General features: G+C 43.4%; 7 protein-coding genes across 24 annotated transcripts in view; 3 read left to right on the top strand and 4 right to left on the bottom strand.

Annotated features, from left to right (window-relative positions):
* The window catches only part of pax8 (paired box 8), a 17,932-nt gene extending 12,365 nt beyond the window's left edge, over positions 1 to 5,567 (bottom strand). For 2 of the 10 annotated variants that reach the window (XM_031898084.1, XM_031898085.1), the window contains exons 1-2: positions 5,204 to 5,567; positions 4,628 to 4,706 (exon numbers count right to left, since the gene is read on the bottom strand). In XM_031898084.1, the coding sequence (XP_031753944.1) occupies positions 4,628 to 4,652 (25 nt within the window). In that variant the 5' untranslated portion in view covers positions 4,653 to 4,706; positions 5,204 to 5,567. 10 annotated transcript variants of the gene reach the window in all.
* Positions 5,568 to 23,914: 18,347 nt separating this feature from the next.
* sftpb (surfactant, pulmonary-associated protein B) lies at positions 23,915 to 41,590 on the top strand. Of its 4 annotated transcripts, none has more exons than XM_004912558.4 (11): positions 23,915 to 24,002; positions 32,463 to 32,590; positions 33,739 to 33,810; positions 34,416 to 34,541; positions 35,374 to 35,517; positions 36,619 to 36,705; positions 37,483 to 37,666; positions 40,164 to 40,324; positions 40,668 to 40,748; positions 41,235 to 41,342; positions 41,462 to 41,590. In XM_004912558.4, exons 2-11 carry the CDS (start codon positions 32,531 to 32,533, stop codon positions 41,495 to 41,497), a joined length of 1,059 nt encoding a protein of 352 aa, XP_004912615.1. In that variant the 5' UTR covers positions 23,915 to 24,002; positions 32,463 to 32,530; the 3' UTR covers positions 41,498 to 41,590. The 4 variants fall into 4 exon arrangements, with proteins under 4 accessions (XP_004912615.1, XP_004912617.1, XP_004912616.1 ...); XM_004912560.2 differs by lacking the exon at positions 23,915 to 24,002 and adding an exon at positions 24,009 to 24,210; XM_004912559.2 differs by lacking the exon at positions 23,915 to 24,002 and adding an exon at positions 24,009 to 24,212 and having other exon boundaries at positions 32,458 to 32,590.
* Positions 41,591 to 42,197: 607 nt separating this feature from the next.
* usp39 (ubiquitin specific peptidase 39) lies at positions 42,198 to 48,929 on the bottom strand. Its single transcript, XM_002932542.4, has 13 exons — positions 48,835 to 48,929; positions 47,929 to 48,004; positions 47,758 to 47,852; positions 47,534 to 47,670; positions 46,571 to 46,723; positions 46,146 to 46,371; positions 45,858 to 45,932; positions 45,630 to 45,697; positions 44,475 to 44,663; positions 43,938 to 44,080; positions 43,587 to 43,722; positions 43,340 to 43,426; positions 42,198 to 42,793 (listed from the first exon to the last, which is right to left on the bottom strand). Exons 1-13 carry the CDS (start codon positions 48,902 to 48,904, stop codon positions 42,743 to 42,745), a joined length of 1,506 nt encoding a protein of 501 aa, XP_002932588.1. The 5' UTR covers positions 48,905 to 48,929; the 3' UTR covers positions 42,198 to 42,742.
* Positions 48,930 to 49,138: 209 nt separating this feature from the next.
* c2orf68 (chromosome 2 open reading frame 68) lies at positions 49,139 to 56,436 on the top strand. Of its 2 annotated transcripts, XM_004912556.4 has the most exons (5): positions 49,162 to 49,285; positions 50,777 to 50,892; positions 51,799 to 51,920; positions 54,459 to 54,551; positions 55,639 to 56,436. In XM_004912556.4, the coding sequence occupies exons 1-5, from the start codon at positions 49,185 to 49,187 to the stop codon at positions 55,759 to 55,761; spliced, it is 555 nt and encodes a 184-aa protein (XP_004912613.1). In that variant the 5' UTR covers positions 49,162 to 49,184; the 3' UTR covers positions 55,762 to 56,436. The 2 variants fall into 2 exon arrangements, with proteins under 2 accessions (XP_002932586.1, XP_004912613.1); XM_002932540.5 differs by lacking the exon at positions 54,459 to 54,551 and having other exon boundaries at positions 49,139 to 49,285.
* Positions 56,437 to 61,317: 4,881 nt separating this feature from the next.
* tmem150a (transmembrane protein 150A) lies at positions 61,318 to 108,953 on the top strand. Its single transcript, NM_001016894.2, is given in 8 exon segments — positions 61,318 to 61,333; positions 64,561 to 64,739; positions 66,736 to 66,783; positions 68,618 to 68,704; positions 69,034 to 69,101; positions 69,332 to 69,459; positions 106,494 to 106,671; positions 107,445 to 108,953. Coding segments are annotated over 7 exon segments (816 nt in total). The 5' UTR covers positions 61,318 to 61,333; positions 64,561 to 64,674; the 3' UTR covers positions 107,687 to 108,953.
* A 2,661-nt stretch (positions 108,954 to 111,614) lies between these two features.
* rnf181 (ring finger protein 181) lies at positions 111,615 to 116,291 on the bottom strand. Of its 4 annotated transcripts, none has more exons than XM_012958923.3 (6): positions 116,223 to 116,291; positions 115,105 to 115,211; positions 114,611 to 114,744; positions 114,292 to 114,407; positions 113,871 to 113,945; positions 111,615 to 112,898 (listed from the first exon to the last, which is right to left on the bottom strand). In XM_012958923.3, the coding sequence occupies exons 2-6, from the start codon at positions 115,188 to 115,190 to the stop codon at positions 112,839 to 112,841; spliced, it is 471 nt and encodes a 156-aa protein (XP_012814377.1). In that variant the 5' UTR covers positions 115,191 to 115,211; positions 116,223 to 116,291; the 3' UTR covers positions 111,615 to 112,838.
* A 13,033-nt stretch (positions 116,292 to 129,324) lies between these two features.
* Positions 129,325 to 135,201, bottom strand: LOC116406434 (vesicle-associated membrane protein 5-like). Of its 2 annotated transcripts, none has more exons than XM_002932539.5 (3): positions 134,790 to 135,201; positions 131,235 to 131,372; positions 129,325 to 130,015 (listed from the first exon to the last, which is right to left on the bottom strand). In XM_002932539.5, exons 1-3 carry the CDS (start codon positions 134,790 to 134,792, stop codon positions 129,836 to 129,838), a joined length of 321 nt encoding a protein of 106 aa, XP_002932585.1. In that variant the 5' UTR covers positions 134,793 to 135,201; the 3' UTR covers positions 129,325 to 129,835. The 2 variants fall into 2 exon arrangements, with proteins under 2 accessions (XP_002932585.1, XP_031755139.1); XM_031899279.1 differs by lacking the exon at positions 134,790 to 135,201 and adding an exon at positions 131,734 to 132,016.
* Positions 135,202 to 144,179: the final 8,978 nt, after the last annotated feature.

Genomic DNA, 144,179 nt, shown 5'->3' with positions numbered 1-144,179 from the left:
TACTAACAGGGGTTGGGAAGAGTCATGTACTAAAAGAGGTCTGAGTACCAAGCCAGGGATTCTGGGGGACAGGGCTGATCCATGATCTCACAGTCAGTATAGGCATGTGTGCAAACACAAACAGCTACATTTGCTACTTAGTTAGAAAACAGCCCTTGTGTTGCAGTTTTTAGAACAAAATTAAGGGAGGGGGGTATAACTGTAGGCAAAAAGCCTCTGCAACTAAAGGGGGCCCAGGGTGGTAAGGGTGAAGACACACAGAGCTACTTAGTAGCAGCTACTTGTCAGGGCTACTAAATGCCAGAAAATCCCCTGCCATAGACAATAACTGCCTCTGCTAAAACACACATAGAGACAATTATCAGTAAATGATCAGCATTGTCTATTTTAGTAGCCATGACAAGTAGCTGCTACTAGTAGCTCCGTGTGTCTTCACCCTAAATGTATATTGGTAAAACAAGTCATATTCTGTACATATTGAGGATCTCTAAAATGAATTTGCTCTGGGACCTAGTTATGCTCTATGGGACTCTATATGGCTCTATGGCTCATATGGCTCTATGGGACTCTAGTTATGCAACTCAAAATGAAAAACAAAAACGCAGAAGAAAATTGCAGCTAGATATCCCTGGGGTCAGGTTTTGCTGCTTCTAGAGGTTACAAGCGACTCTAGCAATCATTTCTGACTTTGGCCAGTCTGGCCCATTGCCATCAATCTCAGATCAGGGAAAGCGATCCTCATAAACACAGGCTCAGCGCCATCACTTATCCAGATCTCAAGATCTTTCAGGTAATTGCGATAGCGACATATTTATTACCGGTAGTTAAATAAAACTTGCCCTTTCACATAAGATAACAATTGCTGGGATAGGTGGGCTGCTGCAGGTGGGAATCCTTTCAGGGCCACAGAATGGTCCCTCTCTATGGGGCTGTGAGTGTGTAATAAAGAGCAACACGGTGCGACTCTCCCTAGAAGTTTTGGGTCGGAACATAATCATTTCCTTCCCAACAGCAGCAACAGGGTAATTTATTGCAGTGACTGGGCTGCAGGGATCGATTGCAAGTGCCAAGCCTTATCTCCTGGCTAACAACTTACTCTCTGCCCCTCACTGCTACACAATCGCTGGAAGAAGCATCAAGTCTGTGCAACCTGCGATCCTCCAGCTACCAAGGGGGGTGTCCCGCTGTCCAAGAAGGCATGCTGGGATATGCAGTTCTGTAGCATTTACATTACAAAAATAACAAGGATTCTACAACAAAATGTAACCAGCGCCTTGTTGTTCCTAGGAGCTTGCAATCAAAAAGTGCGCATAGCGCTAACCTGTGTAACTCTATTGCGCAGCAATTTCTCTTGTTGTATTAACGAAAAGGATTCCACTGGTTTCATTTACGTGTTTTTTGCATATCACTTCGTTCCTATTTGTTGGAGTTAAATTAGTTTTTACCTAGTGCTATTTTTGATAATTAAAGGAACACAATTAGCAAACAGATTTACGAACGAGTCTGAATATGTTCATCTGGTAAAATAAACAGCACAGACTGCTCATTTGCCACTTGATCCAATAACTGCTAATCACCTAATAATTCATTAAACCTCTGTCAAGCCTCTCGTTTTACATATTATTCAAAGGTGAAAGGGGTAAATTGTTTTTTGTATAACATTATTTTATCGTCCAAATCCAATTAATATTTCCTAACAAAATGCCGGAATTTAAACCCATATTTGCAAGTTTCATATTTATTTCATTACCCGTTTTTTTCTGCGATCTGGGCAGATTTCCTTGAATTAGTCAAATATTTCTGTATCTTTTATTTATATACATTTATAAATAACCTCCATGTTTTACACAGAAATGATTATAGCTGGAGTTTATACATTTAGATTAAAATGAAAGAATATTCGGAGGATCTACATAGAAATCTCCTGTTTAGTCCTGACTTGCCATTAAACGAATTTACCAATCACCCCATAAATATATAGAATATAAAGAATTTAGTGGGACCCAGATCTGTTTTACAAAGTTGGGACAAATGAACATGAGATTTAATTAAATGTGAAGCTAACAAAGATTTAACTATTTAATATGTATAAATAGTTCATATTTTGAAGAACACGACTTTTCCCCTTGCTTTTATAGTCGTAAATTTAATTAGCTGTTGTAAATTATTTCGTGTTTAGCGGATAAAGTTGTATTAAAATGTGACTTTTCGAGTTCCATTGTTACACAAAAGCAAATATATAAATATATATATATAAATATGGATATACACACACAGATTTGCGTATGCTTTATATAAATCTGACTTTATAATGCCACAAATATCTATTACAAGCTTAATATGTTCCTTATTTTTGTTAAATGATTAAATGGAGTAAAATCCAATCAGAAAGCTAGTGTTTTTATAGCCAATCCTGTGGGCATTCCAAGCTGCGAAGAAACACAACACTGACCTTAGGTAACAGTAAATTCTAGCAGCAGCGATCTTCCTTCCCATGTAACACTAGACGCAGCGACAGATAGAAAAATATCCACTTTAAAGGGACAGAAAGTAGAGAGACGAAGTTGGAATAACATCCAAACAATGGTCCCCCAGATCTTCCCTCAAGCTGCATCCATCAGAGAGGCAGTTAAAGTGTCACAGAGGGGAGGGCAGCAATCATTTTGCAGCCAGAGAAATGATCTGCTAATTAACTGGCATTCACATCGACTCAGAGGCTGAAATAGGAATTCAATTGGCTCCTTTCTAATGCAAAAGCAAGGGAGATGGCCACAGATCGGCATGCAATAAATTAAGATGCAATAACAGATAGATAAACAGATAATGATACATGAATATATCACTGTATTGTAACTGATAGGTGTTTGTTTCCCTTCCAGTTCCCTCATTCTCTTCTTTTTATCTACCAAAAGTTTACTTTACTTACGGAATAATTTATTGTTATGTTATTTGTATTTATGTCATTCATTCATTTATATATACATATCTTTTACAGCAACAATATCCTGACCATTAGAACGCTGGGAAAGCGCAAAAGCGCCTTGTATAAAGTGCCAAGGTGTATCCATGGAAAACAGGTTCTATTGGTCAAGATCAAACTGGAATAGTTATATAAATAATTATTTTAGTTAATAACGTGTAAGTTTCGTTTGAGCCGGTGGGTATATGTGCCTGTATATTGCAGATTAATTGCGCCAGACATGGCCCGGGGTTGGGAGACTAAGGGGCCCTGTTCATATTTCTGTATTGCTGGGGCTGGCACCCCGATCCTAATTAACAAACTTTAATATGTAACAAGAAACCTAATCCAAACTAATAAATCATGCTATGGGGCTGGCATATTGACCTGAACCAATAAATACCAACATGCCATTGGCACATTGGCCAGAAGCAACACATATTATGTAACTGGCAAATTAAACAGAAAAAACAAATAATATTTTGTAACTGGCAGACTGATAAGAGCCAGTAATTATCATTAAGTGACTGACAAACTGGTGAGAATTAATATAAGATATCAGACGATAATGATACCAAAGGGCTGATGGCTGGGGCAAGCTTGGGGATAAATATACAGAAGGTGAATAACCTGCAGCCATTAGGATAGAGCCACCTGCTAATAACCAAGCTGAATCTGGGCCCCTAAGCGCTTCCATTAAACTAATAAGCCCAAAACTTTGCTTTCAATTAAAAAAACAGTTTTCTATTACAAATCAAATAAATTAACCCCGTTAACACCACTTTGTATAGAAATTCGTGCCCAACTGAACTCTCCACTGTGACTGGGGGACCTTTCCATGTCCCCCTTGTTTTTCCTCGGTTCTGAGAGACTTAAGTAGCTGAGCTTTTGCCCTGTATTCTTATTCGTATGAAGAAGAAGAAGACGAATAACAGGTGCTGACAAGCGCCAACATATACCATAGCGCTGTACAACTGATGAAGACCCCCCAAAACTGTGCCACAAACACCATTGCAATAAGGAACAGCGAGTACAGACAGAGGGTAGAAGAGAGGGACCCCCTGGGGCAGCTGAATACCCGGGGACCCCAAATTACACAGGGAACAGTTCTGCATTATACAGTGGGTTCCCGGGGGCTGTTATTGGGGGGTGGGGGGAGTAGCCCTAAATTCTATTCTATCCTAAATTCCATCTATGGAAATGGAATCGGGACTTTCTGACACAGGGCATATTTCTAATAATTGATACCAATGGCCCAGGGGCCCCTGTCTGGCTGTGACCAGAGATATGGAACCTGCGGCCCTCAGGCGTCGCTAATATTTTTATATAGCTTGTACTTCTTATCGATATATTGGGGTTCCTTCCCGCTGCAGGGGGCGCAGGAGCATACGCATGAACGACAGCTGAAAGGTTGCAATTGTGGATTAGATTGCAAGCTCTTGGATCAACCTTTACTTTACAAGCCACTCATCCTCTCTGTCCCACACCGGGTTAACGCTGGACCAGAACCAGTTTAGAAATAACGTCTGTCCCGACTGTTCCCATATAAATATATTTCTGTATATACTGTAAGCAGATCCATAGCAACACTCATTTACAGAAAATCCCCTGTGCCAAAAAGCCCAACGACCCCTCAGAAAAGACTGTGACACCCAACTCACTACTCACCTGATCTGATGCTGCTGTTGGGCATCTTCCTCCGAGTCCCTGGTAAATCCACAGTGCGACTCCTTCCAGCCAATGTCACCTGCGGGCAGGACAAACAGCTCACTCATTGGGCAGAGGGGCAAAGGCCGGTGGGGGTAAGAGAGACAGGACAAGGGGCAGAGCTGGGATGGGGCACAGGAGGGCCGCTCTTAAAGTGATGCCACTGGCACTCATGTGGCCCCCTGCCCAGTTGGTATTGTAGCTGTGCCCAAAGGCTGGTGCTGGAGAGTTCTGCTTCCAAATTCCCACAGTATGCGATTAGTCCAGTTTGACAATACAATGTGATTGTATATTAATAATTTTATCCCTTCCGACCCCCCCATGAGTCTATAATGCTGATACATTTACTTTCATTCCTATACACATATGTAGTGTTGGGAGAGAAACACTGGCATTGCTGGATACATGCAGGGGGCTACATGCCAGCCTTTCGGTAGAAAGTAGATAGGGTGGACAGATATTAAATAGATCAGTAAATAGGTATAAAGCAAGCGGCAGGTTACTGCATAGGACACACAGACACACAGACATACTCACTCTGGAACACAGAGGCTGGGCACAGACGGACAGACAGAGATGCTCACAGCAGTACCTTGTCTCTGGAGGACCCTGTCACCTTCTCTCTCTGCTCTCACTTTCCCTGGAAGTTTGTTCTCATAGGACAAGGTGCTGGGAGTGGGCTTTATCCCATGGTGGGGGTCTCAGGGCTGCCTGGTACAGCTCCCAGAGCAGGGATTGGCTGATGTTGCTCCAGGGGGTGCAGGGGGAGGGGAGAGCTGCACATGGCTGGGTGATTCCAGGAGACCCTGTGTGTTTGTGTATGGGAGCAGCCCTGGGTAGGGCAATAAACACAAGGTGCTGCTGGGGGATCACATAGAGATGTACAGGGGAGATTAGGGCTCTTGATCTTGACAGCAGAGGCGCAGGGACATAAAGATCCACTCATGAGATGCAATCACTGCTTGATTGGAATGGGAGCCTCTTTTTAAATAAAGCTAATTATCCACCTCTTTCTCATTAAAGGGAAACTAAAGGTAAAATAGAAACTGCCAGTATTTGGTATCATCAGAGAATGTAAGTGTCAGCATGTTTATATATTAACTGAACTCAAGGTAATTTGCTGTTTCTTAGAAGGCAATGGCTTTACAGAGTCTGTCTCTTCCTGACCATCAGTCTGGCTGCTCTTCTTCTATGGGGCAGACCCAGTAGATATACAGGGGATTCATTATGCTTTCACTAGGCATACCCCTAAACAACCACAATATATATACAGAGACAAACAGAGCACACCCTAATAGTAATCAACTGCCCCGGGTGCTAGCAAAAAACATGTATAAAGCAAAACAGTGAGCCGCACACACAGGGACTTAGTTAGAAAACAAAAAAAATTTTATTAATGAAAAAAATCCAACGTTTCGAGCACCAACTGTGCTCTTCCTCAGGGACAAACCCGCTTGGTATATATACCAAGCAAATTCAGCACTCCTTAGCAGCTAAATACAAGTCCATAGGTATAATGATGCTTTTAAATAATAGCTTTAATTAAGTAAATAGAATGAATACATAGTAGAACAGAAAACTTTATGTTTATAGAGGTCTGCATATCCAGCCCCTGATATTTAGTTGGGCTTGATAGTAAAAGTCATGTGGTTTATAGAGACACACACTTCCTTTGTGCTATTCAATTTGTGTGTATACATAAAACAAATTTGTGTATATATCTAAAGAAACCCCTGTACCACTGAGGCACAAAAACATCTAACTATCCTACTTATTTCAATACTCAGTATCAGTGCTAACACTGCTGCTTGCTTTATTTTGAGAAATGCCAGCCCTTTATTTTTGTATTTATACATCAGAGCTACCATGTTGCTTGCTTCAAAAAAGGCACTGGTTACCACAGAGATATCATATAGTGTGTAGCTGCCACTAATAGGGTTAGTAGGTACAAGAGGTATCTAAACCTATACTTTTCCATGGAGCAGTTTGCTATAATAACTTAAGCACAACCGGTGCCAGGCAGCATAGCAATACATTGACTTTTAATATGGAGACCTATAACTGAATTATGTATATGCCAGTGCCATGTTAGTGCATGGAAATCTGACAATCACCTGGCAGAGAGGTAATGCATGGGCACAGAGCAATCTGTGGATTATGTGTATCTATCTATCTATCTATCTATCTATCTATCTATCTATCATCTATCATCTATTTATCTATCTATCTATCTATCTATCTATCTATCATCTATCTATCATCTATTTATCTATATATCTATCTATCTATCTATCTATCTATCTATCTATCATCTATCTATCATCTATTTATCTATCTATCTATCTATCTATCTATCTATCTATCTATCTATCATCTATTTATCTATCTATCTATCTATCTATCTATCTGTCTGTCTGTCTGTCTGTCTATCTATCTATCTATCTATCTATCATCTATTTATTTATCTATCTATCATCTATGGATCTCTCTATGTATCTATCTATCTATCTATCTATCTATCTATCTATCTATCCAATTCTGGACTGGATTCCCAGGGTCCACTCTCACAGCAATTAGATATATAAATGTGTTAAATACTATAATATAGGTGTTATGTGGGAAATGTACTTGTCTTGGTCCCACTAGAGCTTTGCTTTTAATATGGAGACCTGTAACTAATTTATGTATATGCCAGTGCCATTTCAGTGTATGGAAATCTGACAATCACCTGGCAGAGAGGTAATGCATGAGCACAGAGAAATCTGTGGATTCTGGGTATCTATCTATCTATCTATCTATTATCTATCTATCTATCTATCTATCATCTATCTATCTATCTATCATCTATCAATCATCTATCTATCTATCTATCTATCATCTATCTATCTATCTATCTATCTATCTATCTATCTATCTATCTTTCTATCATCTATCATATATCTATCTATCTACCTATCTATCATGTATCTATCTATCTACCTATCTATCATGTATCTATCTATCTATCTATCTATCTATCTATCTATCTATCATCATCTATCTATCATCTATCTATCATCTATGTATCTATCTATCTATCTATCTATCTATCTATCTATCTTTCTATCATCTATCATATACCTATCTATCTACCTATCTTTCATCTATCTATCTATCTATCTATCTATCTATCTATCTATCTATCTATCATCTATCTATCTATCTATCTATCTATCTATCTATCTATCTATCTATATATCATCTATCATCTATCTATCTATCTATCTATCTATCTATCTATCTATCAATCTTTCTATCATCTATTATCTATCTATCTATCTATCTATCTATCATCTATCCATCCATCTATCTATCTATCTATCTATCTAATCTATCTATCTATCTATCTATCTATCTATCTATCTATCTATCTATCTATATATCATCTATCTATCTATCTATCTATCTATCTATCTATCAATCTTTCTATCATCTATTATCTATCTATCTATCTATCTATCTATCTATCTATCTATCTATCTATCTCTCCATCAATCTATCTGTCTATCTATCTATCTATCTATCTCTCCATCTATCTATCTATCTATCTATCTATCTATCTATCTATCTGCGGCATTGTTGTACAACAATGTTACTCCCAGCATCCACCAAATGCGGCAGGGTCTGAAAGAATGCAGGGAGTTGTAGTTTTGGAACAGCTTGGCATCCATATTGCCAATAAATAATGCCTTGGTTCTTGCAATTAGTGCGGCCCACTGGTCTGAATGAGTAGAAATGAGCAGAGACAATGTCCAAACCCCACAATAAGCTCTGCCCTGATATTGCACTGTGTAAATAAGCATTTAATAGCCCTCACTCCCTGCACAATATAAATACAGTAAGTACATAGAGACTGATGCAGTGGAAGGCAAGTGTGTCTCTTTGCCCTGTTATATTTGCAAGGCATTGCTAATACATTTATTTGGGGTTCACTCTCACTGTAGTGTGATTTTATGGGTACAGGGGGTGAGAATAGGCCAAGGCTGTCACTCCGCAGACAGGTTTATGACCCTCACAGACCCTATCAGTTAATGAAAAGAAAACGCACAATATAACCCTAGAGAGAGAAGTTCAATGAGCCGGGGGCAGAGGTGACCAAGTGGTCATTTATTTCGTTAACTTGTATCCCTACGCTGAAGGGATGCTCAGGGGAATTCTAACCTGCAGAGCTTGCAATCAGACCAAAGTGAATCAATCACATACATGTAAAATACAGTAAAAAAGCACGTACTCCTCATTACAAAGACAGCTGGGTTTGTATGTTTGTACCCCCCTTGGATCTGGCACTAGAGAATGTTTTTGTACTGAGTTGTAGGCGACACTAGCCTTGTTACACAACATTGTATTTCTGTCACGAGCGGAGACGCACCAGTTACCCCATAACATTTCATTCTCTTTCCTACCTCTTATGTTTACACACGCCGCATTAAATCTACTACTATTCAAGTAAAATAGCCTCTTGTTACGAGCAATAATAATATAATTTCTTGAACACAAGGAGAGCAGTTTATCTGCATATCTGAGGGAGCTGCCATGCTGCCGAGAAGTGGAATATATTCAGAGGCTCCAATGAGACAGGAATAGTGTAGGATGTTTGAATAAAGCTTGTCCCAGGCATGGGAGTGCCCTTGTTTTCACTCAGCAAGAAATACCCTTAGAACACATTTATTGCCTTCCCATATCTATAATTGGTCAGTATAATGTCCCTCTAATTTGGCACATTTCTGTTTGCATTGTCCCTGTGAAGAAGGGGCATATCTCTAAATCAGTAATTAGAAGGTTTGGTACAGTGCAGATTTATAGAGCCCCAGGCCGCAGGTAACCCGGGGCGCCCTGCCCACAGTGAATGGGTTAATAAAGTCCCACTCTGACCTCTGCTTTGAGTATCTCTCCTTATTAGAATTCACTTCTCATTTGGTGCGAAATGGCCAATAAAATGGTCAAGGGGCAGATTGATGCAGGAAAGTTTAGGGCAGAATGACTGTGTTCAAAGCTTTGCCCTTATCAGAGGAAGTGAGAAACATGAGCTGAATCCCTTTGTCCTGCGCTTATATCCCAACCTTCCCTTATCTGTGGATCAGAGGCACTGATAAGCCTTTCCAATTAATCCCCCCAGAACAGCATTCCCAAACAAAAGGCAAGGTGTCTGTAAATAAACACCAGTCATACTGTACAGTGCGCCAGTGGCTAGTGGGGCCATCAAACACTCAAGGTGTATTATTGGCTCAACAGAAATGGGCCCAATAGTAACTGAAAAAAAGAGTTAGATTATAAGCTCTTTGGGACAGATACTCCTGTTCTTAATTTGTTTAGATGTTTGACAATTACCATAAGTTTTTGGAAAGGACAGAGAAAATGTCTGCCCCCAGCATCAGGGGGTCCTTGGGGGGAAAATTTATGAAAGTTTAGTGCACAAATTACATTGTGTAACAGATATTTTCAAAATTATATGTCATAGACATGAAAAGCTGGTAAAATATACCCATATAATATAGATTGTAAACTCTACAGGGCAGGGACCTCCATCCTCTTGTGTCTTTGACTCTTAACTTATTGCAACTGTATTTATCTTGTATCTATCTGTATTTATTGTTGTACTTTGTATTTATCTATTATTATCTTAATAATTCCCTGTTTGTATTAATGTATTCTACTGTACAGCACTGCGTACATAAGTAGCACTTTATAAATAAAGATATACAAACATACATACATACATAATGCACATTAATATCCTGTATTAATTATATGTGCGTTATAAGGGTATATTTTACTAGCTTTTATATAGGTCATGAATCTCCGAGGTGATTTTTAATATCCTCATATTTTTCACCAGGAGGTACATTATTAAATATTATACATACGTTCCAGTGAGTCATTTGGCAGAAATGACATCACTGAGCAGCAATTATAACTGATGACATCACTAAACACAGTTTATAAGGATATCATTTACAAGCTATTCATGGTTCTGGTGTATTAAATCCATGTAAATGGGGCTTAGTAATGTCATCAGTTCTAATCCGTGCTTTGTCACTTGTGCTACTTGACTCACTGAAACTTGTGTATATCATAATAATAATACCCCCAACTAAAAAAATATGAGGATATTAGAAGTCACCATGACCAATATACATATAATGTGGCCATGGAACTCCTTTGTCAATTCTAATATCCTTATATGTGTCAATGGGGGTGTGTTAATTCTTATATAAATGGGGCTTTGTCATATTATTTTGGGCTCAGTGGGCTCACTATTGTCACGTGACTTATTAAACCTTTTATAATATTACAATGTAAAAAATAAAAGTAACACTGTGCCATGGCCTCTCTAAAAGTATAATTCCTTGATGATACCAAATATTGTTATATGTTCTATATATCCAACAGAGACATCCACACTGATATTCTGTAGCTGTTGTTCAAGTGGTACAAGGAAATTCTGGGAGTTGCAGTTGAGCAATAGATGGAGGGTTGCAAGTTGGACATTACATGGAGATTCCATGTGCACAAGTTGTTAAGCCTGGGGGCTGATCAGGTGAATAACCCCTGTCCATGTTAAACAGTAAATTCAGCAGAGCCAGTAGTAGCTGTGGGAGCCACATAAATACAGGGGGTATTGGGGTGCCTTCTCAGCAGAAAAGGCTTTTGGCACAGCGGGTGCATTCTCTGCCTGTGTATTTGAGCTAATGTGAATGGGAGGCAGCAGAGGCAATTCACAGCGCCCCAAGTGCCATTGCTGTAACTCTCACCAGGGTCTGGGGAGTGAGGGCCCCACAAGAGATGCACTTATTCAACTAATGGGGCAAACAATCACATCCTGGGGCAGCAGAACATTCTGTGGGCTCTTCTCATACTAACAGGTGAGGCAAATACAGAATCTTTATACCAGGGACTCATCATGGTTTGATGCCACGTGCTGTGCCCACCATGGAGGAACAGGAATGAATGTGAGATCCTCTTCCATTCCTCTTGTGTTCCAGCATGGCTTTCTGCTAATAAGTGCAAGCAACGGTTTGTGCCATAGCAAGCATCCCATCTCCATATTATACAGTGCCAGTAGCAGCATTCAGGTTGGGATACCATCAGGCTGGAGGGCTCAGAGAAAATTACATTCTTTCATCCCCCTGGGAGCAGCCAGATAGACAGATAGATAAAGAGGCAGTTATGATGGATGAGTGGACAGATGACTGGACAGGAGGATATGCTGGATTTCTGTATGAATGACTCTTACCTTGAGAAAACCTTCTGGAAAATATGATGATTGTAACCAAGTAGAAGGGTTTTTATTAATGTTAGGCCCGGTGTCACTTGGTATGGTTCACCCTACATCTGTGCTTCTCAGACTTCTAAAGCTCAGGTCATGCCTAGTGTTTGTTCAGACCCTCTAGGCTCAGGGGAAGGTTAGAGATATATAGAACCACTGGTGGAACAGTCACGTTGCTTTATATCCAGCAAATAAGTACTCACCCCAAATCTTACCCTAACTGACCACACTGGGTCCTCTTAGCTTATAACAAAGCTATGGAATCTATCTGTCTGTCTATCTATCTATCTATCTATTTATTATTTATCTATGTATCTATCTATCTATCTATCTATCCTCTATCTATCTATCTATCTATCTATCTATCTCTCTATCTATCTCTCTATCTATCATCTATCTATCTATCTATCTATCTATCTATCTATCTATCTATCATCTATCTATCTATCTATCTATCTATCTATCTATCATCTATCTATCATCTATCTATCTATCTATCTATCTATCTATCTATCTATCTATCTATTTATTACTATCTATCTATCTATCTATCTATTTATTACTATCTATCTATCTATTTATCATCTATCTATCCACTGGTGGAACAGTCACGTTGCTTTAGTTCCAGCAAATAAGTACTCACCCCAAATCTTACCCTAACTGACCAGACTGGGTCCTCTTAGCTTATAACAAAGCTATGGAATCTATCTACAGTATCTATCTATCTATCTATCTATCTATCTATCTATCTATCTATCTATCTATCTATGTGTTATCTACAGTATCTATCTATTATCTATCTTTGTATCTATCTATCTATCTTTCATCTATCTATCTATCTATCTATCTATCTATCTATCTATCTATCTATCTATCATCTATCATCTATTTATTATCTATCTATCTATCTATCTATTTATTATCTATCTATCTATCTATCTATCATCTGTCTGTCTGTCTATCTATCTATCTAGCTATCTATCAGCTACATATATATATACATTCATTTATCAGTGGTTTTAAAGTTATTTGTTAATGTAACTGAAAGCAGTGTCTGCCTGTCCTATTCTGCACTCCTGGTCCTGGCAATGTAGAAGAAATCTCCGCTGGCCAAGATGGAGGTTAATCAGCTAGCTTTTGCTACATTGTTTTAAAAGTCTGACCTGGCCTATTTTATATGGTCATGGAACTCCTTGGTGACTTATAATCCTAATAGCTTAAAATACATTATTTACTATATATAATACACAACAGCCATAAATATTCTGTAAATTAAATCCTTATAAATGATGTTTAGTGATGTCATTAGTTATAATCCCTGCTTAGTGATGTAATTTCTGTCACATGACTCACTGAAACTTATGTATTATAATAAATAATGTACCCCCTGTTGTAACATACCAGCCTATTAGTGAAACTGTACAAAACCACTTGGTCTTCAGCATTGCGCTTTTATAAAGGTCATAGAACAGCTGTCAACTTCTAATATCTTTATTTTTTACAATAGGGGGGACATACCCCTTATATATTTACCATAAAGCCCCAGTTTGGGCACCTAGGGATAAAGTACTGGCCCTATTAGCACAGTGCCTCATGGGAAACTTAATAGAATTACAACCGGTGCAAACAGAAGGAGGGCCCCCTTAAAGGGTTGCATTAAAGTACACTAAATAACACATACACACTAATACAAAACTCACACACAGTGACACTGTGACACAAGTGACACTGACATGCACACATGGGAAAGGAAGAAAATTTGTAAAACGCTTTCCTAATCTCCCTCATTTATCTTAAGTGCGCTAGGTTACTGCTGGGGACCCCTCTCATGCGTGGCACTGTGTGTGCACTGGGGGGGCCCCGTAGCGGTTTCCCCCACCTCCCAAAGGAAGCATCCAACAGCAGAAAAATCTCATTTTCCAACAAATAGTTTGTCAGAAACTGCAGGACCGGCCATAAATCATAGAGCGGGGAGGAGGGGGGGGAGGGGGGGAGAGAGAGAGAGAGAGACAGCTAGAGCGGGTGTTCAGAGACACAGGCAACCTCCATACAAGCGCAGGGGGGCAGAGCTGGGTGACATGGCACTAATCACTAATCAAGGAGGGGGAGCTGGGGACTCCATACCCCTGTTGTAAAATGGGGCTACAACCTATGGTAGCTACAATGGACACATATATATGCATGCTTGTAGATTGTAAGCTCTTTTGGGCAGGGCTCTCTTCACCTCTTGTATCGGTTATTGATTGCTTTATATGTTACTCTGTATGCCCAATGTATGTAACCCACTTATTGTACAGCGCTGCGGAATATGTTGGCGCTTTATAAATAAATGTTAACAATAATAATAATAATGCATGTCTAGATTTGGGCCTCCAGAAAGTGGAACCATCACCAATCATATTATTATTATTATTATTATTATTATTAACATTTCAGATTGTAAGCTCTGCGGGGCAGGGACCTCCTTCCTACTGTGTCTCATACCACATGGCATTTATATATATATATACATATATGTATTTATTGTATTTATTTATTATATCACTTGTCCTCCCTGTGTGTAATTTTGTATTCTGTAAGATTGTACAGCGCTGTGTACCCTTGTGGCGCTTTATAAATAAAGTTATACATACATACATACATAAAGCGCCAACATATTCCTCAGCGCTGTACAATATAAATTAGTAATATCCAGCTTACTGCCCTCCAGCTGGGAAACTGGCCATATATAAGGCGTGACAGCCAGTTGAACTGTCCAAGCCAAAAATTCCATCTGCCAAAGCACCTTGGTGGGCATGGGCACAGGGCGGGGGCACAGGGCGGGGGCACAGGGCGGGGGCACAGGGCATGGGCAGGTAAAGAGAGGTGAGGGGAGCCCCAGCTTCTTTCTGTTTCCTTTCAGATCCCCTAGTTCTGATTGCCTGAATGAAAAGAATACAGCATCCATGAGCCTTAAGGTGGCCATACATGGTATGGTATGTCGGCGAGTCGACCGATATCGCAGGAAGCTGCTGATATCGGCCGACTCGCCGATCGGACCAGTTGGAAAATTTTGATCGGGCCTAACAGAAGGAGGTAGAAATCCTATTGTTTCTACCTCCTTACCTGCCGATTCAGCCCTGAATGGTGTGTGGCACATCTGACGATGTTTCGTGCGAAACATCGTCAGATCGCCACGTGTATGGCCAGCTTTATAGTACATCAAGTTGGACATCCCTGGTATATATATATATATTGCAAATATCTACATTTAGCATATATTCAATGAGATTTAAAAAGACACAAGTGCATCAAATTCAACCTGTTATGCCTAAATAACCTGCCTAACTGCTAGTTGATCCAGAGGAAGGAGAAAAGACCCCAACTGAAGCTTCTACAACGTGCCTCAGAGGGGAAGAAAATCCCTTCCAATCAGAGCAGTCCCTGGATCCACTTTGTGCTTAGAACTATTTTAAGTAACTTGGCATTTTCTTACTCATTAAAAAAAACCCTTCTTGAAACTGTGAGTGAGGACCTAGTGGTAAATTAGAAACTTTATTTTATGATCCCTTTATAAATTTATATATAGTTATTGTATCCCCCCCTTAGGAATCTCTTCTCCATGGTAAACAGACCGATCTACCTATCCTTCCCCTCACTCTAACTTGGGGGTACCCCTCAGCCCTGTTACTGGATTTAGTCCCAACTTTTTTTTGTGTGTAGGCACCCAAGGGCCACCTCTGAAGGCTCTTGGGTACCTATATATATTTATAGGGCTGTGACAGAGATGCCTGAGCATTTAACTTATGAACCAGTGCCGCTGATTTATACATGGCAAACAAAGTCAAGGGGGCTCTAGTCAATTAACTCTGCACCAACAAAATAAGCACCAATGTGTTTATGTAGCACTTTCCAGAGATTGTTCCCATATAATACATTATACTATGATTGGGTGAATACCCAATTGGGTCAGTTTGATCAGGAGCCAGTGTAGCCAGTAGCCAGTGTGGGAGGAAACCCCAAGCAGCTTGATAAAAAGCCAATTAGGCTCAAAACGTTGCTGCTGGCCGCATCATGATAATAAAGGTGTTTATATGAAATCATGTTTACAGGGTAACCCTTTTGAAATAGAAAATAACAAAAGTGGTATTAAGGTGATACCTTTATTGGCTAACTAAGATAACCATAGCAAACTTTCAGAACATTTTAGTTCCTTTTTCAAGCTGATTAGCCTTGAAAAAGGAACTAAAATGTTCTGAACGCTTGCTATGGTTATCTTAGTTAGCCAATAAAGGTATCACCTTAATACCACTTTTGTTATTTTTTATTTCAAAAGGGTTACCCTGTAAACATTTTTTGACTGGCTAACACGGTACATCACCTTTTCCTGCATATGAAATCATGGAGTGCTGCCTGTCACCATTCGGATTCAAGTGTCCAGGAGTAGAGGGACCCTGGTGGATGTGCACCCATTGTTCAATCTTGCAGTTAAGTGAGTGTTACCTAGTTGAGAACATATTAACTTCATATATATATATATATAGTGTCCAGGTAGGCATAGGACTCAGGACCCCACCAGTATTGCCCTATATGTTTAGCACAAACTATTGCTGTCCTTTATGGGATACTTTCCTCTGGTCTATCCCATCTGATATGGTTTTCTTCTTTTCTTCTTTCTATGCATTCCATTATATTTTCTCCTGAACCTGTCTCTTCTTTTGTTCCCCACTAACCTTAGCTCCATAGCTACTTTTTATTGTGCAATTTTCCTGATTTCTCTCTATTCTTTCTCTATTTCTTTCTTTCTTTCTTTCTTTCTTTCTTTCTTTCTTTCTTTCTTTCTTTCTTTCTTTCTTTCTTTCTTTCTTTCTTTCTTTCTCTCTTTCTTTCTTTCTTTCTTTCTTTCCTTCCTTCCTTTCTTTCCATCCATGATCAACCTGTGTATATTCTGTGTTCTCTTTTTATCCTATATCCCCCATCCTTTCTCTCTCTCCTGCCCTCCTCATCAATATGTCAGTGACGGATCCCGCCGGACACAGCCGGGGATACAGGGATCCTAGTGGTGAAAAGGAGAGGGAAAGAAGCAGTTTGTGGGAGAGGAGGGAGATTGGAGCCTGGGAACTAGAGGGAGGTGCAAAGCTCAGCTGAGGAGTCAGGATTTAATTCAATGCATCATTAACTAGTCCTCTGTATGCACTGTCCCCGATATATCATCCATGCTCAGTAAACAGCCGCCTGACACTGCATTAGCCTGGAAATGAATTCTCACTTTTATAGGGAAATTGCAAATCTGCCAAGAAGAAAAAGGAAGGAAAAGAGAGAGAGAGAGAGGCAAAGAGATTGTTAAGAAAAAAGAGAGAATGTAACATAGAGATGAAGAGAGAGGCTGAGGGGTTAGAGGTGGCCCCAGTAAATAAAACCATGTGCTTAGTGAGTATTAGATGCCACTGGATTTCTATAAGAGCTGTTTTCTGGAGGATCTTGCACATTACTAAGTCTCATCAGCTCTAATTGTGGCTGCTGGGCACATTCTCTCCTACAGGGGGCGCAGCAGTACAACCACTGTCACGGTCTGGCCACTCTCAGTACTTTTGCCTTACCGACAGGGGGGATTAGTTTTTAATGAAGGATTATACTTTAGTGTCATATGGTGAGTGAGTTACACTGCCCAAGTGAGTTAGCAAGTGAGTTACACTGCCCGAGTTAGTTAGTATGTGGGTTACACTGCCCCTGAGTGAGTGAGTTACACTGCCCCTGAGTGAGTTACACTGCCCCTGAGTGAGTGTGAGTGAGTTACACTGCCCCTGAGTGAGTTACACTGCCACTGAGTAAGTGTGTGAGTTACACTCCCTGCTCCTGAGTGAGTTACACTGTCCCTGAGTGAGTGTGTGAGTTACACTCCCTGCTCCTTAGTGAGTGAGTTACACTGCCCCTGAGTGAGTTACACTGCCCCTGAGTGAGTGTGTGAGTTACACTCCCTGCTCCTGAGTGAGTTACACTGCCCCTGAGTGAGTTACACTGCCCCTGAGTGAGTGAGTGAGTTACACTGCCCCTGAGTGAGTGAGTTACACTGCCCCTGAGTGAGTTACACTGCCACTGAGTAAGTGTGTGAGTTACACTCCCTGCTCCTGAGTGAGTTACACTGTCCCTGAGTGAGTGTGTGAGTTACACTCCCTGCTCCTTAGTGAGTGAGTTACACTGCCCCTGAGTGAGTTACACTGCCCCTGAGTGAGTTACACTGCCACTGAGTGAGTGTGTGAGTTACACTCCCTGCTCCTGAGTGAGTTACACTGTCCCTGAGTGAGTGCATGAGTTACACTCCCTGCTCCTTAGTGAGTGAGTTACACTGCCCCTGAGTGAGTTACACTGCCCCTGAGTGAGTTACACTGCCCCTGAGTGAGTTACACTGCCACTGAGTGAGTTACACTGCCCCTGAGTGAGTTACACTGCCCCTGAGTGAGTTACACTGCCCCTGAGTGAGTTACACTGCCCCTGAGTGCGTTACACTGCCCCTGAGTGCGTTACACTGCCCCTGAGTGAGTTACACTGCCCCTGAGTGAGTTACACTGCCCCTGAGTGAGTTACACTGCCCCTGAGTGAGTTACACTGCCACTGAGTAAGTGTGTGAGTTACACTCCCTGCTCCTGAGTGAGTGAGTTACACTCCCTGCTCCTGAGTGAGTTACACTGCCTGCTCCTGAGTGAGTTACACTGTCCCTGAGTGAGTGTGTGAGTTACACTCCCTGCTCCTGAGTGAGTGCGTTACACTGCCCCTGAGTGCGTTACACTGCCCCTGAGTGAGTTACACTGCCACTGAGTGAGTGTGTGAGTTACACTGCCCCTGAGTGAGTGTGTGAGTTACACTGCCCCTGAGTGAGTGAGTGAGTTACACTGCCCCTGAGTGAGTGAGTGAGTTACACTGCCCCTGAGTGAGTGAGTAAGTGAGTTACACTGCCCCTGAGTGAGTGAGTTACACTGCCCCTGAGTGAGTGAGTTACACTGCCCCTGAGTGAGTGAGTGAGTTACACTGCCCCTGAGTGAGTGAGTAAGTGAGTTACACTGCCCCTGAGTGAGTGAGTTACACTGCCCCTGAGTGAGTGAGTTACACTGCCCCTGAGTGAGTAAGTGAGTTACACTGCCCCTGAGTGAGTGAGTGAGTGAGTTACACTGCCCCTGAGTGAGTGAGTTACACTGCCCCTGAGTGAGTAAGTGAGTTACACTGCCCCTGAGTGAGTGAGTAAGTGAGTTACACTGCCCCTGAGTGAGTGAGTTACACTGCCCCTGAGTGAGTGAGTTACACTGCCCCTGAGTGAGTGAGTGAGTGAGTTACACTGCCCCTGAGTGAGTAAGTGAGTTACACTGCCCCTGAGTGAGTGAGTGAGTGAGTTACACTGCCCCTGAGTGAGTGAGTTACACTGCCCCTGAGTGAGTGAGTGAGTGAGTTACACTGCCCCTGAGTGAGTGAGTGAGTTACACTGCCCGTGAGTGAGTGAGTGAGTTACACTGCCCCTGAGTGAGTGTGTGAGTAAGTGAGTTACACTGCCCCTGAGTGAGTGAGTGAGTAAATGAGTTACACTGCCCCTGAGTGAGTGAGTGAGTTAAACTGCCCCTGAGTGAGTGAGTGAGTTACACTGCCCCTGAGTGAGTGAGTGAGTTACACTGCCCCTGAGTGAGTGAGTGAGTGAGTGAGTTACACTGCCCGTGAGTGAGTAAGTGAGTTACACTGCCCCTGAGTGAGTGAGTGAGTGAGTTACACTGCCCCTGAGTGAGTAAGTGAGTTACACTGCCCCTGAGTGAGTGAGTGAGTTACACTGCCCCTGAGTGAGTAAGTGAGTTACACTGCCCCTGAGTGAGTGAGTGAGTGAGTGAGTTACACTGCCCCTGAGTGAGTAAGTGAGTTACACTGCCCCTGAGTGAGCGTGTGAGTTACACTGCCCCTGAGTGAGTGAGTGAGTGAGTTACACTGCCCCTGAGTGAGTGAGTTACACTGCCCCTGAGTGAGTGAGTGAGTTACACTGCCCGTGAGTGAGTGAGTGAGTTACACTGCCTCTGAGTGAGCGTGTGAGTTACACTGCCCCTGAGTGAGTGAGTGAGTAAGTGAGTTACACTGCCCCTGAGTGAGTGAGTGAGTTAAACTGCCCCTGAGTGAGTGAGTGAGTTACACTGCCCCTGAGTGAGTGAGTGAGTTACACTGCCCGTGAGTGAGTGAGTGAGTTACACTGCCCCTGAGTGAGTGTGTGAGTTACACTGCCCCTGAGTGAGTGTGTGAGTTACACTCCCTGCTCCTTAGTGAGTGCGTTACACTGCCCCTGAGTGAGTTACACTGCCCCTGAGTGAGTTACACTGCCACTGAGTGAGTGTGTGAGTTACACTGCCCCTGAGTAAGTGAGTAAGTGAGTTACACTGCCACTGAGTGAGTGTGTGAGTGAGTTACACTGCCTGCTCCTGAGTGAGAGCGTTACATTGCCCCTGAGTGAGTTACACTGCCCCTGAGTGAGTGAGTTACACTGCCCCTGAGTGAGTGAGTGAGTTACACTGCCCCTGAGTGAGTGAGTGAGTTACATTGCCCCTGAGTGAGTGAGTAAGTGAGTTACACTGCCCCTGAGTGAGTTACACTGCCCCTGAGTGAGTTACACTGCCCCTGAGTGAGTGAGTTAGTTACACTGCCCCTGAGTGAGTGAGTTACACTGCCCCTGAGTGAGTGAGTTACACTGCCCCTGAGTGAGTTACACTGCCCCTGAGTGAGTGAGTTACACTGTCCCTGAGTGAGTGAGTGAGTTACACTGCCCCTGAGTGAGTGAGTGAGTGAGTGAGTTACACTGCCCCTGAGTGAGTGAGTAAGTGAGTTACACTGCCCCTGAGTGAGTTACACTGCCCCTGAGTGAGTGAGTGAGTTACACTGCCCCTGAGTGAGTTACACTGCCCCTGAGTGAGTGAGTGAGTTACACTGCCCCTGAGTGAGTAAGTGAGTTACACTGCCCCTGAGTAAGTGAGTTACACTGCCCCTGAGTGAGTAAGTGAGTTACACTGCCCCTGAGTAAGTGAGTTACACTGCCCCTGAGTGAGTAAGTGAGTTACACTGCCCCTGAGTAAGTGAGTTACACTGCCCCTGAGTGAGTGAGTGAGTTACACTGCCCCTGAGTGAGTGACTGAGTGAGTTACACTGCCCCTGAGTGAGTGAGTGAGTTACACTGCCCCTGAGTGAGTGAGTGAGTTACACTGCCCCTGAGTGAGTGACTGAGTGAGTTACACTGCCCCTGAGTGAGTGAGTGAGTTACACTGCCCCTGAGTGAGTGAGTGAGTTACACTGCCCCTGGTGTTAGCTAGAGGGAAGGGCCAGTCAGGGGAGGATGCTGGGGAGCCAGAGAACAGGCAGAAACACTGTGGGGGAAATGGATAGAAAGAGATGGAGAGGGGAGAGGAAAAATGGAAAGGCAATTATCGAAATCATTAGGCGTGGCGTTTCTCCTCCGTGCGCCACCACACTTAATGTTTAACTCTTTCCTGCCCCTTGGATGCTTGTACAAATGTTATTTACTTGCCTGGATTCTCCTGCGCACATGTCCAATTCCGCAATTAACTCCTTTTGCTGCTAATACAGTGGCAGAGTTTAAAGGGGACAATGAGCCCACTATGTGCGGTTTTATATATAACTATTTTGTTCTGGTTCAGTGAGATGCATGGCTTGTACTGAGCTATACTCGTTATTATTATCCTTTATACAGCGCTGACATATTGCACAATGCTATACATATCAATCCTGCCCCAGCGGAGCTTACAGTCTAAAGTCTCTTAGTATCACACTCACACTCACACCCACACACACTCACACACTCACACCCACACACATACACACTAGGGCCAGCTGTACCAGGAGGCTATTAACCTGCTTATGGAGACAGTACTAATACACTGACATACATCATACTGTGTATCACCCCATACTCCCAGCTTCACCAGCTCACTTTTACTTCTACCCACTGCTGAGTGCTCACTACTTACTCCACACAATGCTGAGTGCTCACTACTTACTCCACACAATGCTGAGTGCTCACTACTTACTCCACACAATGCTGAGTGCTCACTACTTACTCCACACAATCCTGAGTGCTCACTACTTACTCCACACAATGCTGAGTGCTCACTACTTACTCCACACAATGCTGAGTGCCCACTACTTACTCCACACAATGCTGAGTGCTCACTACTTACTCCACACAATGCTGAGTGCTCACTTCTAGCTTCACCCACTGCTGAGTGCTCAGCATATTTAATAATACTAGAAACTTTGCTAAAAATCAAATATTTGACGGGTGCTTAAATGCACTTGGAGCAAATAATATGTGTAATGTATTAACCCAGGGGTCCCCAACCACCGGGCCGTGGGCTGTGCTGAATCGGGCCACCTCTAGTCCCAATCCCCTGTGATCCCAACTCTCCGACGAGTTACACAGCCATGACAACAGCTATGCAAAGCCCAGGGAGCTTTCTACTGATTGCAACAAGGACCAAAGTACTTAAAGCTCCATACTAACCGGCAGGGGATGTCACCACTTAGGTAGGAGTAATAAGAGCAAAGGGGCTGTGCACATCTAGTTTCAGGGAAACAAGCTCAGGTCTCCCACAGATTTTGTATTATGATTAGCTGTATTATATTTTATAATGTAGTAATAATAAAAATAAAGTGTATAATATAAAATTATATACTATACTATACTATGCACTATTTGCGCCATCCCCCCCCCCCACTCCTGGTCCTTGGAAAAATTGTCTTGCTTGAAACCGGTCCTTGATGCGAAAAAGGTTGAGGTCCACTGTATTAACCGACTCACAAAAAACAGAACAATATTTTATTTTTCATTTTGAAAATTTTTATTCACTTTTATTACTTTCCCAGTATATGAAGCCAAAGTATGCTGCAGTGCAACCCTGCTATGATGAAAGAAGAAACCTTAGATTGCAAGCTTTATGGGGCAGTGAAGAATTGCCATATTGTGCTATTGTTTATGAGTATATATATATATATATATATCCCATATAATTATAGGATAGGGCTCTAGAAGAGTGAAAAAGAATGCAGCCAGCTGACAGGTGGCATTTAGGATTCTGGCATTCGGTGTTATTGTGTTTCACAATGAAAATGATCAGTGAGATTTGTAGCTAAAGGGTTTTTACCCACAAGCCAGTGCTGATGCATTTCTCATTGTTTCCACTGTGAGGCAGCACCATAGAACTTAGTCTCCTTCCATATCTTCTGTGTTAGGTGTTTGTTGGGATCACTGTGAGTAAAGACCCAATGGGATCAGTTTCTACATATGGCGCTGCACAATCAGAAGTCCAGGGAAGCACATTATGGCTACCGCAGTGATAAATGCTTGTGGGTGCACATACATAGGGCCACAAAAAGCAATGTATGAGGGTTGTGCTCTGTTACTATGCAGAATTCCAGTTGACTTTTATAGCAGCTTGTGATGGTTTCAGCATGGACTGTTTCACTGAGCATTACTTCCCTCTCCATGATGAATGTGTCATTAAAAGCATTAGTAATTGCATGCTGCAGGCTGCACTGACTTCTATGCAGCATTGTAGTATGTATTTAAGTAATTGTCCATTAGCTACTCTGCATGTTAATTTCATGTGTACAGCGGTGACACTGATACTCTTGTTTTCATTCCAAGCCCCATATGCACTAAGGGTAAGTATCTGGTTACTGTACTAGGTGTTTGTGTACAACTACACCTGTGTGCAAAGCTTTGTGTCCCTGTAGCTCTGAGAGTCTATACACCCCTACGACTGCACCTTCCTTTCCAACAAGGCAGGTTCTTGCTGACCTGTATAATTATACATTTGTAACATTCCCAGGTCTTTGCAGCTGGCTGGGTTAAGTGTTCACATTAATTAACTCCCAATTTCCTCCCCTCCTCTTTATCTTTTTAATTAGCCCTAAGCCTTTCATGTCTTGGTCAGCTGAGGAGCAGAGGTCAGATGGTCATCAGTCATTGCTGGGACACAAGGACCCTTTGAGTCTTCTTTCCCAGAGTTTGGGATGTAGGTAATTAACCAACCGACCTAAAACATGGACTCCTGAGCATCCAGTCCAATACGTATGTGGCTACAAGCCCTATTTGCTTTGTAATTTGCCTTCGATATCTGTTCCCTCTGCACCTATTGCTCAGTACTACTGATATAAATGTAAGAAGCCACATAGCAGACTCCAGCAGTGGGTTGGGTTACCTGCATAGAAAGCGGGTACCCTGCAGGTAAGATTTTTTAGATGCGGGTATAATTGCGGGTTTGTGGGTCGCAGGTTACAAGTAAGGTTGCAGGTATTGTCTTTGTGCCTTATCTTTTATTATCTGTATTATTTATTTTTTACTACTTTAAACATTTTTTTAAACTTAAAAAAAAAAAAATGTCTGCTGATGTCGCTTTTGGTTTGCAACAACAGCAATGGATTGCAGATTGTATGTATGTATGTATGTATGTATGTATAACTTTATTTATAAGGCGCCACAAGGGTACGCAGCGCTGTACAATCTTACAGAATACAAAATTACACACAGGGAGGACAAGTGATATAATAAATACAATAAATAAGTATAAATACACAGGGAGTAAGTGCCATGTGGTATGAGACACAGTAGGAAGGAGGTCCCTGCCCTAAGTGGTTGGGTTGCAGATAAGGCACTTGGGGTAGTGGGTCTAAGCCCTTTATTATAATATTATTTGTAGATTGTAAGCTCTTTTGGGCAGGGCTCCCTTCACCTCTTGTATTGGTTATTGATTGCTTTATATGTTACTCTGTATGTCCAATGTATGAAACCCACTTATTGTACAGCGCTGCGAAATATGTTGGCGCTTTATAAATAAATGTTAATAATAATAATATTATCTATATTTTACTAGGGTATTGGGTCTAAGCCCACTATTATAATATTGTATTATCTATATTATCTTTATCTATATTTTACTCCTTTAAACATTTTACTCTTTTCTGGGTATGGGGTTTCTATGAGGGGGGAATTAACAACAGTGTAGTTAAAGTGGAGTACAATGTTACTTTGCCCTGGAAACTAAGGCAAATTCATTAAAGTGACACCCAGAATTACAATTTCACCCCAAAGTTTACAAAACTGCCTATATTCACAGAATATATTGGGTTTATATATTTAAACCCAATATCCTTTCTTACTCCAATTTCAGCTGACACCATGTTTGTGACTTCCCCAGTGCAAAGCAAAGGAGCACAAACTAAAGAACTGTTTATTCAATAAGAGACTATGGCAAATGGATTTGCTGTATTCTGGAGCTTTCTGGATACTGGGGTTCAGGAATCAGAGCTGGCAGGTACTAGTGGGTCCAGGGCAAAATTTAATTGGTGGGCCCCCACTGCCCCAATAAATTTGTGATAAAATAACCCTCAAGCAGGTGAAATTCAATACAGTAATGCAGGCAGTGAAGAAATGGTCTGCGCTTACTGAAGCAGGCATGATGCCCGAGTGTGCCACCCTGAACCAACAGCCCTGGGAGCAGGGAAATAACAAAGTGGTGATGTTACAATAAAAAAGGCAAAGACATTAAAAATAACTATACTGTAGAGCTCCTCCGGTTCATCTAAATGAGGGGTCCGCCATCTCTGCAGAATGCTTCTGCCAAAAGTAATTCCAGATGAAAGGTGTGTTACCGGGCCCCCTATCTTGGTAGGCTCTGGGCAGTTGGCCCTTTTGCCCATTTATTAAAATGGCCCTGTTGGGAATTGTAGGTCCTATAGCTGTACCCCAGATTTTTCAGAGACAGATATCTAATCTGAACACACTTTAATAACTAGCCTCCTTCCCTAGTTAAACTAATCAGTGATGGGTTTACATAAGGTGCTTCCCTAGGTACTGTCCCATGCCCACTCCTTCTCATACCCATTCCCTGGGTGCCCAGTACAGCCGGTATACATGCACCTATTGGGTAGGAGGGAAGAACCCCCTCAGCTACACAGCTATAATTAGCCACAGGTGGACTGTGATAATGTGATATTTTTCTGTTTAGGCTGCCCCCCCCACACCCCCCCAAGCTGCTGCTCTGGGAATGTGCCCTTGGGTGCCTATATACAATATATGTCACTGAACATGAGAGTTGCCACTTCTTTCATTTTTAATCTGACACCAACAGCTAAATTAATGCGCATTTGCAGAGCTGGAAAAAACCAGCACAGTCTGCAGCATGCATCTAAATGAAATGCTAATTAAGCACAATGTTTCCTGTAAACTCTAATATTGATTGTATTCAAGGGGTCACCCAATAATAATATTATTTGTGCAGATATCTTACAATAACCTGTAAACACCAAATTGTGGCCAAAGCCTCCCATGTGCGCCATTAACGCTTTCTATTCTGTGTGGTAGCAACCCCCCGGCAGCAAAGTCAGAGTGCAGATTTTTGTCTACATTTCCTACTTCTTTTATGGACTGCACGTGGGGCCACAGGGGGCTACCAGAGCTGGACTGTTATTCAAAATAGGCCCTGGTATTTCAAGTAAAGGCCAAAACAGCCCCCCCCCCCCAGTCCAATTAATAGTGACTGTCTATGGCATCTTACAGCAGCCCCTCTGGCATTAGCCAGAACCCACAGATTGCCAGTCCGGGCGTGGGGGCTTCAGGTCTGTCAATTCTGCGGATTCTTGGCAGCTGCTCATGGAAAGAGTAAGCTATTTATTATCCTTGCTGCATTTCACATCAGGATTATTTATTTCTCCACGTAATAAGAAAGAAAGTTCTTGTTTCCTTGCATCTAGAAACATAGGAAGGCAACGTTTATTAATCTATCATCTATTTATATTTTTATTTTATATCTATTTATCGCCACCTAGTGACAAATGAAAGTACTGCACACAGACAGATAACATGAAGTCCAGTTTGCAGACAGTTTTCATGCAAGCATCTTGAAGAACATCCCTCGTGCAATGGCATGTTTCATTATTGTGAGTCAGACCGGACTGGCAATCTGTGGGTTCCGGCAAATGCCAGAGGGGCTGCTGTAAGATGCCATAGACAGTTACTATTTATTGGGCTGGTGGGGGGCTGTTTGTGTCTCTGTGTACTTAAAATGCCAGGGCCTGTGAGTTGTCTGTGACCTGTGTCCTGTGATACCATGTAGAGCACCATAGGTACATGGGGTTGCCAGACTGATTACTAACCTGTATTGCACAAATTACCTTAAGTAAGGTAATTACTTAGGCAGTGATATACTAAGGTAATTTAAACTTTAACAATTAGTTACAATTACTTACAAAAGCAGCCTTATCAGTGAAAAAAGATCAACATGACCTATAGGTAACTTTTAATGTACATTTTATAGTGTCAGTATCACGTTAAGGGAGTCGAGAGGCTGACTAGGCCGCTGGGGCACCGGGGAAAAAACCCTCCCCAGGCGCTCCCCCGAACCACCGGTCTCCCTCCCCCGAAGTGCTGAAGGTGAGTTTAATTTGCACTCTCGGGGAAGGGGGTTGGACGGGTGGTGGGGCCCCTGCAGGGGGGTGTGAAGTTCACGGCAGGGGCCCCTGAGGCAGCAGCCTCGGTGGGCCTTGCACCCCCAGTCCAACACTGGACACACATTTGCAGCAATTGCACCTTCTGCCAGCAGTTGGCGCTGTATAGATAATACCTTTGGCTCGGTTTTTTGAAAATGGACAATTATGATGTGTGGGCTATGCAGACATTGACTATAATTATGGCTGCACATTGTAAAGGTCAATGGGGCCCTCACTGGACTCGCTCTGATGCTAAAGTTGTAAGTGCGGGAGAGTAAGTGTAAGAGCAGGAGAAGGTGGGCAGAATCTGCGCTGTTAGCGTAAAAAAAGGCACGCTGCAGCCACGTTTCTCAAATTTTTCACCATTTTGTGAATTTTTTTGCAGTTTCTGAATTCTTCGCACATGCAAAGCAGGATAGATTCGCTCATCACATGAGTTTCTGGAAGTCTGAGTGTTGTAATGGCACCTTCCCTTCTGTTTGCAGAGGAGCCGACACTTCACACAGCACCTTTAAGTTGTGCCAACATTTTTGTTTCACTGAAATGCACAAACCCCCACCTAAAATGCATGGTTGGTAGATGACTGTCCTTTGCGCTCATTTTTCCAGCCTTTTGCAGCATTTCTTGCCCATTCAAGCTAAAGGTGGCAGCTTTTGGCAGCTTATCTGCCCGTGTATGAGGACCCCCAATGGCCCTAGCTGAGGAATATCTGGCCAAAAATCAGTCAGGTTTGATTTTTTTAGTCAGATCGGGGACTACATTGGCTCACTGATTTGGTCCTTTACCCGTCATTATAATTTAACCTTTAGCCCATTTCTGTATATTGGAAAGATCTGCTCATTTGGAGATCTTGCCAAACGAGCAAATTTTATAATGTATGGCAATGTAAGGCAAGAGCCAAACTGTTTTCCTGAGACACAGAGCTTTTTTCTGTGTTACATTGTGAGTTAGATATATATATAATGTACATCATCATTTGTTTATACAGCACCAGTAATCTAAGGGTAATGTCCCACTTAGTAATTAAGCTGCTACCGTGAGTTCCCACTCCAAAATGTCTTTCCACCAGCAACAAAGGCAATCAACGGTGGAAAGCCCTATGCTTCAGTTTTCAGTCAAGCAAAGTTTTCTTATGCATGCAACTTCATGTGACTTTGGAAAACCGTGAAAAAAGTGATGTGTAGGCCTTTCCACCAGCGATTCCATTTGTTGCCGGTGGAAAGGCATTTAAAAGAGACTAGTCGCCTGGGGTAGCAGAGATCTATCATGGGCAACTAACCTCTGCATGGAACATCAGTCTAAAGCAGTGATCCCCAACCAGTGGCTTCGGGGCAACAAGTCGCTCTCCAACCACTTGGATGTTACTCCCAGCGGCATTAATGCTTATTTTTGAATTCCTGACTTAGAGGCAAGTTTTGGTTACATAATGTACTGACAAACAGCCTCCTGTATGTTGCCAGTCTACACTGCACTTCCAAATAGCCAATCACAGCCTTTATTTGGCACCCCAGGAACATTTTTTCCTTCAAGGTTTGGAAAACAACACATAAGACTGTTGGAGGGAAATGGTTGTTCTCCTAGCTTCTCATGAGCTAGGGTGCATCAAATAGCTTTCTATGAACAGGTGGATGTTCAGGGAGTGTTTGAAAGGACTAGAGAGTCAGATAGGTCGTGGCAGGGAATTCCAGAGACAGGCAGAAGCTCAAGAGAAATCTCATAGTTATGAGTGGGATGAGGCAATGAAAGGAGAAGGTCACAACTGGAGCATGGGGAGAGTATGAAGGAGGGAACATGGAGATTTGGGATTCCTCTACATCCCCAGTACAGCGCTGTTATATTATGTCTCTCTCAGTACAGCACTGTTATATTATGTCTCTCTCAGTACAGCGCTGTTATATTATGTCTCTCTCAGTACAGCACTGTTATATTATGTCTCTCTCAGTACAGCGCTGCTATATTATGTCTCTCTCAGTACAGCGCTGTTATATTATGTCTCTCTCAGTACAGCACTGTTATATTATGTCTCTCTCAGTACAGCACTGTTATATTATGTCTCTCTCAGTACAGCACTGTTATATTATGTCTCTCTCAGTACAGCGCTGTTACATTATGTCTCTCAGTACAGCGCTGTTATATTATGTCTCTCTCAGTACAGCGCTGCTATATTATGTCTCTCTCAGTACAGCGCTGTTATATTATGTCTCTCTCAGTACAGCGCTGTTACATTATGTCTCTCAGTACAGCGCTGTTATATTATGTCTCTCTCAGTACAGCGCTGTTACATTATGTCTCTCAGTACAGCGCTGTTATATTATGTCTCTCTCAGTACAGCGCTGTTACATTATGTCTCTCTCAGTACAGCGCTGTTATATTATGTCTCTCTCAGTACAGCACTGTTATATTATGTCTCTCTCAGTACAGCACTGTTACATTATGTCTCTCTCAGTACAGCGCTGTTATATTATGTCTCTCTCAGTACAGCGCTGTTATATTATGTCTCTCTCAGTACAGCGCTGTTACATTATGTCTCTCTCAGTACAGCGCTGTTATATTATGTCTCTCTCAGTACAGCGCTGTTATATTATGTCTCTCTCACTACAGCGCTGTTACATTATGTCTCTCTCAGTACAGCGCTGTTACATTATGTCTCTCAGTACAGCGCTGTTACATTATGTCTCTCTCAGTACAGCGCTGTTACATTATGTCTCTCAGTACAGCGATGTTACATTATGTCTCTCAGTACAGCGATGTTACATTATGTCTCTCAGTACAGCGATGTTACATTATGTCTCTCTCAGTACAGCGCTGTTACATTATGTCTCTCAGTACAGCGCTGTTACATTATGTCTCTCTCAGTACACCAAGATTCATTTATTATGTACGTATGTATGTGTAACTTTATTTATAAAGCGCCACAAGGGTACGCAGCGCTGTACAGTCTTACAGAATACAAAATTACACACAGGGAGTACAAGTGTTATAACAAATAAATATAATAAATAAATATATATATATATATAATATATATATAAAATACACAGGGAGTAAGTGCCATGTGGTATGAGACACAGTAGGAAAGAGGTCCCTGCCCCATAGAGCTTACAATCCTGAGTTGTAAGATGTCAAATTTCATTACATTAGGGGCGAAGAACCATATTGATTTTACCAGACATCTCTGAGCCACCAACTCAGGGTCATTGTTACCAGGCAATAGAAATAACAGGTGTTTGACTGAACCCAGCTAAAGCCCGTGAGAGAGCACAGGTTACTGGGAACCATAATACTGAATATATACCTTGCGTTGAAGAAACTGGAAACCATTGCCCTGCTCACAGAATGCTGGGAACCATTACCTCAAATATGGGATGCTGGGAATCATGGCCTGGAGGATAGGATGCGGGAAATCATCAGGACATGTGGAATTGTTGTCTTGAGTATATGATTCTGGAAATCATGGCCTTGTGTACAGGAATCTTGAGGAATGTTGGATAGGATGTTGGGAATCATGACCTTAAGAAGAGGATACTGGAAACCATGGCCATGAGAATAGGACACTGGGAATTATTATGGCCTTGGGGGCAGGATGTGGGGAGAACATAGGAGCAACCAGGCAACAGAGGCCCTGACACCTTTTAATAGGAACTGAAGGCCGACTTTCTAAAACATAATCATAAACATGAAAAAATAGAAGTCTGTTATCCCAATGGCTTGGTACAAAGGAATGCATTGTGTGGCCGCAGAATCAGATTGTTAGCTCAGCAGCCCAGACACAGACTACACCAAGCACTGATATGTTGCTGTTATTTCCGGCACTGAGGGGTTAGCCCGGCTGTTTGTGCAATATACATTATGTGCAGAACAGAAGTATTTACAGAACACTCCATATAACTGAGTGGCCTTCTTGCCTAATACTAAAGTGGGCTCTTTAGATAATAATTTCAGAAGCACTGGGAAATGGGAGCGGTGGGGGAACAGCAGAAATATACAGTAAGTGCCCCTGGCATGGCAGGGGATAAAGGAGCTCTAAGGGTAAATGACGGAGCTGATAGAACTGTGCGGCAGGCAGAGACCGTGCAGCAGAAGCAGACAGATTGTAGTGTGTGCACTTCAGGTGTGTAAGCATTGCCCTCTCAGCCGGCTCAGCCCAGTGCAAGTATTGGGACACTTCTGGGAAAGCCTTTCTACACCAACAGCCCCCACCCCAAATCATTTGTATATATTGCCAACACCTCAGAGACCCTTCTCACTACACAACAGAGATGGAAGGAACACGCCTGGTCTGGCTCCTCACCCTGAGTGCCGCTGCAGGTAAGGATCTGTCAGTATAGATTTGTATATTGTCCAACCAGAGGCAAACCTGGATCTGCCTCTCTTCTATAGAGTTTGGAAACCTTTGGCCCTCAACCTGTCATTCGACTACTATTCCCAATATTCCACACACAACTTATGGTTAAGAATTATAGTTCAGTTGTGCTCCTTGCACAGAATCTGATTGCTTCCAGATGGCATTAGCCTCCGTTCATCATGGATCTTAATTTCTCTTTAAATGACTTTTCTTTCCAATTTTTGATGCGAGGTACCATTTCAGATTTTTTAAAATTGGGTATATACAGTATATATAAGGTACTTAATCTCAAAGGGGTGCGCAGTAAGAATCCGTACTCCTGACTAATCTGGATTGTAAATGAAAGCAGTGCCAGACTGGGTCTGCTAGGGCCCACTAAAGAACCTGATATGAAGGGCCCAATCACAACAATCAGATATAGTAAGTGGTAGGTGTAATAGATGCCATATAGACCTGTGCTGGAAATAAAAAAAAAAAAGGCTGATGGGTACTTGGCTGAGGCCCACCGGAAAATCAGATGGTGCCCTGGCAGGTCCCTGAAGCCACATGTCTTATGGGTACATTTTATCAGTCTGGAAGGATCTGTTATTAGATATATATTGCTATTCTGGTTAGTTATGTGTTCTAAGTTTTTGTTCTCTCTGCAGTTCTGTCTGGGAAGGTCCCAGTAAAGGACGACTGCGCCCAGGGCCCAGAGTTCTGGTGTCAGAACCTGATGACGGCAGCTCAATGTGGAGCAGTGGATCACTGCAAGCAAAATGCCTGGTTAGGAACAGTAAGTAGACTAGAAATCATTATGTTTAATGCAATGCAGGACTGATATAGAGGAAGCAGACAGTGTAACTACTTGGGGGGCCCAGTGGGGCACTTAGTGATAAGAGGTTTCCATACATGTTGGGGCCCAAAATGATTTTGCTGTGAGACTCAGTAACTTATCATTATGCTGCTGCTTGTACATACATACATACCTACAGTGTATTGTCCTCAAGGGCTAACAGCCAACCAGAGGTAAATAGGTAAATATATATCCATACTATATACATACATAAACATAGTGATACATACTGAAATGTATGTGTGCCCGACTGTAGCTAAGAATGACACACACAGGGCTTATTCGGTAGGGACTGTGGGGAAGCAATTAGGATCAAGACTTGAAGTGATTCTGGGATTATTTGCTCTTTCTGGAATCTCAGATCCCACAGGCCGTGAATCCCGCACCTTCTCTAGATTTCGTTCTACAGTATCTGATGAGTAACTGGGTTTAAATGTTTGAGTTTAAAGAGTATTAGAAAAATACTGATGTTATAAGGAAGCATGTAAGGTACATACAGTGTAAACTACAGAGTCCATGTCTGTAAATGCCTCAGTCAGCCAACTGCCATGCAAGTCTATTGGGTGCTGCTTTTGGGTGCTTTGCTAAGGTGTTTTGACCTGCTTCAAAGCATAGATATAGCTTTACTTGCCCTTTGAGATACTCCTGGAAGCCCTGGAGAGCAGTTAGGGTGAGATTTAGGGTGAATGTTGATTTGCTCCCCTAGATAGTTTTTAAACTATGGCTGAACAGCCAATGCGCTAATGTTTTCCTATCAGTGGCGCAGGTAGGGGCTAAGGGGAACCATGGGCAAATGAATGACCTCAAAGAGAACTTTAACCCAAAAAAAGTAAATTAATAGAAAAATATTAACCCTGAGGTGAACAGAACGGATCCATTACTGCCCATACAAGTTATGCGTACACATATATACAAATGGGTATACGCCTGGCATGCCGGAAATATATTGCTATGGCTAAGAAGTAGTATGTAAAAAGTACATTTCCTTGTAAACTTGTAACATTATAACTTTGTAAATGAGCCCCAGTTTGTGTGCCCTGGTTCTGCTGGCTCTGCTTATCCCAACCTGTCTCTCTGGCCTCCCATAGGATGTGCTGTGTGTGCAGTGTAAGCAGATTGTGAACATCCTGCTGGACATGGTGAAGGCATCCCCCATCCAGGTAACAGGGAGTCTAACGGCTGGGAAAGTTTCTTTGTTTGTGTCTGTCTGTCTGTATGTGTGTGTCTCTGTGTCTGTCTGTATGTATGTGTGTGTCTCTGTGTCTGTCTGTATGTATGTATGTGTCTCTGTGTCTGTATGTATGTGTGTCTCTGTGTCTGTCTGTATGTATGTGTGTGTCAGTCTGTCTGTATGTTTGTGTGTGTCAGTCTGTCTGTATGTATGTCTGTGTCTGTCTGTATGTATGTATGTGTGTCTGTGTCTGTCTGTATGTATGTGTGTGTCTTTGTCTGTCTGTATGTATGTGTGTGTCTTTGTCTGTCTGTCTGTATGTATGTGTGTGTCTCTGTGTCTGTATGTATGTGTGTGTCTGTGTCTGTATGTATGTGTGTGTCTCTGTGTCTGTATGTATGTGTGTATGTGTGTGTCTGTCTGTATGTATGTGTGTGTCTCTGTGTCTGTATGTATGTATGTGTGTCTGTGTCTGTCTGTATGTATGTGTGTGTCTGTGTCTGTCTGAATGTATGTGTGTGTGTGTGTGTGTGTGTGTGTATATGTGTGTGTGAGTGTGTAGCATCCAGCTTGTGACCCACACTATCTCTGCAGGACACCATTAAGAATTTCTTACACAAGCAGTGTTCCCACCTTCCCGTGGTTCCTCTCATTGCTCAGTGCAACCTGCTGGTGGATCAATATGAAACTATGATGGTCACTGTCTTGGAAAAACAAGTGGTAAGTGGAAGCCTCTCCCTCAGTTGTGTCACACACTTTATGGGCACCTAATGCAGGCAGAGCTGGGGCAGGGTCATTCCTTCACTACCTGGTAGGGTGCGGGGAGGGGACTGCAACAATATGAAACCATGGGCGGCAAAAAAGTTGAGCCAAAAGTGTGTTGGGGTGGGGTTAAGCCAGACAATGTCACATCATAGTGTGTCACGCAATCCCAGCAGCCTCCTACATGCTAGGAAAGCAGCCACCAACTGCCTTAAAGGGATTCTATCATGACTTCTATGGTATCATTTTTATTTCTATATTACACAGTTAACATAGCAAACAATTCACTCTACCATTTACAATTTTATTCTTAAACCAACAAATGTATTTGTTTAGCTGTAATATTGGTGTGTAGGCGCCACCTCAGTGCATTGCGCCTGAGTCTGAGCTTTCAGAAGGCGCCAGCGATACACATTAGAACTTTCAGGTAACCTATTGTTTCTCCTACTCCCATGTAACTGGAGGAGTCCCAAGCCGGACTTGGATTTCTTACTATTGAGTGCTATTCTGATCTATTCAGATCTACCACTAGGTGGGGCATTTTTAGCAATGCAGGTGTCTGGGAGCTGCCTTCCCATTGTGCTGCTGATCAGCTGCCGGAGGGAAACTTGCAGTAAAGAGTGACTAAAACCACATGACCATGGGAACCTGGGAAAGTTAGAACATGTCTAGCCCCATGTCGGATTTTAAAATTAAATATAAAAAAAATCTGTTTGCTCTTATAAAAAAAATGGATTTCAGTGCAGAATTCTGCTGGAGGAGTGTTACATTGTTTTACTTTGCCTTACAGAACCCTGAAGCTCTCTGTTCCTCCCTGAGACTTTGCAGCTCTGACCAAGCTGAATTCTGGAATAGTGAGCTGCTACAGGAAAAATTATTCCCTTTAATTCAGGAGCATCTGTACAACGCACATGTAAAAGCAACACAGGGGGAGGTAACGCAAGCATTATATCTTCTGCTACCATTCCACTCTGTGTCTGGGGCACAATAGGGCCCTGAGTTCTGTACCAATACAGTCACCCCCCCCCCATGTATTTTGATTTGCTAAGCAGCGGTCACAAGCACCGTGTATAAATATATATAAATAGCACTACTAGCATGGATGTTGTACATTTATACAGTGTAGAAAAGTACGCTCAGGATGGACAAGCATTATAATTAATACTGTAAGATATAGATATATACAAGGATTAAATGCCATGGGGTAAGAGACACTAGAAATGAAGTTCCTGCCCTGTAGAGCTTACATTCTAATTCCCTAAACCTTTTGACATTACTCTCTCTTGGGGAGCTAATTATAAGAAGTAGCACAAGTACCGGATATCATTACTTTTTTACATTTTAACTTTTTGGTACCCACAATGCATTGTTTTGCCCCAGAGCATTATAGGTACAGGTATAGGACCCATTATCCAGAATGATCAAGGGTATTCCAGAGTCTACTAAAAAATCAATAAAACATTAATTAAACCCAAAAGGATTGTTTTGCACCCAATAAGGATTATTTATTGGTTAGTTGGGATCAAGTACAAGGTATTGTTTTATTATTACAGAGAAAAAGGAAATCAGTTTTAAAATTCTGAATTATTTGATTTAAATGGAGTCTATGGGAGATAGGCTTTCCGCAATTCTGAACTTTCTGGATAACAGGTTTCCAGATAAGGGATCCCATACCTGTTATTTAGTAGCAAAGTCTATCATAAGGACAGCTATAGTGGATGTGGCATGTACTGCTCACCAAACTGCAGCTGATTCCTAGAGAAACATTGGGTATATGATCATTTATAGAACCTTTAGTCTTCTGATCCCTCTTTGTCAGATTAAATACAAATATAGTGCTCGTCCAACCAAAAATAATATGGAAATAATAATGTATTATGTTAGAAAGTCTATGTAAGCCCAGAGTATCTATATTGACCACCCTGTGCTCCTCTTCTCTCTGCCCCGCATATGAAACCATGTTGGTTTCTCCAATGTTTAATGTGTATATAACTGTTAGTGCCATGTATGTGTTCAATATCATCTATCATTACAGAGTGAAGGCGCAGATTTGCCAATCCCAAAGCCCATGTGCTGGATGTGCAAGTCCTTTATGAGCCAATTAGAGGCAGTCATCCCAAAGGTAACCAACTGCTGTACTAGCTGATCCTCCCCAAACTCATTCAGGATTTTCTATCTGCCCCTGATATCTTGCCCTGCCATTCACCTGCTGTGGGATGGGGGCTCAGTACAAGGATTACCTCCTTAAAGTCTATGGCAGATGGGTCCTCGGTCGCTTGCTATGGATGTTCAAGGGCAGCAACCTGTGGCAAGTAGCCACCACAAATGGAAGTCATCAGCTTTATATGCCATAGCCCTTAAATGTCCCTTGTAGCTGTGTGTTTCTGTTTGTTTGTTTCTTTTACTAATTCAATATATACAGATAAATACATACATTTCCTATTGCCCCCCACCCTCAGCAGGAATTGTTGGTTCAGCTTGCAGCTTGCATTTAGCCTTGTCTGGGCTGCCATTGTCCCAAGGCTGGCTGACTGGCCACTAGTTCTATAGTTCCTCCTCCAGCCCTCCTGTTGAAGTATATATTCATTTTACACACAATGGTTGTGTTATAGCAATCAAGGAAAGGCATCGGAACTCTATAAGGGGATTAATAAGGGGGGCAATTGCCATAAAACTGTATCAGCAAAGGAACTTAGCACAATTGTACAGGGAAAGGTATGGGTATAATGGTGCACTAGTCTATTTGTGTGACAATACAGGTAAACATCCTATGCAGCAATGTTAGTATATTATAGACTACCATATGTGCCGTTGCTCTTCATCTTTTTAACAGTATTTCCAGTATAAATGTGTTTCCTTTAGGCAAGCATTTTTCTGATGCTTCTTTTGATGCCTACAGACGGTCATTGCCAAAGCAGCCACCAAACTGTGCCTGATCCTTCCAGCCTCAATAGCAGGTGTCTGCCAGTGTTTGGTGGAGAAATACACAATTATTTTACTAGATATAGTACTGGAGAAGCTGGGACCACAGCTGCTGTGCAAACTGCTGTTCATGTGTGCCACAGATGAGAACTGTGAGGCAGGTAAGTGGCACCTAAAGGTTACATTAATCATAGGAATCAGTAACATCAACATCAAAACCATGTCTTGTCCACAGACATGTCCCCAGTATGGCTACGTGGCAGAACAGGCCTGGCTAAGATGCACTTGGTTTATAATACAGACAAGCTGGCATCTCTGTGTCCAAATTTGCCCTTGCAGTGTGTTTACAATCAGGTGAAATGAGACTGGCTTATAGGGGACCTATAGGATTAACTTGTATCTCTACTGCTCAAGCAGTCCCCAGTAAGTAATCTTTGCCCTCTGTCTAGTATAAATAAATTTGAAGCAACTGGACTTGTTTAGTAATCATTGAAGACGTTTCACTACTCATCCGAGCAGCTTCTTCAGTTCAACTGACTGGTATGGGAAGTCCTCAGCATATATACTCTTCACACATCCATTCATGCAACTCTAACAAGTAACACCTGTTTGAAGAGTTGCATGATACTTGGGTAATCCTTTCAAAGTAACTCCACAGCATTCACACCTCTGAGTTTCAGATGTCACCTTTCTGAAGAGTTACAAAGTGCCATTGTGATTGGATTAGTGGAAGAGTATATTTGCTGAGGACTTCCCATACCAGTCAGTTGAACTGAAGAAGCTGCTCGGATGAGTAGTGAAACGTCTTCAATGATTACTAAACAAGTCCAGTTGCTTCAAATTTATTTATACTAGATATACCATGACCTGGATGAATGAAAATCTTCATAGACACTTTGCCCTCTGGTTCCCTAATGTATAAAATATAAGGGAAATATGTCTCAGTCTCTTCATGGAACCCAAGGACAAGAAAAAAGGACACATATGTAAACCTGGCACACCTATAAGACCATCAAATGAAATTCTTTATTAAGTTTTGATTTAAAAACAAATTTAAAATAAAAGAAAAAGAACATTAAAACCGATACCCTATGCTAGGGATCAGCGATTTCCCTTGTTATGATGAGTGATACCCTGTTGCAATAAATGTATCAATTTCAAAGGTAAGTATATTAACCTATTTGTTTCTTTCACAGATTTTGTATTGCTCTGCGCTACTTCTGTTATTTATACAATAAGCTCAGACTTTAATTTGTTTCATTATTTTCGCTGTGTAATAAAGATATTAGTGTCAGTACAACTTTACCTTTAGACATAGGGTATCGGTTTTAATGTTCTTTTTCTTGCTTTTTCTTTTATTTTAAATTTGTTTTTAAATCAAAACTTAATAAAGAATTTGATTTTATGGTCTTATAGGTGTGCCAGGTTTACATATGTGTCCTTTTTTCTTGTCCTTAAATTTCATTACACATTGAGCACCCTATATTTGAGTCGTAGTGCGGGGTTCTTCCCAATATATACTCTTTATGGAACCCAGCACAGTAGGAGGTGTATCTGCCAGAGGGCCAGAGGTGGAGGTGGTCCTCAGTAATAGAGGAGAGGAGGTCAGACCCTAAAGGTGGCCACACATGTGGCGATCTGACGATGTTTCGTGCGACCATCGGTTGCACGAAACATCGTCCGATCCACCACACACCATCAGGGCTGAAACAGCAGATAAGGAGGTAGAAACAATAGGATTTCTACCTCCTTCTGCCGATTTTGCTCAGGCGCCCGATCAAAATCTTTAAACTGGTCCGATCGGCGAGTCGACCAATATCAGCAGCTTCCTGCCATATCGGTTGACTCGCCGACATGCCATACACGCACCGAATATTGTACGAAAGTTTCGTACTATAGTATCAGTGCGTGTATGGCCAGCTTAAGGTAATCAAAGTAGGGAGCAACAGAGACCCTGTGAATAAGGTTAACAAGTGGCAAGCTAGCTTTCTATCACAGTACACCCTGGGGTGTAAGGTAAAGCTTGTAAGTAACAGCTGCTCTGAGCACCACCAAGGAGAAATAGTGAGGTTAGTATTCTCTAGGCGACACCCACCAGAGTAGGAAGTTCAGTTTGGTAGGGCTCAATGTAGAGAATAGTCATAGCACTGGGTCACAATGTCACAATGCTCTGCTGTGGTAAAGAAGATATTATGTGCGACCCCCCCATTCCTTACTCATTGATGTCATACCCAGCAGTTTGTGAAGATCTGGAGCATGCTGGGAGAAACAGAACTTGGAGGGCCTCATCCAATCCATAGGCCTCCAATTGGACACCTCTTATATAAAATAAGACTTTTGGGCAACAGTTTATTTCAAAGCACTAATTGAACACAATCTCTTTAAAGTGTCACTGGTCCTTTTAAAGAAAAAGTAAATATCCTGTTTTATACAATAATGGCCCTGCCAACCTCCCCAATCAATCCTACCACAGAAAAGTATTTTGCAGTGCTTAAAAAGTAGTTTGTTGTACAATAAAACCATTCAAAACAAATTAATCTTGCCTTGCTGTAATCCTTCCTATAGTGTTAGTTTATATCAATGGAAATAGAGTGAGAGTAAATGTCTGGGTGATTATAGGCAGCCAGGTAATTCCCAGCTGGTGCTTTTCCATTGCAGGTTTAACAGTGATACCAGTTCTGGATGCTGATTTTACCTGTGACACGTGCCTGGCCGTTACCTCTGCAATCAAACCCACCATAAGGCAGAACATGACCCAGGCAGAGGTAGAGGCCGCAGTTCTGAAAGCCCACGGAGAGCCTGGCATGGCATGGAAAGAGGTGAGACGGGCAGAGGATGCATGGGAATGAGAAACAGAGAGGTAACGTTTGTGGCCACCGTGCCGCCACTGGCATGGACTCATTTTGGGACCTGGCTAAAAGCAAACTCATAAAAGCTTGATCTTTATAATGTGTAGGATCAAAACAAACCAATTATTACTTTAATCTGTCAAGTGCAAAAAGTCACAGATTGTGCAAATCCTGAACCTTAGTACGGTTTGTCTCAGGAAAGACAGAAATGTTATTTTAATAGTATTCATATGTAACAGAAATTCATTGTGACCCCCAGCTCCTTCTATGTACAAGGTTATCCCACTTTATAATTTTTTCTGTTCTTCCTCAGATCCAGACTTTCCTTAAGAACCATCACACAGAACTGTCCCTCCTCCTGCACAAGCAGTGGGACCACAGGATGACGTGCCAGGTACTGACCCCCCGAACACTGTTCTGTTGAACTCACCATATAGTAGAATCCAGAGCTCTAACACCCCTAAAGTGGCAGTTATAGAACAGATAGGAAAGCTCTTTGCTGTTTGTACCTTTGTGTAACTGTCAGTTAGAGCCCTTATCTGTAGATCAGCAGATTCATCATTCCCCCTACCCCCTGTAGAAGAGTGCACATCAGATGACCATAGAATTTTGGGTCAGTTCAGCAACTGATAGAGCCACTGGATCTCTAAAACAGACTGGAAGCTAACATTGTGCCATATGTTAATGAATGGGGAAGAGCTGCTGCCATGTTATCGTCCCTCCTGCCCATCCTTATTTGTGTCCTACTATCAGTGCTAACACATAAAACGTATGTGCCATTTGCAAGAAGCAATATAAACAAGTAAAATAACATTAATTAAGGCTGCAAGTTATGCACCCTGCCCTGCTCTAACTGACATCTATTCCCTTACTCACTCAGGCATTGGGGGCTTGCCCAGCTCCTGCTAATGCAGCCCCACAGCATTCTGGGTGCGCTGTGGGACAGTCTTATTGGTGTCGAAACCTGGAAACAGCTAAAGAGTGTGGGGTGAGTGCAGTGGTGCATTTTTTTTTTTTTTTTACAGTTTTGCCTTTGTCTTTTAAACAGAGCAAAGAGACAGTGGTGATGCATGATGTAAATACTAAGCTATATTTTTATTTTTCCAGGCCATCAGTCACTGTCTGACCCACGTGTGGCACTAAAGTTTTCTTCTGATCTTCTTTTCCTCAGTCCCCACCCCCTGTCTTTTAGCTATCAAGCTTCTTTTTACATCAATAAATATGTTATGAATCAAACGTCTTCTGTAGTGTCTTGGGCACAAGCACGGACTTCTCCGAGATACAACACCCCCACCCCCAGTCTCCCAAATTATTATAGGTGACTGCACAGTCTGATCCCACAACTTATGTGACCTATCAGCCCACAGCCAAACAGAATAATACCATACAAAATATATCCATCTTTTCTGTTCCATTCATAAATTATGTGGTTTCTTTTCTCTTGTACTATCCATCATAGTGCCCTGGCATATGAGCCCTCCACTATTGATAGGACACAGATACTGGTTGCAGAATGTGTTGGTATTTTATAAATACTAATTAAGCAACATATCGTAGCAGTCGTTAATAAGTCAGGGGTGCAAAACCTACTTAAACACTAGAGCCAAACTGTGTACAACATATATGGAGTCCTCATGAATTACATTTCTATTCTACACACAGCAGAGAGAGGCACCAATACTTAATATAAGTGGTTGGAACAGAAGAGCGCTCTCATGGAAATACAAATATGCAAGTAACATTATGCTACTTGACTTGTTTGCCTTGCATTGCGCCAGAGTGTTTTGTGGTGGCAGAAAATGTCTAACCGGCATTCCTTTTGGTCAGCAAAGGCAACAACCAATCAGTGTATAGTAAAGTTTTAGTCAACATATAGAAAATTCTCAAGTAATCTGGAAAACAGTATGAAATCTCTCCTGCAAAATAGGGTGTCATAGCCCTCCGACTGTCGGAAAGTGGATCCCAGTAATCCGTAAAACAAAAATTGCAAGAATGGGACATTTTCAAGAATAAAAAGTTTATTAAAATGGACAGAAAAAAATATATATACTAAAAATCTTCCACAAAAAAAAAAAAAAAAAAAGTGTGTGGAATGGCTGCTGTTATAACAGTTGCTACAGCAGCCCTTACGGGTTTCCTTCTGTACACGCTGCCCACACACTAGCCCTTTCATGTCCTTAGTGATTAAGTAGCCGACTCAGAGCAAAGGCTATCACTTCACAGAATCTTGCTAATATGGCAACCATTTTCTCATTGGTGGGAGTGTGGGGAAAATCCAGTCTCAGGTCGCAAAGGTTTTGAACCTTTAAAGGGAGACTTTGCCTTTGGATGAGCCCTGCCCCCGCATGGGAATTTTCAGTTCTGCAAGGTACTTGCCAGCTCTGTTGGTTAAGCACCCTGCTGCTTCTTCTCATCGTCATCATCTCGTCTCTTCCAGATCTAGACAAAAAGTGAACACACAGCTAATTGGGCTGCCTACTGTACAGCTAAAGTCCACTCTATAGGAAAGCACAGGTATGGGATCAGTTATCCAGCAAGTTCCAAATTACAGGAAGGCCATCTCCCTTAGACACCATCAAAATCAAATAATCCCATTTTTTTTTTACATGATTTCCTTTTTCTGTAATAACATAACAGTCCCTTGTACTTGATCCTAATTAAAGGGGGCCAAAACATTAGGATCCATTCGTTTGGTGAGGTGAGAGATAGACTAACTTGATAGTTTGGCCCTAAGGCCAAACAATCGAAATACGACGGGTATATGGGGCCTGGAACATTAAACTGCCTGATCAGCACCTCAACAATGCATGGGCAGATAAGCTGCTGAATCGGTCTAAGATCCAAATTACGGAAAGAGACCTTATCCCTGTACAGTTGTGGGTAGAACTATAAACACATTAGCAGACATGTGGTACCAACATAGCAGTGTTAGCTCTACAAAAGGTTAAAATGACCCCATCTTATATAAGGTACAGCAGCACATACCTGTATATAGGCCTCAGACAGAGTAATCATCTGGGGCAAGATGTCCGTCACCTGAAGATCTTGTAATTCATACCATTTTCCTGTGCCCTGAAAATAGGTCCACACATTATCCATATAAATATCAGTAGAAGATACTTAAAGCATTAATGTGGTTATGTAAAAGGTGTAACATTTGCTACTGGCTCTAGCAACCAATGAGCAGGTTGCATTATTTTCATAAAAAAATGTAAAAGTTCTCTGAACTCACATGATGCAGGACATGGATACGGTATGAGCCTTCATTGGGCTTCCCATCATGCACTACATTGGCAATGAGATCATAGGTTGTGTTTTTGTGTGAAGATTGGAATTCTTCTGCCAAGTATTCTCTCAGATCCACATTCCTAGATAGGAGACCACTTGAGTTGAAATATGAAACAGATCTGGAAGCTTATATAACAATGACAGCCCCCGCCTCCACCCAATACAAAAGTGAGCAAACATACTAGTCTGCTTTAACCCCATGCAGTGTAGTCCATGTCAAAGGGTAAGAAAAAGGGTATATTAGGGTATGTTGTAGCCAGTATATTGTATATTACCAGTATATTGCTCTACTCACGTTATGGGGAAATTCACAATGGTTGGGTTCTTCTCAACAAAGAAATTGTTTTTGGTAAAGCGCTTAATGCAGAATATCAGAAATGGGGGAAGTTGGGTCAGCTGGAATCGCTTCAGGAAATTCTCCTTGTATGTTTTGTACTCCTGCAGGAAGAGGATTTCCACAGTGAAAAACAGGTCCACATTGAGAAATAATATTAAGAGCCATGCCCTGTGTAGGATATATGATGTTCCAGGTTAGGCCAGGTTGCCATTTGCAAAACCCACCAACAGGCACAGAATGCTGGGAGTGATACTTTAATCAAACGTGAAGGGCCATATTTTGGACAGTCCTATTTTATATGAAGAATGTAGCCTCCTTATGTTGTACCATGGGCCCCACCTTAATCAAAGTTGAGTCTAATAAAAAGACTGAAATGATTCTGTAGGTATTAAAGTCATAGTGCTGAACACTTGAGCAATATGATTAACTTTAAACTTGTCTATTTTTTAACATGTTTTTAGATGTTAGGAAATGGCTCCTCAAGGACTTACTCACCTTTTCTGTGATTCCATTGAACTTGCCCAGGATGCTGAAGAGAGGGACCTGGGGGATGATCAGTTGCTCCTTCTCATCTTTGTACAGAGGGGCAGTGGGGAGGTCCAGGGTCAGGTACATAAAGGGTGATTCCAACATTTTTTCTTGGTATTCTTCATTCTGCATGAGTTGCTCCTTCTCCTCTGAAGGCTGCAGACAAAACAACCACTCGCATAAAGTTTTAAACGCAAAATACACAAGTTGGGCAACACTCAATTGGGAATAAAATGCCTTTATTGACACATTGCAGGCAGCAGCAGCAACATTTCTGGCCCATACAGGTTCCTTATCAAGCTGATAAGCATATTCCATCCCAAATACTACCATCTGCTTAACAACCGAAATAATCACTTTTGCCTACCTGTAGTACTGTCACTTGTCTTAGTCCCAAAAGGATGAATGATCACTAGCTGTTTATATGAACATTCATCTACCCCCTGTCACGCAAGCACTTTGCAAACTTAGTCTGTAAGCTTCGAACAGTACTTATGTGTGCATTTGTCTTTTGGATGGACATTTAGACATCATGAAGTGGGAAGATGAATGTTACAATTAATAGCCAATAATTCTTTATCCTTTAGGGCTAAGGCATGTGGTGGTACTAAAGGAAGGCTGCAGTGTCAACTTCGGGAGCTTTTCAACCAACTGCTATATGACAGGAATGGGCAAATGGAGACCATAAAGAACTAGCATTTAGCCATAAAGGAGATGACAATAAATCATCAAGTTCAACAAAATTTGTAGGCGATTCCCATAATCATCCCTTGATTATACTTAAATGCAAATGCAGAACAAAACAATTCAACATTACTACTGAATTTGATTTAGGTTATTATTTCATGCACCAGCATAATATCACATGCTCCTCAGTTCAGGGCACCGACACACCCTTACTTTTGTATCCACCACAGTCACTGTATTAAAACAACGTGAAGATTTACAGGCACTGATATCCTTTAATATGCTACAAAAATTAGTCTGTGCTGTCTAGATGATGGGTAACTGCCTTCCTAAAATTTCTATACACATGAAGTATTTCCAGAGTAAGAGTTTTAACCAATTGTAAATAATTTTTGGGGTTTAGATCCCCTTTAAAATGGAACAAATGTATCTCACCAAATCAGGGTGTGGCAACTTCTTGGTAAATATCCGCATTGATCCTTGGAAAACATCTGTTACAATGGCTAAAAGAAAAAATACAGAAAAGAGCCGGCATTGGTTATTAAGTGAATGCCATGCCATTTTGATGTAATTATTTTAAGGCTGGACTTGTTTTTAAGCCAGGATAAGTTCCATATAAACCTATGAGTTTAAGCACTACCAAAACACACAAGAGAAACTCACTCTTCTTCTTCTTGTTGCCCCCAAGAGCAGAATTAAGTGCGTTCAGGAACCAAGAAAGAAAGTCCACTCCATCACCTGTTTTGGGGCAGAATGTTGTAGTGGGTGATTTTGCCAATAACCGTACCAAAATGCTAAGGGTTTATATACGCAATCTAAAGGGGGAAAAAACATATGCAATGGAATAGAAAATAAGGAAAAGACGGGACAAAGAGCATGGAAAAACTGGAGCGAGACCTGAAATGTTCAGATAAACAGAAAAAAACAGGACAGAGGGGTGGAGATATTCACCTTGCTTGGTGATCTGGAAATTTTTCTTGCTGCAAAGAACAACAGCCTGGAGCATCTCATGTGGGGAGACATGAGCCTTAAAATTCCTGGGGTTCCACAGTTTGCGCATTAATTCCCCAAATCTCTGCACAAGCAGGAACATGATATCCCCAGGAGGGCGCTTAATATCACAATAATTCTCTTCCTCCAGAAAGTAATTTCTCAGAGGAGGAACATTGGAGAGAGCCTGGAAGTGACCATAAAGAAATTAGTGTACATTGGCCATGAAATCTGCACTATGGTCTGTGGGAGCAAAAGTGTTTAAAGTGTTTCAGACTGATGAATGTTAGGGCATCCAGTGAAATAGATGAGAGATGATTCTCTGCTGCAGTGAAGGTGAGGTGGTTAACTGTTACACAGGCCCTGTATATTGTGAAAATTCCTACCTGCAAAACAGCATTGGCATAATCATTAGCTTTGATATTGTTAAGTCCCACGATGCCTGGGAGGTAAGTGGTACCATCATATGCTCGAGAAAGCTTGGCCTGTTTGTCTAAGTTACCAATTTGCTGCTTGGTGAAGGTTGGCTTCAGCACATACTGTAGAAGACAAAGAGATAGTTACTAAAAACATGAAAAGCAAAGTTAATATGGGGGGGGGGGGGTGACACAGTTGAACAGACAGAGACAGTATAGAAATAATGTGCACATTTTACAAAGCCCTTTACTTCTGTAAGAACAGCTACCTTTCTCTCTTATGGCCTGAGGCCATCTATGTTCTCAATCCAAGGAGAAACCCAGTCCTTGTTTCCATGTGTAGATTCACACTTATATAAAAAAAAAAAAAAAAAAAAAAAAAAAAAAAAGAACTTTGAAAGACTGTACTGAAGAATGGGGGCCAGCCAAAGGAAGGGGAAAAATGCTAAGGCAACAGGCAGCTAGTGGAGCTAGACATTTCTGCCATCACTGGGCTTATGTTTCCCTGTTACTGACCATAAAATCTGCTTTTTGATGTATGCCCTGCTGTGTGTTGCATGATCAGAGCAGTACAGGTGATCCATGGCTCTTTTGCGGATAATATGCTATTCTACCTTTCCCATCCTAATTGCTGGCTGTGGTTGAACTCACTAAAGGAGACGTATGTGTTGTGATAGACACATCAAGTTAGTGAAGGGATTGTTGCTCTTGAGTATAAGAGTCTAAGAGTATAAGAGTCTTTAACTTACCGACACCTGTGTTATATAAGTCAACAGTGCACTCTAAAAACTCTGGGAACGCCATACCACTTGTACTGGGCACTAAGATTGCACCTTGGGCAAATATGAACTGGGCCATCCTGATTTTTTGTCTTCATATTAGAAAATGCCAAGGTCACATAAACAAATGGGGCAAGAGAGGATGTGCAAGTACCGTAATGTCTTCCAGGGAGGAGTCAATGATATTATAGTTGTCCGGCAGGCAGTAGAACTTCAGTGTGTGCAGATTAAGGAAAACATGGTGACTGAACTGAACACTGTGGATATAGGCATGGGACTTCAAGCCTCGACCTTGGGGGGGGAAAAAAAAAAAAAAAAGAGAAAAATTTGACAAAATAAGGGCTCATCTGAACAACACACTCTGTGCCACTTACTTACCCTGGAAGTATTTCCCGCATACAAGGCAAGCATATGCATTAATGTGAGAAAGAGAGATGGAACACAGCTTCTCAAAATCAAAGTCCAAGACACTCCTGGTAAGAACAGAACCAGTGTTATTTGTGAGCAGTACATAATCAACACAGTCCCAAGCAAAACAACCAGACTGACCTGTTAATGGTATCCAGATATGGGCAATGGCGACTACGTCTGTCTTCAAAGTCATACCGCCCGTGCTTTCCTACAACTGCCAGCATTACATGCACGTGTTATATATATGTTATATGTACAGTTCTGAAGTTAAACATGCACAATTCACCTGTATCACCCACTTAAACTGCTTGGCCTGCAAATCACACTTGGATTGCCAGGAAAACATTATGGAAGAGTGACACTGCCATTACTTGGGCTAAAATCACAGGTAGGGATCAGAGGGTGGCAGCAAATGTGAACCTAGTTTCATACAGAAATTAATGACCTAAATGGTCCAATCAGCCATCCTTGTGTCCAGCTTTAGAGGTACCATGCTGGGACACCATGCACAGACATGGCCGGAGCACTGACAAAACAGGTTTAATGATCCTGTTTTGGGGGGGATTCCATATTTTCTCGGTGGGGGCCCTAGTAATGGTGGGGGCCCCGGTAATGGTGGGGGCCCCGGTAATGGTGGGGGCCCCGGTAATGGTGGGGGCCCCGGTAATGGTGGGGGCCCCGGTAATGGTGGGGGCCCCGGTAATGGTGGGGGCCCTAGTAATGGTGGGGGCCCTTGTAATGGTGGGGGCCCTAGTAATGGTGGGGGCCCTAGTAATGGTGGGGGCCCTGGTAATGGTGGGGGCCCCGGTAATGGTGGGGGCCCCGGTAATGGTGGGGGCCCTAGTAATGGTGGGGGCCCTAGTAATGGTGAGGGCCCTGGAGAAATTCCTTCTCTGACACAGTGACAGACACAAGCGGAGGAAGCACATATTTATTATCCCCCCACGCTAACACATGTGCACCACTCTTTTTCATTCGCTTTTACTCAATCAATCCGTTACACTATTCACACCAAGTCGCATCAATAGAATGAGTTTCCCTCACCTCTCTCATCATCATCATCGTCGTCGTCTTCCTCCTCCATCTCCAGTTTCACCCGCTTCTCAGCGTTCATTCTGCCTCCACCGACTCTCCTGCGTGTCTCGCCTCTCTTTGGACTGAAGCCCCTCCCCCACGCCGCTTCCGTACACTTTCCTATACAACAGGAACGAGTCACGGAACGCTAATGTCAGGGATGCATTGATTGGCTACATTAGCCTTTGTCGAAACAAAAACAGCCAATCGCTATCTCTCCTACAATCGGCTGCGACGGGATAGTTCCTACCAGCGGTAGCTAGGGGGCGGTATTGGGATTGAAAGGGTGCCCGTGTTGGAAGTAGACTAGAGCCGGGAGTATGCAGGAGGAAGTGGAGGTGCAGGGCAAAGCCGGGCCCGGTGGGAGGCTGGATATGAATCACGGCTTCGTTCACCATATCCGGCGGAATCAGATCGCGAGGTAATAGGGCTGGCAGCGGCCGGAACTTTTTCCTTTAAAAAGCAGAAACACTGAGACTGTTCACGTAGTGTTGGCCATGGGGCTGCTTCCATGAAGGTTATACTGGTGCTGTTGGGGCCAATCTATTCATATACCATCCCTGCCATGGCATTGCCTGGTACTTGTGTTCCTAAAGCTGGCAGGACTTCAAATGCACTGAAATATGAACTAGTGTTTCCTTGCTAAATAAATGACAGATTTGCTTCTGAAATTCCAATATTTGTGTAGCCAAACTCCTTTGGGCAGTGGAGGCAGCTGTTCAGTTCCAAAAGGGCTGTCCCATTCATGCTTCTCTAGCGGATTCCTGTTGAGATTTTGAAGTGACCACACCCACTTTTAAAGTCCGCACCTTTTTAAACTTGGATGGGGCTATTTAATAAAAGGCACTAAGTTTTCCCAGGAGCAGCAACTGATGGAACCAGTCAGCAGGTAGAATTTACTGGTCACCTATTGTAAAGCACATATCTTATTGGTTGCTATGGGTTTAGGGTTGCCACGTCTGTCTGTCCGGGTCAAACTCCCTGCCCCATTTTCCAAATGAGGGAAATCGGACAGAACTCCTGGCACCGATCGCCATGTCATAACCCCACCAAATCCCTCAATGTCATAGACCACACCTCCAACATCATCCGCCTCACCCCATGACATCACCGTTCTGCCTCCCACACAGGCATTCCCCAGTCAGAAGATGGCAACCCTATATGGGTTACTGCTCATGGGCAAACTAGGTACCTTTTAGGAACTTTGCAGGAGCCTTGCATGTCAAACTGTCACAGCCATTGGTCTACTAGCATTCTGGGTTGTTTTCAAAATTACTATATACCAGTGTGGGCATGCTCAAAAACAGGGCACTAGCCATTTCCTAACGATTATCACCTGACCCAAGAGTGCACTGGAAGGGCCTAGACTGGTGATTAGTGGTTGGGCATTATAGAACATTTAGTCACCCCTGAGCTGAAATCATGCAGGGGCAAATGTACACAACCTCCTCATGTGCCACCGCCTCTAATGTTTACCTTGTGTAAAGGTGGCCATACTTGGGCAGATTTAAGATGCCGATTGGGGTCTTTCAAAGAGTTTAAGCAGCTTATCTGCCCGTGTATGGGGCCGTCCAGCAAGCCACCCCAACCGATATTTGGCCGCAAATGGGCCAGATGTCAATTATATAAATTAACTAAATCAATACCCTTTATTGAAATGAGTCCTGAAATAAATTGCATTAAAAAAATAAGTCTGACTGGGAAAATGCTGGCACAATTGATGGCACAGTTTTTTGAGTAAGCCACAGGCAGGTTCTACATGACCAGTTTGTTCCATGCAATTAAATACATTACTTACACAGGTCGGGTTGATTATTAGGCATATAAGGGTGCTCTGGCAAACTAGTGACAGGACTGCCTAGGAGCATTTATGGTTGGTGCCAAGCTCTAACTCTCTTTCTCTTTTGCCAAGGGATGACTATGACCGTGAAGTGAAGCAAGCCAAAGAGAAACAGAAGAAAAGGTATACGCCAGGGCCTGCTCGCCCAAAGAAGCCCGATCTGCAGGTCTATCATCCCCGCCAGAGAGGTGAGTCTGTGCACAAGTATTTAGCTTATGTCCTATGCAGGAAGTTACACTGGGGCAAAACTGTGATACATATCACCCTGTTTAGGCAAACTGTAGTACTCTGCCAAGTAAAACAGAGCAAATGGCACACTGCAGCGCTGATGAGTATAAAAAAGTTGCATACATGTTTATATATTTTTCAATATTTATTATTGATAGGGCAGGGGTCTGAGTGGGATTAAAAATGGGTACAAAAATTCTCATATTTTAGCAAAAAGGCACCCATAGCCTGTAAAAAGCTTACCAAAGTAAAGCAAATGGTCCAGGTGCTCCAACCCTAAAATCCTCAGCTCCAGGGAACGGACAAACCGTAAAACGTCAAAACCAAAGTCAACAGGGGAAGGGCACACCAGTAATCCCCCCCAGCAGCCACCAACCAGTGACTGTTTATGGCAGCGATTCCCAACCAGTGGCTCAGGGGCAACATGTTGCTCACCACCCTTTGGATGTTGCTCTCAGTGGCCTCAAAGCAGATGAGCCAATCACAAATAGCCAATCACAGCCTTTATTGGTCACCCTAGGAACTTTTTTTCATGCTTGCATTGCTCCCCAACTTATTTATATTGTTGCTCACAGGTAAAAAATGTTTGGGACCTGTGGTATATGGTGTCTTACAGCGGCACCTCCAGCATTTGCCAGCATCTACAGATTGCTAACCTTAATTAGATATTTGTTTGTAATATTTCAAATGGGCAAGGCCATATGAGAAGTAGGAGAGGCCTGGTCTGCAAAAAAAAAATTAAAAACCCATATTTACAGTGGCTACCAACATGGCAGCTTTATCCAGTTTTTAAATACTAACTATGAAGAAAAGAAACATTGTCACTGATACTGTAACATTTGCCTTGCATGGTCTATGGAACTCAGCCACAGAAAAAGTACACACAGCCGGAGCCTTAAAAGATGAACCCAATGACAATGGAACACAGCTTTTTTGCCTTGATTTTGAAGCTGATGGAGGAGAGGTCACTTCTGTTATTGTGTATGAGGTGAGTGTATTCCTTGTGTCCTGTATCTGTCAGTATGTGTGTGTTTTTGTACGCCCTGTTATACAGCACTATTGTACAGAATATGTACAATTTTTTTTAAAAAAATCATGTGCTAATAATCCAAGAGAATATGTACACCATGGCTTGTATGCACATATGTACAGAGAGCATACAAGAAAAGATGTTGCTTATAAAATGACACTAACCTGCTTTAGTTGGTTACTGCTGGGCCGCCATCAGAAACTGGGGCCTCGTACAAGTTATTTATATGAAGCCCCCATAAACACAAGTGTGCAGCACCAAAACTTTGTCCAGACCCTTAGTGTGTGCAGTATAAACAGCTGATGTTACTCTATAATAAGCAGTACATATAAAGAGTTCCATTGATTAATTTGTTAAAGGAGACATATCCTATAAAAATGATGAATGTACCAGGGAATTATACTCCTAGATATAGAAGGATTGTGCTTAAAAAAGTTGTGTTTCTGAGTGATTTATTGAGAAATTCCACAAAAACCCCACTAGCCCCGCCCATCTGTTCCACTTCCTGCTGGCTGAATTCTCTGGATGAGCTGGGGAGCTGGCGGCCCTCCGTACCCTGCACTGTGGGATAGGAACCAATCAGCAGCTAGGCTGACCTGATAGGGAACTAAAGCCTGTCTTTGCTTGTGTGAGTGCAGGGCTGTGATTGGCTCTCCCCCTCCTACTGTGCTTCTGGCAGGGACTGTTAGGACACGCCCACTCTTCATTTCAAACTCGGACAGAGAAGTGATAGGATCTATAGGGAGCTCCAATAAAGGGGCCATTGTTACAGATAGGATTAATGTTTAGCACAAAGTGAAACCAGCACCGGATATTATTCATAATTGGCTACAAAATTACCTTTTTTTCCCATTTATCCAATATGTCTCCTTTAATTAACAGTCAGTTCATTGGGTGTCAGTGGAGTTTGCTCTAAGTTTAACCCCTTCCCACCTACGTGCCCCTGCTCTGCATTGTCATTGCTTGATATGGAAGTTATGCAAGTTTTTGCATAATTTACGTAAGCTGTTTATGATTAGGGCCCAATAATTACTTAATAGTAGTTCATAAAAATAATTAATGTGCTAGTAGGTTAGTGTTTTAATTGGAGGGTTAGTGGAATTTACGTACATTTCTTGAAAGTAACATAAGTTTTTGCATAAGTTACGTAAATTGCATAAGCGTAGGGGCCCAGTAACCAGTCATCACCCTCCTGGAAAGTTCATGTAAGATTCCACCAGGCCAGGCACAACTATACCCCCTCTCCCCCACTGATGGTGGCTTTGGGTTACAGTGCTCTGGTCTTTAGAGGTTTGGTTCTTTCAAATAAGCATTTGTCACATGTTGAAAGCTGTGATGATAGCATCTCCCAAAACTGCTTCTTTTTATATTATTTATTCAAAAATATAAACAACCAGAATTCTTACAGGTTCCGTGTTCAGAGATTTCAAACTAATGGTTAAACATTTCCTTAATCCAAACTGGAACTGCCTCTGTGTAGTTTTATCTCGTTTTGTTCTGTGTTTCTGGGGTGCGAATCAACGTAATTAGCAATTGTGATGTGTCAGTCACTTTGATGTTAATTAATTTGGATGGATTGAAAGTAGTAGGAATGGAATTAAACCAGTATCACTTACAGATGGATACTGGGAGGGCACAACATGAAACAAGGTACCAATAAAAGTAACAAGACATTTGTTTACAGACACTAATGGGATAGAATCAGAGAGGAAAAGATAAACAAGTATCAGAATGTAATCTACGCAGGACTCTGATAAGTGCATAGATAACCATCAATGTTCCACATAAATGAATCTGAGATAAAGCATCATAAAACCACCCTGGCATAAAGCAAATGGAGGTTAAGGAGGTGAGAATGGCCATATAGTTCTGTGAGTCTATTAGGAACCCTGGGCTCTTACTGAGTCCATTTCCCTCCTTTCATTTATACAGCTCATAAGGCACACTACAGAATCCTACAATAATGCCTGGGACCTGAGTTTTTCCAGTAAAGTGGTTTTGTGTAGCACTTTAGGCAGGGGTCCCCAACCGTGAACCACATTGAAATATAAAAAGAATTGAGGAACAACACAAGCATGGAAAATGTTTCTGGGGTGCCAAATAAGGCTCTGTTTGTCATTACATTTGGTTTATATGCAACCAAAACTTGCCTCCAAGCCAGGAATTCAAAAATAAGCTCCTGTTTGAGGCTACAGGGAGCAATGTCCAATGGGTTGGTGAGCAATTTGTTGCTTGGGAGCTGGTTGGGGATCACGGGGGTTAAGGTGAGCACCACGGGTCGATTTCAGCTTTTGATATTGGTCTTTTAGACCTGGTAAACCAGGCCAAATTTTGATTTTCTAATATGGTGTTTCAGGAGGGGGGCACCTAATGAACATAAAGTAACCTTTCATTCTCTTTTAATGTTAATGTTGGCTCCAACCATGACCCAGGCTATGTGAGTAACCTTGTTTACTTATCCATCTCTATTGTTCTACTCACAATTGTTAACCTAAGTCGTCCCAAGCCCAGCAGCACTTGCCCCCTGTAGAGTGTGTGAAGACTGAGAAGAGAGGGAGCGGATTCCTTTGGTCACCTTGGCCAGGAAGAGTATGATCTTTCCTTATCTTTCCTTATCTTGAAGCTTTGGTTTATTAGGTTCTCCCTTGCTTTTCTTGCAAAATTAATAATCTGTATCACTGATTGTTATCTACATTCTTCCTACTTAACTCCAGCCAAACTAGTTTTATGGCTGTTTATCTTCCTTTCTTCTTCATAATAGCATCTCATTAGTTTCTCTAATTAGACTGATTTTCTTAATTAAATGGTCTCAAATTACATTTCATTAATTACATTTCAATAAATGTAAGGGCAAGTCACACTGGGTGATGAAAACACTTTTTCTGGTCGCTTCCCTGTAGAGACATTTATTATATTACAAATTAGTGATGCACCGAATCAACTATTTTTGGATTTGGCCGAACCCCGATTCCTTCTTGAAGATTTAACCAAATACCGAACCGAATCCCAATTTGCATACGTATGGAAATTAGGATAAGGAAGGGTTTAAGAGAACCGAAAAATGTTCAGCTTCCGTAGCTATGTGACAAGTCATGTGATTTTAAGGATTCGGATTCAGTTCGGCCAGGAGCGTGGATTCAGCCAAATCCAAATCCTGCTAAAAAGGCAGAATCTTGGCCAAATCCCAAGCTGAATCCTGGATTCGGTGCATCCCTATTATAAATGGTATAACTAACCCCCCCCCCCCGTTAAATAACTACATAGGCCTTCACAACATTGCTGCCGCCCAGTGTTCCAGCCCTGGTACTTGGACAGTAAGGTATAAATTGACAGAAGCGCTTCATTCAGTTAATAGCAGTACTTGTTTGTCCCTTTCTGCACTTTTGGTTCTGATTCAGGCAGCAGAACCAGCTCTCATACAGCCAAGACTCATCCTACTTTCTGCTGCGTTGTTTCACAGTCGGAACCAATGGTGAAAAGAATAGAATGTGGCACGTAATGCTTTGAAGAGCAGTTGCATGTACAAATAAATTTACTAAAAATGTATAATTAATAAGAAAGAGGGAAAAAAATCCTCTGCAATTACCTGCATTTTCACAGTGATTTACAGCTTCAGCCAAAACAATTGGCTAGCACACCGTAAGACTAATGGTGTGACCTATGCTTTATTTATTAGGATGATGATGCGGAGCAGCTGGCCGCCATGATCTCTAATCAGAACCAACTAGAGGGAGGCATGAGAGAGGCCCTGAAACGACGGATACAGGAGGAAATCTCTAAGAGAAGAGTCCAACGCTGACTTCATTCCCATAATGAGAAGCGTTTATGTCCAGGCCAGACTGCTGCGTGTATCCGTGTTCCTACGGAGTACCAACTGCTTTCTGGTTTCATCCCACAGAAGAAAGCTGCGTGTAGAGGAAGTGTGTGTTTCTAGTGGATGACAAAGTATGGAGTGAGGAATCGGGCACTAGACTCTCAGTTTATCCAGGAACCTTTTACTTTCTGCAGTTTTCAATATGTGCTCCCATTGTGAATATTGCTGGGATCGGCATGGGCTCTGACATGGTGTATTATTAGTAAAGTATTGGTAGATCAGCAATAAACCACACTCCCCACTGCAGGCTTTTGGGGTTGGGACAGCAAATGCCTGAGGAGTATATAGCTATGCCCCAACAGTCTCAGACTTACAGAGAAGAATGTTGTTTACAAAAGGAAGGAGACATAGTACTCTCCATATTATCTGACGTACCAATAAAGAGGGAACATGTAGGGGGCGCTAACAGTGGCGCGGCCAGAAAGCTAGGGAAACAGCGTTTAGTCATGTAATCGACCCGTTGTCATCTAATCGGAAGTATTTTGTTTAGAATAGACCAGCAACAAAGCAATGTAGAATAAATGTCCCTCCAATGAGATCCTTCCTCCAATGTGAATTTTCTAAAATTGTTGTTTAATGAATAAAAGAATATTATTGAAACTCTGAATTTTCTTTATTATGTAGGGGTAATAGGTTGGAGGAAAGAAACAGGGGAAGCTTTGTGGTCCAAGTGTTTTCCAGTAGTGCAATGGCTTTGTACTTTCATAGGTTAGATTTGCACTTTCTAAGAATTATTACTTTGTTGTTGCTTTAGTGGAACACTGCTTACTTACCACTTGTAGTGATTTAGTAAACCCTGAGCCCCTGCTATGTAGTTAATAAGATTTAGCCTACAAGCACAAGGTAGCACAGATACAGGGTTGGACTGGCCCACCGGGGCCCCAGGTATGTCGGTGGGAGTCCAGCATGGTGGGGCTGGATTGCTGTCAGTCAGCAATTAACAGTGAGGGCTGGAGAGCAGTGTGGGGGAGTCTTGACTGAGGTCTTCCTATGGGCCCCAAGTACCCCAGTCTAACACACACTTATAGGAGAGCTGGGCATCTGTAAGGACTACTAGAAGCTTGTACAAGTAATGTCCCACATAAATCTGGCAAATGTGCCCAGAGCTTAACATGCAGCATTGTGGGTAATGTCCAGAATACATAATTTTTCTGCTAGTCAGGGATGACAGGTATATACTCGTGCAGATAGCTCAAAAGCCAGAGTCCAGTAAGCTAATCCTGAATTCAGAATGTAACAGCAAGATCAAGTGGCCCAGGTCCTAGTAAAGATCTCAGCAAGTACTGATTCTGGGCCTCATGTTCTATTCATTCCTATAGGTTTTTAGAAGTGTATTTATCAATGGGTGAAAGCTAGAGTTTATCATTTGATAATATGCTTTGAAAAAAATCCCTTAGGATTGAACTGAATTTGGGTGACCTTTTCCATGGTAAGCTCTTATTTCAGTTCTAGCTTGCACTATTGTGGCTAATCTATTGGCAGTAAAATGCTCGAGTGGCTTTCCCTTCTCCCTTAGGGCAAGCACCCATGAAGCGGCTTACTCGCCCAAGAGTACCTGCTCCGAAAAGGGTTTCCATTGGCAACAATAGAAGTCGCCAGTGGAAAGCTCTTTTCATCACTTTGGTAATCCGAAGTCGTACGAAGTTGCCTCCTGCAGTAGCTGAGTTGCGCTGAGCACTAACACCCAATGAAAATGAATGTGTTCAACTGCTCAAACATTTGAATGAATTAAGACTTTTTTTTGTTTTTAATTCATTAGTAATTTCACTGCCCCATGTCTATTCTCACATTCACACAAAGTTCTGCAGGAGGAATACCGAAGTGATGCGATGACCTTTCCACCGGCAACTCCTATAGTTGCTGGTGGAAAGGCATTTCAAAGCGGTTAGTTGTAATAATTCATTTATTCATTCTTCACTAGTGTATATGGCTACAATTATATATGTACCCTGCGAAAAATGTATGTTGTATATTGAGGATACTTTTGCATACAGAATGTATTTTTGTAGACAAAATGTACTTGGAACAATTTCATCCCATCAGTGGCGTAGCGTGGGCTTTCGTCGCCTGGGGCCGACCGGAAATTTGCCGCCCCTCTATTTAGTTATTCTTAAAAAGTTCCCCCAATAGAAAGTGCCCCCATACACAGTGCCCCCATAAACAGTGCCCCCAATTGCCCCATACAAAGTGCCCCCAATAGGAAGTGCCCCCATACACAGTGCCCCAATTGCCCCATACACAGTGTCCCCATAGACAATACCCCCCAAAGACCTTGCCCCCCAATAGAAAGTGCCCTCATACACAGAGCCCCAATTGTCCCATACACAGTGCCCTCAATAGGAAGTGCCCCCATACACAATACCCCACAAAGACCTGGCCCCCCCCATGGAAAGTGCCCCAATTTCCCCATAGACAGTAGCCCCCACACAGTGCCCCCAATTTCCCCCATAGTACATACCCCCAACAGACCATCGGCGGCGGCTCCTTCTCTCTTACAGGCAACAGGCGCTTCTATAAGGTTGCGCCTCGTCGCTGACGTGTGACGTCATACGCACGGGCGCAACCTTATAAAAGCGCCTGTTGCCGCGCCATAAGAGAGAAGGAACCGCCGCCGATGGTCTGTTGGGGGTACGTTAAATATCATGGTGATTGCCGCCGCCCCTTCTGATACGCCGCCTGGGGCCATGGCCCCCTCGGCACCCCCCTCGCTACGCCACTGCATCCCATGTCAAACGGTCAAGCTGTGATATGCTGGGTGATGACTAGGTGCAATAGAGAATCAGTTGTACACTTCCAGTATGTTGTGTGCTCAGATTGGTGCAAAATTACTACTTAACCCAGTGATCCCCAACCAGTGGCTCGTGAGCCACATCTTACTCGCCAGCCATTTGGATTTTGCTCCCAGTGGCCTCAAAGCAGGAGCTTATTTTTGAATTAATGGTTAGGAGGCAAGTTTTGGTTGCATAAAAAGTGTAATTGCCAAACAGAGCCTTCTGTAGGCTTCCAGTCAACATAGGGGCTATCAAATATCCAATAATAGCTCCCATTGGCACCCCCAGGAACTTTTTCCTTGCTTGCGTTGCTCTCCAAAACTTTTTCCATTTCAATATGGCTCATGGGTATAAAAGGTTGGGGATCCCTGTCTTGACCTTTCACAACCTGTGAATCAAGCTTTTTCATTTTGGGGACCTCATCCACCACAGGGCCTCTGACTGCAGTACCCCTCGTACTCCCTTAATGGTAGCCCTTACAGTTGATGTTCTGATTTGAACTCTGGATGACTCTGCTCCCTACATTTCCATTTCAATCAGTTTGCTCCTTTAAGAGGGGTGGGATCTTTGCAGGCACCATCTGTGGGACTCTCCATCCTTGCTGTTGAAACCAGACATCTTGTGGCCTCATTTTGAATCCCAACCAGTCTATTTACTGCATGCCAAATAGCCATTCATGCATAATGGCAATGTAACAATGGGCATTTTGTCACCTGAAATCAACCAAAAATGCCCATTCATTGCAAAACATTTAAATCAGCATGTCAGTTATATCAAGCAATCGTCTGAAAATACCCACCAATGTGATTTTTTGACTTATTTGTGGCAATCTGAATGCACTGCAATGGAAAGGCCGTTTCAGGCATTTGTACCTCAATTTTTATGTCACCAGTGGCAATTCCTACATATTATTCAACTGAAACGAGGGAAAAATTATATATATTTTTTATATATATTTAATATAAAACATTACAAATATCAATAGGAAATATTAATAATTGATGGATGTGGCCTCAAAAATCCAATATATTGTCCTTCTGGGTCCAAGAACCACTTTCTGAAAAAGGAGAAAAGGAAATACGTGATACGAGCAATGCAGTTGTTGTTCAACCAGTTTTGTTCTCCATCGCTCTAGACCAGGGATCCCCAACCTTTTATACCCGTGAGCCACATTCAATTGTAAAAGGACTTGGGGAGCAACACAAGCATAAAACATGTTCCTGGGGTGCCAAATAAGGGCTGTTATTGGCTATTTGATAGACCCTATATGGACTGGCAGCCTACATAAAGTTCTGTTTGGCAGTACATCTGGTTTTTATGCAACCAAAACTTGCCTCCAAGTCATGAATTCAAAAATAAACACCTGCTTTGAGGCCACTGGGAGCAACATCCAAGGGGTTGGAGAGCAACATGTTGCTCACGAGCCACTGGTTGGGGACCACTGCTCTAGACCAGTGATCCCCAACCAGTGGCTCGGGGGCAACATGTAGCTCCCCAGCCCCTTGGATGTTGCTCTCAGTGCCCCCAAACCAGGGAGTTATTTTTGAATTCCTGACTTGGGGGCAAGTTTTGGTTGAATAAAAACAAGATTTAGTACCAAATAAAGCCCCCTGTAAGCTGATAGTGTGCATAGAGGCCCCTAATAGCCAATCTTAGCCCTTATTTGGCTCCTCCATGAACTTTTATGGTGCTCGTGTTGCTCTCCATGTCTTTTTACATTGGACTGTGGCTCACGAGTAAGAAAGGTTGGGTTCTAGACATCTTGTGTTGCTAAGCCATGCCGAACAGATAATTTGACTACTGTGGAGTGCTCTATGGGAGCAAAAAACCCCATTCCCACCTGTGTTCACACTACCTCCCATGTTTACACCCAGGTGTTTGGGAAATAACACTGAAACTGGCAAAACTGCTTAACTAAATATGGCAGGTTTAAAACACCCAACTGAAAGAAGCATATTTGTTTTCTGCATGGCTGATGGCTCTTGGCACAACATAGCAGGATCCAGCTATCCTCTTTCCTCCAGTTCTTTTCTGCTACATTGTTTCAAGGGTCAGAACCAACAGTGCAGACTATGACAGGCTTTGGGTAACAGTTGCATGTACAAATAACTGTAAAATGACTGAAATAAGACCCTTGTACTTATGTGACGTTTCTAAAATAGCAACTTAATCTGCACAATTGGCCATCAAACCTCCCCATCATATTTCCTACTATACTTTTTTCTTTCACTGATCCAGATCTATCATATACACATGTTATTTGCTAAAGCTCATCACTTTACTCTAAAGGGAGACATATTGTGACCCCCTGTGGATGAAAGACTTGAATTAGTGGGGGGAGCGAAGTCTGTATGAGCCCGAAGCTTATATGAGCAGAAGCCGCCTTTCCCCTGTGGACCCCCCAACAGCAATGAAAAGAGGAAGCTAAGGTTTCCTCCAATAAGGACGAAGAGGCTGGATCTTTAGCACTTCCGGTTCACTGCCACGAAGAAAAAGAAGGAAAGTAGCCAATCAGCGGACAGTCTTGATGACATCATCAAGGGCAGCCGTCAGAAATCAATTTCCAGTCCAACAGGCTCCTGTGCCTCCAGCTTAGCAGAAGGAAGTGCTGGAGGGAGGCGCAGAGACAGGAGCACAACAGGGGACGGCAGGGAGGCTCAGGATGGAGCGGAGTCAGCCATTCCTAGGGGACAGCACGGCGGAAGGCAGCCTATGATCCACAGCTGGTGAGTTTTGGCCTTCCGTGTCAGCCCTGGCTGGGAAGCTCCTTAGCAACGGCTTTGAGCCAATTTTCTAATGTGCTGGGGGTGGTCTGGTCTATAGCTGAAGAGTGGGATTGTGGGTCACGTTATTTGTATAATTCATCCCCCTCCCCCCCGGGTTGTTATTATTTATTTTTTAATTATTATTTTTTTTTGTCCTCTGTATTTGACAGTATAATACATAGTGTGTCTAAAACCTGCTCCCCCCCCCCGACAGCATCTAATACTTCCCCATGGGTTGCACCCCCTGTCAGGCAAAGCAGTTGTGGATGGAAATATATATTGCAAAACGTGCCTCAAAGCCATACACAGTCACACCCACCATAACATGATTTCACAGAAGCCAAAGTGTGATTTTCTGGTGGTGACATGGCGCAGCGGGGTTGCAGGGTGACAGGGTGTTGCAGGGTGACATGGCGCAGTGGGGTTGCAGGGTGACAGTGGGGTTGCAGGGTGACAGTGGGGTTGCAGGGTGACAGTGGGGTTGCAGGGTGACAGGGTGTTGCAGGGTGACAGTGGGGTTACAGGGAGACATGGCGCAGGGGGATTGCAGGGTGACAGGGTGTTGCAGGGTGACAGGGCGCAGCGGGGTTGCAGGGTGACAGTGGGGTTAAAGGGAGACATGGCGCAGGGGGGTTGCAGGGTGACAGTGGGGTTACAGGGAGACATGGCGCAGGGGGGGTTGCAGGGTGACAGGGCGCAGGGGGGTTGCAGGGTGACAGGGCGCAGCGGAGTTGCAGGGTGACAGGGTGTTGCAGGGTGACAGGGCGCAGCGGGGTTGCAGGGTGACAGGGTGTTGCAGGGTGACAGTGGGGTTACAGGGAGACATGGCGCAGGGGGGGTTACAGGGAGACATGGCGCAGGGGGGTTGCAGGGTGACAGGGCGCAGCGGAGTTGCAGGGTGACAGGGTGTTGCAGGGTGACAGGGCGCAGCGGGGTTGCAGGGTGACAGGGTGTTGCAGGGTGACAGTGGGGTTACAGGGAGACATGGCGCAGGGGGGTTGCAGGGTGACAGTGGGGTTACAGGGAGACATGGCGCAGGGGGGGTTGCAGGGTGACAGGGCGCAGCGGAGTTGCAGGGTGACATGGTGCAGCAGAGTTGCAGGGTAACCGTGGGGTTGCAGGGTGACAGCGGGGTTGCAGGGTGACAGTGGGGTTGCAGGGTGACATGGCGCAGCGGGGTTGCAGGGTGACAGTGGGGTTGCAGGGTGCAGCGGGGTTGCAGGGTGACAATGGGGTTACAGGGAGACAGCGGGGTTACAGGGTGACAGCGGGGTTACAGGGAGACATGGCGCAGCGGGGTTGCAGGGTGGAAGGAATTCCTTGCCGCTTAATATTTAGCATTGACATTTGTTTATCCATTGATGGCAGAGAGATTGTCCTGAAATAGTGATCCGGTTTTCTCTGGCTGTGTTTTGTACTTAGGTAGAGGAAAGCCAAATTACTTTTATGTGCTCCTTTGAGTATCTGCTGGTGGAGAAATGCAGATCCCCAGCCCCAGGTACCATATGCCTGAAGCTAAATGAGGAGGTATTGGTCAGTAGCTAGTTTTCAGTCAGACAGGTTTTGGAAGGTTATAGGTTCTCTGTAGGGGATGGCAGGTGATCAATCTCAAGATATGCTGGCTAAGCTATCCTCGGCATTGCCGGCTGTTTGAGATAATTATGTGGGAGGCTGTGGCTTCCAGTTAAGCATGCCCCTATGTCTTTTGCTGGAACTGGATAGGCTGAGTGAAGGGGGAGAGCACAAGTGGTGGTTGAGTCTAGGGGATCATTGGTCGGCATATAAGGCTGGCAGTACCTTTTGGACAATCACTGGCAAGCCAGTGTTGTATTTGTTCTCATTAATATCTTACTGTCATTGATTCATAAATCTGTCATGGGTTATTCAGGGGGTTGAATGTAGCCCAGGATAAAGAGGTGGACAGATTCTTTCTACCAGCCATACAGCCCAGGAATCTAACGTTAATTGTTTATTTTGCCAAATATTTATTTTCATTGTTTGTTGTAACAAGGTATAGCCAAACTTGAATAAATCAATGGCCTTTCCACCATAGCTTCATTAGAAGGTCATTGATTAATATCATTATTTATTGTGGGTATGGGTCCTAACATCCCCTGGACAGCAGCCCATGGGCAATAATTGGAATTGGAATATGTTTGTGCTTTATACATACTTAATAAAGAGTACAAATAGGTTCAGTTTTAAACCAAAGTAACATTTGCACAATAGCAGTTTTTGACTGTTGTTATGCAAATAGTTTAACCCTTATAACACCTTGACTGTTTACATTTGTCATGTGTTTCCACAATATTGACAGAAAGCTGGACTTTCCACTTATTTGGCAAGATCAGAGATGAACTTTGTCAGCCACTCAGTTGTCAGCACCCATCCCCTAATGCTGCTTATTGAAGGGGTTGGAGCTGGAGTGCAGGTGAATTTATAAAATTAAAATTAATGTATATTCAGGCTGGGAATGAGAAGCCCCTGTCTGTTCAGATGCTGTCAATGTTAAACTACTGCTCACAGCATCCCGCCAACAGTTGTTTAAGCACTGCCTGAAGGGCCAGAGGTTGCCCACAGATGTATTGTGAATTGGATTTTTAAAGAAGTTAAGTTGGGCAATAAAAGGTGCTGACTTGGCGACTCATAGGCCCATGTATAGGGGCCTTGGGAAGCCAGGCCCCCATTATGATCCAGTCCTGTTGGTGCCCATATTGCTAAGGATTTGTTTGGCCACCTTGTATGCATGACCAGCTTAATAAGAATGATTCAAGCAGAAATCACAGCTACAGATTTGAAGCAATCCTTCCACTTATAGACGCCTGTCTCTAGTGTGTCTGTTGAGTCAGCCACAGAATGCATTAGTCCTGGGTCTCCAGCATCTGAAGGGGACTTTCATGGAAGGGGGTCATAAAGGATTGTACAATCGCAAGATAATCTAGCATATACATTAGGCATGTTCAGCCTGCTGCCCCTTACTGCAATAGCCAGAGCACCATTGGAGACTCTTTATTTACGCAGTCCTCCTTTGAGATGTGGGGGCCCCGGACCGCCTGCAGATCCATTGCCCCCCTATAATCTACAACCAGCCCTGTGTCAGTCTCACCTCCATTCATTTTATTTGACACAAGTAACACTATGTTCTGCTGATGGTATATGTGTGTGAGATATTGCTTTCTCCTTCTTAGGTGCTCGGCCACTTATCCCTTGTCCAGATGCTCAGTGTCTGCTGATGGTTTGCCGTGGAGCCCCCTGCACTAACTGCTCATCCCCTCCCCTCAACCCCTGGACCCTCCTCACTAATGACTGGCTGGATTGTTCTTCCCATCAGCTTGACTGTGTTTTCCATCCCAGGAATATGGATTGTGTAAGAATTCATTTTCTCTTTCCTATTGGGATGAGGGAGGGTAAGTTCAGTGAGAAGATGCCCTGGGGAGCTGTATAGACCTTAGTTTCCCCCACACATTGTCACCTGACATTTGCCTATGTATTAGATCTAACAGGGCCAGCTTTTCAGTTGGTCTGAATAATCCCTATAGCTAAATAGCATGTACATATAAATTTAAACAGTTGTTGGAAAAGCAAACACTGTACTTCCCAGCTTGATCTGATCATTTATATGATGGCTGAAAGCTTTCCAAAAGACATTTATTTATTTTTTTTTCAGTGTTTTTAAATGTATTTGTAAATGTTTTTTCTATTTAAAATGGCAGCTGTCTGTGCCCTTGTGTTCTCTGGGTCTGACTTCTGAAACACAGTAGCAGAAGTCAGTCCTAGATCCATTAATCGGCTTGCTTCTGCTGCATTGTTTCCTGAGTCAGAGCCAGCAGTTCAGAGAATATAAACTGCCAGACAAATAGCTGTCACATTCTTTGTAAATGTGTAATGAACGTGTATTAGAAAGCTGCTCAGAATTATATATATATCACAATGCAAAAAATAGCTTCATATAGACCATGTGCATATATTCAACCAATCCACGCTGGATTTTAGGACTCCCAGGAAATCTTTTTTTTAAAACAACGTAGACCAAAGAAATCCAGCAGCAGAGCCTATGGGATGGAAGCAACAGATTGGGATAATATAGTGTAGCATATTTTGATTATTTTACCACACCTTAGCGTAGAGTGATCAACACTCATCTTCATCTTCAAGTTAACTTTTAGTATGTTGTAGAATGTTGTAGTATGTTGTAGAATGACCTTTTCAATTGGTCTTCATTTTTAATTTTTTATAGTTTTAAATGGGGGTCACAAACTATTGCTCAATGAGGCTACAATTTTATTGTGATTGTTACTTTTTATTACCTATCTTTCTATTTTGGCTCTCCTCTGTTTATATTCCAGTCTCTCTTTCAAACCACTGCCTGGTTGCTAGGTTAAACTGGACCCTAGCAACCAGCTGCTAAAATTCCAAGCTGGAGAGCTGCTGAACAAAAAACTATATAATTAAATACAAATAACACAAAACACAAATAATAAAAAATGAAGACTAATCACATATTGTCTCAGAATAGTATTCTCTGCATCATACTAAAAGTTAATTTGAAGATAAACAACCCCTTTAAATATGAAAGACTGGTGTTCGGTAGCTGTGCTGAGTAAATTCCCTAAAACCACTTTGGGATATGAGCAAGAAAGGGGCAGAGCATACATTTATATCATTTAAAAGTGTTCAATCCTGGTGATTACCAGGTAACACTACCCCCCCAAAAATATATATAATAAATAAATAACAGAACTTATATAGTTATAGTCCAAGTAGCATTCTTGTTAAACTATAACACCCAGCGTGCACTGTGGTATATATATAATACCCAAGTCCTCAGCGCTCTTAATAATGTTCCAAAAGAATGAAGTCGTGTGCTTGTGGTCCTGCAGCTCCTCTTCAAAATAACCCCTTTGACTGGGTCCCAAAAGCTTTCAAAAGTGTGTAGTAGGAGCGCATATATGTAAAACAAAAACAACTAATAGTGCAATAACATTTTAACGTGTGATTCCAAAATAAATCCAATCACCAAAGGTGTATAATGTAAATATCAGTCAATAAAACCACCGTGTGCAGTAATGCAAAAGGCTCACCAGATGGCGATAAATTCAAGCCCAACAGCAGATGTTCGAAAATGGGATGTAACCGAGTCCTCAATTTAGGCAGAAAAAGAGAAAAACGGCAAATAGTGTAACATAATTTATTGCATAAATTCTGCTAAAAATATATAGATTTCTCCAAGTTTGTGGTAATTTCTGTATCTGTGGGATTGCAAAAAATAGTGTTTGGGTGGAGTCTGTGTGCCTTAGAATCCATGCATGACGGGTGGAGCACAGAGAAGTTCATGATGTGCACTGACCTTCTGTTTCCCACAGCTACGCCATGGCTGTAATGAACCATCACGTGTGTCCTGTGGAAAACTGGTAAGTCTCTCTGTCTGGGATGAGCTCTTCCAAAATATAGCCAGTGGCGGCATTTTTGTAAGGCGGGAGAAATTTTTATTTTAATTTTATTATTGGTGAATGCTTGATTTTTATAGCATGGGCGCCATATATGCCCAGGTTTGCCCTGACGCACTGGGAGGCACTGTTGGTTATTAAAAAGATTGTCTTGATCTTTATGGTATACTTTTTATTTCTAAATTACACTGTTTACATAGCAAATAATTCACTCTGCCATTTAAAGTTTTATTCTTTAATCAACAAATATATTATTTTTTTAGCTGTAATATTGGTGTGTAGGTGCCATCTCAGTGCATTGTGCCCGAGTCTGAGCTTTCAGAAGGAGCCAGCGCTACACATTAGAACTACTTCCAGCTAACCTATTGTTTCTCCTACTTCCATGTACAGGTATCGGACCCCTTATCCAGTAACCCATTATCCAGAAAGTTCCAAATTATGGAAAGGCCAGCTCCCATAGACTCTATTTTAATCAAATAATTTACATTTTTAAAAACTATTTACTTTTTCTCTCTAATAGTAAAACAGTACCTTGTACTTGATCCCAACTAAAATATAATTAATCCTTATTCGAGCCAGAACAATCCTATTGGGTTTAATTACTGTTTAAATAATTTTATTACCAGACTTAAGGTAGGAGATCCAAATTACAGAAAGACCCCTTATCTGGAAAACCCCAGGTCCCAAGCATTATGGATATGGATCCCATACCTGTACTGTAAATAGGACCCAAGTTGCATAATAGCAAAACAGGGTTTCTCCTGCTTGGGTGTTGTTCTCATGTCTACCACTAGGTGGGGCTAGTGGTAGTAAGTTCTGAAATAGCTCTACTAAACTCTGTAGTGCTGAAGTCCTTTCCAGCCTGTGTCTGTTGTGTCAGAAATCATTGTATTTAATGAATTTGGGCTAAAGTTCTCACTGTATTTAATGTATTTTGGGTGCCACTGCCCATTGACGCTCACTGCATTTTGGGTGCCTCTCCTTCTGCCCCTCACTGTATAATGTATGTAAGATATGGAGTTAGTGTACCATTATTTACAAGTGCATACTGTGTATGTATCTATATATCCTTTACTGTACTAACTAAGTGTTACATGGGGCAATTATGGGACTGTATTTTAGCTGGCAGAGAAATACCTGAAGTCACCCTAAATTATTGGGAGGCAGTATGGGCAGTTTTGCCTGTTTACCTAAAATTCAGGACAGTAACAGCAGTTCTGTTAGTCTATGGGGGCACTATCAGTTTTTTGTGAATTCTTTGACAGAGGTGTCAGGAAGCTGTTTATCTTGTTACCTTGTAGCAAACAAAAAAAATTCACAACTGCACTCACCTTTCTTTCTGTAATTTTCTGTGGGGCAAAGTTTCCTAGACGTATGGCAGCACCCCAACAATGTATAGAACAAAGCAGAAATAGAGACTGCACTCAAGCAAAATTTCAGCTGGGGAGCTTACCCCATTTATTATGCCAATGTACCACAAAAAATCAATGTTTCGGGGGGGCATTCCCTCCCTTTTGTGGTACACTGGTATAATAAATGGGGTAAGCTCCCCAGCTGAAATTTTGCTTGAGTGCAGTCGTCTGCTTTGTTCTATATCTTGTTACCTTCCCATTTTTCTGCTGATTGGATGCTGTGGGGGAAAGGGAGGTGTGATATCTTTCCAACTTGCAGCGCAGCAGTATGTGTTCTGGGAAAAGAAAGCTTTCCTTTGACAGTATTCCTTTAATAGGAATAATGTTTAGTGCTTAGGCCAGATTTGGGCTGGACACACAGTAGTTGTAAGTTTTTGTACTTATAGGACCTACAACCTGACGTGTACCGATGACAACACCAAAGCTGGGACCCCAAAATCTTGCTGCACCCTGGAGGATGTCCCACTTATCAGGTACGTCCCTTAGACAGGTGTAAGACTGAGCACAGACATGGACACATTCATCTCACCTAGCAACTGGCCCAACTGCTTCTACAGTACCTTGTCCCATATTTGTCTGTCTTCTTGCTTTTGTAGTGACTGGATCTCACTTACTCAGACAGTGAGCTTTTGCTTCTAGCACTGCAGCCTCTGTAGCAGCCATTCCCAAACTTTCCCTGGGGGACAAAAAACATTTACCTTAACCCATTATATCATTTTTTATTTCTTGCAAGATTAGCATTGTAACAGCCCCTTTGGATGCACATTAGTTATATATATTTCCTGCTGTTCTGTCTTCTTAGTAAGTGTGGTACATACCCTCCAGAGAGCTGCCTTTTCAGTCTGATTGGAAATGTTGGAGCGTTCATGGGTGAGTTACATTTATTAATTTCTTCTGCTCTTTATTGGCCCTTATATGCAGGCTGTTCTTATATGTTTAACCAGCTGCTCCCCTGCACCCACCAAACCATCTGATAATCCAGTACCTCTTCTTTTTATTGCTTACCATTTTTCTTAACAGTGCACTCCTCTCTCTCTCTCTCTCCTGCTTGTATGTTCTACCTTTTCCTTCTTTTGTTATTCTTCTGCTTCTCCTCTTAGTGGTGATCATCTGTTTGCTGAGATACAGTCAGGTCATTGAGGTCAGTCAGAGATCTTGGCTGAACACCACGGCTTTGATTGCGGGCTGCACCAATGCTGCAGGACTGGTCATGGTGGGAAACTTTCAGGTAAGAGCATGCCTTTATTGAACACTTCCTTGGTAGTATTATCTTTAGGTACAGGACTCCTGTATTCAGATTGTGTACAAACCAAATTCCCCAACACAGTGGGGGTCATTTATCAACACTGGGCAAATTTGCCCATGAGCAGTAACCTATGGCAACCAATCAAATTGTTGCATTCATTCTTCTACATGCAGCTGGCTGAAAGAAGGCAATCACTGATTGGTTGCTATGGGTTACTGCCAATGGGCAAATTTGCCCAGTGTTAATAAATGAGCCCCAGTGAGTTTCTGATCTGTTGAGATTTCAAACAGATTTGACTTGCATTTTTATGGTTAGAATTGTTTGATGTAAGTTACCAATTAATTAATAATTAACCCCATTAATATAGGTACCTGACAGAGCTATAATCATGATGCTGCAACACTGCACTAACTGATCTTGTTACACACAAGTTAAATGTCCCTTTATCATCTAACAAGCAAACAGAGGTGCCACTTGTTTCCCTCTGGCCACTAGATGGAGCTACTGCATCACCACTAACTGAATAAATATGTGTTAGTTTGGGTTGAAAGAAGACATTAGTCCATCAGGTTCAAACCTCAAATGCCCTCTAGAGCATATATCTATATACACATACATATACAGACCTATTAATTAGGGATGCACCAAATCCAGGATTCAGTTTGGGATTCTGCCTTTTTTCGCCAGAATTTGGCCGAATCCACGCTCGTGGCTGAACCGAATCCTAAAAATCGTGACTTTTTGTCACGTAAACACGGAAGGATTTGGGGGTTAGGCCGATCCGAAAAAGTGAATTGGGTGCATCCCTACTATTAATAAACTCTCATATATAGGCAATAATGTAAATTATAAGGATTTTGTAAGTCACCAAGGAGTCCATGAACAAAGAATGGTATGAGGGTTGAAGGCAGAGTGCTTTCATACAGGTCATGGAACTAAGAGGCGACTTCTAATATGCTCATATTTTACAACAGGGGTCTACATTATTTTTTATAATAAACAAGTTTCAATCAGTTGTGACTAAATTATATCACTGGAATCGGTTAACTTGTGCTTACACAGTGAGAATAGCTTCTTGTAGCCCCAGGTGCATGCTGTACCCACTGACCGGGCAAAGAAGTACAAAAATGATGAAACCAGCAGCACTCCAGTTGTTCAAAACAACCGGAGGCTGCTGGTTTCATCATTTTTTTAAATTATATCACTGAGCACAGATTGAAATCACTAAGCATCGTTTATAAGGATATAATTTACAGGTTATTCAGGTTTCTAGCATATTATATAAGAGAGTATTACTAAACTAACTAGATGTTGAGATCACTGTAGCCTTGGATATTATGCTTGTACAAGAGAACATCCAAGCCACTATTAAAGGCAGTAACAGATTCTGCCATTGCCTGGCAGGGCCTTCCCCAACCCTTACTGACCTCACTGTGAGGAACCACCTATGCTGCTCCATCTGCAAGCACCATTCCTGCAGCCTAAAGGGGCAGCCTAAAGGGGCAGCCTCTGGTCCTTTGTTCTTTTCTGTGGGGAAAAAGTTCCCCCTGATATTGGCCTATAATGTCCTCTATATGTCTCCTTTTTTATGCAAGATAGCACTGTTTTTACTTTAGTAGCCATTGAGTGACTAACAAATTAAAAGTTTATTCTTACGACATCAGAACAGACTGTACACCTCCACAAACAGTTTTTGACAGTGCTTCAACCACTTATTGCTAACTGACTCAAAACAGAATGAACAATGAAATATTTCTGGCTGCAAGAGCAAACCTCACTTCCTGCTTCCTGCTAAGTGCTGACTGACTGCCCCACCCCCTTCTTCCACACCTCACTCTAGCACCTGCACCGGATCTTTCAGTCTGTTCTTCTCATTTTCTGGGTCTCGTAGAGCATTCTGGGAAAGCCATACTTACCCTCTGGGGGGTTTCTATTCAGCGTGCAAAGAAAAAAATCAAATATACACTGAGGCACTTGCAGAAAGTGCTTCCTTTCCAAGTTATATAAATAGTTACAGTAGTTTAGGTTAAAATATAACACATGTTCATATGTTCAACCTTTTAATGAAACTGCTAGTTGTTCCAGAAGAAGGTGAAAATCCCTCCAGCTACAGCCTCTCCAGTTTGCTTCATAGGGGGAGTTTGACAGTTGATTGTATGGTTCTTTCATATGTTTTTGAAGGAGAAGGGAAGGCTAATAAAGAGTTAATCCCAAGCTGCAGGCATACCGTCAGTTGTCTCAATAGTGCCCTTAAGTCTCCTCAAATTGCGTTCAGATGATCAGAAGCCAAACAGGAAAAAAAAACGCTGAGCTGGGTAAAGAGGATTCCCATAATGCATCGCTCCTGCTACGACCAGGACTGTAGGCGGCTCATGCTCAAATGACCCTATTCAGCACAAGCTGGCGCGCTCCCCTTCCATAGCAACGCACTGTCTGCATGCGAGAGGACGCAGCCGGCTTGTGCTGAAGGGGAGCGTGTGGAAGAGACGGGGAGACTCTGAGACAGTTCTCTGTTGGTACTAGAGCCTGTGCAGGAGCGGGGGGGGGGGGACAAAGACACAGCAAGCTGGTGCGGGTAGACGTTGTGGGGGGGGGGGGGTGCTGTTATTGTATGGGACAGACGCAGCCTGCAGGTGCTGGGGGAGTGGGGGAAGCCTGGCTGGGGACGCATGTGCAGTAGGGAGTAGTGAGGGAAAGGAAGTGGGCATCCCTATTATTAAAGATGGCGGCACTGTTAACTGAAAAGAGTCTGTAGTATGTAGTAAGTGTATCTCAGTAAATCTTTCACTAGGCAAGCCAGAAATATAAAGTTTCTACATAGCGATAGTAGTACTATTGAATAGTGTGCTTAATTGATTTTGACTTTGTCCTTGTCCTTTAAACGTAGTTATCATATCTTCCCTAGGGCATCACTTTTCCAGTGTAAAATATCCCAGTTTGGCCAGTCTTTCATCGAAAGTTCACCAGAATGGCATTATTTATTAGGATGGAATAGTGCAAACCACCATCTCTGATTTGAAATATTTATAATTTGATCTAAGGGGCTGTTCACTAAGTGGACTAACTGTACAAATTCACTAGAAATAATGAGGTGGAAGAAATGTTTGCCGCATGGATGAAGCCCCGGAGCTGTAGGGCAAGATGCACGTCAGTGGTAGGTATGGAATCATGGGGGTGCCCATGAATAAATAATGGTGATATGAGCCGGGTCAGTTAAAAGCAACCAGAACATACATTGTCAATGCTGAAAGGTTAAAGCTAAAAGAGCAGGTAATGGTGTATTGGCAAAGTAATGTAGGAAGAAGGCCCGTACAGAGCGGTGCTTACTTTATTAGTGTTGCACACACAGCAGCAATCTGTCGCTTCTGTGCTCCTTCCTATAATTTTTCTATATATATTTTTGATTGCCAAAGGGTGGGGGAAACATAAAGTAGGTGTGAAATGAGATTTGGGCCTGAAAAATTCTAGGCTGTGCTGGTAATTTGTAACCTAATAATTTAGATTGAAAAGAGAAACACGTCCATCAAGTTCAACTTAATGCCTATATATAACCTGCCTAACTGCTAGTTGAACCAGAGGAAGGGGGAAAAAAAACCTTCTAAAGCCTCTCCAATTTGCCTCAGAGGGGGAAAATCTCCTTCCTGACTTCAAGATGGCAATCGGACAAGTCCCTGGATCAACTTGTATTATAAACTATCCATAACCCTGTATTTCCTTTCTAACTAAAAAGCCATCCAGCCCCTTCTTAAAGCTATCTAATGTATATGCCAGTACAACTGGTTCAGGGAGAGAATTCCACAGCTTCACAGCCCTCACAGTAAAAAAACATTTCTGAATATTTAGATGGAACCTCCCTTCTTCTAATTAGAATGGGTGCCCTCATGTCTGCTGGAAGCAACTACTGGTAAATAAAGCTTGAGAGATTATTATATGATCCCCTTATATATTTATACATAGTTATCATATCACCCCTTAAGTACCTCCTCTCCAGTGTAAGCAACCCCAAGTTTGCTATAATTTCCCCATAACTGAGACTTTCCATACCCTTTACCAGCTTAGTTGCCCTTCTCTGGACCCTCTCTAACTCAATAATGTCCCGTTTGAGCTCTAGAGACCACAACTGCGTGGCATATTCTAGATGGAGCCTTACCAGCGCTCTGTAAAGTGGAAGAATAACCCCCTCCTCCTGTGAATCTTTGCCCCTTTTTAATATAGCCCAAAGCCTTGTTTGCCCTTGCAGCTGCTGCCTGGCATTGCTTGCTACAGCCAAGTTTATTATCTACACGAACCCCAAGGTCCTTCTCCATTATGGATTTGCCCAGCGCAGTCAAATTAAGGGTATAAGTGGCTGCATATTTTTACATCCCAGGTGCATGACGTTACATTTATCCACATTAACTCTCATCTGCCACTTAGCCACCCAGATTGCCAGTTTGTCAAGATTCTGCTGCAAGGATCTGCAAACACTGATACATTACTCATAATACCCTCCTCTAAGTCATTAATGAACAAGTTAAACGAAAGTGGACCCAGTACAGAGCCCTGAGGGACCCTACTGAGAACCTTATTCCAAGTAGAGAATGTGCCATTAACAACCACCCTCTGTACCCGATCCTGTAGCCAGTTTCCTATCCATGTGCAAACAACTTCACTAAGACCAATAGACCTTAGTTTAGAAAGCAGTCGTTTGTGGGGAACGGTATCAAATGCTTTGGCAAAATCCAAATAGATTATATCTACTGCACCCCCACTGTCCAGCCTCTTACCTCATTATAAAAAGCATTCAAATTGGTCTGACATGACCTGTCCTTCATAAAGCCATGCTGATTACTGCCCATAATGCTATTTTCCAGAACATAATTTGGTATGTGATCCCTTAACATTCCTTCAAATAACTTGCCCACCACAAATGTCAAACTTACTGGTCTGTAATTATCCCCGATCTCTCAATTTAAGATCTTGAGCTTGTGATTTAAATATCTGTAAAGAGGAACAATTTCTTTTCATTCTCAAACAAATAAATAAGGTTGAGGAGACTGCCTTATACAGTTACAAGCAAACAAAAGGAATTCTGGGAATGAATTCCAAACACATTTACATGGGATTATCCTATAGGCTACAGCTCACCCACTGGGTTGATTCCCAACTACAGACCGGTTTCGCCTTTCTTGAGGCTCATCAGTGTAGTGCAGGGTTTTCTGATCAGCTTAGGTAGAGTCACCATGTGGTTTCACAAACAAATAAGGTTGAGGAGACTGCCTCATAAAGATAAAAGCAAACAAAAGGAATTCTGGGAATGAATTCCAAACTCATAAAAAAAAAATCCCATTTACATGGGTTTATCCTATAGGCTACAGCTCACCCACTGGGTTTAAAGCAGAAGCCAGGATAATAGCTGATCAGATTCCCAACTACAGACCGGTTTTGCCTTTTCATTCTCAAAAACTCCCCATACGGTAAAGCTTTCTTAATAGAAAAAGGGTGAAAAATTGAATAAGTTAAGAGAGAACTGGTGGCTGTTTCCTTTCTATAATTTGCATTGGAAATGTGTAACTTTATGTTCTATATCTATCTTTAGAGATAAGGAAACCCGTTATCCAGAAAGCACTTGAGTACAGAAAGGTCATCTTCCATATAGGTCTGTTTTAAGCAAATCTAATTGGTGGAAAAACCCAGGCTGACAAAGGGACTGTGGTTACAGGCCCAAATAGTGTGTGGCATACAGTGGATATCAAAAGTCTACACACCCCTGGTAAAATATCAGGTTCCTGTGCCGTACAAAAATAAGACAAAGATAAATCATTTCAGAACTTTTTCCACCTTTAATGTGACCTATAAACTGTACCACTCAATTGAAAAACAAACTGAAATCTTTTAGGTGGAGGGAAGAAAACCAAAAAAACTAAAATGTGGTTGCATAAGTGTGCACACCCTCTTCTAACTGGGGATGTAGAATTAAGCTATCACATCAAAATCATGTTAAATAGGAGTCAGCATGGGGCGTGGCCAACATGGCGACCTGAGCAGAAGCACTTCTCTGAGCTCCGAGCACCACATCCTGATAATAGCGGCAAAAGACCGAACCTATCACTAAAATTGGCTTGCTCTAAGTACAACAACCATCCCCCACAGGATGGGAGGAAGCAAAGCACAAAGAAACAGATCTGAAACAGCCGCGAGGCTGGAACAGTTTGCCAGACACGCTCCACAAAATGGCGGCGATCCCCCAAGCAGCCAAGCCAGCGAAGGGAACACCGCTCCCCCACCACAACAGCAGCCAGAAGCAGCAACCCAACTACTGCTAGAGGCAATAACAGACTGTCGGACATCCCTCTCCACGAAACTGGAGGTGAAAACAGACCTTTCTCTCCTGCGAGCCGACCTCCAGAACATTCGCGAACGAGTGAGAGAAACCGAAAATAGAATAACATCACTGGAGGATACCTGCAACCCACTTCCCGTGGCCCTGACACAGCTCGAGACCAAACTTAAAACATATGCGGACAAGCTTGATGATTACGAAAATAGGTAGAGACGCAACAACGTCCGCATAGTCGGCCTACAGGAGTGGGCTGAGGGAGCCGACCCAGTGACTTTTGCTGAAAACTGGCTAAGAAACTCCTACCCCCAAGCAACCCTCTCACAATTCTTTGCTGTGGAACGAGCGCACCGGGTACCGGGCAGGAGCCCCCCACCAGGTAGCCCACCCAGGCCCTTCCTGATCCGCCTGCTCAATTTCAAGGACCGCGATGCTATTCTGCAAGCGGCGCGTACAGGCCCTGAAGTGATGATAGAGGGTAAGCGAGTATCGGCGTACCCGGACTTCTCCGCAGAACTGCAGCGTCAAAGAGGTACATTTGCCGCAACCAAACGCCGGCTGAGAGAAGCCAATTATAAATATGGAATGCTCTATCCAGCAAAGCTAAGGGTGCAGGCAGAGGGGAAAACGCTATTCTTTACAACCCCACAAGAGGCCAACGAATGGCTCAACTCGCGAGGGGGCCCTCCCCAAAGGGCTAGCCCAAGCCGCCAACGCTAATTGAATACAGCTCACGCAAACTGCACTGATGCATTTGGGAAAAACATAACATAACAGCCAGCGCGAAAGAGGGGGTATACCTAAACAACAACCCGACCCCAACGGCTAAAGAATACTGCCCTCACCACAAGATGGGCGCGGACAACCATATAACTACTGACACCAACCCCTACTAACGCGACTAAATCGAGAAACTCGGGACAATATAATGCACCAAAGAACCAAATAACTGCGGAAGACACAACCAAAGGTAGTTACCCACAAGGGAACTAAGCCCACACACCTGACCCACCCCGCAAGCCACAAAACAGGATTACAACAAACCATCACCACCAAACTACCTACATAGACTATTAGATCCCGGGACACGATGGACTGCTAAGAAGAGCTACCGACAGATCGTAAGAGGGACCCCCTAACCAAATCAATAGGGGAACGGACAACCCCCTATACTCATACACCCCCCAATGCGCACTGGCAGCCGCACATACGACCCAAAGAGCTACGACTCACAAAGACTAAGAAGGTGCCACAAGAGCTCACCATCATTGCATACTACTAGTAAAAAGTTATGGGAATAATACCTGCCAAGTTCCCGGTCAGGCCGGGCGGGAAGGGTGTTACGGGAAAGTTATGGTATGTATATAGTTGTTGTTCATGCTGGTTACAGAAATGTCAGACAATAGATAACAATGCCTTTTATATAGACAGGTATCCAACTAGCCTCACACGGAAGCCTCACACTAAATATGGGGACCCCACTTAGATTGATCTCCTGGAACGTCAGGGGCCTGAACTCTAAGTTTAAAAGAGCAATAATGTTTGACCATGTCAAGAAATATGCCCCTGACATGCTATTACTCCAGGAAACCCATCTAATAGGTCAAAGGCTAATGGCATTGAGGAGACCGTGGATAGCCCATACCTACCACTCCACCTTCTCCACCCATGCCAGAGGCACATCGGTTCTGGTCCGCAAGGGTATACACTTTGCCTTAAACGACCTTACCACAGACCACTATGGTCGCTATGTACTAATTAACTGTACCATTCACAACCAACCACTTACCCTAGTAAACCTTTATATTCCCCCTCCATTTGACCACAGTCTCCTAGACACCATTATGACCAAAATAGCCCTGTTCCCCCCGGCCCCAATACTTCTTATGGGCAACTTCAATGCCCTGCTAGACTCCTCCCTAGACAAACTCCACCCAGGCTCCCAGACAAACCCCAAATTCCCCCAATGGGTCCAAGCCATGAACCTCACAGACATTTGGCGATGGAAACACGCCGACCAACAAGTGTACTCATGCTTCTCTACAACCCACAACACCCTATCACGCATAGATCTAGCACTCGCAACCGCAGACCTACTCCCACGGGTAGCAAAAATAGAGTACTTAGCAAGAATGATGTCAGATCACTCGCCCCTTCTGGTTCAACTTAACTATGCCCAAAACCCTACTACCAAACTATGGCGCCTCAGCCCCATGTGGCTGACTCACGCCTCAGTAAAAGAACAAAACGATACCTCTTTAACAGAGTTCTGGGCAACTAACCCAGACACAGCAACACCAACTGTGGTATGGGAAGCATGCAAGGCAACAATGAGGGGTACCTTAATATCAGCCATTAGTGGAGCTAGAAGAGCAACAGCCCAAGAGCTAGAAGAAAGGCAACTCAAACTTAGAGAAACAGAAGAAATATACATCTCCAGCCCTGGGACAGACACCCTTCACAATTGCAAGGCGGCCCAAACCGCCCTGGAAGAAACTAGAACCAAAATGACCCAAAAAAAACTACTATACGCCACCCAAAAAACATTCGACAAAGGGAAACAAAATGGGAAACTGCTAGCCTACCTATCCAGGGCACAAACACCCCCTAACACTATCCCTAGAATTAACTCCACCACAGGAGTACCTACCACCGATCCCTCCCAAATAGCACACACATTTGCCCAGTTCTATCAGCAATTATATGCCACCAAAACTACCTACACACCAGACCAACTCTCCAAATACATAGGAGACATACCATTGCCAAAATTAGCCCCACACAGTATGGTACAGTTAAATAGTCCTATAACCCTGGAAGAAGTCAGAGAAGCTGTAGCTTCCCTCCAACCCCAGAAAACTCCAGGACCAGACGGGTTACCCTCAGACTGCTACAAAACCTCCTCGGAGATACTAACCCCCTGGCTCCACAAAACCATAACAAATGCGTTGGACCAGAACCAACTCCCCCCCTCCTTCAGTAATGCACTAATAGTTGTCATCCCAAAAGAGGGTAAAGACCCCCTCAACTGCGGGTCATATAGGCCTATATCTCTCCTCAATACGGATGCAAAAATTTTTGCTAAAATTCTATCTAATAGGCTTAAACTAGTAAATGAGGAACTAATCCATCCAGACCAGACTGGATTTATGCCGAACAAAGCCACAAATATAAATATTAGAAGGTTATTTACAAATATACATGCAGACCACCGTAACAAGGGCTCATGTATTGTGGTCTCACTAGACGCGGCGAAAGCCTTTGATTCAGTGGAGTGGTCATACCTCTGGGAGGTCCTGGGGGGGTATGGCCTGGGCGAACAGTTCATACAATGGGTGAAACTACTGTATCAATCACCAGTAGCGAAAGTCAGAGTCAACGGGTATACATCACCAGAATTCAGCTTAACCAGAGGCACGCGACAAGGCTGCCCCCTTTCGCCGCTACTGTTCGCCCTGGCCATAGAACCCCTGGCCATCAAAATAAGACAATCCCAGAACATAACAGGACTAAAACTAGGTGAAGTGGAGGAGCGCATATCTCTCTACGCAGACTATGTACTACTATACTTAGACAGCCCAGGGAGCTCCCTTCAAAACGTACTACAGGTGGTAAACCAGTTCGGAACCTTTTCTGGTCTAAAAATAAACTGGGAAAAGTCCAGTGTATTCCCGATAGAGGAGGGCATTGACCCCAACAAATTCCCCCCCACACCCTTCACTTGGGTAAACTCCTTTAAGTATCTTGGAGTGATGGTCCACAGGAGAATAGAAGCCTTCCTCCCAAACAACCTTGACCCAATACTAAAATCCATGAAAGAAAGAATGGCAATATGGGCCAACTTACCTCTCACCATTTGGGGCAGAATAAACCTAATAAAAATGATTTTCCTCCCCAAATTTCTATATATATTTCATAATTCCCCAACCCCAATCCCCAAACGCTTACCACCCTAGACGCTGCACAAACAGCATTCTTATGGGCAAACAAAACACCCAGGTTTGCCAGAAACAAACTAAGGGCACCAGTCACCGAAGGAGGGCTGGGTCTGCCACACTATATACTATCTACTACCTATCTATACTACCTCGTATCACAAATATACTACATTCAGTGGTGGCTGAACCCAGACCCCACAAATCCTAACTCCCCCCTTCAGGCTACAATAGCAACCTCACCAGAGTCATTAGCATCCATACTATACTGTAAGCCAACAGACCTCCAAATAACACATCCAATCATACTTACGCCATACAAAACCTGGCTGGCTGCTCTAAAACTATCCCACACAAAACTTCCCCTCCTCTCCCCTGGACTCCCACTCTGGGCAAACTCACACCTTCCCCACTTCAAGAAAATAGCACCATACAGAATTTGGCCCAACTGGGGAATTCAAACATTAGGAGATATACTACCAGGAGGGACCTTGGCACCTAGAGATCAATTCAGGCACTCACAATCCCAAGCAATACTTCCATGGTACTCCTACTTCCAACTCTCCCATGTCCTTCGGGCACAATTTGGAGGATCAGTACCACAACTGACCACAACCAATATAGAGCTAACCCTGCAAAACCCCTCAAAGAAAAAACTCACTACAGCTTTATATGCGCTCCTCCTCTCGACAGTAAAGTCCCCATTCAAAACAGCCCATGTAATGTGGAAAAGAGATTTCCCAGAGATAGACGATGACGATTGGGATGAAGCCACGGATAGAGCCTACGATTATCTTGTCTCAACTAGGGACAGACTGATACAATTTAAGATTATCCATAGGCTCCACCTAACCCCTCTGAGGTTACACCGTATGAATAGGCGCAATCCACCCCAGTGTCCCAAGTGCAATGCCCCAGAGGCAAACTATATACATCTTCTTTGGAAATGCCAGTCGATCCAGTCATACTGGGCACAAGTAACAACATACATAGGGGAAAAAACCTCCCTCCCAAACCTCTTGACACCTAAGGTCTGCCTACTAGGGGTAATTGATGACCTCACTCCGGCAGCCCACATGAGAACCCTTTATCGCAGCCTATTATTCTATGCCAGGAAATGTATACTCCTACACTGGATGGCCCAATCGCCCCCCACAATAGATAGATGGCTAAATCTAATCAAAACCTTGCTGCCACTATTCCAAATCACATATATTGCACGGGGATGCCCACAAAAATACGAAAAAGTCTGGAGAAGCTGGATAGATGCCACCACGTAAACTGCCCCGCTCCCTATACTACAGGGACTAACTATACCGTCAGGCCCTCTAGACTAAGCTTATCAGGTGACAATACTGCCATATAGGCGAATTGTATAAATAAGACCAAGGCAACATGATGTAAAACCACATGATGTTTATTAGTTTTGTATGTATGTTTGTTTTCTGTGTTAACAAAAGCAAAATAAAAACCTTTTAAAAAAAAAAAAAAAAAATAGGAGTCGGCATACACCTGCCATCATTTAAACTGCCTCTGATTAACCCCAAATAAAGTTCAGCTGCTCTAGTTGGTCTTTCCAGAAATTTTTTTAGTTGCATCCCACAGCAAAAGCCATAGTCCACTGAGAGCTTCCAAAGCATCAGAGGGATCTCATTGTTAAAAGATATCAGTCAGGAGAAGGGTACAAAAGAGTTTCCAAGGCATTAGATGTACCATGGAACACAGTGAAGACAGTCATCATCAAGTGGAAAAAATATTGCACAATAGTGACATTACCAAGAACTGGACGTCCATCCAAAATTGATGAAAAGACGAGAAGAAAACTGGTCAGGGAAGCTACCAAGAGGCCTACAGCAACATTAAAGGAGCTGCAGGAATATCTGGCAAGTACTGGCTGTGTGGTACATGTGACAACAATCTCCCGTATTCTTCATATGTCTGGGCTATGGGGGAGAGTGGCAAGGGGAAAGCTTTTTCTTACGAAGAAAAACATCCAAGCCAGGCTACATTTTGCAAAAACACATCTGAAGTCTCCCAAAAGCCTGTGGGAAAAGGTGTTATGGTCTGATGAAACCAAGGTTGAACTTTTTGGCCATAATTCCAAAAAATATGTTTGGCGCAAAAACAATACTGCACATCACCAAAAGAACACCATACCCGCAGTGAAGCAAGGTGGTGGCAGCATCAGGCTTTGGGGATGTTTATCTTCAGCTGGAACTGCGGCCTTAGTTAAGATAGAGGGAATTACGAACAGTTCCAAATACCAGTCAATATTGGCACAAAACCTTCAGGCTTCTGCTAGAAAGCTGAACACGAGGAGGAACTTCATCTTTCAGCATGACAACGACCCAAAGCATACATCCACATCAACAATGGAATGGCTTCACCGGAAGAAGATTAAAATTTTGGAATGGCCCAGACAGAGCCCAGACCTGAATCCGATTGAAAATCTGTGGGTTGATATGAAGAGGGCTGTTGCACAGGAGATGCCCTCGCAATCTGACAGATTTGGAGTGTTTCTGCAAAGAAGAATGGGCAAATCTTGCAAAGCCAAAATGTGCCATGCTAACTCATATCCAAAAAGACTGAGTGCTGTAATAAAATCAAAAGGTGCTTCAACAAAGTATTAGTTTATGGGTGTGCACGCTTATGCAACCACATTATTTCAGTTACGTATTTTTTTGGTTTTCTTCCCTCCACCTAAAAGATTTTAGTTTGTTTTTCAATTCCTCACATACAAGTGAGTGGATAGATAGGTCAGTATGGGTCTGTATGTGAGTGGATAGATAGGTCAGTATGGGTCTGTATGTGAGTGGATAGATAGGTCAGTGTGGGTCTGTATGTGAGTGTATAGATAGGTCAGTGTGGGTCTGTATGTGAGCAGATAGGTCAGTATGGGTCTGTATGTGAGTGGATAGATAGGTCAGTATGAATCTGTATGTGAGCGCATAGATAGGTCAGTATGGGTCTGTATGTGAGTGTATAGATAGGTCAGTATGGGTCTGTATGTGAGTGTATAGATAGGTCAGTATGGGTCTGTATGTGAGTTTATATATAGGTCAGTATGGGTCTGTATGGGAGTGGATAGAAAGGTCAGTATGGGTCTGTATGTGAGCGGATAGATAGGTCAGTATGGGTCTGTCTGTGAGCGGATAGATAGGTCAGTATGGGTCTGTCTGTGAGCGAATAGAAAGGTCAGTATGGGTCTGTATGTGAGTGGATAGGTCAGTATGGGTCTGTATGTGAGCCCATAGATAGGTCAGTATGGGTCTGTATGGGAGCAGATAGATAGGTCAGTATGGGTCTGTATGGGAGCGGATAGATAGGTCAGTATGGGTCTGTATGTGAGTGGATAGATAGGTCAGTATGGGTCTGTATGAGAGCGGATAGATAGGTCAGTATGGGTCTGTATGGGAGCGGATAGATAGGTCAGTATGGGTCTGTATGGGAGCGGATAGATACGTCGGTATGGGTCTGTATGGGAGCGGATAGATAGGTCGGTATGGGTCTGTATGGGAGCGGATAGATAGGTCGGTATGGGTCTGTATGGGAGCGGATAGATAGGTCGGTATGGGTCTGTATGGGAGCGGATAGATAGGTCGGTATGGGTCTGTATGGGAGCGGATAGATAGGTCGGTATGGGTCTGTATGGGAGCGGATAGATAGGTCGGTATGGGTCTGTATGGGAGCGGATAGGTCAGTATGGGTCTGTATGTGAGCCCATAGATAGGTCAGTATGGGTCTGTATGGGAGCGGATAGATAGGTCAGTATGGGTCTGTATGTGAGCCCATAGATAGGTCAGTATGGGTCTGTATGTGAGCCCATAGATAGGTCAGTATGGGTCTGTATGTGAGCCCATAGATAGGTCAGTATGGGTCTGTATGGGAGCGGATAGATAGGTCAGTATGGGTCTGTATGGGAGCGGATAGGTCAGTATGGGTCTGTATGTGAGCCCATAGATAGGTCAGTATGGGTCTGTATGGGAGCGGATAGATAGGTCAGTATGGGTCTGTATGTGAGCCCATAGATAGGTCTGTATGGGAGCCCATAGATAGGTCTGTATGGGAGCCCATAGATAGGTCAGTATGGGTCTGTATGGGAGCGGATAGATAGGTCAGTATGGGTCTGTATGTGAGCCCATAGATAGGTCTGTATGTGAGCCCATAGATAGGTCAGTATGGGTCTGTATGTGAGCCCATAGATAGGTCAGTATGGGTCTGTATGTGAGCCCATAGATAGGTCAGTATGGGTCTGTATGTGAGCCCATAGATAGGTCAGTATGGGTCTGTATGTGAGCCCATAGATAGGTCAGTATGGGTCTGTATGTGAGCCCATAGATAGGTCAGTATGGGTCTGTATGTGAGCCCATAGATAGGTCAGTATGGGTCTGTATGTGAGCCCATAGATAGGTCAGTATGGGTCTGTATGTGAGCCCATAGATAGGTCAGTATGGGTCTGTATGTGAGCCCATAGATAGGTCAGTATGGGTCTGTATGTGAGCCCATAGATAGGTCAGTATGGGTCTGTATGTGAGTGGATAGGTCAGTATGGGTCTGTATGTGAGTGGATAGGTCAGTATGGGTCTGTATGTGAGTGGATAGGTCAGTATGGGTCTGTATGTGAGCGGATAGATAGGTCAGTATGGGTCTGTATGTGAGTATATAGATAGGTCAGTATGGGTCTGTATGTGAGTGGATAGGTCAGTATGGGTCTGTCTGTGAGCAGATAGATAGGTCTGTATGGGTCTGTCTGTGAGTGTATAGATAGGTCTGTATGGGTCTGTCTGTGAGTGTATAGATAGGTCTGTATGGGTCTGTCTGTGAGCGGACAGATAGGTCAGTATGGGTCTGTATGTGAGCGTATAGATAGGTCTGTATGGGTCTGTCTGTGAGCGTATAGATAGGTCTGTATGGGTCTGTCTGTGAGTGTATAGATAGGTCTGTATGGGTCTGTCTGTGAGCGGACAGATAGGTCAGTATGGGTCTGTATGTGAGCGGATAGATAGGTCAGTATGGGTCTGTATGTGAGTGGATAGATCAGTCTTTATGGGTCTGTATGTAAATATATAGATAGGTCAGTATGGGTCTGTATGTGAGTGGATAGATAGGTCAGTATGGGTCTGTATGTAAATATATAGATAGGTCAGTGTGGGTCTGTATGTGAGTGGATAGGTCAGTATGGGTCTGTATGTGAGTGGATAGATAGGTCAGTATGGGTCTGTATGTGAGCGGATAGATAGGTCAGTATGGGTCTGTATGGGAGCGGATAGATAGGTCAGTTTGGGTCTGTATGTGAGTATATACAGTGGCTTGCAAAAGTATTCGGCCCCCTTGAACTTTTCCACATTTTGTCACATTACAGCCACAAACATGAATCAATTTTATTGGAATTCCACGTGAAAGACCAATACAAAGTGGTGTACACGTGAGAAGTGGAACGAAAATCATACATGATTCCAAACATTTTTTACAAATAAATAACTGCAAAGTGGGGTGTGCGTAATTATTCAGCCCCCTGAGTCAATACTTTGTAGAACCACCTTTTGCTGCAATTCCAGCTGCCAGTCTTTTAGGGTATGTCTCTACCAGCTTTGCACATCTAGAGACTGAAATCCTTGCCCATTCTTCTTTGCAAAACAGCTCCAGCTCAGTCAGATTAGATGGACAGCGTTTGTGAACAGCAGTTTTCAGATCTTGCCACAGATTCTCCATTGGATTTAGATCTGGACTTTGACTGGGCCATTCTAACACATGGATATGTTTTGTTTTAAACCATTCCATTGTTGCCCTGGCTTTATGTTTAGGGTCGTGTCCAGCCCAGTCTCAAGTCTTTTGCAGACTCCAAGAGGTTTACTTCCAAGATTGCCCTGTATTTGGCTCCATCCATCTTCCCATCAACTCTGACCAGCTTCCCTGTCCCTGCTGAAGAGAAGCACCCCCAGAGCATGATGCTGCCACCGCCATATTTGACAGTGGGGATGGTGTGTTCAGAGTGATGTGCAGTGTTAGTTTTCCGCCACACATAGCGTTTTGCATTTTGGCCAAAAAGTTCCATTTTGGTCTCATCTGACCAGAGCACCTTCTTCCACATGTTTGCTGTGTCCCCCACATGGCTTGTGGCAAACTGCAAACGGGACTTCTTATGGTTTTCTGTTAACAATGGCTTTCTTCTTGCCACTCTTCCATAAAGGCCAACTTTGTGCAGTGCACGACTAATAGTTGTCCTATGGACAGATTCCCCCACCTGAGCTGTAGATCTCTGCAGCTCCCCCAGAGTCACCATGGGCCTCTCTCTGCAGCTCCCCCAGAGTCACCATGGGCCTCTTGGCTGCATTTCTGATCAGCGCTCTCCTTGTTCGGCCTGTGAGTTTAGGTGGACGGCCTTGTCTTGGTAGGTTTACAGTTGTGCCATACTCCTTCCATTTCTGAATGATCGCTTGAACAGTGCTCCGTGGGATGTTCAAGGCTTTGGAAATCTTTTTGTAGCCTAAGCCTGCTTTAAATTTCTCAATAACTTTATCCCTGACCTGTCTGGTGTGTTCTTTGGACTTCATGGTGTTGTTGCTCCCAATATTCTCTTAGACAACCTCTGAGGCCGTCACAGAGCAGCTGTATTTGTACTGACATTAGATTACACACAAGTGCACTCTATTTAGTCATTAGCACTCATCAGGCAATGTCTATGGGCAACTGACTGCACTCAGACTAAAGGGGGCTGAATAATTACGCACATCCCACTTTGCAGTTATTTATTTGTAAAAAATGTTTGGAATCATGTATGATTTTCGTTCCACTTCTCACGTGTACACCACTTTGTATTGGTCTTTCACGTGGAATTCCAATAAAATTGATTCATGTTTGTGGCTGTAATGTGACAAAATGTGGAAAAGTTCAAGGGGGCAGAATACTTTTGCAAGCGACTGTAGGTCGGTATGGGTCTGTATGTGAGTATATAGATAGGTCAGTATGGGTCTGTATGGGAGCGGATAGATAGGTCAGTATGGGTCTGTCTGTGAGTGGATAGATAGGTCAGTATGGGTCTGTATGTGACCGGATAGATAGGTCAGTATGGGTCTGTCTGTGAGTGGATAGATAGGTCAGTATGGGTCTGTATGTGACCGGATAGATAGGTCAGTATGGGTCTGTATGTGAGCGGATAGATAGGTCAGTATGGATCTGTATGTGACTGGATAGATAGGTCAGTATGGGTCTGTATGTGACCGGATAGATAGGTCAGTATGGGTCTGTATGTGACCGGATAGATAGGTCAGTATGGGTCTGTATGGGAGCGGATAGATAGGTCAGTATAGGTCTGTATGGGAGCGGATAGATAGGTCAGTATAGGTCTGTATGGGAGCGGATAGATAGGTCAGTATTGGTCTGTATGTGAATGTATGGATAGGTCAGTATGGGTCTGTATGGGAGTGTATAGATAGGTCAGTATGGGTCTGTATTTGAGCGGATAGATAGGTCAGTATGGGTCTGTATGGGAGTGTATAGATAGGTCAGTATGGGTCTGTATTTGAGCGGATAGATAGGTCAGTGTGGGTCTGTATGTGAGTGTATGGATAGGTCAGTGTGGGTCTGTATGTGAGCGGATAGATAGGTCAGTGTGGGTCTGTATGTGAGCGGATAGATAGGTCAGTATGGGTCTGTATGTGACCGGATAGATAGGTCAGTATGGGTCTGTATTTGAGCGGATAGATAGGTCAGTGTGGGTCTGTATGTGAGTGTATGGATAGGTCAGTGTGGGTCTGTATGTGAGCGGATAGATAGGTCAGTGTGGGTCTGTATGTGAGCGGATAGATAGGTCAGTATGGGTCTGTATGTGACCGGATAGATAGGTCAGTATGGGTCTGTATGTGACCGGATAGATAGGTCAGTATGGGTCTGTATGTGACCGGATAGATAGGTCAGTATGGGTCTGTATGGGAGCGGATGGATAGGTCAGTATAGGTCTGTATGGGAGCGGATAGATAGGTCAGTATAGGTCTGTATGTGAGTATATAGATAGGTAAGTATGGGTCTGTATGTGAGCGGATAGATAGGTCTGTATGGGTCTGTATGTGAGTGTATAGATGGGTCTGTATGGTAGCGGATAGATAGGTCAGTATGGGTCTGTATGTGAGTGGATAGATAGGTAAGTATGGGTCTGTATGTGAGTGGATAGATAGGTCAGTATGGGTCTGTATGGTAGCGGATGGATAGGTCAGTATGGGTCTGTATGGTAGCGGATAGATAGGTCAGTATGGGTCTGTATGGTAGCGGATAGATAGGTCAGTATGGGTCTGTATGGTAGCGGATACATAGGTCAGTATTGGTCTGTATGTGAATGTATGGATAGGTCAGTATGGGTCTGTATGGGAGTTGATAGATAGGTCAGTATGGGAGCGGATAGATAGGTCAGTATGGGTCTGTATTTGAGCGGATAGATAGGTCAGTATGGGTCTGTATGGTAGCGGATGGATAGGTCAGTATGGGTCTGTATGTGAGTGGATAGATAGGTCAGTATGGGTCTGTATGGTAGCGGATGGATAGGTCAGTATGGGTCTGTATGGTAGCGGATGGATAGGTCAGTATGGGTCTGTATGTGAGTGGATAGATAGGTCAGTATGGGTCTGTATTTGAGCGGATAGATAGGTCAGTATGGGTCTGTATGGTAGCGGATGGATAGGTCAGTATGGGTCTGTATGTGAGTGGATAGATAGGTCAGTATGGGTCTGTATGGTAGCGGATAGATAGGTCAGTATGGGTCTGTATGTGAGTGGATAGATAGGTCAGTATGGGTCTGTATGGTAGCGGATAGATAGGTCAGTATGGGTCTGTATGGTAGCGGATGGATAGGTCAGTATGGGTCTGTATGGTAGCGGATAGATAGGTCAGTATGGGTCTGTATGGTAGCGGATAGATAGGTCAGTATGGGTCTGTATGGTAGCGGATAGATAGGTCAGTATGGGTCTGTATGGTAGCGGATAGATAGGTCAGTATGGGTCTGTATGTGAGTGGATAGATAGGTCAGTATGGGTCTGTATGTGAGTGTATGGATAGATCAGTATGGGTCTGTATGGGAGTGGATAGATAGGTCAGTATGGGTCTGTATGTGAGTTTATATATAGGTCAGTATGGGTCTGTATGGGAGAGGATACATAGGTCATTATGGGTTTGTATGGGAGTGGATAGATAGGTCAGTATGGGTTTTATGGGAGTGGATAGATAGGTCAGTATGGGTCTGTATGTGAGTGGATAGGTCAGTATGGGTCTGTATGGGAGCGGATAGATAGGTCAGTATGGGTCTGTATGGGAGCGGATAGATAGGTCAGTATGGGTCTGTATGGGAGTGGATAGATAGGTCAGTATGGGTCTGTATGGGAGTGGATAGATAGGTCAGTATGGGTCTGTATGTGAGTGGATAGATAGGTCAGTATGGGTCTGTATGTGAGTGTATAGATAGGTCAGTATGGGTCTGTATGGGAGTGGATAGATAGGTCAGTATGGGTCTGTATGTGAGTGGATAGATAGGTCATTATGGCACTGTGTAAAATATTTTCACAGAATTATAATTCCACAGCACATGAAATGTATACCTGCCATTCACACATACTTGTAAGTTAATTTGGGAAAGGACTGAGCCGCCTTTTAACATATGTTCTTGCCTTTTATAGATACTTGGGGGTAGGGACATACTGACACCAGGCATATACTCTTGGACACAAGTCTTGCTCTCTCTCTTCCCAGGAGGGACAGACACATCTCGCTCTCTGTCCTGGAGGGACAGACAGGTCTCTCTTCCTGAGAGATGGACACACATCCAGACACACACACACATATATGAGACATACACACATACTACATATACTTAACATTATTTTTATATGCATTAATTGTACAGATTACTCCTGTGAGCTGTCAAGGGTATGTTTGACTGGCTGTTTGTACTTGGCATATAATTTGTAACTCCACACAATAAAGATATTTTGCTATCACCTTGGTGAGTGGTACTTTGACCATAATACTTACACAAAATTTTATAATTAATAGAGTAGATTCTACACACTGTATGTGAGTGGATAGATAGGTCAGTATGGCACTGTATGTGAGTAGATAGATAGGTCAGTGAGGGTCTGTATGTGAGTGGATAGATAGGTCAGTGTGGGTCTGTATGAGAGTGTATAGATAGGTCAGTATGGCACTGTATGTGAGTGGATAGATAGGTCAGTGTGGGTCTGTATGTGAGTGGATAGATAGGTCAGTATGGGTCTGTATGTGAGTGGATAGATAGGTCAGTATGGGTCTGTATGTGAGTGGATAGATAGGTCAGTATGGGTCTGTATGTGAGTGGATAGATAGGTCAGTATGGGTCTGTATGTGAGTGGATAGATAGGTCAGTATGGGTCTGTATGTGAGTGGATAGATAGGTCAGTATGGCACTGTATGTGAGTGGATAGATAGGTCAGTATGGCACTGTATGTGAGTGTATAGATAGGTCAGTGTGGGTCTGTATGTGAGTGTATAGATAGGTCAGTATGGGCCTGTATGTGAGTGTATAGATAGGTCAGTATGGGTCTGTATGTGAGTGGATAGGTAGGTCAGTATGGGTCTGTATGTGAGTGGATAGGTAGGTCAGTATGGGTCTGTATGTGAGTGGATAGATAGGTCAGTATGGGTCTGTATGTGAGCGGATAGATAGGTCAGTGTGGGTCTGTATGTGAGTGGATAGATAGGTCAGTAAGGGTCTGTATGTGAGTGGATAGATAGGTCAGTATGGGTCTGTATGTGAGTGGATAGATAGGTCAGTATGGGTCTGTATGTGAGTGTATAGATAGGTCAGTATGGATCTGTATGTGAGTGGATAGATAGGTCAGTATGGGTCTGTATGGGAGCGGATAGATAGGTCAGTATGGGTCTAAGTTCTGAGAAAGTGACTAATGCTATTGGTATACAACGTGCAAATATTTCACCAAAAAAAGTCATTTTGCTATATTGGTTCCAATAACCTTATAAATTAACTCGAAATAGGAACAATTTCTTTTCATTCTCCAAAACTCCCCATACGGTAAAGCTTTCTTAACAGAAAAAGGGTGACAAATTTAATAAGTTAAGAGAGAATTGATGGCTGTTTCCTTACTATAATTTGCAGTGGAAATTTGTAACTTTAGCGCTCTGGCACACGGGGAGACTAGTCGCCATTTAATATGAGTTTTATCTCATAGAATTAGAAAACTTTCTTAAAAAAAATCTGTAATGTTTCTGAAATAATCAAGCTCCTCTTTGCTAAGCCCCTCTCAGCAATCTGACTATAACATTTAAGGAGAGACAAAGTCAGATTTTGATTGGCAGTTAGGTCAAATACATTAGTGTGCTCCCTTTGCCTAGACAGTATATTAGAGCTAACTGTTTGAAAGTAACTGAATCTGACCCAAAACTGCATGGAGAGAGTGAAGAGCTACTTTATTATTTCAGAAACAGAACAGAATTATTACATTTTTTGCAATTTTAACCCCTTTTTTATATAATTTATAATAATGTATCCCCTACTTTAAAATATAATCATATTGCTAGTCAGCTTGGCGTGCAGCCATGCTAAACATTTACTAAACCAATACAATCTAAGAAGCTGCTAAACACCAACACAATCATATTGTGATACAATACAGATCAGTGCCACAGGCTATGGGGAAAAGCAATCAAATAACAAAACTAAGGGCAATGTAGTTAACACTTAGGGCAAGAACAGAAATTAGTTACACACGACAAAGCTCCTCCAAATGCCTCCCCACTGGCGATAATGTAAATCGCCGATGGGAAAACATAGGCTTTGCTTCGGCTTTCCAAAATCGCCTGAAATTTCCTTCAGAGATTAGTTGCCCACGATAAATCTTCTCTACCGTGGGCAACTAATCGCCTCGTCTGTCATTGCCCTAAAGGACAGATATCTCAAAATGTAAGATTAGAGTTTACTATAGAAAAACTCACCTTCTTTCTTACCTTCTAAACTCCCTATGCATCTGGATCTTCTCTTCTACTGGATCTTCTACTGTCCTTACACCTTGCATTGTTCTACACTTTTCTTATCACTTGTAGTCCAGTAGGAAACTATAGGGGACATTTACTAACATTCGATTTGTTTTCATGATTTTTTATGTAGTAGTCAATGGCAAGTGTCCTTTTTACAACTGGAAGATCTTTCTTTGCTTCATGGTTTTAGAGGGTTTTTTTGGGTCTTTTGACGCTAAGTTGTGCGAAAATACGAAAAAGTTGAATTTTTTGCATTTTTTTTCCCACTTCTTTTTTCGGTCGTACTTTTTCAAATAAAAATATACTAACGTGCAATCAATTTTTTGATTAGTACCAGGTACCTGGGACCTGTTATCCAGAATGCTTGGGGCTTTCCAGATAAGGGATACTTCCATAATTTGGATCTCCATACAAGTTAACGGCTAAAGGACAGGGTCATATTCCAGACTGCACTGACTTTGTGCAGTCTGGGCCCACCACCCTCCTTAACCCGCACAGGTGTGATTTACTTGCAACCTGAACGCTTCACCTGCAGGTTCTCTGGGTTTTTGGTTCAACCTGCTCATCAATAATCTAGGCTCTCTCTCCAAACTCTTGATCTGTATTTTCCATTATTTGTATGAATATCTTATATTACTGTTCTTTGCTTGTAGTCCAGTAGGCATTATAGCTGAAAACTAAATGTTTGTATCTCCGCTACTAATGAGCAGGTATAAAAATAGAACCAAACCCGACCCTAAACCCTCTGGCTAAAGGACAGGGTCATATTCCAGACTGCACTGACTTTGTGCAGTCTGGGCCCACCACCCTCCCGAACCCGCAGGTGTGATTTATTTGCAACCTGAACGCTTCACCTGCAGGTTCTCTGGGTTTTTGGTTCAACCTGCTCATCGATAATCCAGACTCTCTCTCCAAACTCTTGATCTGTATTTTCCATTATTTGTATGAATATCTTATATTACTGTTCTTTGCTTGTAGTCCAGTAGGCATTATAGCTGAAAACTAAATGTTTGTATCTCCGCTACTAATGAGCAGGTTTAAAATTGAACCAAACCCGACCCTAAACCCTCTGGCTAAAGGACAGGGTCATATTCCAGACTGCACTGACTTTGTGCAGTCTGGGCCCACCACCCTCCCGAACCCGCAGGTGTGATTTATTTGCAACCTGAACGCTTCACCTGCAGGTTCTCTGGGTTTTTGGTTCAACCTGCTCATCGATAATCCAGACTCTCTCTCCAAACTCTTGATCTGTATTTTCCATTATTTGTATGAATATCTTATATTACTGTTCTTTGCTTGTAGTCCAGTAGGCATTATAGCTGAAAACTAAATGTTTGTATCTCCGCTACTAATGAGCAGGTATAAAAATAGAACCAAACCCGACCCTAAACTCTCTGGCTAAAGGACAGGGTCATATTCCAGACTGCACTGACTTTGTGCAGTCTGGGCCCACCACCCTCCCGAACCCGCAGGTGTGATTTACTTGCAAGCCTAACACTCCACCGGCGGGTTCCCTGTATTTTTGGTTCAACATAATGCAGATTCTTTTCTAATTCTCCTTACACATTGCAGTTCTGTGCCTTTGTTATAACTTGTAATTCAGTAGGAGTTATAGGCTGATAGGCTCCACTGCTCCGTAGTGTTTCAATTCTAAACTGCAGATTTCTCATTTCTTCCTCACTTTTAACATCATCTTTTACAGGAACATAGTTCCTTATTACCCATGGAATATCTCTATAGTACTTTGCACGTATTGAATAAATAAATGATAGTAGCAAAGTAATAGGACCATGCTGAACGAAAACACCCATGAGGAATGACGTCCAAGAAGCTATGAGCCACTCCATCGAGATTTCATATCCATATGAGAGTCCATACAAAACAATTAAAACTGCAGACAGGGTTGAGAAGAAGACAACCATGCCCCAGGCAGCACAAAGTTGGACATTTCTGACTCTTCTTACTTTGCCTTTAGGTATTTCTCCAAGATTCTCATTCTCGATCGTAATTTTGACCTCACCATCTTGCGTGTCTTGTGCGTTGGAGGCCGATCGAACTGATTTGTTCTCACTTGAATCAGTGGAGGAATATTCTTCGTAAAGACATTCTAAGCACCTAGGTATTGACCTTCTATCTTGCATGTCTTGTGCGTTGGAGGCCGATCGAACTGATATGTTCTCACTTGAATCAGTGGAGGAATATTCTTCGTAAAGACATTCTAAGCACCTAGGTTCTGAACTTCTATCTAGTAATTCATTTTGTGAGTCATTTTCAGTCAGTTGCTGCTGATTGGCTAAAGACCCATTTTGTGCAATAGCAAACAATTTGTCAACAACTAATCTGAAAACTTTTGTAATGAGTGAGGTCACTGCTCCTACGCATATAGATCTGAGAAGCAGTTCTACCTTCATCTCTTCTTCATCATTTTGTCTGTTATAATACATCATACTACAAAACAAACCGCCCATGAAGCTCACAAACTGAGAGGCAAGTCTCTGGGCTCTTGAAGAAATTGTTGGAACATCAGGAGCAAATACAGACAGCAACAGATTGCCCAGAAACAAGTTGTAGTATGCATTGATTAGGAAAAAATCTTTTTTTTCTAAAGGTTGCTGTATGTCTATTGGGGCAAACATCTTTTGTGGGACGGCACCCTTTTTATTGGTACCGAACCAAGTGCGACACATGAAATACCATTTTTTCTTGGTGTGTAAATCTTCAATTTGAATTCTGCTCAGATACCAACTTGGAGACTTCATGTTCGGTTTATGCCATACCTCGATAGACTGAATGTCTCCTAAAGGTTGTTTGGTTTTTACCAAGAAAGTGTCACATCCTCCAGTCTGAAGAACTTTCTGCCCATGACATTGTAAGTGATGTGCATGACTATCGCCATTCTTGCCAAAGATTTTCATATAAACACTTGCTCTTGTACCTGATCTAAAGCGACTGCCGGTGTAAAAGGTAACTAAGAGACTTTCAGTTTCATAGGGATCATTGTCCTGCAATATTATTACATTTTTTCTGTCGGTTACATCTCTCTTATCTTTTATGTGTGCCAATACACTTATAATGGCATAAAAGACAATTATGACGATGACCGTGATTAGCGGCACTAAATTTCCCCTTAGAGTTTCCACAGTAACCTTTGTCAGATCAATAGGATTAGGTAGAACAAATGCTCTGGCTGCAAGAAATGTGTGTTTGTTCTGTAGGAATTGTTCACCTTTCATCTGTACTTTTGTTAAGTTTTCACAGATGCAATGGATCACTGCATTGTCTGTTAGGGGTCCTGCATGGCAGTTACCCTCATTCCATTCATCTTCAGCTCCACTGAAGTCCAAGCAAGCCACATTGAAGATTGAATATTGAACTTGCGTATAAGTGGAACTTGGCGTCACTTCAACCGAAAGGTCAATTATCGGTTCAGTCTTTGGTAACAACTCCATTGGAATGCTGATCATCTTAGGATTCCAAGCTGTATTGCTTCCAGGATTTATCGTTTTAGGGATGTTAAACACTTCAATCGGAGTGTTATTTGTTATATTATTTCCGATATAAAGTGAAATGGCATATGCCATCTGCCCTGGATAAATAAACTGGATAAACCATTCTGCTTTCACTGTAACATTGAGTTGAAAGCTAAATGCAGCCCTTGTAATATTTCCTACTTCAAATGCCAAGTCAAAAACAGGTGTGTTGTTCTTTCTGTCCAATACAACTTCCACCATCTCTGGCATTAGATTTGTAGTGCCTCCTGTGCTGTTGCTAGCCAGTATGTAGTACCCAGCTACATCTGTATGGATTTCTCTTCCATTCCGTAACCATGGAAAGGGGCTTTCTTCAAATTCATAAAAAGCAGTGCTCACAACAGCATCCACGGGCACATCAGATAGAGATACTTGCAGTTTAGCAGACGAGCAGCTAAGGCAGCTGTCGTCCCGCATTTGAAGGTGTGAGTTTGCAAGATCCCATTTTTCCTCTTTCTTCAAGCTTATGTTAAAGGTGGCAGCTTTTATAGTTGTCTTGTTTTCTCCAGGAACCTTGCCTTGTAACACAGCTTCTGTTAAAGTTTCCATCGCAGATACAATCTGCTCCAGAACTTCAACTTTCTCTTCTCGGATATCTGACTCAGAAGGAGGAATATCCAAAAGCGCAGCGCTCATAACACTGGATAATGATGTTACAATGCCGCTGCTCAGACGCTCCTTCTCAGCAGAACCGAGCGATTCTTGTCTGTGCGTAGCTAAGCTGCTGGCCACTTCACTCAGCTTTCTCACTGCAAGCTGCTGAGACTGTAAATTCACTTCTTTCACATCTTTAGTGAGTTCGACAATACAGGTGACTACCTGATTAACACCCATAATGTCTGTGACTGCTAAACTAGATGACACGTTCAGTAGATGTTCTCGTAGCTGAGTCCTCTCTTCTTTCAGAGGGTAGGTTGCTTCCGTGGCTTTAAAGTTGTTCAGATTGGATGTTATCATGTATATAAGATGCCCTGAGTTTATAAAATCTCCCGCGCCAAGTAAAGTATTCATTACTGAACTGGATCCATTAACCATTGCATTTAAATTTTTAAGAACCGTCTCTTGTGGTTTTCCAACCTGATATTCAGTAACTATTGCAGACAGGGATATTTCGGTGTACGCGGATAGAGCATCGTAGACTTGTACATATAATTTCAAATTATAATCTTGGCTTTGATCTCCAACAGGAAGTAGAATTGGTGGCGTTGTTGGTTCATAGCCATGATAAACAATAACTCCAAGTGGATTGTCCCGCAGAGAGCTTATATTACTGTTTTTATCTATAGCTGCAAGGACTTTATATGTAAGCGGCTGATTTTGATCTTTGAATCTACTACAGCCTATAATAAATTGAGTTTCTAATGCAACCCCTCTGGGTGGTTTTATGAAACATGTTCCAGCTTCAGGGGGAGCATTGACATAAAATGAGTATTTACTTGTTGACTGTGCACCAGACCAGGTTGTCACTGTTAAAACTAGAGTGTACCTCCTGTCAACAGCATTTATAAATGTTAGGGGCATTATAGACATGTAAGGAGTAGACCTTCCAGTTGTAGTTTTGGAGGCCCAATCAAAGTCTTCTTCAGTGGTTCCCCGAAGCAGGGACCATTGGTATTCTGGCCGGCTGCTTGTACTGCAGTCTGTACATTTTCCTGATAATGAGAACCGTTCAGTTGGAATAAATTTTGTAAAGCAATTCTCTATACATTCCAAAGTTACAAGGGGTGGAGACCCTCGTTGGACAAAAACAGTCTGGGTAAAATTGCTGGTTCTCTTGTCTTTCTCAACAAGCAAGCGAAAGTGATAATTTCTGCCCCCTTGGAGTTGCTCAGCAGCAACAGTCTGAGTGACATCATTAGGGTTTATCCACGTGAGGTTTTGCTGAGCTGGGTGGCAGCTGGAATCACTGCTTAGTTTCATGGTATTGTAGTCATCTATATTTCTTGTACAGTGCCATGTAAAAGATAGCCCTTTTAATTCATCTGGTAGGTCCGGATCTGAAGAACTGTTCCCATTTAGAATCCAAGGACTGTTAAATCCAACAGTTCTAAAAGATCCTCCTGAAATGACCGCGATGAGTTCACTCTCTTGAACTTCAACAGTAACAGTATCTGAATTGCTGCGCATATTCTCTCTGTCATCGTCGTCTCTAGGAACATCAATAGAGACGTGAAACAGATAAAAACCAACGTTGAGGGAATTCTTTGGTATCACCAACGTCGTCTGATTCATTGGGGATATCCCCGGCAGATTTAAGTAGTTGTTCCAGTCTGGTATGGAATTTTTGCTGGAGAGACGATATATTTTCCATGTTATGTTTGTTGAGTGTGATGCCACACAGTTCAACGTCATGGATAAATATAACGTCAACTGCCTTCCTGTTGTGGTTATTATAGAATCAGTGGCCTTTGGTTTGTTAATGTTAAATGCCAGCAATTCACAAGGAAACTTCGGAATATTTATGGAAGTTTCTAATACTTTGATGACTTGCATTGCTAGATTTACATTTAGGATAACAGGCTTTTCCCCACTTTGTGTAAAATTCGCCTTAGCCACAAAGCCTGTGTATTTATTTACATCAAATGGCAATACAGTCCCAGGAAGGAAGGTTTGTGCATTTGCTACAGAATCGTTGTATGTGTATTTGCTGAGCTGAACAAGGTATGATTTTCTTGCACCAAAGATTTCTAGATTAAATGTCCATTGACACTGTATGGATGGATGCTGGTTCGGTATAAACCACACAATGTATGTAAAAGAATTTGGAGCTGCGGGGCTGCTAGTAAACAGCTGCACTTCAATACCATCATCCAATAGGGATTTATACAGTGCTTGATTCTTGTTTAAATACATATATGTTGCTATGCTTAATAGCGAGGGTTTGTCATATTTGAATTTGAAAAGAAAAGATAAACTTTCATGTTCGCAAAACACATAATTCTCGCTAAAACTTGCCGCAGTCTCATTCTCAATTGAAGAGTAGTAAAGCCCACTGGCTTGATTGAAGTAGTAGGAGGTGACTTGCTTCAGTGTGGGGTCTAAAGTCACCGAGCCGAGGTATCTGCTGGTAGAAAGCATTATAGTGCCCTTGTGATACCCTATATCTCCAATGATTTGAGATATTCTGCTATTATTTGTTAGGAAAACTACTGTGGCAAAATCATTTCCAGAAGAACTTGTAAGAGGGGAACACAAATTAATCTTTATGGCGTGTTTGTTGATAAACAGATTCCAGGACGCTACGCTGTTTTCATCTGTAAGCTGGAAAGCCACAGCTTTGTTAGATAAGGGCACGAGTGCCCATGTCAGGCGTAGATGGGAATTCTGATTTAACACTGCAGTTGCAGACAGAACATGGTCTAGACCTTGTTCCACCAGCAGCGACACTGTCAGTGTGTTCATGGGCACAGTTTGAGATGAGAGGGAGGCGACAAAGTTCCCAGCTTCAGCGTAGCTGGCATTGGCTTGGTAATTATAATAACCAGCGCATTTGTCACGGAAATCCGACGGATATTCCGATGCCTCAATGTCCATGTTCCCATCACTTGAAATGACTGTGCTAGATACGCCTTGGTGCCTGGAGAAATGATATTCCCATGCAGTACTTTTCAGCTTGGCGCACCATCCAAACCGCACAAGCTGGTACTGGGAAATAGGTGGTGCAGGGGAGAGAATAAATAGATGCACGTGCTGATCAGAAATAGTAATAGTGCTATTCTGATGCTGGCAGGCATTGATTGGGCACTGGGATGTTACACACTGCACTGTGATAATAGTCCCAGCTATGCCATGTATCATCACACTGCCTGACCAAAGGGATGTTGTAATGAACCAGGCACCATTGCTATACCAGGAACATTCCGGCGGCTTGTCAGTCTCCGTCACAGAAACTGAAGTTGTTGCATTATAGAAAAGTTTAATCTCTTCTGCTGACAAGCATATAACATTTTCAGTTGTGTTCTGAAGGCTCAAAACTTCCCCATGTGGTTGTGAACAGTAAATGGTAATTGGTGGGACCTTCACGATTCCACCATGACTCCATAAGATTAGCAGAGAGAAGAACGAGAAGAGGCTGAGAGCAGCCATCCTCACTCTTGCTCTTCAACTTGTCAAATGACAGCTAGGGCAGTGCTGTGATTCATTAAGTCAACTTGGTTGTTTACGTTACCATAGCAACCAAGACTGTTGCTATGGTAACTACCATTGTGACATCACTGTAAGACCCCCCACTGAGTTAATCTGATCGGATAACTGATAACGTTGCCGTGGTAACTGCTTTTGTGACATCACTGTAAGACCACCCACTAAGCTAACCTTAAAGGAACAGTAACACCAAAAAATGAAGGTTTTTAAGTAATTAAAATATAATGTGCTGCTGCCCTGCATTGGTAAAACGGGTGTGTTTGCTTCAGAAACCCTACTATAGTTTATATAAATAAGCTGCTGTGTAGCCATGGGGGCAATTGAAATAGGGCTATATGGCACAGGTTAAATAGCAATAAGATAAGGACATGTAGGGGTGCCATTAAATAAGAACTCTGAAGCTTTGAATTTTAAGAAATGTTCTAAAATAAGTTACAAAACCGTTGCACTTTTTTCTTTGTAATTAAGGATATGTAGGGGTGCCATTAAATAAGAACTCTGAAGCTTCTAAAATAATTTACTAAACACCAGAAAACCATATTTATCCACTGTGTAGTCAGAAATATATATACATATTTATATATCCTAGGATAAAGCTATTCTTAGTGGAATTTTTTGGCCATAGACAGGGCCGCCATTAGTTGGGGAGAGGGGGTACAGTTGTGCTGGGCCCAATGAATTTAGGGGTAGGCTGCATATAAAGTTACAGCAAAACTTACACAGTTTATTTAACTGCCACAAAAACTGCCTAAAAACGTATGGAACTTGCGTATCAAGCAAAAGACAATGCAGAGAAGCTTTGCAGGGACAAACTCCACTGAATTAAAAAAAATAGCTAAATTCCACTGCCCTCAAATGAGCCGACTGACTTATTAGCACATTTATTAACTATTTTATCAACTATTTATATGAGCTGCTTATTATAGAGTAAGGTTAGCTGTTTATATTGGGCGCTATTTACTGAATGATATGAGCGTCTCCTACATAACCTTTCCTGCAGGGGAATGACTGGTTATTGGGCCCCACAGTAACATCATTGGCCCCTACACTTACGCAAATTACTCAACTTACGCAAAAGCTTATGTTACGTTCAGAGAAACAAATGTAACTCACAAATTGAATCAAGTGACCACCCAATTTAAACTGATTAAATAGCACATTTTTTAATCACATTTTATTAGCAAATTTTTTTACTATTTTTATTAACTAATCCTGGCTAGTTATTGGGCCCCTAAATTTCTGTGGTTAATGTAACTTACATAAAAACGTACATAACTCCCAATGGCAGCGCAGAGCAGGGGCAGGTAGGTGGGTAGGGTTCTAACCCCCATTGAACTGACAGTTAATAGGCACAATAATTAATAGACTATTTATATGAACTGCTTATAGAGTAACATCAACTGTTTATATTGCACACAAAAGGGGCGTGGCTAAAACTTTAGTACAGCACCCTTGTGTTTATCGGGGGGCCCCATGTAAATAACTTGTACAGGGCCCTAAATGATCTAATGGCGACCCTGGCTGTACAGTCTAAGTTAGGCCAATTTCTAAATCAGCACTGGTGCCGCTAAGAGTATCTTTACATATTTGTCACTGATGCTGCTTGAAGACTTTACAAAAAATTCACAGAAGTGTTGGTAAAATCAAAATATTGTATTCTGCTTTGTATTTTATTGCTTGTTTTTAGCAAGGCATACAATAATAAAGAAGCCCTTCCCTGGGATGCAAGGTGTATTAGGGTTAGAGTAAAGTTTGTTATAATTTCTTCTGATTTCATGGAGATTTTTTCTGTGATAAGAACTTATGAAACCTGCTGAGTGAAAAATGCTTAAAGTGATACTGACGGTTAAAAACTACTCTTCAAAATATGAATGTACATAAAAAGTTCCAAGTCATGTTGATTGATTTCCACTGATAGGGCTGCTTTTCTAAGTAATTGTTACTTAAAGTTCCTAAACCTGACTGTCCCGTCTCATCCAATCAGTTACAGCTTCTAATGCTAACAGGCTTCTGCCGCACAAATATGGCCGCCTCCTCAGAGGAACATGAGGATTGGATGTGTAATGTAAGAGCATTGGGCAAACACTTCTATGGCAAAACTATAAATGGACGCAAAGACAATGTTATGTAAAAAGGACTTCATTTTTGGTGTCAGTATCTCTTTAAACATTGTTTGCCATTTGGTACATTATTATTATTATTATTATTATTATTACTGTCTATGCACGGCCCCGGGATTGCAGCGAAGGGAGAAGAAAGGGAAAGGATGGCTTGCCTGCAGATACCCCGGGCTGGTGCAGTGGAGGATCTCTTGTTGTTGTCTATATGTATTTTGTGGTCACAACCTCATTGCACCCCCGCCTAATGGTTTACAATTTAGTGGTTGAGCACAACTTTCCCTTTTCTGCTACAGTTTATACAGGAGCAGTGGCCAGCTCCATGTTGTAGCCCCCACCCTTCCCAGCTACAGTCAGGTGATCCCAATGGGCCAATAAAGGGGTAACAGTTTGGGGTTTTAACCTTGAAAGCAAGTAAGTAGCAGGTAAAACTTAGTCCCTTTGTTAAATGTATATTGTAGCAGTAGAATTCTTAATGAATCAGATGAAAGTGAGTGTAGGACTGGCCAGACCAGGGATGACTGTGACGTAGTTGGCCAGCTGGAATATATTGCAATATATGGACAAAAAATCCCTGTTTTGCTTAAAGGGGAGGGCATTGCTTGGTAGCTTAATGCACAGTATGTCTTAATGCCCTATATATATTGATAATGGGTGAGTGCAGAGGATCTCTTGTTTTATATATATATATATATATAATATATTTATATATATATATATATATATATATATATATATATATATATATATATATATGTTGCAGTCTAAAAGATGCCAATTCCTTACTATTGTCACTAACGCATTTGGAAGACTTTTGTGAAAATATATAAAAGTGTTTATAAAGGAAAATGGCATAAAATGTTGTTTTAATAATATCGTAATTGCACCAATGAATTCACTGACCAATTCTACTTCATTTTTACATCTTTGCGTCGTGGGCACAACATTGTTGAGAATTTGTTACACCCACCACATTTTTACTGATGTTTTTTATGCCAAAACGCCAGGGAAAAATGTTGGCAAGTTAATTAAAGGGGTTGTACAGATTAAAATTAACTATAAGTATGATGTAGGGAGTGATATTCTGAGACAATTTGCATTAAATCTTTTATTACTTGTGGATTTTCAGTTATTTAGCTTTTTGTTCAGCAGCTCTCCAGTTTGATGTTTTAGCACCTATGTGATTGCTAGGGTCTAAATTACCCTAGCAACCATGCAGTAGTATCAGTGAGACACTGGGAGATGGTCCTAATACAAATACAGGTAGTAAAAAATAACTAACATTAAAGTTATGGCCTCACCGAGGGATAGGTTTTTGGCTGCTGGGGTCAGTGAAAGCTAGAAAGGGTCAGAAGAAAAGGGCAAATAATTCAAAAACTATGCAAAATAAAAAAGACTAATTGAAAAGTTACTATAACATACTAAAGGTTAAAAGTTGATCCACCCCTTTAACTTATGTCTATATAGAGAAAATCATTTGGGCAACCAACAACCCACTTTATCGCAGTGCAATTTTTACTGTTTTTATGGCACTTTATAAATTTTAGGGCATTATCAAAAATCTATAAAATTCTTCGTACTAAATTACAATAAAAATACTCGGTAAAATAATACAAAAAAAAAAAAAATACCGCAATTTCATCATTTTCTTGTAATTTTTAATGGGTCGCAAACATTTAAACCATTTAGAAAAGCTGGAATTGACTGAATAGTTAAGAACACGGCTCCTATTGGCTTCTACGTGACCTTGCAGCTTTCAGATGCCGAAGTTTCACACTGACTTTTTTTTTTGCTTAAAGTGGACCTGTCACCCAGACATGAAAATCTGTATAATAAAAGTCCTGTTCAAATTAAACATGAAACCCAAATTCATTTTTATATTAACACATCCAAACCCATTATAAAGGCATTTAAGAATCACAGCTGTCAATCATATATTGCTTGCCCCGCCTCTATGCCTTAGGCATAGAGGCGGGGCAGACAATAACTTTAGCTTTCCATTCAGCACTTCCTAGATGTCACTGCACATCTCACTTCTCCCCTCCCTCCTCCTTATCTAACTGTGCAGCCAGTGCATGGGCAGAGGCATCAGGCCCCCCATTCTATCACATAAACAAGATTTTGCCATGATACAAAGCTTGCCTTAATAACATTGCCCACAAAATGGCGCCTGCCTGCTTGCTTTGACTGAGTAATTCCAAGACGGAAGGAAACAAGATTTATATTATTTATATAGAGTAAGTAAAGTTTAATTTGCTCAACTAACAATATAGAAAATAATTTGGACTTATTTCTTAGGGTGAGAGGTCCGCTTTAATATTGAAAATTCATGGTTTGTTTGTTTTTTATTAAAATTCATGATTTTTAAAGCAAAAAAATCTTGAATTGTGGAAAAAATACAAATGTTGATAAAACATTAATAAATAACCCCCTTAGTTCTGTGACCTTTCCACCAACAGCGCATTCTCTTAATACAGAATTTCCTTCTACCGAATATATGTGTAGTTTACTCTAAGGGCGAAGACACACTGGGTGATTTGTCGCAGCAACTTTTAAAGGAACAGTAACACCAAAAAATGAAAGTGTATAAAAGTAACTAAAATATAATGTGCTGCTGCCCTGCACTGGTAAAAGTTGTGTGTTTGCTTCAGAAAGTCTACTATAATTTATATAAATAAGCTGCTGTGTAGCCATGGAGGCAGCCATTCAAAGGAGAAAAGGCACAGGCACATTGCAGATAACAGATAAAACACTATTGTATTCTACAGAGCTTATCTGTTATCTGCTATGTAACCTGTGCCTTTTCTCCTTTTTTCCCAGCTTGAATGGCTGCCCCTGTGGTTACACAGCAGCTTATTATATAAATTATAGTAGTGTTACTGTAGCAAACACACCAGTTTTACCAGTGCAGGGCAACAGTGCATTATATTTTTATTACTCTAAAGCTCTTTCATTTTTTGGTGTTACTGTTCCTTTAATCACAGGCAATTTTGCTGCCATAGATTTATATACAAGTCCCAGTGAATAACCGTTCTTCATTTGCTGCGCGCTAATTTGTTGCAACGACTTAGTAATCGCCCTGCGTGTGTTCACCCTTACACTTCACATTTTTTTAAATTACCAGTGATTCAAAGTTATTTTTTATTAATTGCACTATGGGTTTAACTGGATAAGGTTGATCCCTTATCAGGATTCTGCTATATGAATTACTATAGTCCTGTTCCAAATGAATTGGAGTGAATCAGACAGTAATAAGCGAAACGGATGGGCAATGCAACTGTGTATCCCACTTAGGAGATTTCTGAACTCACTATGTATGTATGTATGTATATCTTTATTTATAAAGCACTACTTATGTACAGTAGAATATTAGAGCAGATTCTATATTATCTGGGCAGTCGGCACAAATACGTCTGCATACTGGTGCTATTGTTTGGTTTGGGGGTTGGAGGCCCCTCTGCTTGATGTTATAGAAATTATTGGGCAGATACAGTATGTTAAAATAGCACAGCCCCAACTTTCTGTACTGATCCCCTTCTAAGTAGTAATTAATAAAGGTCATTGACTCCCTTCTTTTCTGGCGATTCCCTGCCCATGCTCTGTGCTGCTGCAGTTACCTATAGTAATGAATGGCTCCTGTGGACCAAATGACACGCTCAGGGCTGCTGAACCTCTCTGCAGATACAGTCGAGTGTATCAAATACAGCATTTCTAGCCATGTTCCACTATTTTATCCCACCTCAGCAGAGTGTGGGCAGGGTAAAGACAGCCAAACAGCCCGGCACCACTGTGGAGAGTAGTGTGGATAAGTATCTGGTATCCTTAGGATGTGTACCTTAGTGGGAATGGATCCCAAATAGCAGACGGTGGTTCAGGAATAGGAACTAACCTGATACCTGTGTCTTAACTGTGGCCTGCACTAAGGCAACAATGACTATAAGGAAGAATACTTCCAGCTAATCTCTCCTAGTTGGAGCCAGAAACCGCTCTTTCTAACTAGACTAACTATCTCACTTTCCTAGAAAGTGCTATTAAAGGTATTATACTGATTCTTGCTATTCCTCATTCACGGGGTCCCTGTCTCTAGGGTAGATGGCTTACTGGGGCCCAGTTGGTCCCAGGCTCACTGGAACTTCCACCTGAATCAACAGGAGAGGAGGATCCACCCCTTTGCTAAGCACTATATTAGAGTGCCATGGGAGTGGTAGCATGTAGGGGCCCCAATGTGAACAAACCCCCATATGATCTATCATTTCTGTCATTTCAACTCCTGCAAAATCAACACATTTACATCATTTATGTGAGATAAAGCTACAAATAAGTACGCTCACCCCAGAAAGCCATATATTTTTGGAAAGTACACATTCTGACAAATCCAACATGGGTAAAGAGTCCTTTCTACACCAAAGTACCAACCTGCAAAGCTTTTCTAAAGTTATTGGTTTTTATGACTTTTCTGAAAAATGCCTAAAAATTTTGCAATTTTCCACATTTATCTTACAACATTTATTACATACAATGACACATCACCCTAAATATGAATGCCAGAGGTCTTCTGAACAGTTTGTGCCCAATATGCATAGATATACCCAAGTCTGTGGTATGTACCGACCCCAAAATGGAAATAGCGCGTACGGATTTCTTGCCTGCCAGCTCACCCCTGGATAAGCTATTGTTACTGACTGAGTGGAACATTCTGCTCTAAATATCCTGTCTTATAAATGGGACTTGGAACTTATTATGTGACTTCCAAAAGGCTTATATATACTTTAGGACCTTTTATAAGTAAAGTACTTTGCCCATTACTAAATTTACTGTTTTATGGTGAAAGCAACCTTTTTTTTAAGAAACAGGTTCTCGTTTTGCTCACATGGAGGAATAATTTCTCATGCTGATCTGCCCAACACACCAGTGTGGCTTATAGCAATCTGCTAGACAGGCTTCTTTTGTTTTGCAGGTGGATTATGCAAAGTCTCTTCATTATATTGGGGCAGGAGTGGCGTTTCCAGCTGGATTGCTCTTTGTGTGCCTCAGCAGCATCCTTAGCTACCAGATAGCAGCCAGCGCGCTGGATTATTGGCTGGGACATCTACGTGTCAGCCTGACCATTGTGGCCTTAATATCTCTCGTCCTAAGTATCCTTTACAGTGACTACAGCAGGTCTGTGTGTGGGCGTGTGTATGTGTGTGGGCGTGTGTATGTGTGTGGGCGTGTGTATGTGTGTGGGCGTGTGTGTGGGCGTGTGTATGTGTGTGTGTATGCGTGTGTATGTGTATGTGTGGGCGTGTGTGTGTGTATGTGTGTGTGTGTGGGCGTGTGTGTGTGTATGCAAAGTGCCTTCACTGCAGAAGTGTATAATATGCTAAAATTGTTATTTTTAGTTAATATTTATTACCCTTTATATAAAGCCAATACATGTATCTAGCACATTATAGGGATTGTTTAGTCCCTGTACCACAATCCTACAGTCCCACAGTCCGGCACTTACAATCCTAGTCATTTCATTATGAGCCATTTAACCTGCCTGTATGTTTGTGTAATGGAGGAACCCTACCAGCCACACAGAAGCATATAGACTCCTTGACACTAGTTCTGTGGTTAGAATCCAACTTGGGGCCCCCCAGCACATAAAGGCAGCGTTGCTAATCACTGAGCCTGCTGTATACAGAGATACCCTTATACATATGTGCAGTTGGGCTTTTTCTTCTTTCTTTTTGTGGTTTATGATGTATTTACCCTTTTCTGCTGCACCTCTAGAGTTTGGAATTTAAGCTGGTATAATAATAATAGAATAAAAACCCAGCTGGGTCTGCATTCCGGGCATCACTGACTGCGGGGTATGGATGTGGTACAGAGATTTCATGTATTCTTGGCTCCTTTTTATATTTCCTTGACCGGCCTCTCCAAGGTGGTGTTTTCTTCATCCAGGAAAGCTTCCTTATGCAGCACTTGGCTGCCATCTGCGAGTGGATCTTTGTCCTGGACATCCTGGTCTTCTATGGAACCTTTGCCTATGAATTTGGCTCAGTCTCCACAGACACAATGATGGCTGCCCTGCAGAGCTCCTCTGCCCGCAGTTGCAAATCTCCGGGAAGCAGCAGCACCTCCACCCACCTCCACTGTAATGCTGAGCGGATCGCTATGATATGAGGAGCCGGGGGGCCCCATCTCCTCACCCTTCAACACTCAGGACATGTTACAGAACTTTCCTTTTTAACCAAATGAAACAAAGCCAATTTTTAGCCAATGCAGAGCCAGACACGTTTACAAGGGTGGTTCACCTTTAAGTTAACTTTTATTATGTTATAGAATGGCAAATTCTAAGCAACCTTCCAATTGGTCTTCATTTTTTTTCATAGTTGAATTATTTGCAGCCTTCTTCCAACTCTTTGCTGCTTTCAAATGGGGGTCACTGACCCCGGTAGCCAAAAACTATTGCTCTGTGAGGCTACAGTTTAACTGATATTACTTTTTATAACTTATTTTCCTGTTCAAGTCCTCTTCTATTTCTATACCGGTCTCTCATTTAAACCACTCCCTGGTTGCTAAGGTAATTTGGACCCTAGCAACCAGATAGCCATTGAAACTCCAAAGTGGAGATCTGCTGAAAAAATGTGAATAATTAAAAAAAACTACAAATAAAACAAAAATGAAGACCTATTGCCAATTGTCTCAGAATATTACTCTCTACATCATTCTAAAAGTTAACTCAAAGGTGAACAACCTCTTTAAGCAGCGGGCCACGTGTTATTCAGTGTGTTAAAGGAAAAGTATTAATGGTGTCTCTTTATTTTAATAATTGGGGGTTTTCATGTATTAAGTTTTTATACTTTCTATATTGTACTGTTTTGCTGTGGGGGATTTTAAAGCAACAGGCAGGAAATGCCAGTCTCTTTTCATCAACTAAATATCCATTATATTTGATAGGGGAGTATAACAAAGGGCATTTTAACCCTGTAACATCCCAGAGAGACGCACAATACCTTCTGTGGTTCTTTCCACCCTGGTGCTCATACACTTTGTGGCTGAGGCTGCTGGGAGCAGGTGACAAGGTTGTTCCCACACACCAATGCCAGTGGGTACCTGTGTTTCTAGCTACCTCATATTATAATGTAAATGGGTGCTGGGTGCAGCGTATTCATGGTGAGATGTAACACAACAGGGACAGGGCCAGAGAGTGGACATCTTGGTTAATACATACATAATCTGGACTGAACTCATTTTTTACTTGTGTGACTGTTTTGACACTGGTGTAAACTACATTTATTAAGTGGCTTACATGGGTAAACTTACCTTAGGCCTATGTATATTCTACTCCATCCTTTGGAGCATTATAGCCTGAAAAGGAACATGGCTAGAAATGCTGTATTTGATACACTCGACTGTATCTGCAGAGAGGTTCAGCAGCCCTGAGCGTGTCATTTGGTCCACAGGAGCCATTCATTACTATAGGTAACTGCAGCAGCACAGAGCATGGGCAGGGAATCGGCAGAAAAGAAGATGGGGGGGGGGGGGGGGGCATCTGGGGCTAAAGGGCTGTGATGGTACAGAAACCCAAAACATAAGGTGTAACATGTATAGCCAACTACTTTGTTGCACTTTATTTCTCCTTTAAATTGAGCCAAATGAACCACATAGCTGTAGGTGATAAATTGTGAATATGATGGTTAAAAAGACACTTTTATTTTGTAATGGAATCCGCCATGTTTTGTATTGATTGTATGGGTCTGGCTAAGGGGTGTATGGGATAGTAAGGTTGAATATATGTGATCTTAGATGTAAGAAGAAAAAAAGACTATGGGTTCCTATAGCCTCATACTGTATCCTATAGCATTTATCCAGCTGCCACAGGTCATGCGTAAGTGTCAGTGCTATTTCTATTATAGGCTAATATTTAGTTTGACAGCACTTGCAAGTGGGCCACACAGAATCACCTCCGCACAGTTTATATTTTTGCAATTGCATCTCATCTATTTCCCTAGTGACCCCTTAATGTCACTGTTGAAGACCAGCATTGCCTATTCCCTTGCTCAACAACACCTCCCACCCCCCCCTCAAGAACACATTTCCACAAGCCTTAAATTTCTATTGTAGAGACTTGTCCTATTTCATTTTCTTCCTGAAAAGTGACTCTCGCTGCCTCCCTGGAAGCGTCCTTCCTGTCTGGAATTTGTTTCACATTTCCTCACTGCCACTTAACAGGAAACGGCACCCTAAGGGGCGACATGGCTGTGGTTCTTGTTACCCAAGGGAGCTGAATAGTTCTGCTGCTACAGGAGCGGCCAATAGCTGTGACTGTTACACTACTGGGTTTTTTGTGTTATACCCTGGCTATTCTTCTGTTTAAATAAAAAAAAGTTAAAGCTTTGACTCATGCTAGCTATTTCCCAGCTATTTCCAGCTGGTCGGACTATGGGGGCACTACTTGTGAACACTCTTATGAGGTAGAACCATTTTTGTATGGGAAGAGCTTAATGAAAGTGCCAGATACCTGTTTGCTGAAAACCAACATGTTCTTTGTGGCCAACATTTTTTAAAACTTAAATCCCCCCCAAAACAGGTATAATCAGTAAGGCTTTCTTTACCTTGGGGTTTTACTTTGAAAATGCCCCATATCAGAAAGGCAAAAAAAGGCGACGGGCAGCTTGAATCCCTCTGTGTGCTGAACCTGAAGTCAGCTTGGTATCAGTTACCTACAGCACCTAAGCTTTTGATCAGGGTCTGCAGTTTAAATTTGTGCTCACAACATTACCCCCGAAGCTGTCTGAAGAAACATAAATTTAAACTGCAGATGCTGATAAAAAGCTTTGGTGCTTTAGGCCAGGGCTGTCCAACTGGCGGCCCTCGAACCCCCTCTGTGTGGCCCCCCACCTGTCTGGCTGCTTTGATGGCTTACCTTTGTGTAAGATTTAAATGGTATCAGTACTGAGATTAACTGCCCCCCCTGCATGGTTCTCACCTCAGATTCAGCCTGTAATCCCTCTGTATTGTTTAAACATGTAATCCCCTGTGTTGTTCACACCTTTTAGTTTCTGCATTGTTCACCCCCTGCAGTGTTCACACCTAAGGCTCAGACTGTAATCACCCATATTGTTGACCTCTTCACACCTCAGACATTGTATGTACTGCCTGGACTATGCTGCCTGTGTATAGGCAGCATAGGGCAGGCAGAGTATGCACACAGGCAGCATAGGGCAGGGAGGGTATGGCACACACACAGGCAGCATAGGGTAGGCAGAGTATGGCACACACAGGCAGCATAGGGCAGGGAGGGTATGGCACCCACAGGCAGCATAGGACAGGCAGAGTGCTGCCTGTGTGTGCCATTCTCTGCCTACCCTATGCTGCCTGTGGGAGGTGAACCTGGCAGGGGTTTGTTCTGGGAGTTTGTTAGCAGTTGGAAATAGCCATTAAATGGTCCCTAAGGTGTGTAATTATATGCTGGGGGTTGCTGTGCTATCCACAGGGGAGGAGGAGTCATATGGATTTAAGGGTGTGTCTTAATATGACATAATATAATTCTTTAACATATTAATGATGGTTGATATCCCTGCAGCGACCATTAAATGGGTGTGGTTTGAAGTGGGTGTGGTTTAAAATGGGGGAGTGGCCAAAACTGGCTTCCATTAGCAGCCCTCCACCATGTATGAGAGAGAAATTCTGGCCCTCGGCACCGCAGAAGTTGGACAGCACTGCTTTAGGCCATTGGTGCAAAGCTGACTTTGTGTTTTCACTTTTCTACTTTGGAGCATTTTGCAAGTAAAATTCAAGCTTTTCAGCTTAAATTTTACTTTTCAAAAAAATCCAAGGTGAAGTAAGCCTACTGCTATAACAGTTTTGAGGGGAATTAAGTGGTAACCTAGTGTCACTGCCATATTGTGCATGTTATGATGCAAATTATTTATGTAGGTGCTAATACACCTGCTCTGTGCACTCTACCGAGCCTAAAAAACTAACAAAGTTGCCCTTAAAACCAGCCATGGGTATCCCGGCAGGCCTCTAGCTGCTGATTAACTTCAATTCCATTTGCACTTTAAAAAATATCCCTGAAAAATTTAAACCAAATACAGTAAAAGCCTAGAGGCAGTTTTAGACTGTTGAAAGCAGGCTCGGCTTCTGAAGGCACAGACTGTCAGGAACCCTGTCTATGTGCTTTCTGGATTCAGTTAACCCTTGGGTGGCTGACTGTCAGTTGAGCTAAAACCCTTGTATTAGCAGTCGGAAAAAGGCAAAAATATCAGAAACTACTAAAAACAGAAAATTAATGTAAACTACCAATGTGATCAGAGATGCATCCTAAGTAAATTTACATCACTTTCTTTTTGGGTTTAGATCCGATATAATTGAAAGTATGCCTTTGGGCTTTACAATGGGTGAGAGTGGGGCAGATTAGGCCCAAGAAACACCAATTTGGCAAGCCTGGTCTAGAGTGAATATCAGTGTGCTGCAGCACTAAGTTCTACTGTATTCATGTGTGGGTTGAACCAAACCCATGGGACATATGGGTTAGCATTTAAATTTGGGCGACTGTTGGGGTTGGGTAAAGGTCCAACAATGGCAGCATTTTGAAAGTTATGGCCGGGTGTGAGTTAAGTTTTCCCTGACCTGCACATCACTACTGCATCAACAAGAGGCACAATGCAACTGCAGCCCTGCTTCAGATTAAATAAAAGCAACACAGATTAAAGGGAAGCTATCATAAAAGCAAAAATGTAATATAAAAGCTGTCAATCAAAAAACTATTCCAAAACAATGAATGGGCCACTACTAGTGTATCACCTGTATCTCCCCCCACTGCAAACTGCATGGCCAACAGATACCAATGATTGAACAAACATTTCAGAGTTCAGTGGGCCAAGTAGACTTACCCCAAGGTCACAGGAATCTTTAGTTCAATCTTATACAAATGCATAATAACAATCATTACATATCATTTTTGCTTTTAATGTAGAAAAGAGACATTTTGGTCCATATAGGATTGGCCACACGTTCATAATAATTCAGTCCCTGGATTACTAACCCCCAGAATGGCCAAGTCATTTTAGATACTTTGTGTTTTTTATAAATTTAAAAATAACCCTAATTCCTCATCAGAATAAAAGGAATATAGAATTATATGAGTCTGAGGAACACTAAGGCTGATGCCGAGTTTAAGCTCTATGTTGGGAGGAGAGACCAGAAGTTGTAGTTCAACAGCAGCTCGAAGTGAAGATCCCTGTCCTACCATGTTGTGATCCAGAAGGAATTAAAATTTTTGAGGAGTTATTGGAAAGATCCCCCAAGACAAGTGCTACTCCATTCCTTAAGTGTACATGGCATCGTGCAAACATTCCAGCCGGTGCTCTTTCTGCTGCCTCCGTTCCTGTCACATAGAGAAGGAATGTAAACTCACATGAGGATCACCATGAGAAACTGCCATAAATGTGACAAATTGGTTTTGCATGAAAAAAAAAATACATCCAAGCTTGATGGATGTGTGTCTTCCAACAACTCTGTGACTACACGGATGTGAATAGTATGTGCAGGGAATCAGCAGAAAAAAATGGGGAGCTACTGGGGCATCTTTGGGGGCACAGATCTTCCCTGCTAAAAGGACAACACTTCTAGCCTATTTCTCTAGTTAAGCTTTAGTTCTTGTTTAAAGTTTAAATCCCACATTGATGTCTTCCCCTTACGGTTTTGCATGGCCTGCAATATGATTGCATCACTGGCCTGGGGGACAAATAGTCAGGTCATTCTTAAGGCTGATGCCACACAGGGCTGATTCTCAGCCTGTGGAATAAATGCAGGCTGGGAATCAGCCCCTCCACTGGCATTAGCCCCCTACCTTACCTTACCTGCACCTGGAAGCACTGTGTCTGCCTGGGTGCAGGCACATGCAGCGGCTATCGGCAAAACACCCCGCAAGAGTTCACATTTTGAGCCGATATCTGCCTTGTGTACCTACACCCGGGCAGATGCAAAGCTTCCAGCTGCAGGCATGGTATGAGGCAGATGGCAACGGAGTGACTGAATTTTGGCCTGCCTTCTTCCACCGGACAAGAATCATTCCCGTGAGGCATCAGCCTAATGGCACAATGAACTGGTGGCCAAATCAGGCAAAAGTTTACTTGGCAACCTGGCCAAACAAGCAGCATACCATGTATGCCTAACTTAACTTACACTTATCAGCTATTGATCGAGAGCAGGAATAGGGAGCACTACATTTTGCCCACAACTCAATCTGACATGTTAACTTTATTGCTAGTTTGTGTGTGCCGTCCAAGATTTCACTTCTACCAAGCAACAGCTGTTATACACTTTCTCTTTATTGTTTAGTTACTTGTGTTTATACCTTTTCTTGCTTGTACTCCTCATACTCTGGGCTGTCAGTGGGAAGCTCGTGTCTGCATAAAGGGCACGAATTGGTCTGTAGGGAAAGTCACAATGGCGTTTAATAAATATGCAAGCCCTAATAACCATGACATGCAATTCAAATAACTTGATAATGTTTAGTTGTAACTACTGAATTATAACCTCTGTACAGAAGCACTGACAGACAGACAGACCAAGGTTCCCTGAATGCTCTGGGAAAGCATGTGAATGAACTTGTATTTCCCCAATGCATTGATTAAAACCTCTAAGAAGAAATGTGCCTTAAAGTTACATTTTGGATTATGGGGAGGATCTTCCCCATAACCAAGTTATATATATTATAATTTTAACCATGATAAGGTTGTTTTTTAACAATGCTATAGGTCATATAAGGGTTGTACCTTGCCAAGCCAGGGTAGTATGCAGGACGAGTGAAAAAGATGTTCACAGGGTAATTGCCGCACAGTCTCTCCCTCCTCAAACTCCAACAGGCACACAGGGCACTTCAGGGCAGCATCTGTAAAAAAACAAAATTGGGCAATATTCAATAAAACTTACCTGTATTATAGAAGAATATGTGCCAAGAGGGACTTACCTGCAGGCAGCTGGTGTAAAGCCTCCCCCAATAGCTAATATACCATTGAGCCCATCCCCACTGTATCCCTTCTCCCTTGCAGTGCCATGAACAATCTCCCATCATTTAAACACAGCCCACATTACCTGCTTGTTCTGGTGTTACAGTGACTTTGGGTAAACTCTCCACCACTTTTTTGGCAGCTGGGGGTGGAAGCCTCTGGTCCCATTCAGTAAAATCCAAAGCTCCAAGATCAATATCCATCCCACTAAGAAGGCTCCTGAAGAAAAAAAAACTAATCATGTGACCGCTATCCTACAAGGCATGTTAAACAGTAATCTGTCCTTCATAACCAGCAGATAACAGCTCCACCTATATTAGTTACAGGTCCAGCACTAATGCTTGTAAGCAAAGTGGTCCTTGTCCCTGTACATGGGCTAGTAGGCTACTAATGCTGGGGTTAAATTTCTGTGTGTGACTGGTGAAATGGGGTCAAAGCCGCAATGTGATGCAAGTTCTGCTAAAGGTGGCTGGATCGCATATTACGCCTGATAGACCCATTAGAACCCCATTGGGAAGAGGTGGCAACTAACTGGAATAGCACTATGGAAACCTGGGCTGGTAGTAGGGGGTCACTGACCTGGCGAGCTCTAGCAGGGCATTCTGCCGATACTGCTCCTCAGGAACCGTGGGTTCACAGTTATGCTCATCAAAGTAGGAAGCCATGGAGAACTGATGCTGATGGAACTAGAGAGAAGAACAGTAGGGGTATAAATATGTATTTATAACACAAGTGGCTGATATATTATGACAGTCCCCTCCAACACACACACACACATATATACACATATACATACATACATACATACACACACACACACACACACACATACATACATACATACACACACATACATATAAACACACACACACACACACACACACATACATACATACATACATACATACACACACATACATATACACACACACACACACACATACATACATACATACATACATACATACATACACGCACATACACATATACATACACACACATACACACACATATACATACACACACATACACACATACATACACACACATACACATACACACACATACACACACACACATACACATACACACACATACATACACACACATACATACATACACACACACACACACACACATGAGGCTTCTACTCTTTATTTTCGAAGAGAAATAAGAAAGCTGAACTACAAATCCCAGCGTCCCCTGGCAGCAGCTAATTAGAGGCGGGGTGTGAGTATAAAGCTGTTCCAGCAGTTTAAAATAATGATAGATAAAAGCAGAATTCTATTCACCCGGTGTCTCAGCGCAAATAAGGAAGTGAGTACAATCTGAGCAGGCAGGAAATCATTGCGACCTCTAGATGACGCATCACTACCAACCAATTAGGACAAGAGTAGACGCGTCCCAACCAATGATATTACTGACAGGGTGTCTTTCAGAAGGAAAGGCCAACAAACGCAAGCCCCTGAAGTTAAGTGGTTATTGGTTATAAAGATACCACCTGATCAATAGGATAGCCAATCAGAGCGGGAGTACACAGAGTAGCCATGTGAGCGTTCCGGCTCTCACAATGACCAGGCGCATATGTATTTGAGAGCACATTGGCTGTGTATGTTTCAGTTTGTGCATAGGCGGATTTTTAAGTCTCCCCAAACCTGCTTGGCACCTTAAAAGAAACAACAAAAAAAACCTCTCACTCCGTGTCTGCACTGTCCTGGGAATCTGTTCCTGCATGCTCCGTTCTGCTGTAATCAGCTGTGCTCTGATTGGATCTTTCTTCTTGTGGATTCTCCAATCAGAGCACAGCTTTCTTGACAGACAGTAAAATTGACCAATCAAAGCACAGATGCAGACAGGGCTTGGGGAGATATTACAAACTGAAGGCAGTGCAGAAATGAAGAGTGGAAATGAGAATCTGCAGCTGTAACTTTACCTAACAACCTCAATAACGCTGAACTTTTGCTGCAGATTTCATCCCACTCCCACAGGTACTATACACAGGCGCTATACACAGGTACTATACACAGGCGCTACATACCTCCCAACTGTCCGGCTTTACGCGGGACAGTCCCTATTTTGCCACCCTGTCCCGCTGTCCCGGATAGCTGCAGATCTGTCCCACTTTTAAAGGTCTCTGCTTCCGTGATGTCACACGCACGTCTCCCCTTAGCGCCGCTCACTTCAGTTTTAACATAAAGCCATTCACAGTGCAGAAGATGCGGCGCTCAAGAGACGTGCGTGTGACGTCACGAGAGGAGAAGAGCCCTGGGGCACAGCCGGAGGAAGCTGGTGGTGGTAGGAGCAGGGGGAGCCACAGAAAGCAGGTTGACGCTGGGGAGGACACTGGAGGAAGGTTAGGGGCAGCTGGAGGACCCTGGGAGGCAGCTGGAGGATGCTGGGGGGAGCTGAAGGATGTTGGGGAGGATGTTGGGGGAGCTGAAGGATATTGGGGAGGATGTTGGGGGGAGCTGGAGGATGTTGGGGAGGATGTTGGGGGAGCTGAAGGATGTTGGGGAGGACGCTGGGAGGAGCTGAAGCAAGGTAAGGGGCAGATGAAGGATGTTGGGGAGGACGCTGGGGGGAGCTGGAGGATGTTGGGGAGGATGCTGCAGTGGGGAGCAGCCCGTAGTAGGGGGACACTGCGGGAGGACCAGCAATGTTTTAGGGGGTCCTTGCTCTAGTGCCAATGCAAAACATAACACCTGGCTACCAATGTCTGTCATGAGTCTGTCATTAAATACAGGTGCCACAGTGCATAATGAAATCCTTAGGGCCACAATATGTCATAAAATGATTGGGGCCACCGTGTCTGTCTTCTGGTGCACTTTGTGTATGTTATGCTTTTCAGGTGTGGTTTTGTAAAATGGGCCTGTTTGGGGGGCGTGGCCATAAAGTGGGCGTGGCCTAAACATTTTTGGCACGGCAGACATTTTTGTCCCTCCTTCTGCTTTTCAAATGTTGGGAGGTATGGCACTATACACAGGTACTATACACAGGCGCAATACTGTATCATCCCACTCCCAGAGGTACTATACACAGGCACTATACACATGGGCTATACACAGGCGCTATACACAGGATGCTATACACAGGTACTATACACAGGTACTATACCCAGGCGCTATACACAGGCGCTATACACAGGTACTATACACAGGCACTATACACAGGGTGCTATACACAGGTACTATACACAGGCGCTATACACAGGGTGCTATACACAGGCGCTATACACAGGTACTATACACAGGCGCTATACACAGGGTGCTATACACAGGCGCTATACACAGGGTGCTATACACAGGCGCTATACACAGGGTGCTATACACATGGGCTATACACAGGATGCTATACACAGGTACTACACACAGGTACTATACCCAGGCGCTATACACAGGTACTATACACAGGCACTATACACAGGGTGCTATACACAGGTACTATACACAGGCACTATACACAGGCACTATACACAGGGTGCTATACACAGGTACTATACACAGGTACTATACACAGGCACTATACACAGGTACTATACACAGGTACTATACACAGGCACTATACACAGGTACTATACACAGGTACTATACACAGGCGTTATACACAGGGTGCTATACACAGGCGCTATACACAGGCGCTATACACAGGCGCTATACACAGGTACTATACACAGGCACTATACACAGGGTGCTATACACAGGTACTATACACAGGGTGCTATACACAGGCACTATACACAGGTACTATACACAGGCACTATACACAGGGTGCTATACACAGGTACTATACACAGGCGCTATACACAGGTACTATACACAGGCGCTATACACAGGGTGCTATACACAGGCACTATACACAGGGCGCTATACACAGGCGCTATACACAGGGTGCTATACACAGGGTGCTATACACAGGGTGCTATACACATGGGCTATACACAGGCACTATACACAGGCACTATACACAGGCGCTATACACAGGCACTATACACAGGCACTATACACAGGCGCTATACAGTTCTAAAGGCTGAATCACAAGCTGAAATTAAATTGTTTTTTTTTTTATCTGACATCTATAATATCCCTATTCCCTACCCTAACAGATGGAGGGTAAGTTAACTCTTTTCCCCTGAAAAAAGCTCATTGTGCTTTTATATACTTTTATATACTTGTTGTTTTTTGAACCTACTATTTTTTGTTACAATGGAGCCAATGCTGTGTGTCGGTGCCAGTGTTATAATGCCAGGGCCTGAATATCTGCCATCTGTACCCACTGCTTCTCACTGCATATAATGTGCTGGTTTTGTAAATACAGACTGCGTCTCACTGTATATAATGTGCCTGGGGTGTCAGTACCCACTGCCTCTCTTTCTATAAAACTAACTTAAATCTAAAGCGGTGATTCACTTTTAAGTTAAACTTTTAGTATGTTATAGAATGGCCTATTCCTAGCAACTTTGCAATTGGTCTTCTTAATGAAATTATTTTTTTTTTTTTAATAATTTGCCTTTCTCTTCTGCCTCTTTCCAGCTTTCAACTGGGGGTCACTGACCCTGGCAGCCAAAAAGTATTGCTCTGCGAGGCTACAATTTTATTATTATTGTAATTTTTTATTACTTATTTTTCCATGCAGGGCCTCTTAACTATTCATATTCCCATCTCTTGTTTAAACCACTACCTGGTTGCTAGGGTAAACTACCAAATGGAGAGCTGCTGAACAAAAAGCTAAATAACTGAAAAACGATTAAAAATAAAAGAGGACCAATTGCAAATTGTCTCAGAATATCAATGTCTACATCATATTAAAAGTTCATTTAAAGGTGAACTACCCCTTTAATCTAACTGATCACAAACACAAATGGATGGAGAACCCCCTCACAGAAGTGCACTTATAAATACTTTAACATCCTAAGCATTTTAGGGTAAAAAAAAAGCTCTCCCACCCACACTATTGCACAGTATCCCTGGGAGTCAGTGGGAACAGGAAGAGGTAGTTGGGAGGTTCATTTTTTACACCAGCAGCGAATCCACTAAGTGTCACTTTAGCTGTAGGTCAGTCTGTGTATGGGCCATCTTTAGCCTCCCCAAACAAAAAAGTCACCCTCCGCCTATGAGTGAGGGAAGTAGGCAAGCAGGCCAGGACTTTAATTATTGGTAGCAGTGGGGTGATCGGGACCCTGGCAGTTCACCCTTGCCTGCTAACTCTCGGCGCTGGTGCACCCTGAACCCAGGAATAATGGCAAGAGCACGGGAAGACTGATACAAATACTATGGCAAGAGGCGTGGGGAGGAAGGAAGGGATAGAAAGTGCAAAGAAGAAATCCGCAAGATCTATATAATTACTAAAGTGCCCTTATATGCGCACTCTGCTTTGGACTTTTCCTTTAAAAAGCGGGTAGTGACATAAATGTTGTGCTTTATTTAATTTATTATGCCAAATTCTTATTTCACAATCACCTGTGACAAGATTTATCGTCTGTAGTAGTTAAATATTCTTGAATATACAAAAAATCATGGTTTAAAAAATTGCCAACAACTGCAGCCTTGTGGCATTTTGCATCCCAGGCTCACCCCCAGATTGGCATCACTGTACCTGTTTCACCGCGCTTAAAGGAGAACTACTCCCCCACCCAGGTCGAAAAGCCACTTAACTGGCCTGCCTCGAACACCTCTCCCTTATCGCATAGTCTGTAACTTAGAAATCTGTCCCTATAGCACAGCAGCGTGCCTGGACGCCATCTTCCTTTAAATGGAAAATACTTTGGGTCTCACCACCAGCACTAGCCCTAACTGCAGATGCACAAGCAGGGTCCGTATTGGCGGAGAGACCCAAAGTATTTTCCATTGAACGGAAGATGGCGCCCAGGTACGTTGCTGCTCTGCTCTTTTAGTTTGGGGTTTTCTATAGGGCCATAGTTACAGACTATGCGATAAGGGAGAGGTGGGGGTAGAGGCAGGCCAGTTATGGGGCTTTTCAACCTGGGGGGTGTAGTTCTCATTTAAGATGGAAATACGGAGGCTGATAAAAGCTTCAGACGGACAGAGTTGGCAGCTTATTTCAGTGTGTATGGGACCTTCATACAGTCCTGCCCGACTGATATCTGACTGAAAATTATCCAGATGTAGATTGAGTAGGTTTAAAAATTCTGTTAAGGCGAGGAGCTTATGGGTACATTAATGCGGTCCTCATCTCAAACACCTGCATTCCGTCAATGTGATCTGATCGCTTGGCCTGAGGGCTGAATAAATTGGATCAGTCTTATATCACCTACCTCGAGGTGGGCATATCAGGGAATGAGCCACTCATTTGGTGACCTCGGCACACCAGCAGATCTTTCAGTGTATGGCCAGCTTTAGCTTTCTCAAGGTTAAATATGTCACTACTCAGTGGGGGTTGTTTATGAACACTGGGCAAATTTGGCCATGGGCAGTAACCTATGACAACCAATCAAATTGTTGCATTCATTGGTCTACCGGCAGCTGGCTGAGAAAAGCCAATCACCGATTTGTTGCTATGGGTTACTGCCCATGGGCAAATTTGCCCAGTGTTGATAAATGCGCCCCATTGTCTTATCCAGCCCAGAATATTAATCGTTGGAGGCCTTCCCTTCTAATAATAGGTGCCAATGGTAGGCTGATGGGAAGGGTGTCACATACTGTGTTATTGTATGTCCCACTTCTGCTGTACTACTGCAAAATAGGCCCTGGTTTCCTCTAGGGCACAAAGGGAAGGAGAGCCACCCAGGAATGCATTAGGCTTCTAGTGTTTGTAATGGGGGCCAGAGAGGGATCTTAGCACTGTGCCCTCTGGGATGCTATTTTTTCCCCAAGTTCACCTTTATGGTCTTTGATTTGTCCATATGCCGCTTTTCCTGATACCCCAATTTTAGTAGCCTCAGCATTAGGAAGAAGCATACATAAGAGAGTGTGAGGAGCAGGCCAGGCACTAAAGACAGAAAGCAGTGGGGGCTGTGCTGTGGGACACAACAGTGTTGTGAGAGCTGTGCCAGGGTTATTTATAGGCTTTGGTGGGACAACCAGTATGCTAAGGATTCCATACTGCTAGGACTTCCATTATTACTAAAGGCTTAAACAGATTTAGCAGTGTTAACAGAACGTTTCTTGCCAGTTGAGTAAACAGCAAATGTACCGAGTTAGAATTTGGGGGGATCATGTTACAAAATCAAAGAATAATTCATATATAGCAACTTTCTCAACTAGGGAGTTCACCATACAGTAGAAACCCCATTTTACATTTTTTCGGGAGACCAGAAAGAAATGGTGTAAAATCCAGGAAATGCGTTATAAATTGGTGTGATCACAAAAAATGGTGCAAAATGCAGGAAAACTTAAAATCAGGGGATGTAAGCTCTACACAGTGTTATTATAAGAGTTTGCAACTGGTGTTTAAGGAGTATTAAACTGGGTTTTTACATTAGGGCTCTTGGACAGGTTTCTATTCTCTCTCGTGCCCCAAATGCATAGCTGCACAGAGGGTTTAGTGGCTGCTATGTATGGCCATGCCCCATCCTACCTGAGGTTCTACAACAGTGATCACTAATCAGGAGCAAGGGCTCTGAATTCAAGGCCTGGTCAGCATTGAGTCAACATGCACTGATGGGCAATCACCAGACAGGATGTGACATAGGCAAAGTATGACAACAGTATATTGAACGCAAGCGTTGGGATCCCTTATTCTTTCTTCAAAATCATCATTTTTGAAAACAGCTAAATACGAGCAGCTTCCCATCTATAATTGTGGGTAGAAAATGAATACAAGGCCAATCACAAAAAGCTACTCACTCCTAACCGTATTTACCTTGCTTCCTGCACAGTGACAAAAATACCCATGCACAGGAAGTCAGGAGTCAGAACAAACAGGTTAGGGAATTTAGCCACTCTGCGATCACTTGTAGTTAAAAGTGAAGCCTTTCTTGCCCAAACCTTCAGTGGCATAACTATATAAGTTACACCCCTCTCCTATCTTAAATATAGTAGCATGGTTGGGCAGGGAAGTGGGACTGGTTGCACCGGCTCCTCTCAAAAGATTTTTTTGCAGCTGGGCCTGGCACGAACAAGTTACTACTACCATGGCCTTGAAGATAGAGCCACCTGTTTGGCTGTAAGATCAGCTCCTTGTTTTGTGTGCTTTGAAGAGATCTCTCTATGCACATACACTGGTAAACCAGCAACTAATATGTTTTCTATGTCACTACCATGTCACAAAGTCTTTAAAAAAAACAGTGCTGTCTTTGTTCTGTTGATCTGACCCCTGGTTTGCTCAGAACCCACGTAGATGTCAAATAATCCATACTTTTTTACCTCAAGTGACTTTTCCATAACACCATCCAGCAATTATAAGTGCTAGTAAGTTTAAGCACTTCCATCGTTATAATCCTGCTGCACCCACCCTGGAACTGCACAAGGCATAAGACTATAGAATTACATATAAAATGTAGCTGTTGTATCCAGGGTCAGACCCCGGTGGGCCCCACTGATCCAGACCCAATCCACACCTGCCGTCCCCTGCTGCCCTCCCTTCCCCAATCACGGTGAAGTATAAGCTACGACCATAGGGGGGTAAGGCGCTGGTGTCGGGTGAGCGGGCAGTCAGGGGCCCCTGAGATCGCAGCCCTGGTGGGCTCACACATAACAGTCCTATCCTGTTTGTATCCTAGTCAGGTTGTGATTCTGGTCGGACACACAAGGCTTCCCTGAGCAGATGTGAATAGTTGACTGGAGCCTAATCACAAGACTCAATTGCCCAGCTTACTGATTCAATTAAGATATTACCACAGCCCTTTAGCAGGGAAGATCTGTGCCCCCAGTAGCCCCCCATTTTCTTTTCTGCTGATTCCCTGCCCATGCTCTGTGCTGCCGTCACTTACCTGAGATAAGGAACTCACTCACTATATACTGTATAAACAGAATATAAATGCCACAATGTATGGCAGATTATTCAGATCCACATTACATGGCAGTTCAGAAACAATTAACAATTAGTATCAAAATGTAATAATCATCCCTGTAACATCAGTTTATATTACAGTTGAACCTTATTTTCTGCTTGATAATTTGCAAGCATCCCTAAACTTAGATAAAGGAACACCCTGCTATAGTTTGTTCTATTTAGTTTGGTCTCTATGATAACAAGCCCAGCTTGTGACTGTATGGCATTCCATGCACATGGAAAACTCAGAAGCTAAGCTAGGATTGTGTCTCCAAGGATCTACCCCATTCACGGAAAGAGTTGCACAACTCAGTGTTAGAGCATAATTACCACTTGGCTCTGGCAGGATCTGATTATAAGAGCCTCATTACAGGAAGGGGATGTTTGCCTTGATGCTGGCAATCACAGCAGGAAATGCGGGGAAATTAGTAAGAAACGGGGAGACAGAAAAGTCTTGACCCTATTACCACGAGGGTGTAGTGCTGTTTATTTTCCAGTTACCTTTAGCATATCCTGCACAATGAGGGCCCAGAGTAAAGATAAATCATACTCCACTAATACAAGTCTGACCTGCTATAGTAATAGAACTGATGAGTTCAGTTTGCCATGCTCCTCTGTTTCTTTGTGCCTATCTTCTAGTGCCAATGAACCTGCATTCGATCATTTGTGTTCTGCAGTGGGCGGTGCTGTATCTAGAAGTTACTGGGCCAAACACAGAAAAAATGTTTTTGTGTCCACTCGCTCTATCATTCTTGTATATATTAAATTTACTGTATCTGCAGATCATCCAGGCCCCCTTTATTTCTCAGTAGCTGCTGATCTGCTACTGAGCCAGCCTTACTAGCAGCAAATCTGGACTTAAATCCAGGCCATGCATATAGTGACAGAGGGATGCCATTGAAGCCAGTGGCAGCCTACACAGGTGCTTACAGGCCATATTTTTTTCCACTGATGGAGAAAACACTTTTGAAGCCCAACATTTGTTAAAACACCCTGGACTCATAAGAATGCCAACAAATCCCTACTACAGGATGAACACCAAATACTCCATAACAGATTTAGCTGAATAAAGTTCAAACCCTATTTCCATATTAAGGTTAGAGGGCCACATTATTAACATCCTGGTGAACGATCTGGAATTCCCAAATGTAACCTCACCCAAAATTTTAGACAATATCATTCCAACTAATTATGCCGTAACTCATACCAATCCGTATAATTTTATGCCAGGAAACATACTGCAATGCACTGGATGGGAACAACCCTAACCAGTGTCCCCTCATGGCAACAAATGGTTAATAGGACGATACACCTTATTAAACTTACTTCAGAAACCAGGGGTTCTCAGACCAAATTTGAGCGAATCTGGTCACCGTGGTTGGATCTAGAGATCTAAAAATATTGTAGTGCTTTTTTTCTGTACCATTTTCTAAACACTGCAGTATGAACCACAAAACCTATACTACTTTTGATGAATCAAATGTACAACATTCGAAAAGGGTCTCATAGTGATTCGGATCGATAAGCAATTTGAAGTTGCTGTGTAGGTACTGGCGATTTATATTCTTCTCTATGTAGAGACAAAACAAGCGATTTCATGTGATGAATGAATTCATGGTGAAAGTAGCCCTTTATTATGTAGCACCACTTCCCTCCATCTTTTTCAGGCACGCAAACATGCATTTTCTCTTGTTTGTTCCAAGTCACATGCCCTTTGTACACAGCCAGCAATACAGGGGTGGCATTCTTTGTGCTTGGCACACGGCCCAAGGGAAGGCAAGGGGCCAGTGAAACAATGGGGACCCAAACAGCTAAAGGAAGACAACAAGTAGCACAGTGCTAAAGCCACTATACTGCTGCAGTCAGACACTTAGAGCGCTTGGGAAAAAGCTGAGAGTCAGTTTGAAAGTGCTACCATTAATCATGCAATTCCTTTCAAACACCCTTATGACATGAATACTGACATATTTCATTTCCCCACATTCTTCCTAAGTACAGCTGTGGGTTCCAGGGCACTTTCCCTTGCCAAGCCAGTTCTGAAATAGCCATCCAGTATAAGCTGCAGGGGCTGACATAGGGTTCGGAGTGGGGCAATTTAGATGGTTTCAATGCCACATTTGCAGCTGGGAAAAAACAGTGGGCAGCATGCCTGAAACTACTTGCCAAGGCCCTTTCACTGGGATGTAAGCTCCCACTATAATTGCTTATTCATGAGAGGGCTATAAACATCCTGCAGAAAGTTATGTAATTATAACAGGTCTAAACCAATCAGCCTCCAATTAGTGCATTAAAAGAAATGGGCAAAACAACCTGCAGCCAATTGGAGCATCGGTACATTAGGCCAACCTGTAGCAATTAGGGCCTTAGAACATTTACAGGATTAGACCAACCTGCATCCTCAGACTGACTGTTAAAGGGGTGGTTCACGTTCAGGTTAACTTTAAGCATGTTATAGAATGGCCTATTCTTAGTAAATTTTTAATTGGTCTTCATTTTTGATAGTTTTTAAATTATTTGCCAAAAAACTATTGCTCTGTGAGGCTACAATGTTATTGTTACTTTATGTTACTTATCTTTCTATTTAGGCCCTCCTCTCGTCATATTCCTGTTTCTCTTTCAAGCTGCTGCCTGGTTACTTAGTTGAATTGGGCCCCAGCAACAGCTGCTGAAATTCCAACCAGGAAAGCTACTGAACAAAAAGCTAAATAATTAAAAAAAAAAAAAAAAAAGCAAATAATAGAAAATGAAGACCAATGGCAAGCCGTTTTAGTATAGCACTCAGTCTACATCATACTAAAAGTTAATTCAAAGGTGAACAACTCCTTTTAGCTGGCTGTACTTTGAGCTTGGTTAGTTTGACCAATTGCAACCATTTGATCATGTTGGTCACTGGCTAGTTTCAATGAACCAAATACATTGTGTGTAGTTTGCGTAGGCCCAGAAGTGACAGAACCCAAAGTTCAGTGAGCAGATTCAGCCCCGCGTGGCGTGGAGATTTCCTCCTGTATTTGTGCTCATGTTTACTGGAACTAAGCCTATCCCCTGAATGTTTTTAATTAAAGTATCTTCACATCTGTTCAAAGTCAAAGGCATAAAAGTAGATTTAATCTAAGGTGGCTGGCCATTACTGTGTGCTTTTTGGGATTTCATGCAGAAGCACCTAGAATCTACGTTCTGTGGATAAAAGGACTGAATTGCCACATATCATAGATTCTATGTTCTGTAGCACTTCCGGGTTTGGGAGCGGAGGAATGGCTTTTTTCTTCGCTCGTTGCCTAGGGGCTGGGGAACTGAGGCGGGGAACAAGTGGCCCCTGCAGCGCGATCGTCTAGGGGCCCCATAGGAAATGGCAGGCACGTGGATACTATGTACCTGGCTTTTCCTGGTCTTCTACCCCCCCCCCCAGTGCCGCCCATTCACAAGATCAAGGAAAGAAGAGGGTCCTCCAGTTCCTGTATCCCCTCCAGCTCTTCCAGGACAATCTGCCTGGCAACCCAAAGTTAGTGTCAAACAACACACACACACATACATTATTGAGGCATTGGGGGGCTTTTTACACATTCACAGGGCTCACACATACTTGCACACAACACACATTTTGCCAAGTATTTACTGGCGTAACTATAAAGGGAGCAGACTCTTCAGTCATGGGTATCCCAGGGGACAGGGAGGCCCAGACCACACGGTCTGTTTCCTCTATAGTTTAAAAGTAAATTTTAAAATACTTTTAAAAATCACCCCTCCCAGCAGCCACAGAAAGGGAGCAGGGACACGTGCAGAATAAAGCACTGAGCAGCAGAGTGCTGAGCCCCTCTGAGGGCCCTTACAGGGAGGCCCGGCGCTGACATCCCCATACACTTACACAATTCACATTGGGTTCTTTTTCTGCTAAAAAAACTGTTTTATTGCCATTGTGGATAGTGTATTTGCTAACCACACTGTGCAATACCCGTGTTTAGCACTGAATAGTAGTTTGGTAGTTTGCAATAGAAAGATGTATTTACCCATTTTTGTTTTGTCAGACCCTATATGGTTTTCTAGGGTCTCCGTACTGTTAGGGGGTCTTATGGCACATAATACACACACACAGGGGAGCTTATATTGCAGCAGCCAGTGTGTCAGATGTGAACATTCATATGCACTATTTTCATTTGGGTGCCTCTGTACGCCACATAGTTTGGTAAATCTATAGATAACGGGCATCAAACTATTCTGTAGGCACGTTGTGTTCATTTTGCGAATGTCTTATGTTCGTATATTACGAAAGGTGGGGTTTAGAAGGGATAAAATGCACAAATTACATAAAAATCACTACATTTAGCTTAGCTGTTTGGTGCTTTGCCATACAATGACATATTTGCCCATTTGACATTCGGCAGAATGTGTTTTTTTCTGAAAATATGACGTTTTCTGGGCTCAACTTTATTCCCTGATTTATATCCCATGAAATATGTATGCACTAACTTTCCTTTTGCAGTCTCTAAATTGCAGAGACTCTAAATTGGTGATCCTGTGCACAATGGGCATGAAACTGTTCAGTGGACATTTGGCTTTCATAGTTAGAATGTTTTTTCTTGGTACCTAATGTTATGTGGGAGATAAGGTGCTTGAAAATGGAAGCTTTGAGGGGATTTTTAGAGATTTTATCAAAACTGCCAAATCTGGGAAAGCATTGCGACTCTGTAGTTCTGAGTAGAAAGACATGGGTGCCCATTTTCACCTGAATATATATTTTCCAAAAATATATAGTTTTGGGGGGGGGGAAATCTACAGGGCAATTTGTATGCACTTCCTTTTGGGATCTCTAAATGCCAGATACATTGGTGATCCTATGCATAATGGGCATCAAACTGTTCAGTGGACCCTTGGCTTTCATATTTAGGATATTCTTTCTTGGTAGAAAGACATGGGTACCCATGTCAGATTCAGCAGAACGTGTTCTTTTAAAAGATATGTTTCCTGGGGTAAACCTAATGTTCCAGGATTTTTGGCTTTGGAATCTAAAGTATGCCGTATTGTGCTGTAATGCTTTAAAGGAGAAGGAAAGCCTAAGTCACTTGGGGGTGCCAAAATGTTTGGCACCCCCAAGTGACTTAAATCGCTTACCTGCTGGGAGAGAACAGCACCAGCCCGGGGTAGTAGAGAGCACTTCCTTCTTGCGTGTTGGTGCGCTTGCGCAGTAGAGTGAATAGTGGAACTTTAACAAGAAAGTCGGCTTTTCACTCTACTGTGCATGCGCTGGCCCAGGGATTTTGCAGCAGAAGAAACGCGGAAGAAGGAAGTGCTCACTGCAGCTACCCCGGGCTGGTGCTATTTTCTCCTAACAGGGGCACCAGCCCGCGGTACAAGGTAAGCGAACATTTTGGCACCCGCAAGTGACTTAGCCTTTCCTTCTCCTTTAAGGACATGTGTTCTTCACTTGGCCTCAAGGGGAGACTTGTAAATCGGTACATGGTCCTTGTGATTCATTCCTGCTCCCTTTATTTTGGGGGTGGGTGGGGTCTGCCTTTCTCTAGAGAAAAACCTGAGCACCCCTCACCAGGGGATATAACAAGAGGTGAAAGACGGTGAACTATGCGACCAGAAGCAGGAAACTTACAAAAACAGGATGTGTGATAACTGCAACTGCCTCTTCTCAGCTTCTATTTACATAAATCTCCCATTTTAATATCTTTGTTATGACACTCGGGTTCCCATGGGGCTGCTGCCTTGCTGTTATAGTTTGCCTAATAAATAACATTCTTTTGCATACCTGCCAGTCCACGAACCTTTGCTCCCATTCTCTCTCTGGTGTTCTTTTGCCCCCCAGGCCATTAAACTCTTTCCTCTCCCCACTGAAATAGGCGGGCATAGATTTGTTTAACTATATTTTATTGTGCTTTTTGTGAAGGAAGGATTATTTCCATCTTCGAGGCATAGACAGGGTCTCGGTGCCGCTCTTGGGTTACAAAGAATCAGTGCTCTGCAAGTCTCTATGCAGATAAACAGAAAGGACTGTAACACAACCGTCAGCAAAATAAAAACGACTGTAATCCAACACTCTTTGCAAATAAAAAACAATGGGGTACAACCCTGCAGGTAAGTACAGGTAGACAAGCTACAAGGAGCTATGATCTTTAGGGGAAGCTTTGCAGTAAAGTCCATCACCCTACAAGAGTTTATGGTAAGTGGTGCACACCCAGGCCTGGATTGGGATTCAAAGTAGGCCGAGGCATTTCAAGTACACAGAGGCCCAAAAAGCCCCCCCCCCCCCCCAGCCCAATAAATAGTGACTGTCTATGGCATCTTACAGCAGCCCCATCTGGCATTCGCCAAAATCCACAGATTGCCAGTCTGGGCCTGTGCACACCCTTCCTTTAATCTAATGCACTCCACTGGCATTATTAGGGGTCTCATTGTTTGGCAGTGTGAACAACACAATAATGACAATGAGGATGATCACAATTACAATTACAATTCCTCCAGCAATGATGTACCAGCGCCACTTCTGCCACCGGGTATGGCGTTCCACTGTCTGGGCCGTTTTCTGGAAGTTGCAGGCCTAAGTGCAAAAAAAAAAGTTGCTACTTTAAATATTTCTATAATATTCAGATATATTATATCCTTGTCATCCACAGTCTGGTCATTTTCTAGTGAAATTCAGAAAGCAGACATGCACGCTGCTGTGTGTTGATCTTGCATGTTAAATAAGGTAGGTGGGAATATGAAAGGTCTGCAACATGCACACTCCCGTTGTACCAACGTTATAAAGTTCTTTCCTTCCCACTCCCACCTACTCAATGTTTTCCTTTTTTCCTTGCATGGAGCGTCTGTCTCCCCCCACTCTTGCAGTTTCTCAAGGGGGTATGACTGGCCTGCTGCCAAAGGAATGTACTACATTGCTCAATCAAAACTAATCATACCAGTTCCCGGGCACACCAAATGGGTCTCCAATAGAAGAGCCTTGCACTCAGGCCCGGACTGACAATCTGTGGATTCAGGCAAATGCCAGAGGGGCTGCTGTAAGATTCCATAGACAGTCACTATTTATTGGGCTGGGGGGGGGCTGTTTGGGTCTCTGTGTACTTGAAACGTCAGGGTCTATTTGGAACCCCAGTCCAGACCTGCTTGCACTGGCCAAATCAGAATAGGCTTTTTAACTGAAATGAACCTGACAGATGAACTATATCCACATCAGGAAATGAAAGGAACACAGTTTTGGGGCCACAGAGTTACGCCTGGGAACTGAAGGCAGAACAAGACACTATGGGCCTGTTTCCCTAGTTGCATGGCAGTCCTAGACAGTGACAAGACAGTAACCTTAGCTATTATAAATATACATAATACATTTGGTTTCCTTCAAATTGTGTATCTATTACATGAGTTGTTTAACATGAGATTTTTTGTTTATTTTCCACCTGCAAGCAAAGCACTCCTGCTGCGAGTTGGCTCCCACCTGTGCTTTCATGGCTGCTTTGCACTGCTCTGAAGCAAGCAGGTAATGGCTGGGCATCAGAGAACTGTAATTCCAAATGTTATGCCCATCTGCCCAGCTATGTTGATGTTAGGGGAGCAAAACACTAACAGTGGGGTGGGTGGCAGCAAGCTCAGTTCTGTATGAATAATGACAGGGGTGTGGAAGGCGCTCAGCATACAAAGGGAGGGAAACTGGATACAAAACGTGAAGCAAGGGAATGAAAAGTGTGCCACAGCAGGCTGCACACAGGAAAGAGAAGTGTGTATGCCCACTGCATGTACGTACGGCCTGTCCCATGACATACCATGTTAAGCAAATCATTGGATCGATCCTCTAGGTCAGAGATCTTCCCTTCTCTCTCAATGACCGTGTCAACATTCTTTTTCATCAAGACTTTCACCTCCTCTGCGTTGCGCTGACATAATTCCAGGTTGTTGCTCGCCTGGGGTTGGAAAAACAGAGAGTGCTGTGAGGGTTCTAAGGAAGTCCATGATAATAGAACTATATCACACATGAGCACTGGCCTTTTGGGAGTAAAGGGAAACTGTACAATGCAGGTTTCTGTAAAAATATATCACATAAAACAGCCAATGTGTAATCCAATGTTTCATATAAAGAAAGGCTTTGCATGAAAAATATACTTTTCTAGTATTATGTACTATGGAATAATCCCATTTTACCAACTAAAGTCCTCCTTCTGGCTCATATAAGGAACTGTGCTCCCACACAAACACAGGCACACATACACCGCTAGGTTGTCAATGGACAGCAAACACACTACTTCCTGTTATGGTAGAACCTACATTATTTCCTGTCAGGTGGTCAGTGGGAGATGCCATTAAATGGCTGAGTATTGTGACGGTAAAGTTTTCCTTTTCCAAACACAGATGTTGTTGTAATGGCCCTTCCAGGAAAGAATAGCATTGTCTCATCATCCACTCCTACGGGATCGATGGTAAAATACGGTATTTTCCAAGAAGGCCCATAATGCCGATTGAAGGATTCTGTATAAATATTAAAGTGTGCATAGCAGGCAACTTGATGGCTGTTAAAGGAGACATATAGGATACACGGAAAAAACCTCTAATTTTGTAGGCAATAATGAATAATATAAGGTGCTTTTTTCACTTTAGGCTAAACATTAATCCTCTCTGTAAAAATGGCCCCTTTATTGGAGCTCCCTATAGATCCTATCAGTTCTCTGTCCATGTTTCAAATGAAGGGTGGGCGTGTCCTAACAGCCCCTGCCAGAAGCACAGCAGGAGGGGGAGAGCCAATCACAGCCCTGCACTCACGCAAGCAAAGAAAGGCTTCAGTTCCCTATCAGGTCAGCCTAGCTGCTGATTGGTTCCTATCCTACAATGCAGTGTACTGAGAGCCGCCGGCTCCCCAGCTCACCCAGAGAATTCAGCCAGCAGGAAGTGGCACAGATGGGCGGGACTAGTGGGGTTTTGGGGGAATTTCTCAATAAATCAGTCAGAAACACAACTTTTTTAAGCACAATCCTTCTATATCTAGGAGTATAATTCACTGGTACATTCATCATTTTTATACAATAAAAGCAGTAGTTTACCTTAAGGTTAACTTTTAGTATGTTATAGAATGGCCAGTTATTTCAAACTTTTCAAATGGTCTTCAAATTTAATATTTTTTATAGTTTTTGAATTATTTGCTTTCTTCCTCTGACTCTTTCCAGCTTTTAAATGCAACAATTGTTATTTTTTATTACTTATCTTTCTAAGTCCTCATATTTCTATTTCATATGTTTCATATTCCTGTTCCACTTCATATTCCTGTCTCTTATTCATACCACTGCCTAGTTCAGGGGTGGGCAAACTTTTTGGCTCACGGGCCATATTTACTTACCCCCGGGCCAGGGCGGGCAGGGCCAGGCCAGCGTTACGCCCCCTTAGTCTGTTTAATTCCGGCCCGCCAATGACACCAAGTCTCGCATGATGAGACTTGGCATCGTCGACGGGCCGGATTAAAAAGGCCACGGGGCCGGATGTGGCCCGCGGGCCGTAGTTTGCCCACCCCTGGCCTAGTTGCTAGGGTAATTTGGACCCTAACAACCAGATAGCTGCTGAAAATCCAAACTAAAGAGCAGCTGAATAAAAAGCTTGATAATTTACAAGCTGCATATAATAAAAAAAAGAAAAATGCACCATTAAATCTACACTGATTTTTAGATCACAAACCCATACCTCCCAACATCTGGAAATAAAAAAACCGAGACATAGTTAACCGCCACGCTAATTTTTGACTATTCCCACCTTTAGCCACAGTAATTATAAGATTGCTCCAATTTCTTCTCCCATTGAGACCCAGGTGACTGGTTGGCTAATAATTAGAGCCCTCTAGAGGGGTGAGCCCTGTTAACTTACTCATTTAGGGCCCCATACCCTTCAATGGTGGCCTGTGCCTAATAAGGATGGATTGTGCTGCAGGGCTATAACAGTTGCTGAACCCTTGTCATTGAAGATACATTGTAAGGGGTAACAGAACCAAGCAGAACCCCACAGCCGAGTTAAGTTAACTTAAAGGTGACCCACCCCTTTAATTATATATTAAGGTGGCCATACATGATATTATCATATGAGTAATCAGTGCATGTATGGTGGGAGACAAAGCAACCAATATCGATAAAAGCCTTGGATATCGGTTGTCTCATCGCTTGGGCAGGACTGAAAATCTTGATCGGGCGCCTTTGAGAGCTGTGACACACGGTATGCCAATATGCCATCCCACCGCTTGAATGTAAATCGCTGGTGGGATGGCATATGCGGCAACACGATTTCCCGAGAGGAAACTTCCGCGATTTAGGGAAATCACATCACCGCATATACCATCCCACCTGCGACTTACATTCAAGCCGTGGGATGGCATATCGGGGACATTAGTCGCCCGCAACAAGGGAGATTTGTCGTAGCACCTGAAGGTGCCTGAACATCGTAAATGCTAATGCTGAATCATCAGATGGGGGAAAAGTTCTTAGTATTCCCTGCATATCCTATGATTCAGGTCTTAACGTAAATTGAATGGACGAACAATCTTTCCTATGACCAATGGTCATGGAAAGATAGTAACTGTAGCGTGTACGGCCACCTTTAGAGACCACAGGTACCCAAGAGGGAGATTGTGGTCTACTGGTCAGCTAGTGGGGTCAGTCGATCTAGAGAAGATATTGGTTTTGTATTCAGCTGAAACAAACAATGTCAGATTCAGTGCATCCCTATTTATAATCTAAGCTCACAAGCACACACTATGGTCACTTTTATCAGGAGCCAATAAACCTGCCTGTATGTATTTGGGGAATAGGAAGAAAACATATCACTGATGCCGGCCATGCATGGTTCAATAAAAGCTGCTGACTTGGCACTTTCAGTGTGAGGCGGCAGATTCCTGGCTGTGTATAGGGACAACCTGCCCAACTGATATCAATAATAGCCCAACAATCCAATAATCCTGATTTGGCCCAAGGCATTGGTGGCCAAAGGGTAAAGTTTCATGTAATGAGCAGTTCTTACAGTGAATACCCAGCTCGAAAGGAAAGCCTGCATCTACAAATATAAATAAAATAGGTAAAGTATCTCAACTTTTGTGCAGTTGGTCATTTTTAAAAACCAGTGACATTTCTTTGGCCAAACACTGAATGGATACAGACCAGCAGCCCTGCCAGTATAAATGGGGGTACAGTTGCCTTACAAATCAGCTCAGCCCTGCAGGGACAAGCCACAGACACATACTAATCGTATTTCCGTGAAAGTGAAAGTAAAATCAAAGTCAAAATGCAGGAAGAAATAGAACTAGAAAAGAAAAGGAATAATAACCCCCCCAAACCCTGTATGTTGGTACTTACCATCCTGAGTGCTGGGCAGTTCCGGGGGCAGAAGGGACGCTTGCAGCCAGTCAGTCAGTCAGTGGGAAGGGGAGTGACAGCCATATGTCGCTGCGTGTCTGTGCAACTCTGTCCCAGCAAGTGTGTGTTCCTAGCTCACTCCTCCTCCTTCCCTGCCCAATGCCGTGCCTGTGTCCGGGGAGCCGGCTCAGTTAGAGGGACAGGAGCCGCCGCTGCCGCACACACGGATTTTCTGCCCGTATCTCACCGTCAGGGCGTCCCCCCCCCCCCCCCAGCCATCAGAAGCAGCTGAGGGAAAGTGACACTCCTGGGGAGGGGCAGAGGCGGCGGGTACTTCCCTGCTTCCCGGAGAGACCCCCCTGCTACACGCACATTACTGGCCGCACCCTGACAGCCCCCTTAGGAAGCAATATAATGAGATGGCAGAACCCTATGTGTGTGTGGGGGGGGGGGGGAGCTGTGGTTTCCTGCTTCACTGTGAATTGGTTATAATCGCACAGAACAATCGCATTCACATCCCTCTCCTCTCATCAAAGGCAAAATAATGTCGGCAGAGTTGAAAAATAGTCTTGTTCTTAGTGTTACTGTTGGTTTTGGGTCATAATCTCACAACAATGCCTATAATTACTCCATACAGCACTCTCCCAAAGCAGCATTCCCTGTAGCAACCCCACGCAGAGCGCTCTCCCAAAGCAGCATTCCCTGTAGCAACCCCATGCAGAGCTCTCTCCCAAAGCAGCATTCCCTGTAGCAACCCCATGCAGAGCACTCTCCCAAAGCAGCATTCCCTGTAACAACCCCACGCAGAGCGCTCTCCCAAAGCAGCATTGCCTGTAACAACCCCACGCAGAGCGCTCTCCCAAAGCAGCATTCCCTGTAGCAACCCCATGCAGAGCGCTCTCCCAAAGCAGCATTCCCTGTAGCAACCCCATGCAGAGCTCTCTCCCAAAGCAGCATTGCCTGTAGCAACCCCATGCAGAGCGCTCTCCCAAAGCAGCATTGCCTGTAACAACCCCACGCAGAGCGCTCTCCCAAAGCAGCATTCCCTGTAGCAACCCCATGCAGAGCGCTCTCCCAAAGCAGCATTCCCTGTAGCAACCCCATGCAGAGCTCTCTCCCAAAGCAGCATTGCCTGTAGCAACCCCATGCAGAGCTCTCTCCCAAAGCAGCATTCCCTGTAGCAACCCCATGCAGAGCTCTCTCCCAAAGCAGCATTCCCTGTAGCAACCCCATGCAGAGCGCTCTCCCAAAGCAGCATTCCCTGTAGCAACCCCATGCAGAGCGCTCTCCCAAAGCAGCATTCCCTGTAGCAACCCCATGCAGAGCGCTCTCCCAAAGCAGCATTGCCTGTAGCAACCCCATGCAGAGCTCTCTCCCAAAGCAGCATTCCCTGTAGCAACCCCATGCAGAGCGCTCTCCCAAAGCAGCATTGCCTGTAACAACCCCATGCAGAGCGCTCTCCCAAAGCAGCATTCCCTGTAGCAACCCCATGCAGAGCGCTCTCCCAAAGCAGCATTCCCTGTAGCAACCCCATGCAGAGCGCTCTCCCAAAGCAGCATTCCCTGTAGCAACCCCATGCAGAGCGCTCTCCCAAAGCAGCATTCCCTGTAGCAACCCCATGCAGAGCTCTCTCCCAAAGCAGCATTGCCTGTAGCAACCCCACGCAGAGCGCTCTCCCAAAGCAGCATTCCCTGTAGCAACCCCACGCAGAGCACTCTCCCAAAGCAGCATTCCCTGTAGCAACCCCATGCAGAGCTCTCTCCCAAAGCAGCATTGCCTGTAGCAACCCCACGCAGAGCGCTCTCCCAAAGCAGCATTCCCTGTAGCAACCCCATGCAGAGCTCTCTCCCAAAGCAGCATTGCCTGTAACAACCCCATGCAGAGCGCTCTCCCAAAGCAGCATTCCCTGTAGCAACCCCATGCAGAGCGCTCTCCCAAAGCAGCATTCCCTGTAGCAACCCCATGCAGAGCGCTCTCCCAAAGCAGCATTCCCTGTAGCAACCCCATGCAGAGCTCTCTCCCAAAGCAGCATTGCCTGTAGCAACCCCACGCAGAGCGCTCTTCCAAAGCAGCATTCCCTGTAGCAACCCCATGCAGAGCACTCTCCCAAAGCAGCATTCCCTGTAGCAACCCCATGCAGAGCACTCTCCCAAAGCAGCATTGCCTGTAGCAACCCCACGCAGAGCGCTCTCCCAAAGCAGCATTCCCTGTAGCAACCCCACGCAGAGCTCTCTCCCAAAGCAGCATTGCCTGTAGCAACCCCACGCAGAGCTCTCTCCCAAAGCAGCATTGCCTGTAGCAACCCCATGCAGAGCTCTCTCCCAAAGCAGCATTGCCTGTAGCAACCCCATGCAGAGCTCTCTCCCAAAGCAGCATTGCCTGTAGCAACCCCATGCAGAGCTCTCTCCCAAAGCAGCATTGCCTGTAGCAACCCCATGCAGAGCTCTCTCCCAAAGCAGCATTGCCTGTAGCAACCCCATGCAGAGCTCTCTCCCAAAGCAGCATTGCCTGTAGCAACCCCATGCAGAGCTCTCTCCCAAAGCAGCATTGCCTGTAGCAACCCCATGCAGAGCTCTCTCCCAAAGCAGCATTGCCTGTAGCAACCCCACGCAGAGCGCTCTCCCAAAGCAGCATTGCCTGTAGCAACCCCACGCAGAGCGCTCTCCCAAAGCAGCATTGCCTGTAACAACCCCACGCAGAGCGCTCTCCCAAAGCAGCATTGCCTGTAACAACCCCACGCAGAGCGCTTTCCCAAAGCAGCATTGCCTGTAGCAACCCCACGCAGAGCGCTCTCCCAAAGCAGCATTCCCTGTAGCAACCCCACGCAGAGCGCTCTCCCAAAGCAGCATTCCCTGTAGCAACCCCATGCAGAGCGCTCTCCCAAAGCAGCATTCCCTGTAGCAACCCCATGCAGAGCTCTCTCCCAAAGCAGCATTGCCTGTAACAACCCCATGCAGAGCGCTCTCCCAAAGCAGCATTCCCTGTAGCAACCCCACGCAGAGCTCTCTCCCAAAGCAGCATTCCCTGTAGCAACCCCACGCAGAGCTCTCTCCCAAAGCAGCATTCCCTGTAGCAACCCCACGCAGAGCACTCTCCCAAAGCAGCATTCCCTGTAGCAACCCCACGCAGAGCACTCTCCCAAAGCAGCATTCCCTGTAGCAACCCCACGCAGAGCACTCTCCCAAAGCAGCATTCCCTGTAGCAACCCCATGCAGAGCACTCTCCCAAAGCAGCATTCCCTGTAGCAACCCCACGCAGAGCACTCTCCCAAAGCAGCATTCCCTGTAGCAACCCCATGCAGAGCGCTCTCCCAAAGCAGCATTGCCTGTAGCAACCCCACGCAGAGCGCTCTCCCAAAGCAGCATTGCCTGTAACAACCCCACGCAGAGCGCTCTCCCAAAGCAGCATTGCCTGTAGCAACCCCACGCAGAGCACTCTCCCAAAGCAGCATTGCCTGTAGCAACCCCATGCAGAGCACTCTCCCCAGTGGCGTAGCGAGGGGGGTGCCGAGGGGGCCATGGCCCCGGGCGGCATATCAGAAGGGGCGGCGGCAATCACCATGATATTTAAATTTAAAAAAATATAGGTATATTTTAGGGATGCACCGAATCCCGGATTCGGTTCGGGATTCGGGCCGAAACCAGCCTTTTTTCAAGGTATTCGGTTTCGGCCGAATCTGTGCTCTGAGCCGAACCGAATCCGAACCCGGAAGTGCACCCAATTTACCCACAGCAAGTACCCCCCCCCCCATAGAAAGAAACCCCAATAGACCCAACAATCCCATCCCCATCAACGTACCCCCAACAGACCATCGGCGGCGGTTCCTTCTCTCTTATGGCGCGGCAACAGGTGCTTTTATAAGGTTGCGCCCGTGCGTATGACGTCACACGTCAGCGACGAGGCGCAACCTTATAGAAGCGCCTGTTGCCTGTAAGAGAGAAGGAGCCGCCGCCGATGGTCTGTTGGGGGTATGTACTATGGGGGAAATTGGGGGCACTGTGTGGGGGCTACTGTCTATGGGGAAATTGGGGCACTTTCCATGGGGGGGCCAGGTCTTTGTGGGGTATTGTGTATGGGGGCACTTCCTATTGGGGGCACTGTGTATGGGGCAATTGGGGCTCTGTGTATGAGGGCACTTTCTATTGGGGGGCAAGGTCTTTGGGGGGTATTGTCTATGGGGACACTGTGTATGGGGCAATTGGGGCACTGTGTATGGGGGCACTTTCTATTGGGGGAACTGTGTATGGGGCAATTGGGGCACTGTGTATGGGGGCACTTTCTGTGGGGGGGGCAAGGTCTTTGGGGGGTACTGTCTATGGGGGAACTGTGTATGGGGAAATTGGGGCACTGTGTATGGGGGCACTTCCTATTGGGGGCACTGTCTAAGGGCAATTGGGGGCACTGTGTGGAGGGGGCTGTCTATGGGGACACTGTGTATGGGGCAATACGAAAAGTAAATTTTTAATCAATAAAAAAATTTAATGCTGCTTTTTTTATTTTGTCTATTTTTTTTAAGAATAACTAAATAGAAGGGTGGCAAATTTCCGGTCGGCCCCAGGCGACGAAAGCCCACGCTACGCCACGGACTCTCCCAAAGCAGCATTGCCTGTAACAATCCCACGCAGAGCAGAGCACTCTCCCAAAGCAGCATTGCCTGTAGCAACCCCATGCAGAGCGCTCTCCCAAAGCAGCATTGCCTGTAGCAACCCCACGCAGAGCTCTCTCCCAAAGCAGCATTCCCTGTAGAAACCCCATGCAGAGCACTCTCCCAAAGCAGCATTGCCTGTAGCAACCCCACGCAGAGCACTCTCCCAAAGCAGCATTACCTGTAGAAACCCCATGCAGAGCACTCTCCCAAAGCAGCATTGCCTGTAGCAACCCCATGCAGAGCTCTCTCCCAAAGCAAAAGATATAGAGGAAAGAAAGAAAAAACAATGCCCCAAATGTAACCCTAAATGGCCCTGATGGCACACATGGCTGATGGGCACACAAACAGGAGATTTTGGGGAAAATACCTTCACATTAGTGTGCCAAAATCCACTCAGTGTGCACTCACAGGCTAACACTGTGCACCAAGAAGAATTATATGTGGCCACATGGGCTTTTCTCCACCTGTATTAAAAAATGCACGTGGATAAAAGCCAATCATCATTAGCCTCATATTGTATAAAGTATCATCGTTTTGGAAAAAAATGAGATAATTTGCCATGCTAATTCCTGCAGCACAACACACAGAATGGTAATAAGAGAAAAAGCCTGGTTACAGGTCTGTAGGTCGATGTTACACTCGGGGTTACGGGGCCGTTGGTCGGTACAGTAGGGATGTTACGCTCAGGGTTACGGGGCTGTTGGTCGGTACGGTAGGGATGTTACGCTCGGGGTTACGGGGCCGTTGGTCGGTACAGTAGGGATGTTACGCTCGGGGTTACAGGGCCGTTGGTCGGTACGGTAGGGATGTTACACTCGGGGTTACGGGGCTGTTGGTCGGTACAGTAGGGATGTTACGCTCAGGGTTACGGGGCTGTTGGTCGGTACGGTAGGGATGTTACGCTCGGGGTTACGGGGCCGTTGGTCGGTACGGTAGGGATGTTACGCTCGGGGTTACGGGGCCGTTGGTCGGTACAGTAGGGATGTTACGCTCGGGGTTACGGGGCCGTTGGTCGGTACAGTAGGGATGTTACGCTCAGGGTTACGGGGCCGTTGGTCGGTACAGTAGGGATGTTACGCTCAGGGTTACGGGGCCGTTGGTCGGTACGGTAGGGATGTTGTTACACTCGGGGTTACGGGGCCGTTGGTCAGTACAGTAGGGATGTTACACTCGGGGTTACGGGGCCGTTGGTCGGTACGGTAGGGATGTTACGCTCGGGGTTACGGGGCCGTTGGTCGGTACGGTAGGGATGTTACGCTCGGGGTTACGGGGCCGTTGGTCGGTACGGTAGGGATGTTACGCTCGGGGTTACGGGGCCGTTGGTCGGTACAGTAGGGATGTTACACTCGGGGTTACGGGGCCGTTGGTCGGTACAGTAGGGATGTTACACTCGGGGTTACTGGGCCGTTGGTCGGTACAGTAGGGATGTTACACTCGGGGTAACGGGGCCGTTGGTCGGTACAGTAGGGATGTTACACTCGGGGTAACGGGGCCGTTGGTCGGTACAGTAGGGATGTTACGCTCGGGGTTACGGGGCCGTTGGTCGGTACGGTAGGGATGTTACGCTCGGGGTTACGGGGCCGTTGGTCGGTGCGGTAGGGATGTTACGCTCGGGGTAACAGGGCCGTTGGTCGGTACAGTAGGGATGTTACGCTCGGGGTTACGGGGCCGTTGGTCGGTACGGTAGGGATGTTACGCTCGGGGTTACGGGGCCGTTGGTCGGTGCGGTAGGGATGTTACGCTCAGGGTTACGGGGCTGTTGGTCGGTACGGTAGGGATGTTACACTCTGGGTTACGGGGCCGTTGGTCGGTACAGTAGGGATGTTACGCTCGGGGTTACGGGGCCGTTGGTCGGTACGGTAGGGATGTTACGCTCGGGGTTACAGGGCCGTTGGTCGGTGCGGTAGGGATGTTACGCTCGGGGTAACAGGGCCGTTGGTCGGTACAGTAGGGATGTTACGCTCGGGGTTACGGGGCCGTTGGTCGGTACGGTAGGGATGTTACGCTTGGGGTTACGGGGCCATTGGTCGGTACAGTAGGGATGTTACACTCGGGGTTACGGGGCCGTTGGTCGGTACAGTAGGGATGTTACGCTCGGGGTTACGGGGCCGTTGGTCGGTACGGTAGGGATGTTACGCTTGGGGTTACGGGGCCGTTGGTCGGTGCGGTAGGGATGTTACGCTCAGGGTTACGGGGCTGTTGGTCGGTACGGTAGGGATGTTACACGTCTCTGATGGCAGGATCAGTCGGTTACACTTACAGCACCGCTAACTGATGGCAGAGCCAACAAAAGACAAATGACCTTGTGAGATACATACGTGTAAGAAACAGATCAGATCTCAACCCGCAATACAATAGGGAAGATCATGGGATTGTTGGAAGGCTAACAGACACTTTACATGCTGAGTTGTGCTTGGCGTGGGGGGATTTCTGTGCTGACAGTTATATGGGATTTCTCTCCAGGCTCCAAGTAAACCCAGGGGCGGTTATGTCTGTATGAAGGGCTGGCTTTAGGGAAGGCATCCTGCTGTGCATAGGGTGGCAGAAATGTGGCGCAGGGGAGTCATTCTATTAAACTGCTGGCAAATATTTAGGGCAAATTTATTTATAAGTAGGGCAGTGTTCAAGGTAAATACAGTTGAGTCCGTAAGTTTCCATTACTGGCCATTTTCCACCACTCATTCCCCTATTAAAGGGAAACACAAATTCTTTTTTTAATTAAATCATCCATACCGCTTAAAAATGCACTCATATATTGCCTGCCCCGCCTCTATGCTGCAGGCATATGAGTGACATCTCAGATTTTTAATTACAATTATTTGAACTTTCCATTCAGCACTTCCTAGATATCAACTAGATGGCAAATGCTTAAGATACTCGGGATGAGACAAAGCCTTAATAACAGCGTTCACAAAATGGCACCTGCCTGTTGCTGTGACTGTAAATTCCAAGACTGAAGGGAAAAAAAATAATTGGAATCATTTCTTAGGAAGACAGGTCCCCCCTAATGACAAATTAACTCCCTTTTAACTCCTAAGCCAGGCCTGGACTGGCAGTTTGTAGATTCTGGCAAATGCCAGAGAAGCCATAGACAGTCACTATTTATTGGTTTAGAGAAAAGACAACTTAGAAACACAGAAGCTTGCAGGCAGAAAAGAGAGAGTGAGAGGTAATGGGAAAGCACTTACCACACATGGAACTAAAGGTGGCCCTAGGGCCAAATGATCAAGTTAAAACAGCAGTCATAAGCGCTGATCCCCAATCTGACAGGAAAATAAAACTCGTCCGATCGAGATCTGGCCAATCTTAGGTCGGATGTTGGTTGGTTAAGCCCGTCAGGGGTGCCCATACAAGGACAGATTAGCTGAAGAATAAAGGTGGCCACACACGTGGCGATCTGACGATGTTTCGTACGACCATCAGTCGCACGAAACATCGTAAGATCCGCCACACACCATTCAGGGCTGAATCGGCAGGTAAGGAGGTAGAAACAATAGGATTTCTACCTCCTTCTGCCGATTCAGCTCTGAAAGGAGAATTTTGGTCAGGCGCCTTCTATGGCGCCCGATCAAAATTTTCAAACTGGTCCGATCGGCGAGTCGTCTGATATCAGCAGCTTCCTGCGATATCGGTCGACTCGCCGACATGCCATACATGCACCGATTATCGTACGAAACGAGGTTTCGTACGATAATATCGGTGCGTGTATGGCCCCCTTAAGTCTGAAGGACCTGAATCGGCAGCTGAAATCTGCACGTGTATGGCCGCCTTTAGAAAGCATCTGGCTCGTATATACGATATAAGACGATCCACTCAGGTCTTTGGCTGCAAATAGTAGTAGTTGTAGTTATCACTACAGTAAATACTATGTTTGAAGCCATATGTGCCATAATATCCCTCATGAGAGCAGTCATCTGAGTACAATAATACTTGCCTAGTGTTACCTAAATGCAAGTTCTCTCAGACATGGGAGTGTATAGGGGCTGACAATTGGTGTGGGCAGCTATGCAAATACACAGGGTACCTTAGGGATAGGGGCGCCAATATACTTCTGTATCAACACACAAATACAATAAAATAGAACAGCTTTATTGTTATATATTATAATTGTTCAGTATGTTGTGGGCTCACACTCCAATCCAATAAAAACTGCATCAAAACCTAGTTCATCTGACACCATGACAAAATGGCATGAAACAGTTGTTCTTGTTAAACAGACTCTTATCCTGCGATGGGCGAGCAAATACATTTTCTCAGCAGCTTCTATAATATAGTTTAATAGGGCCCAGACATTCCAATATTTATTAGGTCTGACGAGGATCAACAATTAATATCGCTATGGAGGCACCAATATCAAAAATCTCTTATTCATTTGTTATAAAAGGACACAAGAGTATCAGTAACAGCAAAACATTAAAGTACCAAAGTAATTGAAATATAATGTACAGTTGCCCTGCCCTAGTAAAACGGGTGTGTTTGCTGCAGAAAGACTACTATAGTTTATATAAATAAGCTGCTGTGTAGCCATGGGGGCAGCTGTTATTGTTCATAGCAATGTTCTACGGAGTTTCTAGGAGTCTGTTCTGAAGCAAACACACCAGGCTAACCAGGTCACACCACATTATAATTACCTTGATTCAATCAGTAGCTCTTCCTGTTCCATGCAGGGCGCCAGCCCATGTATTTATGCCAGATAGATCATCTTTCACAGTGTTTTAGGAACGAGCAGCTAAAAAATATTT

The sequence above is a fragment of the Xenopus tropicalis genome, chromosome 3, assembly GCF_000004195.4.
Source record: "Xenopus tropicalis strain Nigerian chromosome 3, UCB_Xtro_10.0, whole genome shotgun sequence".
NCBI lineage: Eukaryota > Metazoa > Chordata > Amphibia > Anura > Pipidae > Xenopus > Xenopus tropicalis.
This window is presented reverse-complemented; position numbering and strand designations above follow the sequence as displayed.

Bases quoted from the DNA above. Each gene is read 5' to 3' on its own strand.
- sftpb (XM_002932543.2), top strand. From the start codon at position 31,730: ATGGAAGGAACACGCCTGGTCTGGCTCCTCACCCTGAGTGCCGCTGCA. The intron at 32,591-33,738 runs GTAAGTAGACTA...GGCCTCCCATAG, and splicing joins AAAATGCCTGGTTAGGAACA to GATGTGCTGTGTGTGCAGTG. The intron at 36,706-37,482 runs GTAACCAACTGC...TGATGCCTACAG, and splicing joins TAGAGGCAGTCATCCCAAAG to ACGGTCATTGCCAAAGCAGC.
- usp39 (XM_002932542.4), bottom strand. From the start codon at position 48,904: ATGAACGCTGAGAAGCGGGTGAAACTGGAGATGGAGGAGGAAGACGAC. The intron at 47,671-47,757 runs GTAAGTAAGTGG...TCCCCCCCCAAG, and splicing joins ATGCGGGAAATACTTCCAGG to GTCGAGGCTTGAAGTCCCAT. The intron at 46,724-47,533 runs GTACTTGCACAT...TGTCTTCTACAG, and splicing joins CCTCCCTGGAAGACATTACG to TATGTGCTGAAGCCAACCTT.
- c2orf68 (XM_004912556.4), top strand. From the start codon at position 49,185: ATGCAGGAGGAAGTGGAGGTGCAGGGCAAAGCCGGGCCCGGTGGGAGG. The intron at 49,286-50,776 runs GTAATAGGGCTG...TCTTTTGCCAAG, and splicing joins CGGCGGAATCAGATCGCGAG to GGATGACTATGACCGTGAAG. The intron at 54,552-55,638 runs GTATGATCTTTC...TTTATTTATTAG, and splicing joins GGTCACCTTGGCCAGGAAGA to GATGATGATGCGGAGCAGCT.
- rnf181 (XM_012958923.3), bottom strand. From the start codon at position 115,190: ATGGCTTCCTACTTTGATGAGCATAACTGTGAACCCACGGTTCCTGAG. The intron at 114,408-114,610 runs GTAATGTGGGCT...GTTTTTTTACAG, and splicing joins TGTAACACCAGAACAAGCAG to ATGCTGCCCTGAAGTGCCCT. The intron at 113,946-114,291 runs GTACAACCCTTA...CTTTCCCTACAG, and splicing joins TACTACCCTGGCTTGGCAAG to ACCAATTCGTGCCCTTTATG.
- LOC116406434 (XM_031899279.1), bottom strand. From the start codon at position 131,865: ATGATGAGACAATGCTATTCTTTCCTGGAAGGGCCATTACAACAACAT. The intron at 131,373-131,733 runs GTAGGTTCTACC...TTCCAACCCCAG, and splicing joins ACCACCTGACAGGAAATAAT to GCGAGCAACAACCTGGAATT. The intron at 130,016-131,234 runs GTATGTCATGGG...TTTTGCACTTAG, and splicing joins CCAATGATTTGCTTAACATG to GCCTGCAACTTCCAGAAAAC.